Genomic DNA, 101,437 nt, shown 5'->3' on the forward strand with positions numbered 1-101,437 from the left:
CGATCGATTGCTTCTCCGGGTGAGAAGCACCAATGAAAATTGATTTGACATAAAATATCTGGTAAGGTAAACAATGATACGAGTAACCGATAGTTGTAAGATGTCACAAATGATTCAATATGACCAAAAATGATAACTGTAGATTCTGTTTAGAGTCTTTAGGGAAAAATAACCCAAAACGTTATGTGTACGTAGCCATTTTGTAAGTTATATCGAAGAGTTTCTAATACGAGTGATTTGATTGGATTTTGGATCCGGGTTAAATTTAGATAACTCACTAGATGGCACTGGACGATACCCGCTAAATATGAATGAGTGATGTCAGGGGTGTGAGGGAGCGAGGTTGGACTCAAAACCCTGAAGATGTGTATATCATGTTAAAACAGTATTTTGGTTTTGAGAATTATATAGCTGAAATCAAAAACTTTGAACTAAGAAAATCTATTATTAAATTACATATTTCAGCTTATCAGCTCATAAACTTATGATCGAGATGGGTCGATACTCTAACGTTCCTAGAAATGAACGTTTTTGTAACAAATGCCAGGTAAATGCTATAGAAGATGAAACTCATTTTTTGATGGTGTGTGAAAATTCTTCTAATGATAGAAAGGTTCTTTTTTGAGATGGTTGAAAACGAAGTTTCAAATCTTAATTTTTTTAGATAATGAACAAAACTTTATTTATCTTCTTACTTCTGAAAACCAGAAAATACTTAGTGCAGTTGGAAAATTTATTTGCAGCAATGTGTAATATACAATTGTAACTGTATTATGTAATTGTAATTTTCTAACGAATCATTGCTCTTTTCCTCTTTGTATGTATACTATACTCATGTAGCCCACTGTGGACCCTTAATTGGCAATAAAATATGTTCTATTTTCTATGTTCTAGATAGATCGTTATGGTGTATCCATCAGCACCATGAAAACTGATTTATTCAACGGGTCATAGTTTTCCTTCCTTCGTTTGTCTACCCCGCACTTGACTTTTTATGAGCAACTCGGCGGGTGTTTCTAGAAAAGTAGAGGACGCTTACCCTACCGGTGCCCCTGGTCCATGCTCCCAGTTTTTAGTGGAGTCCGAGTTGCTTATTTACTTTTGTTACTTTGTATGTATGATTTTAGTTACTTTATGTTCTTTGTTGTGTATGTCTGTTTTCCATGTCTGGTCTTTTGTCCCTGGATTACATTCTTTTGATTGCCGCTATAACCTTGGTTCTCTTGATTACTCTTTCTATATTGCTGAGGTCCCACATAGCATAACGTAGACTTATTCATTACTCCACAAGGAGTCTGGGGGTAGTAACTTATTAAGTGTTGCTAAGTTCTATACGCATTACGCCATACCTGTTTTACATAACATACTGCATCTATATATTATACATAATAAAGCTGGTATGTTTGGTTGCGATACTGAATAAAAAACGTTCCTGCATTCATGATGTTTTGTAGATATAAACACGGAGATGAAGAGCTAGAGGATCTTCTTTATCACATGCACAATATATTCTCTGGACCAGGCTTTATGTCCATAACGTCATTATATCATATCCTGAACATCTTCTATGTAAGTACATCAGGCGCGGATCCAAGGACTGGCGTGTCGGGCGTACGCTCCCTCTAAATTTGTAAGAAATAAAAATTTTCACAAGTTTCACCCAATAATATTTTTTGCCTTGCTTTGCTCGGCATTTGATTCAATTAACGCCCCCTAAACTTAAATCCTGGATCCGCCCCTGTATATAGGCGTCAATCATATTATATGCATCCTTGGTCACTTATCTGTATAGGGTTAGAGGTCCGCTATCCGTGAACTTACTTTATGTTGCTCTTTAATATTTCTTAGTTTGAATAGTTTTTAGCAGTGTTAAATGCAAACAACTACATGTAAATTAAAACATTGCATTTATATTATCAGTTGCTGATATTATATTCTAATATGACGTGCTTCAAAGCTATGTAGACAACACTCATGCTAAAGATTTGATAAACAAATGAACAGCATTTCGTGCAACACATAGGCTGCGTCTGGTAAAATGTATGAAGAAACTAGTTCTGTTAGAATCGAAATAAATCACGGAAACTTCATTTTATCATTGTTTTACCACGGGCTGGTTATTTATATCGTTACTTAACCCTTCGTTATCGCTCGGAGTAAAGCAATGCGATATAAATGGCAAGTCCATGGTAAAACAATAACAAAATGGAGTTTCCGTGATTTATTTGTTATCGCTCATTAATGATTGAACTTCTAGTTTTAAGCAATACTGATTCTCTACTTTCACTTTCTGAAGAAGTACTATGTTACGTACATTTGTACTTATCTTGAACACAGTAATCAGGTTGCTTCTGCATTTCACTTTTACGAACTTTTTCTATACTCATTCCGTTGTTTTCATTGCAACAGGGTGACTCTATTGCTAAAAGGAGAGATGGATTTAGAGCTATAAAAATCTACATTGACCAACAAATTGCGGAGCATAGAAAATTATTTGACAAAGACAATATTCGGGACTTTGTTGACTATTTCCTGGAGGCAGAACAAAACGAAAGTGAAAGTACGTAGAAGATTTGTTTGTTTCTTTTGTAACTTCGATTATTAATTTTTATTTATTTCAATTCCCAAGTTTGTCTGTAGGGATGTATACATATGACCACATGTTCTTCTTCGTCCCATTCGCCGCTTTCACATACAAATAATCGAATCGATTGATAATTAAATAATCGCTATTAGAATTCATTTTTTTTACATAAAAATTAGTTCAGGTTAAATATGTGTTCGATTCACAAAGGTTCAAATAACCTTTAAATTGATAAAAAGGGGATTCCAACCAAATAATTTCCGGTTTTGGTATTATTCACTGTTAGGTTTAGATAGACTTCACTTTATTTATTTAAGACAAATTGTTTTACCTATACATAATCATCTTTTTTCTTGTTTTACCTATACATAATCATCTTTTTTTTCTTGTTTTACCTATACATAATCATCATTTCTTCCTTAATTCAGCCAATTCATTGTTTAATTCCATTGTTGATTTGTTTGCGGCGGGGACTGATACGACATCCACTACGTTAAACTGGTCCATTCTTTACATGATGGAATACCCGGATGTACAACAGAAATGTCAAGAAGAAATTTCGAAGGTTCGTCTGCTGGCGTCAATCATTATGTTTACTAATAGGTTAATTAATTGGAAAGAGTGAATAACCAAAATATTATCACGAGTGCCGAAGAACGCCTAGATTTAACGAGTGTGCGGAACTACTTCCGGGCACGGGTAAAATTCTCAAGCGTTCTTGGCACGAGTGATCATATTTCGGTTATTCACGATACCCAATTGATTGTCCTATTTCTTATATAGACTTTTTCATAATTCATCGATATTTTCAACATAAATTTTAAATTGGCGGATTGATATCTAAGTTGTGACGTTTTGGAGGGAGAAAGTGCGAGAGTGAAATTACCGAATTTATTTCACAATGTAAATTATGGAATTTATTACACTTGGAACATTCGATAAAACACAGCTATCTATATAACAATGTCCGTTCCATAACTACCGTAAGGAAAATCTGATTAGGAATATTTTCACAATTTATATCAATATTATTTGATAGCTTATATACAATATTGAAAAAGTACAAAGATAATATTGAATATTTTTTTTAATTTATGTTTAAATTATAATCATATCATTCGAATTTGGCTTGATATCATTTCCACATACTAGTAAATGATTTTTTCTCTGTGTAGGTTGTAGGTTCTGGAAGAAATGCACGATTATCAGACAGACGAAATATGCCATATGTTGAAACTACCTAGATGGGGGCCCAAAGATTAGCAAATACAGGTAATTAGAAACCCAAATCATTCCATCAATAATATTATAGTTACTTACGTTTTCTTTTTCCGTAGATATGGAGATTGTTAAGAACACTTAAAAGAGATATCGATCTCAATCGTTAGCCTCGGACGGTATCTCCTAAATTGCACAATAAAACATGATACTAGATACACTAAATAGCCATAATTGTATTGTACATTGACATGTTAATTTAAAGCTACACTTTGGTACAGTGTACATGTTCAGGGTTATATGATGGCATTATGTATACTCAATGTCTCATATGCTGTTACAACTATACAATCCGGTATGGACTAATTGAAAGAATATTCTCGTAATTTTTAAGATACCAATATGAGATCAAGTTCAAGTTTTTATTTCACTCTAGAGAGATTACACTGTAACAAGAGGCATACATATATATTACATAAACAATACAATGGCGAACTTCAAACAAACATATAATACATAAACTGTACATACATATTGTTCACAACAATCTTCCTTATAGGTATGAAATTATTTTTCGTATAAAAATGGCCAAATTATTCAAAACTCTTACATTACAAAGTGAAAGCATACCTTTCATTTTTTCATAGCTTGAATTTGTTATAAAATATTGAGGTATGTATTTAATTCTTAACTGTTTAATTTCTACATGTGGACAAATAAACAGATAATGGAATTCATTTCCAATGGATTCAGTTTCACACAGATGACACAAACGATTTTCTTTTGGAATACCATTCCAACGACCACACTCGACTGGAAATTTCACATTTGAACATCTTATTGTACTCATAAAAATTCTTCTGTTCAATTTTAACAAATATTTTTCTAGACAAAAATCATTTTTTAAATAATGCATAAAACTGTCGTCTAGATGAGTTGTCAATGTCGCTATGCCACTTTTGGATAAACGGATCACATAATATTTGTTTCACACATATTTTTACATCAAAACTACTCAATACACATTGACTATTCCATACATAGCTTAAACCTGTATCATCTCATATTGACTTTAAATAATTGACCCAATTTGAGTTACACATTCCTGTTTGATGCATATTATACAACAATTGATACATAATACTTGATAATTTTGTTTCATTTGTCAGTAGTCTAGACCAAAAATTCAACATTCGTAACTGAATAAAAATCTCTAAAGGAAATCTACCTGTTTCACCGTATGTCATAAAGTTGGGTGTACTCGACCTGATAGATAATACTCTTTTAAGAAAGCCAAGTTGAACTTTTTCCAAAATATCTATATTTTCAAAACCCCAGATCTCACATGAATATAATAAAATCGGTGTAATCAATGAATCAAATAATTTAAGCTGCAGATCAATGGGTATCGAAATATTTCTAATTTTTCTGTACAAAGCAAACAGAGCTTTTTGTGCTTGTTCAACTAGTTTCTTTTTTGCTAATGTAAATCTACCATTATAATTAACAAGTACACCAAGATATGAATAAGAATTCCCTATTTCTAAATTTGAACCATATAATTCAAAATTGAATACATTTCTATTTTTCCTTTTCGAAAATATCAATACCTTTGATTTGTCAGTATTAACTGACAATTTCCATTGAGAACAAAAATCTTCAAAAACTTTAAGACAAATTTGTCAATCTTCCGCAGATTGAGCTAACAGTATAGTATCGTCCGCGTAAAGTAACACAAAAATTGATATGAAGACTCCTAGATGGTCCTGGCATTTTTCTGAGGCTTTTTGAAGGCCTGTAATATTATTGGCATTCAAAAAGTCTTCCAAATCTGAGAGAAAAATAGAAAATAAGAAAGGCGATAAATTTTCGCCTTGTCATACTCCAAGATCACACGAAAAAAATCCAGATATATCACCCCCTTGCTTAACACATGACTTAATGCTATTATACATACTATAAATCACATTAAGTATTTTACCACTAACACCCTTTTGTACCAATTTTTGCCATAACCCAAGTCTCCATACCGTATCGAATGCTTTTTTAAAATCTATGAAGGCACAGTATAATTTTTTACCAAATGACATATATAGTTCAGTCAAAACATGCAAACGGAAAATGTTATCAAGAGTTGAGTATCCCTTCCTAAAGCCTGCTTGTGCGTCAGGAATAACGTCAAATAAATCAGCATATTTTGCCAATCTGTTGTTTAAAACAGCAGTAAAAATTTGCCCATTGACGATACCAGGGTTATACCTCTATATGAATCTGGATTCAGGGGATCACCCTTGTTTTTATAAATAGGTAAAATGATTCCCAGAGTCCAAATTTTAGGAACAACACCGGTATTTAGTATTTTGTTGAAAAGCTTTATATACAAGGGTAAAAATAAATGTATCGAAGACTGAATATACTCATTCACTATCATATCATATCCCGGTGCTTTCCCGTTTTTCATATTTTTTACGGCTTTCAAAATCTCATCTTCTGTAATATTGCCGTTTAGTATATCATTAATAACATCATCATTACAATCTGGAATGTCGAAATCTTTATCGGATTCGACATCTTCGGCGGCAATATTAAGATTTTTAAAATACTCATATAACTCATCAATAGATATCTTTGATTGACTATCGGCTGATCCATTTATCTTGTTAAGTATTTTCCATAATTCTCTCGGTTCTGATTCGGACGTGGCACGCAAATCGTTTTCGAGCTTAAATTGGTACTCTTGATAACATTTATTCATTTGAACTCTATATGCTTTCGCAGCGCATTTTAATTCTCGACGACTGTCATCGTTTTTCAAGCGATTATATTTTTTCTTCGCTTTGTGAAATTCATTACGTTTTTCATGACATTGACCATCAAACCACGGTTGATCAATTTTTCTTTGAGTATTCGAATAAACAGTCCTAGTACTAAACGTATCTACAGCTGAATCTAGGTACAATTTATTCAAATCTTCTACAAAAGTATCTAGATCGGTTTGAAACGAAATACTGTTTACATCAAATTCATCAATCCGATCAGTAAGTTCATCTACATGTAATAATAAGCTATTTTCAACACTGTCAACAAATTGATTTTTCTTGTCACTAATCCAACGGACAGGTTTACTAACACCCACCGTTGGACCTTTGTCATGCAAATCATTTGTTGTCAAAATAGAAAATGTGACATGTAATCGACAATGAACGTCAGAGATCAATGGATCAAAATCTACCACTTGAAGTTCTGTTATAAAGGGAAATAAATCTGGCGAAACAATAAGATAATCAACAATGCTAGTTTCACTACATGTAACTTTACCTATACCTGCATCATCACAAATTCTACCATTTGCTATAAAAATACTATTATTTTTGCAAAAATGTAACATTTTATAATCATAATTACTACATCGACCTCTATCTTCACTACTTCTATCCACAGGTATGCCCTTTTCTTGCAGCTTTTGAAATTCATACAAATAGTTATGCACATCATTTATTTCATCAATATTCAAAAACCTCATTAAATTGTCATCAGGTACAACATAATCAGCCAGTGTACTAGATCTGGCATTAAAATCACCAATCAGTGCTCTAACAGTACTTTCAGTTTTTAATGACAAAAGTTCTGCTTCAATTTGGTCAAAAGACTCCTGTGAAGAATGTTTAGAGTTTTCTGGGGGAATATAAATGCACCCCAAAAGTAAATGTTTTTGTTTAATAATATGTTCAATGTTAACCCATAGCACAAATTCACAATCAGCATCTTGAAAATTAAGTATATTTTTTAACTTCTCTTTGATAATAACAGTAATACCTCCTGATTTTTTTGAAAATTGTTTTCTACACTTCGAAAAACTACTATACCCTTCTGGTAAATTCAACACATCTAAATTATCAATTTTTGATTCAGTACATATAAAAATGTCATAATTTATTATAATATCATTGAATGCTTTGAATAACAATTTATTCTTTATACTACAAACATTTAGACATGAGATTTTAAGATTGTCAGAGGATTGATCAAAAACAAACTGTCCCCTTGTTGGCCTGTCCTATGTGGAACCGTTTTGAACATCTCCACCTTGCGGGTGTGTTGGGAAATGGTCCATAGGAGCTTGCATGTTTTCATTGTTCACACGTCTACCGTTAAATGTATCCCTGCTGTACTGATGACCTTGTGTTCGCATTTGCTGCACATCCTCGGGATAAATTCTTTGACCATTTACATAAAGTTTATCTTCTTTAAACTTAACTTTTTTCCCCATCCTTTGTCCGCTTTTAAACACTGGCCACAAAATATTCCGTCTCTCCATAATTTCGTTCGGGAATTGCTCGTAGACACTATATGGAGAGTCTTTAAGTTTACCAGGGGCTGTTTTTAAAACGCGGTCTCTATCCTTACGCCTTTTGAATTTCGCAACAATGGTATGAGGTTTACGATCACGTCTTGGTCTGAGCCTGAGCACAACATGAAACCTGATTTCATCATCAATACCCAGTTTTTCTTTAATAAATTTTTGTAATACGTTTTCAGTGTTGATGTTGTCAGGATCATTTCTTTCGCTCTCGTGCTCCTCAACACCCCCAAACAAAAGATTTTCCCTCATTGAATGAGATTGAACATCAACTAGCCGTTCCCTCAACTCGTCATTTTCATACTTCATTTGGTCTCGTTGCCGCTCGACCATATTCAGCCTTTGTGTAATATTTGTAGTGTTTATTTCTGATCCTGCTGCCCTGTTTTCTAATTGCTTTATGTCACTTTTTACTTGCAGTATTTCAGTCTCAATATGTGAAAATCCGTTTTCAATTGCACCGAGTCTTCTGTCTATAGACGGCAAGGCTTCAAGGTTACCCAAAAGAGCAGGGATAGAATCGATTTTATTCAATTTCGTATATATGTCACTTAGAACTGCTTCTAATGGTAGACTGTTTGTGTTGAAATTTTGGGGGGAGGGTTGATCAGAGAATATCAAACGTTGTGGAATCGGTATTTGGTTTAATGCTGGAGTGTTACATGGTACATTATATTGTGTATTGTCATATAAAAATCTATCTATCTATCTATCTATCTATCGAGTTTCCAACAGGTGTATTACAATTGACATCCTTTGTGTTATTGTTTACTAAATTGTGTTCAGGCATTTTGGACAAAGAAAACAAAATAGAGTCCGATTAAATGTAAATAACTTCAACTACCTTTTGTGTATCTTCAATCCAAATATTATGCTACAATCCATAATCAATATAAATTAGTCCTACACTATTATATAGCCATGTAAATCCCCAAAACACTATAAATACATAGAAAATTTTCGGAGCCCATAACTCACGTCCGAATAGTCCGCCATTGCGCCTGCTAATCCAATCGATCGAATCACAGTATGAATTCTACTCTTCTTAACCTCATGTTCTTTTAAACCTTAAGAAAGAACTTGACACAGAGAAACCCTAAATATTTAAGATGTCAACTACTGTATGGTCTATAGGTTGATGAGCACATTCGTCCTACTCGTTTTTTTGGGTTTGTTTGTTTGTTTTGTTTGTTTTTCCTATATTTGTCTTTTGTTGTTGTTGTTTTGATTGAGTGCGTTTTTATGTGATTGTGTGTAAACGTTTTGTTCCATTGTATTGTACGGTCTGTATGTTTTGTGTTCCTGTTGTCGTATTGAAAGATTCCCTCTCGCTTGCCACTTCGTTATTACTGCTGTTTTTTTAACCAGGTCTATACTATAAATTCTTACCAGTAAAATTTGGAAAATGTATTATACAGTTAAATTTTCAGGAGATGAGAGGTTGAATAGTCCCTTCCTGGTTTATTAATGATGCCTGTTACATATAAGAGATATGAAACAAGTACTACTCTCAGAGCTTTCCGATTTCACGGTTTTACTGAAAAGGACCTTAGTTGACATAGAGTTTCTGGAAAGGATGTAGTGTTAGAACAATAATAAATATAATGATTGAATGATTTTGTATCATACAAACTTATACAATGATAAAATGTAGGCGATCTCGAAAATATAGCCGGTCGACTAAAGCATTATAAAAATCGACTGTTGAAATTAGAAAGTAAACTGTTATAGGAAGATTCTGCAGTGGAACAGTATGGACATACGGACATAGATAAAATCAAAACAAATGGATTTAAACGATAATTCAGCTCAAGAACTAGAAGATATCTCATGTCGTATCAAGGGCAATTTGATCAAGCATTTTCATACATATAAACGTGCATTAACAGGGGCGGGTCCAGGTAAGGGCGTAATGGGCGTACGCCCCCCCTTTAAAAAAAAAAAAAAAAACAAAAAAAAAAAAACAAAAAAAAAAAAAAAACTATCGTTATAATCTGCTAGTATTGTATTGAATGATGGCAATTTATCATATTCATTAATTAAACACATACTCTGATTTCTTTTTATACTGATTCCCCAATTTGATGGGTCATCATCAACCGTAAAATTTCGTTTCTCGGAGTCCGGCGTGTTCGACTCTGCGATTAGTATCCATTGTTGTTGATGTGATAAAGAATTCGCAAAGATGTCGATGTCAAAAACAAAACGTCAAAAGACCTTAAAATCGTATCAAGGTGTCTTGGACACCTTTTTTAAACAACCAAAACGGTAAGTAAATCAGTATAATACATGAATTTTGGTTGTTTTGTGTGACACTAACTCGGCATAAAAAATGTCACACCCTGACACTTTAACTATAAAATATACATGCTCCAAGTCAGGAACCGTTACATTAGTGCAATTCTCTATTATTTTATGTTTTTAAGCCAAAAAAGGTCCAAAAATTTTTTTATTCTACGCCCCCCTTTCAAATATCCTGGACACGCCCCTGATTAAATAATTATACATGCTTCAATCCAGTCATTTTCTACAATGGTTTAAGGAGGTAAAACAATAACAAAAATCTGTTTTATTGTTATAATGTAGGTTTCTAAAATTAAGCCAGGTTCACAGATACCATTTCGAAATATTGCAGTTGAGTTTGTGAATATAATTTGGAATCGACCATTAAACGGAAAATCTTATTCTGATTCGGTACTGGTTAATGTCATAAAACTTACTCAGACCATTATTATGCACCCGACTAATACTTCGACTTTCAAAAGGTATGGCAATAAAAATGAGGTCTACGATACTTGTCTTTGATTAAAAAATACCAATCATTTTGTCATTAATATAAAAAAAATACCCATCCTAATAAGATTGAAAATAGTGATATGCTATTTCAAGGAGTAACCTTTCATCAGCATCATTAAATGCAAAAACATCACTTTCGTTTTCTTGTTCATATTACTAGTGCTTTAGTTTTTTAGTGTGGCATCCTTTTCCCCTCATTTTTAGTTTTTAGTGTGGCATCCTTTTCCCCTTATCTTTAGTTTTTAGTGTGGCATTCATTTCCCCTTATCTTAAGGTTTCATGTATAGCCTTTATTCCGGTTCGTAACATTGTGTATGCAGACCATCTCTGTGTTTAAATCATGTTTGTTTTATCTTAACCTATTTGGACCACTGCTGACGCTTCGGTATTGTTTTGATGATACACAGTAAGATCTAAATCCAAGAATTAATTGTATACAAGAAGTACACAGAACAAAAAAAACCATCGAAATAGGAATCCAAAATCCATCATCGAGAGGTTCTCCAATGTGCAATGCAAGGAGTGAACCCTCTGTGTTGTAGTAATTTTTACAATTTGTAACATTGTAAGTTTGAAAAATAATATGACATCTTTCTTGGTCATTTTTGTTGTATATCGGATATGATATGAGCCACTCGATTGGTGTTTATATAGAAGCAGTGATGGCAGTCGGTACACCTGATGTAATCATGTTAGAAGCGTAAAGGTTGGTATGCTATAGAGCCTGGCGTCGATTTCACAAAAAGTCGTGTTAAGATGATCGTAAGTAATGACGTCACAACCAAAATAGCTTTGTGACGTCATGACTTACGATCAATTTCACACAAACGACTTTTTGTGAAATGGACACCTGTTATATTCCATCATTTCTATCGCAAATGCCATTGCAGTTTTTTTCAACTTTCTGTTTATTTTTGTTTATTGCCATTTATTACCTGAACTTGCCTTATTCCGATTACTGCCTGGATATTTTTCATTAGCAAATCATTTCAGTAATTTTGTTATAATTACCTTTTATTCATGTTGATACTTTACTTAAAGTTTACTGTCGGGATTTGTGTGGAGTTCTTTGTTTTTTTGTTCACCAATAACTGTAAGTCTTTTTATTGTTATAGGCCTATAAGTCTTTTTTTTTCGTCGACAAATTGACAATATGCACATTTCACGGACCGTTTGATGCGTTCATTTATACTTAAACAGAATTCATTGGTAAATAAAGTTAAATAAAGCAAAAATACATTTATAATATAATACATAGAAAAAAAAACATCATATTGAAAATTTAACCCTGCATGCCGATAATTTTCATGAAATCTAATCTTCAATGGCAACCACACCTGAATACTTATAGTTATCTAGGAGTAGCATGAACTCGGTAAGGGTGTGCTGTCCTAGTAATCCCACATGCGGCCTCAAATGACAGGATATCATTCTTATCCACTTTGGAGAATGTAAATTTTTGTATCAAGTTTGAGAAGATGAGAAAAAGTTCAGATTTTGCGAGAGATTCTCCAAGACATACCCTTGGACCTGTAACATAGAAAAATGCATCATTATCTCTGCCCATTAGTTGAAATATTTGCCGTTTAAACTGTTTATATGAAAGAACCAATCACATAAATATTTCAAATTTCGGTATTCAAGGAGTAGCCTATTACTGATTTATAATTGGTGTGCATTGGTTGAAATCTTTTGGATCTTTATGATAATTAAGTTTTAGTAAATGTATGATGTCAAAACGAAAAGCGATTATTACTAAGCATATAAATCATATGAAGAAAAATAAAATCAGAAACAGCATTGATTAAAAGTTTTTAACAAAACACCTGGACACCACCAAGTACACACTGAAACCACCGTCCTGTAAGTATGTGCATAAATTGAATCATATGAAGAAAAACTCAATAAAGAACATGGTAAATAATTACTATCGTATTTGTAAAGTGTTGATTATCAAATGATTGTCAATTATTTTTTCCAAATAGAGGCTGTAATTGTTGTTAATTACTTCTATTTTCTGAACTATCTTTATCATATTCTTACACCTGACTCTCCTGGACACAGTTCGTCCTGTAAATGTTATGTTGTGCTTTGTATGTTGACATATTTTTATACACATTGAACAGAAACTTACCCATTGAAAACGGAATCAGGTACTCCTTATTTACAATTTCCATCTTCTCATTCAGGAATCTACTTGGATTAAAGTCTTCTGGCTTTTCCCATATCGCCTTATCATAATGAGCTGATCGCAGGTTTGCCATTACAATGCAGTTCTTTGGTACTTTATATTCACCAATAGTTGTATCAGTAGTGGCCACGTGGGGTAATGCAAATACAGCTGAAATCAATATTGTTTGTTTGTTTGTTGGGGTTTAACGTCCGAGCAGCAATATTTCAGCTATATTCAGACGACGAACATGAAAGAATGATAAAATGAACATGAAATGAAAAAAAAAAGGATGGGACACAAGGACAACAGGGTTGAAAAATTTTGATTGCCACTGGAAAAAGGGGAGATGGGTACGGTCGGGCAATTTAGCCTCCTGTGGCGGAGCGCAAAGTTTCCTTCTCCTCAGCAGGGTTCTTTAACGTGCGAGGAGCGTGGCATCTTTCCCAACACGGTGCACCACTATGGTTTGCGGTCAGGTTTTCCGTATTATAGCCTGACAACCCCAGCATGTAACACGCCAGGGGTACCCCATTCCACCACCTGGGGCACACAACCCAGTTGCTCTGTGGGTAGAGCGCCCTAGCCCCCGGCTAGGGTTCTGAGCACTATTTAGTCGCCTTTTACGACAAGCTTAGCGCTGCTGCAGGCCTATTATTTTAACACCCGGACCTACACGGCTGAAATCAATATACAGATTAATTACTCGAATAGGCAACCCCTACAATTTTCATTTTGGATATAATTTGTTATGGGCATATTTTATTTATTTATTTATTTATGGATAAACATGAAATGTTGGCCTGGCGGTATGCTTTAGGCAATCATTGTGCTTCTCCAAGATGCTTATTTTCAGATCTTAATCTGAAATCAAAACTGGCACATCTTGCTTATTAAACCGTTTATAATGCAACAAATATTAAGCATTACATATAGCTGATGGTAACAACAAGAAAAAGACTATTAACATTTTTTTAATGCCAGTGTATATGTCTATACCTTGTATGTATTTCAGAAATTGATTGATGAGTAGGATGAGAATATTCCTTCAATTAGATCACACCGGATTGTATAGTTGTAACAGCATATGAGACATTGAGTATAGATAACGCCATTATATACCCTGAATATGTACGTACCAAAGTGTAGTTTAAATTAACATGGCAATGTACAATATAATTATAGCTATTTAGTGCATCTAGTATCATGTTTTATTGTGCAATTTAGGAGATATCGTCCGAGGCTAACGGTTGAGATCGATATCTCTTTTAAGTGTTCTTAACAATCTCCATATCTACGGAAAAAAAAACGTAAGTAACTATAATATAAATTATTGATGGAATGATTTGGGTTTCTAATTACCTGTATTTGCTAATCTTTGGACCTCCATCAAGGTAGCTTCAACATACGGCATTTTTCGTCTGTCTGATAGTCGTACATTTCTTCCAGAACCTACAACCTAGAGAGAAAAAAAATCATTTATCAGTATGCGGAAGTGAGAAAATTCGCATGATAAGATTATAATTTGAAAAATATTCAATATTATCTCTGTACATTTTAATATTAAAAACGAATTTAGGGGTCTAAATTTATTTATGTCGCCATTCATTTACCTTTTATTTTAAGTGTCAAAGTTTCCAGCAACGCTGTTAAATTCAGAGCAATCTATTGTTCTTTAATTAGTTTTGTACCAAATAAGTTCATTAGCCAATCAAATAGCTCTACACGTATCACGTGCATAATTAGCATCATTCGCAAAAAATTTTCCACAACATCAACAAGTCTTATTTATTTTGGCTTGAAAAAATGCTTAAATTGATTACGACGACTTCGTTTTCTGTTGATTTGTGTTATTAATGATATCTGAAACGTAATTGTAACGTTTTGTTGACGAATAATAAAAAAAAAAACGCTGAATATACCAATCATGTTCCTTATTACATAAGGTGCATCGAATGTGTACAATTACACAGTTTACCATCGTTTGGACCATTTTATTCATATTTTAATACCATTTTTGGACTAAGCATTCTTACGTACACTTAACGATTTTTATATACACAACAAAGTTCGGACTATATTGTGTTATTTCTGATGCGTTGCATTACGTAATCTTTTTACGGTAGTAGCTGAATTTTCACGACATTTTTTGACGGAAGGTGGCGCTATAATAGTAACCGGATATGTTGCGTCATGGATTCTGAACTAAACGTCGTCTTATTTGGACATAGTTTTATTCATAGTTTAGGACGGTTTGCTAATTCATTTGACAATTTTTACAATTTACGTTTGGACGCAAGAGAGTTTAAAATATTTTATCGAGCTCAGGGAGGTCATACTTTTAAGAAACATTTTCAAAACCAAGCGGCCTCACGTCTTGTGTCTTTTGATTCCACCCCGGACATCATATTTATACACATTGGAGGAAACGACGCCTCCACTCAATCCAGATCTGCTCAACAAATTGCTATTGACATTTTTTCCCTGGCCCTATACTGTGTTCATGGTCTTCAGATTTGCTCGGTTGTGATTGGGCGACTTCTACCTCGCTGTGAAGAGAAGACTTTTCCTGGTTACAACCAGAAAATAAAGGAGATCAACGATTTATTAGCAAGGAAAATTGATGAGGAGAAGAATAAATTTAAAACTTAACACCACCGTGGGTTTTGGAAAAACTTATAATTTTTGTGTCATGATGGAGTTCATTTGAACCATTTTGGGATAAGGAGTTATTATAAAGTGTGCGGTCTGCTGTTTTATAAGCAGCAACTCATTGATATCCTACTAGTAGATATATATGTAAATTTGTATGATTTTAATTACGATAGTGCTCACAATGTGGGTATGATTTTTATAAGCTAAGCATCATGTTAATTCCTCACACTGTGAGCCTGCTTACAGTTTAGGCTTAGAAATGTTAAAATAATTTCTCTCACAGTGTGAAATTGCTTATAATGTAGGCAGCAACTTGTTAATTAATTATCTTAAAGTGTGAGACTGCTTACAATATAGGCATTAGCAACTTGTAAATTAATTATCTCACAGTGTGAGACTGCTTACAGTGTAAGTATAGTACATATACATGTACATGTATGTCTATTATTAATTATATCACAATGTGAGACTGCTTACAGTGTAAGTAAAGTACATATACATGTACATGTATGTCTATTATTAATTATATCACAATGTGAGACTGCTTACAGTGTAAGTAAAGTACATATACATGTACATGTATGTCTATTATTAATTTTCTCACAGTGTGAGCCTGCTTACAGTGTAAGCTATTGTAACCGGTGTTTTTGGTCATCTCACAGTGTGAGATTGCTTATTGTGTAAGCATAGCATGTGTACATGTATGTACAAATGTATAACATCTCCGTGTGCAACTGCTTACAGTGTAAGCGTTCCATAATATATTATTTACTCTCTAGAAAGGTACATTGTACTGTAGACAGAAGAGAAGCAGAGAACGAAAACATGATCTTGTATTTCATATTTTATTGCCATACGTGTACCTGTTCCATTGCATATTCATGATTTCTTATGATGAGTTTAATATACTCACAGTGTGAGTTCAATTTTATTGATACATTTTAAAATATTCATTTACGATGCAACACAGCTTGCATATTCATGCAGGAATCATGTACATGTACAATGTACATCCACACACATTATTTTCATGTATAAAATCAAAGGTGCATAAGAACGTACATAGATATAATATGTTCAGCTTGCTATGTTCTGTTTTAGGTGCCCATCAAAGATACATTGATTAAAAAAATTGTGATTCAGTATTTAAAGAATGCCACGGGGTAATAAGAAGCAAACAAATTCAGCATCCTCAGCTGAGAAGCCACCCAAGAAAAGATCAAAGGCTGTGCACATTGATTATACCTTGTAAGCAGCAGAAATAATTCGCCAACAAAATGGAGAACAATATGCCCAAAATCTTAATACATGTGCCACACCGATTAATGCAGAACCATCAACTTCAGTAAACAGTGCTGAGGAGGTACATGTACAGTCCTTAACTGGCTTAGACACTCTAGGTCGACATGCATGTAATAGCAGTGAACCATCAGTACAAAATATTGTCAATGAAATTTTTTCAGGTGAGCCGCCATTAAACTCTGTCAATATGCAATATGCACCCCAAATCAAAGTGTGATTGTATCCCATTAGGGGCCACTGTAGTCCAAAAGGTGAAAGAAAAAAATTGGGCCGATGAATTTATTGAATTAAATATGCTTTCATCTCATTATGAGTGTGACCCATTCAGTTTGCTGGTTAGCCATAAGAAATTTTCTATAATTAACAATAGTTACAGAAACAAAATACCACTTACTAATAGTGGACTACACCATTCCTCATTTTTATGGACATCTACATTGAGAAACGTCCTGCGGATGCTAGGCACTTACTAAAATATGTGCACAACATCCGGGAAATGTATGAATTGTATGGGAATGAACCATGGAGGTTATATGACAAAAGATTTAGGCGTTTACCGGAATCTGTACAGCTTCCATGGGGAAAATTGTGGACGAGCTCTATACTAAAGCAGCAAATGCCTGCAACCGTCAAAGGGATACACCCCTTTTTCGTCTCAAAATCAATTTTCGTCCCCCATACAATGGTTCACCCCAAATCACACCTAAATCTGACCACCAACTCAATGTTTTAACAAAAACACCACTTCCACCAACGGTTAAAACATGCATTTTCTTTAACAGAGGGCAACACTGCAGAAAACCATGTCCATACAAACACATCTGTCACTTCTGCAAACGTTCCCATGTACGTTACCAATGCAGTGATTACAAAGCTCAAACTACCCAAGGTTCAGCCCCACAACTCTCCCATAAAACAACAGTTGCCCACACAGGTACTAAATCATTTACCAACACTGGTAAACGCTAGCTATTTAAACTATGAGTTACAAGGTTACAATCAATCACTTCATCAAAAGCTTGTACAGGGTTTTAAAAATATTTTCTTCTATAGGCTGTATGGGTAAAATCAACCAATTTACCTGCAAAAATTCAGCATTGATAACAAACAGATAGTATACGAAAAAATAGCTAAGGAAGTAATTCATGGTAGGATTGCAGGTCATTTGCAAAACCTCCTTTTCAAAATTTTACATGATCTCCACTAGGTGAAGTCCCAAAAGCTGATGGAAAATTTCGTCTCATTCATGATTTGTCCTTCCCAAAAGGTAGTTCTGTCAATTCATGTATTCCCTTTGACAACTCTGCAGTTACCTATGACAATATGGATAAAGTGGTAAAAACAGACATAGAAAATGTTTTTCGAATTGTGCCTATTCGCCCTTCAGACTACCATGTAATGGGTTTTTCGTGGAATGATTATTATTATTATGATATGTGTCTGCCAATGGAGGCCAGTAACTCCTGTCAAATATTTAAGCTTCTTAGTACAGCTTTGCAATTGATCATGCAAACAAACCAAGTATTATGCTGGCGGTGGCATGTCACATATATTGGATGAGTTCTTGTTTATTGGCCCCCTTCATCAGACAAGTGTTTAGAAAATTTAACTTGTCTCCTTAATCTTTGTGAAAACTTAGGCATATCTATCAAACAGAAAACAGTATTTCCTACCACTGTGAAAATAATTTATGGTATAGAAGTTGATTTTGGTAAATTGGAAAGTAAGTTTTCAGATGACAAAGTTGTCAAGATACATACAAAATTGAATTAATTTTCATTAAGGAGGAAAGTTACATTACGGGAGCTTCAGACTCTCATAGGGTTTTTGAGTTTTGCATGTTCTGTTGTTTTAAGCAGTTCTACGCAGATTTGACCATTGGTATTTCTAAAGCACATCATTTCTTTAGACTTACTTTATCAGCACATGCCGATAAAAAAATATGGCAAAAATTTGTTGAATCTTTTCATGGTAAATCAATGTTTTTCGAGGTTGACTGATTCTCATCACATCAACTATCATTATATACAGATGCATCAGGCTCCATTGGATTTGCAGGTATTGATAATACAAGTTGGTTTGCAATAGTTTGATTCATTTTATTTAATAAATGACATTTTGATCGGAATATTGTTATCATAATAAATCATAGCCAGTCATTTATGGAACATTTTAGGATATGGCAGACATAAATATATGTTATCAAATGAAATTGATAGAAATTGGGAATTTGCTTATAATTTTCATGCAATCAAGACACTTTCACTCAAATGTCTTTTGGCAACAATAAATTCAATTTTTTTAACTGTAACTCTGTAACTACATGTTTAACCCAGAAAACTATTTTGGTTACAAAAAATATGATCCAACACTTTATGGGATTTCAAGAGATTATAGAAATGCAATAACGTTTATAACAAAATCATAGTAATTCAAAAAAGAGTATACGAAATTCACATATGGTGCAATCCATTATTCAGACTTTGTCAATGTAGGTAAGCCCAGATTTTTCTTACAGTAGATATGGATCATCTATACAAACATATGAACGCACATCGTTATATAGATAGCTGTGTTTTATCGAATGTTCCAAGTATAATAAATTTCCATAATTCACACTGTGAAATAAATTCGGTAATTTCACACTCGGACTTTCTCCCGCCAAAACGTCACAACTTAGATATCAATCTGCCAATTTAAAATTTATGTTGAAAATATCGATGAATTATGAAAAAAGTCTATATAATAAATGGGACAATCAATTGGTTATCCTGAATGACCAAAATATGATCACTCGTGCCAAGAACGCTTGAGAATTTAACTCGTATGCGGAACTTGTTCCGCACACTCGTTAAATCTAGGCGTTCTGCGGCACTCGTGATTATATTTTGGTTATTCACTCTTTCCAATTAATTATCCTATTAGTAAATATAATGATTGACGCCATCAGACAAGGTCATAAAAAAACGAACCTTCGAAATTTCTTCTTGACATTTCTTTTGTACATCCGGGTTTTCCATCATGTAAAGTATGGACCAGTTTAACGTAGTGGATGTCGTATCAGTCCCCGCCGCAAACAAATCAACAATGGAATTAAACAATGAATTGGCTGAATTAAGAAAAAAAAAGATGATTATGTACAGGTAAAACAAGAAAAAAAAAGATGATTATGTATAGGTTAAACAAGAAAAAAAGATGATTATGTATAGGTAAAACAAGAAAAAAAAAGATGTTTATGTATAGGTAAAACAAGAAAAAAGATGATTATGTATAGGTAAAACAAGAAAAAAAAAGATGATTATGTATAGGTAAAACAAGAAAAAAAAGATGATTATGTATAGGTAAAACAAGTTGTCTTGAATAAATAAAGTGAAACCTATCTGAACTGAACCCTAATTAATCCTTAAACTATACACTAAATGTATTTTGAACCTTGGTAAACCGAACACGTTTAAACGAGAACAAAAAATTAAGTCCAAATGAGGTTCAGTTCAGACAGTTTTCACTGTACTACCTGTATGTTTCGTTTTCTAGTTTTTTTTCATACAAAACGAGTTATTCTATCGGATTTACAATAGCGTTTATTTAATTGTTATATTAAAATTTGAATTTAAAAATTCAAATTATTAAAAACATAATTATCAATCCGTTCGATTGCTTGTACCTCGAGACTTGTACATGAAAGCGGCAAATGAGACGAAGAAAGAATAGTCGTACATGTGACCAAATACATCTCTACTGACAAAATTGGGGTACTGAAATAAATAAAAAATAATCGAAATTAGAAACATACAAAAAAAAAAAAAAACAAAAAAAAAACGTGTACGTACTGTCCAGAATGGTTTTACTTTCGCTTTCGTTTTGTTCTGCCTCCAAGAAATAGTCAACGAAGTCCCGGATGTTGTCTTTGTCGAATGATTTTCTATGCTCTGCTATTTGTCGGTCGATGTAAACTTTTATGGCTCTAAATCCGTCTTTCCTTTCCGCAAGAGAGTCACCCTGTTGCAATGAACATAACGGAATGAGTTTAAAAAACAAGTTCGTAAATTGAAAGATTGCGATACATGTACAGAAGCAACCTGATTACTGTGTAAAAGAGAAGTACACTTAACATAGCACTTCTTCAGAAAGTAAAAGCAGAGAACCAGTATTGCCTAAAACTAGAAGTTGAACTTTAATTGTTAGTGAGCGATTACAAATAAATCACGGAAACTCCATTTTATTATTGTTTTACCACGGACTGGCTATTTATGTCGCACTATTTTACCCCGAGCAAGAGTGAGGGGTTAAATAACGATATAAAAGGCCAGCTCTTGGTAAAACAATGATACAATGGAGTTTCCGTGATTTAATTCGATTCTAATAAGGACTAGTTTCTTCATACTTTATGTTATACCCAGCCTATGTGTTGCACGAAATGCTGTTCATGTGTTTATCACATATCACAACTCATACGTTATGCCAAAGCTGGCCGAAACTCCGCAGACTTTTTGTATCGCGCTAGAACTCTAACAAATAGGCTTCTGGAACAGGGTTATGTTGCTACATGATTGAAGTCATCACACCAGAAGTTTTATGGTCGTCATCATGAAACGTGGATCGTTATGGTGTATCCATCAGCAACGTGAAAACTGATGTATTCAACGGTTCATAGTTTTCCTTTCCTCGTTTGTCTACCCCGGACTTGACTTTTTATGAGCAACTCGGCGGGTGTTTCTAGAAAAGCAGACGACGCTTACCCTACCGGTGCACCAGGTCCATGCTCCTAGTTTTTAGTGGAGTGCGAGTTGCTCATTTACTTTTGTTACTTTGTATGTATGATTTTAGTTACTTTATGTTCTTTGTTGTGTATGTCTGTTTTTCCATGTCTGGTCTTTTTCCCTGGATTACATTCTTTTGATTACCGCTATAACCTTGGTTCCCTTGATTACTCTTTAGCATGGCTGTAGTCTAAAGAGCTTTCAAGCACGTCATATTAGAATGTAATTTCAGCAATCCATACTATAAAATTTACAAGCAGTAGTTTGCTTTTTATTATCACTCAAAACTATTCAAACTGAGAAATATTAAAGAGCATCATAAAGTAAGTTCATGGCTGGTGGACCTCTACTACTCTCTAACCATATATAAATAGGAGACCATAGATGCATATAATATGACGGACACCAATATACTTACATAGAAGATGTTCAGGATAGGATATAATGACGTTATGGACAAAAAGCCTGGTCCAGAGAATATATTGTGCATGTGATAAAGAAGATCCTCTAGCTCTTCATCTCCGTGTTTATATCTACAAAACATCATCAATGCAGAAACGTCTTTAATTCAGTATCGCAACCAAACATACCAGCTTTATTATGTATAATATATAGATGCAGTATGTTATGTAAAACAGGTACGGAGTAATGCGTATAGAACTTAGCAACACTTAATAAGTTACTACCCCCAGACTCCTTGTAATGAATAAGTCTACGTTATGCTATGTGGGACCTCAGCAATATAAAACAATATACACATCTTCAAGGGTCTGTAAAAGTTCGACTGAATTCCATTCAGTTTTTCAGTGATGTTAGAGTTGCGGATGGGAGATAGGTACCTTATATTCATCATTTGCTGTCGAACCCCCCAAACTACATCGTATCATATCAAAATATGAAAATAACAGGTGCACATTTCCAATGTCTTTGAAGTTGGGTATGATTTTAGTTTCAGTCGTACAAACCTGAATCCAAATATAATTCCATGTATCACATTGCAGCTCGCACTTGTCATCATTCTTTTGATGTCTGTTACTTCTTTTCCCTTCATTTTCATTAAATCTTCAGTGATGTTTTCAACTTCATCGAGAATCTTTTCCTCCACTGAAGATTTTCCAACTCCAAAATCCTTCATTGTTCTCATTGCAAACTTCCGCCTGTCTTTCCATTCTTCGCCCGTTTCCATAGCTATTCCTACGCCTTTGAACGAAATCAAAGGGTTGAAATAAACATGTACTTACTTAATTGTGATAAACGGTTTATACATACATGTATATAATTTCATCGCATTTTTCTTAAAATTTTAGTCATCAACATTCAACAATGTCTTGAAAGATGTTTGCTGATCTGTTTAAACAAATTAATAAGGATTTCAAAGGGTCGTGAAATCTTTCAAGATCTTTCATGCTAGACTAATATAAAAAGAAACAATAACGAGTCAGAGCTCGTTTTTTTTAGACATAATCATTTGAAATTATGGCGGGAAAAGGATTTCTCTGGATTATCTTTAAGTTTAGTCTCAGTGGGGTTTATCTATTGAAAACCCCGAAGAAATAAAAAGAGTTTTCTTAAAAAAAAAATTCTCAAATAAATAAAATTCTAAGGTGTGTTTAATGAAATTATGAAAACAAAAGCGGATGTCACTGGGTAAAAATACTAATGCCTATGAAATGAATTAAACAAGAGGAGTCCGAAAATCTGACAAGACTGACTGAACACCTAAACAGCTGCCGTTTATTGCACATGTTAACACAAACAGCGAAAGATAATATTCAATTTTATAACAGTTATTCTTTATTAAATAGCTTTCAGTATTTGTTTACATCAGCTCACTATTCCATCTTCAAATGGACCCTACTTATCACAAATTAATTGCAAGAAATGAACCACATTTAACTTATGTATTATATATAGGTAGCCATTAGAGAGTTAAAAGGACGACACAGGCCATAGCTGAGACCAACTGTTAGATACAGCTTTAGGCCAAACAAAACTACGTGTACTTTTAAATAATCCCTTATTATATCGCCATAAATAAACAAGAAATAAAGAAATAGATAACTATAGGTATTTTGGTTATTTCATAAATCGGGCTCTAGAATCTATCTACATGACAGGTACACGGCCTCTTTGCCCATTTTTTTTCATTTTTTTTTTCAGAAAAAAATATTTTCTGCCTAATAACTTAAATCATTATTACAATTTCGCATTGATTTTTGCAGTTTTACTATCAAGCCGTTTTTCTTACATTTATCATTATTCGTATAATAAGAAAGGGGAGCAAAGAATGCCATGACCCCATGTACCACGTCATCACTGCCATCTTGAAAGAAAGGGCTGATATGCAGTAAGCTACATGGTTCGCGATTAAGAAGAGCACGGTGACTTAAATTTCTTTGTAGATGCTAAATTTATGGAATTCAGCCGCTAACCCGCGCAGTCTTGATGTTACCATCACAGGTTAGTAAAAACTTGTTGGATTTGTTGGATAGTTGGTAATATAAAGCTGCTAAAGTTATGTTCCACACAATGTTGAACATACCTAAATCTGGTGCGAAATCTTTGTCTTCGTGGACAGCTAACAATTACTTTCTTATTTATTTTACGTGTTACTTAAATTTCCAGAAAATCGACTTTGTAACCAAGTTCATAGCCTTTTTTTGTGAAAAATCAAGATTTCATGCTAAAAAAAATCCTAATTTTAGGGGGGAAACACCACCCGGCCGGCCACCGTTCCCAACCCCTTTAACCACAGATTCCCACTCCTTAATACCCGCCCGTATCCCCGTCCATCCTATCCACCCTCCCATATAAAATTTGAACGGACGAAATGGAGCATCTGCTATACAACCCTGCATAAGAATACTGTATTATTGTGTAATGTCATATTATGTCATCTGATGGATATCAATGTTGAATGTAAATGCCCCTGAGGTACATTGATTGGAATAATAAAATATTTGAATTTGGTATGGAAAGATCTCTTGTCTAAAATTTGGCATAAACTGCTCTAGGTGAAATAGCCAAATACATTCGATTATCAACTGCAAGTCCTTGAAGGTTTAGCATTGACTCGTAAAACGTGTCCATGTTGAAAAGAAATATAAACTAAACTAACCTCCAGTTACTTTCCGAACTGCTTTTATTCCGGGAAGCCAGTTTGGTCTGTCGTTGAAATCCTTTCCTTTCTTACTGAGCACTTCTGAAGCAAACTCATATCCTTGAACGAAAACAACTGGATAAGTTCCAAGGAAAAATCTGCAAATCTGTCCGTACTTTTCTTGCATACCTTCTACAAACTTGTCCCTGGCCCCGCCATCGTTAATCTTATTCAGCTGAATAACATTTCCAACAATTGGCCACGGTTTTGGACCAGGAATGCCGGTTAGTTCTTTTGGTTTGTAAATCCATAACAAAGAAAGCAGAAATATTAAGCAAAATATAAGAATTGTGGTTAAATCATACACCTCCATTGTGTTAATTGCTTTTTACTTCAGAAATAATATGTCCCTTATATTTATAGACTGTCACGCTTTCGTCATTCTGACAGGTTGGCCGAAATGGGTCAATATTTAGCGCATCCTTCTACAAAAATAACAAGTTCAAAATGTGGAATGGAACGTACTTCAAAAATCGATACTACACTACAGTAATATCCTTAGGTCAAAACCTGGGACTATCGTTATTATGCGCTTACGACGCAGACGTGCTAAATATTAACATTTTATATATATCCCACTCAGAGAAAGTTTTTTTTTTTTTTTTTTTTTTTTAAATATTTAACTTTAATCAGTCAATGACAAATATTAGTCGATGGTATCTAGTCAAACACGTTTTTTAAAACATATGTAATGCCATTATATTTTCCATATAATGGATATACAGGACTGTCCACCAAAATAAATAAATAAATAAATAAACCCAAAAAACAATCATACCCGTCGCCAGTGGGGGGGGGGGGGGGTGGGGCGTTCGAAAACCAATAAGCACTATTACACTCGCAATTCAGATTGAAGTCTGACTATTTATGTCAAGATTTTAATTGAGTTGATCCATAAGTGCTTGAACTGTTACTCACTGTCCATTACGATTTCCGGTAGATTGCCGAAGCGCAAAACCTTATTTTGGGAAAACATATCATTCTTCAATTTTAAGAACGTATTTCGAAAATCTTGCTTACATTACATCATAAAGGTGTGAAGGGAATACTGTCATACCTAAGATCCTATCACCTCTGTTGCAAGTTCAGCGGAGGAGTTTTAATTACAATTGCAAAAAAAATATAAGACGTTCAACAAGATTTGACACCTCAAATTAATACACATTGTAAAACATACCAAGACCCTTATTCTACCATTACTTAAGATATGCTGTAATAAGCAGCTGCTAATCTACTCCTTCCTCATAGCAACATATTACTAGCATCGGCCCATGTTTATCACAAACCATCATTGTTTGGGGAAAAATTGTCTTATTGGGAACAAATTAAGCCATATTTTTTTTATCAATTTAGATCGAAGATCGGAATTGATATAGTAGTCGCCGGAGCCTTTGTATTTTATAAAGCCTGATAGCATCTGCAAATTATCTTATACTACCGCAGTTAAATAGTCCCCTTGGCAAAACCCATTTAGGTTCAATGCAGATAGTTAGGTCCATTTTACAGGTATTTCTAATATATCAAATTCAATTCTACGTTATTTACGCCAATAAACAAACCAAATAAACAATTTTTACTGTGAACTTAATATGCTGTTTAGTGATCCAATTAAAAATAGTTGACCTCTAACCTCTTATCGGTACCTGTTTATTTCTAAGCAACCAGTCTTTCACTGTCAATATATTCAAGGTGTCTATTTATTTACTAGATGCATAATAAACTTTAATGTTTATTTGGAAATGAAAACCCTGTGAAATAAAAAGAGGAATGCCGAAGTTGTCATCAGATATATTCATGCAGGTCCTAGCGGATCCAAATATTTACGAATAGGGGGAAAATAGAGAAAGGGGTTCCATGCTATCATTTGCCACTCATTTTTGGGCCAAGTGTTGTTCAGAAGGGTAGCATAAATCCCGAAACCATCCCAACGTATCACTCACTGTATCTTGTATTTTATTATAATTACCGCCACGTGACATCAGAAGCCCGGAGGTGACAATTAAAAATGAAACATTGCTTAGATGATATCACAGGAATTTTGATAATGCATTTCCCGGGATGGTGTCGGTCTGTTGTCTAGTGATATTGCCTTTTGTGATAATCATTCTGTTGGGCTTTTCGGTCATGTGTGAAGATAATAGCGGTGCGGGTGCTCCAGGGCATTAAAAGTGCATAGCTAGTATCTGCACCAGACATAGTTGTTGGAAGTATATTTTAAGACTTTTGCGTTTACGTTTAGGTACGTGTGTCTGGGACTAGGCGCCTAAGACACTAGGCACTTTAAATGACACATAGGTGTATATGCGGTAACTTGTTGCACCTGAGCTATAAAGCTTTTCAACTGAGGAATATAGCTAGTTGAGAGGGACATGTATCCAAGTAGATTAATTATTTCAATGATTGTGGCGGCTGAAGTTTGAATAATTTGTCAGACAGTTGCGACCTGGAGGTCGATAAATTGAATTTTGTTTTAAAAATTTAGAAACTGGGAAAAGCCAAAACAGTAGTTTGTTGTTCAATTACCCAGTATGTCGGAGCGTGTTATGTCCATTCATTTAAGTGTTTCTTGTAAACCGACATCAAACCTGAATATATTACGCAAACTGACGCACTGCTACGATGCATTATAGATTTGGTGTGTGTTTCTGGTAATGACCTTCGTAATCTGAATGGTGAATTTAAGAATTAATCAAAGAGTTCTATATTAACCATTTACAACAATAAGCTTATGTTTAGATACATTTGAATTCGGTCTGTATTTCCTTTCATCACGCCCAATTTTTGCAATTTGACTGTTATTTGCGGCGTAAAAATTCAAACGATCGATATAAATTGATTCAGTACATGAGTACTTTGATTTCAAAGTGGGAACTACCTCCAGGGGAAAAAACCTTATTCGGCAGTAATGTAAGGCAAACAATATCACTAAGTTAAGTGTAGAATTATTATAATACATATTTTAAAGGTTCTTTAAAGCTTTTAATCAAAAATAAAGTTAAATATTTAAGCTATGAAGTACATAGCATACTGAAACACACAAGCATTACATGATACATTTGAAGGTACATATGTCAGTTATTAGTTTCATTTTTTCATAGCTTTCATTAGTATTATTCTCATTTGTCTGTATATGTTAAAAAAGGGTAATTATGTAACTTTTGCATTAAACAACCTTATTAGGGGTCATTATAGAATACTGTTTAAACTTAAAAATGAGAATTGACCATTTTCTATGATAATGGGAAACTATTTTTTGTAGCTCAATGTTCCCAAACCCTTTTTGTTGTGTAGATTGCTTATATTTATAAACAGTAAAATTTTAGTTTAACATGATTATGGATGGTTATAGTTGAGGTTCACTTTTAAGCTTGTAAAAAGCAAGTGTATTGAGTTTTAACCCCCTCAACCTTAAAATATTGAAGTAAAATGATTTAAACTCCCCTCACCTGATTTTTAAATCATATTAGTTTGTGGTGAACAGAAAATTCTCTAATTCAAACACATTTTATACAAATTAAAGGAAATCTCAAATAATCCCTAATTCATAAGCTTAGAAGATGGTGCTGGAATCAAATATACTGTATTTACTCATTTGCATTACATTATGAATAATAAATAATGTTACAAAAATGTATATTGTTGTATTATTGTTTTTTTAATCCATGTTTAATAGTATATCATTAATGCCTTACATATTTAATTCTTTTTACTTTTTTGCTATGTTGATTTGCTTAAAACTTTGAAGTAAAAGTATAGAGATGTAAATGAAATTGAAAATTATGTCTATCTTTGTCTATGTCTAAAAAATTGGTTAAAAAACAGGACTTTCTCAAATACAAAAACAGTGCCAGGAAATGGCTAGACTGTAGGATTTTGCACCAAATACCCCAGTCAACACTCCACAGTTTAGTTTAGTTTCGCACTTTTGGCTAGGGATGGAAAATGACATTAATGGAAACCGGTGGTTGCTATAGTGATTAAAAATGAAGAATCTATTGTTCGTAAAACAAAACATTTTCTGAAAAAGGGGACTTTCCAAAGTATTTTGCAATGTTTTATATATTTCCAATGTTGAAGGGGCTTTCTTTCAATGACAATTTGACCTCATTGTGAAAGTGAAAGTAAGTCAATTTTTACCATGCTAAATTTAATAAGTGGATTACAAAGTGAAATAGCTCAAAATCTAACAGGTGATGCCCATATGAGGATGGGGTTTTCGAAAGAAAAAGTTTGGACAGTTTCAGGGGATGAAATAAAAATTTAAGATATTTTGCGGGAAATTTGATATTTTTAAACCTGCTTTTATGAACTTTTTTGCAAATTTTCGCATATTTTTGCATGGTTTCTATGGTAACCTTTTTTGCTGTGGGTAATTTTTTTCCAGAAAATTTTTGCTGCATCCTGAAGGCCTTGGCTTGAGCTATTTCTAGATATATAGATTTACAGATGCTTGACAATTTTTTCAAGTGATAAATGTTATAAAGCATCAGATTACAAGACCAAAATTAGGCAGTTCTACAATACTGTGGAGTGCTGGCCCAGAGCTTCTGGGGGCCAGATCCCCGGTCGTGAAGGTCGTCCCCCGAGTCAACGTAACCCCCGTGAACATTTCTGGCTACGGGCATGAACAATAGATCTAAGTAAAATGCCGCAAATCAGCTTCAAAATGCACGAGACTTGACAGGCCTGGATATAGTCCAGCGTGTTGTAATATCTATGGCAAGCCAAAGAGGACAAAAATCAATATTTTGTAATTTTAGAAAATGAATTTTTAATATTACAAAATCATTTTTTTAATATTAGAAAAAAATTTTAATATTAGAAATTCATTTTGTAATATTACAAATTTATTTTCTAATATTACAAATTCATTTTCTAATCTTATAAATTCATTTTCTAATATTACAAATTCAATTTCTAATATTACAAATTCCAGATTTAGTAATATTGTAAAATATCACACATTTTGTAATATTACAAATTGAATTTTTAATATTAGAAAATGAATTTGTAATATTAGAAATTCAGTCACATATTTCAATATTACAAAATGATTTTCTAATTTTTAAAAATCATTGAATACGACAAATCCATTTTCTTATATTAGAAAATCATTTTCTAATATTCAAAAATAGTTTTTAATATTAGAAATTCATTCGAATTTTTTATATTAAAAATGATTTTTTAATATTAAAAGAGTGTTTTTTGATATAAGAAATCTAATTTGTAATATTAGAAATGAATTTGTAATATTAAAAATCATTTTTTAATATTAGAAAATGCTCAATTTTGTCTATTTTTGCTTGCCATACATTTCTACTTAGCACACATGGAGGTATATATATTGTCCAATACTGATAATATTAAGTATGTGATCATGTAAAATGTCAGTTTGTTGTGTATTCACTCATTCTTTTACTTCCTCTTTACAGACACGAGTACATGGGTTCAGATTATTTTCTGTTTCTGTTTTTTTTTCTGTTTTCTGTTATAACAGCAGTTTTTGTACTTATACCAGTGCCGGGTCCAGACACTTGAAAAGAAGGGGTTCCAGCCGAGGTTCCTCAGCAAAAAGGGGAAAAATCCCAACGATGTTAGAACTGTCAAATTTGCAAAGCAAATATTTGGTCGTTCCCTCGTTCACTCGGCTGAGTCTAGGGCGCTGGACTTTGTGCAGGCGGTGTTGCCACAGATGTCACAGCGGTACGAGATCGAGTCCCGTGGAGGGAACGGCAAACATTTGCGTTGCAAATTTGACAGTTCTATCATCTTTTGGAATTTTTCAGACCTTTCTATATTTATATTATCATCCCTGTATCAGTTTGATTCGATGGAGCAGTGCAGTGAATAGAGTTGTCAAAATCTGGGACGTTGTATAATATTGATTTGTTGTGACATGTATCGTTAATTTGATCCTCTATCCTACATAATAACACCTAGATGAACTGTCTCGTACTACCATACATCGTATACTAAGTTACAACCCAAGATTAATCCTACGAGGAGGAATGACCCGGCCAGCGAAAGCTATATTTTATTATAGCCGAGCTGGCCGAGTGGTCTAGGGCGCTGGCCTTTGTGCAGGCGGTGTTGTCACGGAAGTCACACCGGTACGAGTTCGAGTCCCGCAGAGGAAACGACCAAACATTTGCTTTGAAAATTTGATACTTCTAACATTGTCGGGAATTTTTCAGACCCCCATATACAAGGGGGTCTGAAAAATTCCCAACTATGTTAGAACTGTCAAATCCCCACGTGATTCAAACTCGTACCGATGTGACATCACCGCCTGCAATAAGTCTAGCGCCTTAGACCACTTGGCCAACTAGGCTACATAAAAATAAAGCTTTCGCTGGGCGTGTCATTTTTCCGGTATTTATACGCTGAAAGATGTTTATGCAATAGAGACCCATTCTCGTTAAACCACAGAGTCACGTGACAAGACTTACATATCCCACTCAGAAGCAGTCAAAGACCATGCACACAATCAGACTTAGTTTGTCATTTATTTGTTGCACTTAGGTGATACTAAATTTACCTGAATCCTCATTTCAAGCATGCGCAGTCATTAAAGTACCGAGATACACTTGCATTCGGTCGTATTTGCCAGCACTCCACAGTTTAGTTTAGTTTCGCACTTTTGGCTAGGGGTGAAAAATGACATAAATGCAATCCGGTGGTTGCTATAGTGATTAAAAATGAAGAATCTATTGTTGATAAAACATTTTCTGAAAAAGGGGACTTTTAAAAGTATTTTGCAATGTTTTATATATTTTCAATGTTGAAGTGGCTTTTTTTCAATGACAATTTGACTTCATTGTGAAAGTGAAAGTAAGTCAATTTTTTACCATGCTAAATTTAATAAGTGGATTACAAAGTGAAATAGCTCAAAATCTAACCGGCGATGCCCATATGAGGAAGGGGTTTTTTAAGGGAAAAGTTTGAACAGTTTCAGGGATTGAAATAAAAATTTCAGATATTTTGCGGGAAATTTGATATTTTTAAACCTGATTTTATGAACTTTTTTTGCAAATTTTGGCATATTTTTGCATGGTTTCTATGGTAACCCTATATGCTGTGGGTAATTTTTTTCCAGAAAATTTTTACTGCATCCTGAAGGCCTTGGCTTGAGCTATCTCTAGATATATAGATTTACAGATGCTTGACAATTTTTTAAAGTGATAAATGTTACAAAGCATCAGATTACAAGACCAAAATTAGGCAGTTCTACAATACTGTGGAGTGCTGGCTTTAGGATTAAGGCACTTCTGTGATATTGTACATGAAATTGGCACTTTGCTTGCAGGAGGCATCTCTCTTGGTTTGGCTGACTTAATGTGTAAGATGAATGTGTTTCTGCAAACGTATTTGCACTCAGACATGACAATCGGTAACGAAAAAATGAGATTATAGTCGAGTTAGTTTATTAAATTGCTAACCAACTACAGTTTTAACATTGTTCTTAACAGCATTAAGCAGACGACGTCACGTGACCACTGTGATTGGCTGTCCGAACATGTAAATAATTATAAAAACTTATTCATTATAAAAAAACAAATGATTAAAGTAACGAAATAATATCTTATTCCAACCAATTTGATGCAAATCCTATTTCAAATTGCCCGGGCCAAATTGTCTATATTGTAACGACGAAAAAACGAAAGTTCTCAGTGGCGGATCCAGATTGGGGATGCAGGGCTTTTTTGCATTTTTGTGTGTTAAATTGACAAAAATGGTAAATAATACTCTAGCACCCCCGTTCTGAAGAAACCGCGGCTGGCATCCGTCTTAAATTTTAAAAGAGTCTTGATCTCTTTTCATAAAAACATAGAAAAATACTACATTACAGTAGTCCGAGACACACAGTTTAGAGAGCCGATCCAAACATTTCATTTCAAAGAAATTTGGAGGCAGCGATAAAATTGTACAAAAAAGTGCCAAACCTCAAAAAAGGCTATGATTGATTTAAGGAGTTGTAACTGGATTCGTGCATGAATAAAGAGCTTAAAGGGGGGGAACTGTGATTCTGATTAACAAAATATTATTTGTCAAATATTTAGTTGCTATAGTCAGAGGCTGATCCAGGATTAGGGGACGCACAGTAAAAATGTTTTTATAGGTTAAATTTTGAAATATTCTTTTAGTGTGAGTGCAATGTAAATATCTTTTGTGGTAAAATTAGCGAGAAATTAAAGTTTCAACCTAAAACGCCTAAATATACCCCTGACAACCCATGCATTGCACATTTTAGGGGGGGGCCGCACGCCCGCCACGCCCCTGCCTGAATCTGCCCTTGATAGTTGCACTAATTACTATTATGTACAGGATTTCAATGTTTTCATCGCTTATAAAATTGACCAACCACGAAAAAATAACAGCTATTTATTAAACGAAGAAAACTGACAGAATAAAGAAGCCAAGACTAGGAGAGTACTGGATACTATCAAAAAGCTTTGTACTGTTTGTTACATGGTCTAAACTAATTGCTCATGTAATGAAAAGTACACTACGATAAAGGACAAGTTCATGAGATAGAAAAAAATAGCCATACATTATCAACCAACCAAGTAATAAGACTTGTCTGATCAAATATTCACCTAAATTTCCAATATCACAAAAATCAAAAGTGCTAAATCGCAGAGGCTTCATTTCTGGTATTGCAATTAATTGATATAAATTCTCAATACAGGTTTCATTTCGATATTTTGGGTTTTGAGTACTTTTTGTATACAAAAAAGTTTTGCGTTTGTCTCTTCTTCTATGCATTTGGTTCTAATGCTGCTGATGACAGGCCACTCATTGAAGCTGAAATACCAGTATTTGCAATATTCATATTAGTGGTATTTTTGTATTTTGTATGTTTTGAAATACCGGTAAGTATGGCTAGCCAAAGTGGACAAAAATCAATATTTTATAATATTAGAAAATGCTCATTTTTGTCAACTTTTGGCTTGCCATAGGTAAGTCAATTGTTAATGTTAATATTCACAACTATGATGTACATAATACGTGTAAATATAATTTACACAAAAACAAAACACTTCAAGCAAACCAGGAAAAAAAGATAAAACAGTCGTCTATTTTCGATTGTTTTAAGTATTTCATTGTACAAGGAAGAAATGTGTGACATACACTAATTTCCATTTTCTAGTTATTTGATCTTACCGGAACTAACCTTTTAGAACACATCTAACACATTTATTATATGGACAACATGTTTTCTAAATAGTCTGTTATCGATTCAATTTACTGGATTACTTGTGATAATGTGAAGCCTGCTGTAGGAATCAAGCTGTTAGCAAATTCATTCATACGAACCGAGAAACTGTCACCCGGAGATACAGATGACGTCACAGTTAGAAAACGGCAATCATGATGAAACCGATGATTCCGTGGGCGGTGTAAGGTTTTGTTGATTATAATTCTAAGTAACTGTCATTTTTCACTGATCTACTATATTAACTAACAGCAAAATAAGGTGGTTTAATTTTTTTTTCAATATTTCGAAATCAACCTTTTTTTTTGTTGTCTTGTAAGACTGTGGTGTCCACAGATGGGACTCTTAGCACGCACACATCTGGTATGGATAGTGTCCCGACCATTGAAAGAAAAAGTACCCAATCACACGTTCAATCTGCAGACCATCTATTCCAGTACAAAAATTCTGACTATTTCAAAATAATCAAACCGTGTTCCATCACTTTAAATGATATATTTGAATACAACGATGACGAACCACATTGTACTATATCAAAATGTGGAATTAAAAATTGGCAAACATGCAACATTCTTATAACCTACTCTTACTTCTCTAGTTCCCTTACAAACAAAGCCTTCCATACAAGAAGTCACAATGACTTAAGTTGCAAATCAACAAACTTAATATATAGATTAGAATGCAACTTATGCGGTCTCATATATGTCGGTGAAACACAAGAACGATTTAACAAAAAATGTGTGGTCAGCGTTCGGGAATAAATACCACCAAATACCGGACAGTTCATCAACATTTTAATTAACAAGAGCATTCAATCCTCTCTATGAAAGTTCGTATTTTAGAAAAAAAAATACCATCCAAGGAACAGTCCCGGCCATTCTAAGTAAAAACTATCGTAGTGAAAGAGAGGAGTACTGGATACGCAGACTAGGTACTGCACAGGGGCGAATGCATGATTTTAGATTGGGGGGGGGCGCACAGTTAAAATTTCGCCGAGCGGAGTGAGGCGAAACATTTTTTGAGGTTAAGTTTTTGGAATATACCTCTAGAGTGGGTGCAATATAGATATCTTTTCGGCAATGTAGAATATTTTGTGGTAAAATTAACAAGAAATTAAAGTTATAACCTAAAACCGCCTAAATCTACCCCTGACAACCCATGCTTTGCAAATTTTAGGGGGTGGGGTGCGCACGTCCGCCACGAACCGCCTGAATCCGCCCCTGCTACAATACCTTAGGGATGCAATGACAACATCAAAAGTATAGGAAATCTTTTAAGCCAATATGACAATAGCATAAATGTGATGAATTTATCTGACAAAAATCCAAGACGGGAAAGGAGTCATGGCCATCTCCACTATATGTCACCTAAGTTACATGATGTCTCCATAGATGGTCTCCTTCCTTTCATACAAAAACCTCTTGGACCTCATCACATTAGAACCAAACTCTATTCTATACCTCTAAATCTACTACACTCCCTTTGCAAAACAAGTCTTGACACTCCTGTTTCTGACCCTAATTCATCATTATACAAGCTTGTTGCCATCATTTTAGATATTGGTTTCCACAGACTCTTAAAACCGGTTTGTGGGAAAAGTCAAGATTAAGAAAAACGATCATTTCTTCCACTAGCAATTTGGCTAACATCATTTATCATAAAAACGTTACCAACACAATTCCCCCATATTTCAAAGACAAATCCATTCCAATTATTTCATATTCCTATACTTCACCTATTGCATCCAAAGTTTTCAATTATAAAAGGCTATTGCAGAACCTCGAGATTGAGGAATTCAAGGCTAAATCACCTGACTGTTCTTGCAAAAACTCTTCATTCAAATATGGTCCCTCCGGTCACATCGTTCAGGGAGATTTGTCTATCATCAATAACGAATCTCTTCATAATATCCTTTCTAAAGGTCCCAAGTACCGTAAACCACGCTCCATAAATTGGAATTATAACTTTAAAGTTCTTACGGAAGCCGTGGAGGACTACGCAAGAAATTGGATAAAACGAGAACAAGAAGACATTCTCTGTCAGAGTAGTTAAAGGCCGTGAGGTCTTTAATTTTGAAATGAATGAAAGTCAGGTCAATGAGTGCCAATGCTACATCAGTTTTTAAAAACCCCGACAAAAATGTTGTCTACTTTACATGACAAAAAATGTTGTCGTACCAGCAGACAAAGCCCAAAACAACATTGTTTTTATGTGCAAATGTTTTACATCCAATGTTTATTATCAGAGGTAGACGTAGAAAACAATAGCAGTGATAAGACCTATACTACTACCATATTCTCCGAAGAAGAGATTGTGGAAAGCCATAAATCTGTGCTATCCTCTTTTGGTCTCTCTACCAAGGACGATGATTGTGATTTACCGTCTATGTACTGGATTCCTAAACCCCACAAGAATCAATAAAACAGCGTTACATAGCTGGATCTGCAAATGTACCACCAAACCTCTTTCAAAACTTTTATCTTCTATACTCATAGCTGTCAAAGAGGGTCTGCGGTCAATACCACAACACTTGTTACTCCCGTAGTGGTATTTTAATTCAATGTGGATCCTGAAAAAATTCGAAAGATCTTTTGGAGTCAATAAGTTCAAGACTATTATCAGAATATAATAGCATTAAAACCTATGTTTTTTAAACACTGTATACTTCTATTCCCCATACTCAGTTAAAATCCCGACTTAAAAACATTATACATCGTTGTTTTTCCAAAAAAGATGGTACACCTAGATACAAATATATAGTTAGATAGAAATTCCTCATACTTTGTAAGAAATAATTCCAAATCACTTTCCAAATATACAGAAAAAGATGTTTACAAAATGCTGGAATTTTTAATCGATTACATATTTGTCTAGTGTGGTGGGCACGTTTTTCAAGAAGTTAAATGGTTGTCATCATGAACTCGTGGATCGTTACGTTGTATCCGTATGCGCTATGAAAACTGGTTTGTTCAACGTGTCATAGTTTTCCTCTCCTCTTTCGACTACCCCGGACTTGACTATTTATGAGCAACTCGGTGGGTGTTTTTGGAAAAGCTGAGGACGCTTACCCTACCGGTGCACCTGGTCCATGCTTAGTTTTTTAGTGGAGTCCAAGTTGCTCATTTGATTTTGTTACTTTGTATGTATGATTTTAGTTACTTTATGTTCTTTGTTGTGTATGTCTGTTTTCCATGTCTGGTCTTTGTCCCCGGATTACATTCGTTTGATTATCGCTATAACCTTGGTTCCCTTGGTTACTCTTTTATTTGTGTACTTTATTTCAAAGAATTTTGACTCCTTTGATATAATTCGAAGAAATAATTTGGAGAAGGGTTTCCTTATGTGTTTGAAATAATTGTTGCCAGAATACATCTTTATAATTTTAGGTCCTATATGAGACGCTCAGCTGGAGGAAGTCAGATGGTAAGTTGAAACCAATATATTGTTGAATACAACCAGGCGTGAACTCGACTCTATATAGAAAATGTAAAATTATACAATTATACATGAATGACCGAATTATGCTTTTGGATATATTCGTTATGATGATAAATGATCGTGATATCCTGACAGCGAGGTTGGAGATGGGCAGTTCAAAACAAAATAATAATAATAATAACGCGGAAACTCTGTAATTTATAAATATGTTTAAATACAAACCTTTAACTAATGCAACAACGGAAATGAATTGTTGAACTTAATTCAAAGGGATAAGTGCCATCAAGGCCTGCTCCAGACCTGATAATGAAATGTACATGTTCAGAAATAATTACCCAAATCATACTTTACGGTGAAATATTTCAAAATAAAATTATTTTTTAAAGGTAAGAAACACACAATGAGACAAAATATCATATATTACAATTTGTAATGGCATTTTCTGATACTCCTTATAAATTTATCATCTTAAAGCATCGTTATTAAAAAGAATATTCATTTTTTGGTATTACAAGAATTTTTGTAACATTCATTCATCAACTGTAGCTTGTATATTTTGGCAATTTTGACCGTCATGTAGAATGTACTTTTCAATAGTCTTCTGTTTGGTTTGATTGTATATATTGTAGGATAAGTTGTCTATTGAGGTTGTTGATTAATGTTACTTGTATCTAAATTTGTCTTCTACATTTTACCTTTTCTATGCCTTTTTCAAAAGAATACAAAATAACGTGTTCTGAGGAGTAACCTCTCATCATCAGCACTAGAACCAAATACTTTGAAAGTGTTTTAAATCCTAAAAAATGGTATACAAGAAGTACTAAAAACCAAAAATATAGAAATGGAAAGCCAAATCCAGCACCGAGAACATGTATAAATTACAATTTCGACGAATGAAGCCTCAGTGATGTAGGGCTCTTGAATTTCGTAATTTTATTATACTGCACATTTCGGTAAATAGTCTATGATAAAAATCGGGTAAGATAGGTCCCACTGTTGGGCTCGTAAAAACCCTCGGGAATATTTCGTCCACTTGCAGTGGCATCGATCCAGTGGTTGAACAAATGTTGTGTAACTCGAAGACATTGGACTAGGTCTTTTTTTATTTTCTTCATTTTTCCGTTTTAATGTGTATATCAATCATAATTGCATTACAATTACAATAAGCAAGGTCTGAAAAGTATCAATCCTTCTATGTTATATCATTGCCTTTAGTATCTCTTTTAACAAAACAATCTGATATAATGTTTAAGCATGTTTATCAGAGACTATGGTAAAACATGATCATTCTTCCAGATGACGAAGGAAGTTTTAATACAGGGCTTGTCAAATACTTTGATCAACTCATTCATCCCACGATCAACCTCGACAAAGACACTACAGATGAACTGATATCAAAGTGTGTCCTTCTCACTGAAGACTGGGAGGAAATAGAAAAACAAGCATCTGCGACTATGCGAAATGCAAAGCTCCTTAGAATCCTTATTGCTCGCCCTTTCGACACAGTGAAAATATTTCTAGATGCTTTAATTGAATCGGACCACAAAAATATTTACAGCGGAAAATTAGTTTCAGACATGAAAAAGTATATACACGAAGAATATAGCACTTACCCTAAGTATTTTGGAGATGACAATGGTAATTTTAACGTTTATTTTATGTTTCCTGTATTGACAAGTTATACATATGTATATATATATAGTTCGAATCATAATTTGTATCACTGATAAAAACCACCTCAGTTTTTTGTCTCCAATTTCAGTGGTAAAGTGATGATCTTCTGCAAAAGAGTACATTAAACGAATTTGATTTATATCTACATTCTACCAGTTGACTATGACATCTGGCCTTATCGAACTGGTCTCGATTTCACAAAAAGTCGTAAGTGTAAGGTTGATCGTAAGTATTGACGTCATAAACTAAAAAAGCATTGTGACGTCATGATTTACGATCAATTTCACACTTACGACTTTTTGTGAAACCAACGCCTGGAATAACCCAAGTTAAATACAAATTTTGCTAAATGGATTCATCCAATGGATCTTTACTGTGGTCATTTAAATAGACACCTTCATTCATGCAGTTTAACTGATGTACGAACATTTTTCCTTCACAAGGAAAACATTTGTTAAGAGTTTCAGTAGGTGACCACTGGATGTGATAGAATAATAAAAAAAGTCCTGTACCGGTGAAATCAGTGTTCAAATAACAACGCTATTCTCCTATTTGTTATAGTTCTCTAGAAGTGTATGTCACATGTGATTAAATATTTAGAGGAAACTAAGCTAAGACACAATCTGTATAATGGGACCATCCTATTGCTAATTTTGTATTTTTTATTTTTGTGTCATAAAAGAAGTGCTTACTTTTTTTGGAATTAGCTAATGCACATTTTCAAAATCTTTTTTGTATTTTACCGTATTGTAATTTCAATTAATTTGATGAGAATTTAGCCCAAGTCTTTCTATATTTTCAGTATGAACATGTCCACTAGTTATATAAAAAATGATACAGCTTTGATAATTTACCGTTAAGTCAATGTTATTCCAAGGATATCAAGTTTATTCCTTTAAAGTTGACAATAACCAAACCTTTTTCCCGTGGATATATAATCTCCTATTGTGTAGGTAAAAATCCCCTTCCTTGTAGGAAAAATATCCCCTTCTTTTAGCTGTTTAACTGCCTGAATAAAGATGTCCATTTCAATGACTACAGCTAAAATTTTACTAATTCAATAGAAGAGGTCACTTACAAAAACTGGTATATACCTTGGGCTACTCCAGTAAAGCAAGGTCAGAGGTCACCGTGAACTTACTTAGCAAAGCTCGAGCCACTCGAGTTCATCAAGGTCAGAAGTAAAAGTCACCCGACTGTAAATAAAATTGTTGTAAATAATCGGATTCAGTTAGTTTGAAGACAAATTTGTAATTTTGTATTTGTAGTAAGCGATCACAAGGTAAAGTTACAGAAGAATTACAAGTTTCTGGTCGAAAAAACCGACAATACTTTTGTTTGTGACCATCTTTTTGCATCGAGGGTGATCTCATTTGAGGAAAAAGAAGAAATATGTCATAGTAGTTTGACGACGAACGGAAGAAATAGAAGACTTCTGGGTAAACTATTGCGGAAGGATATAATCGCTTACAATGCTCTGCTTGAAGCGTATAGAATGGACACTGAATACATAGATATTGCTGAGCTCATCGAGCAAACTGAAGTTACGGAACACGATAAACGAATGATTCAAACGGGTAATTTTGTAGTGTTTTACAGAACATTCCTTTAAGTGCAGCCTAAATATTTATTTCAGAAACATAAACATATTTTATTAGTAAATTTATTTCTACCTAATATGATTAAAACAAATCAATCAAGTTACACAATCTTTTATTTTTGTGCTTAAATTTTTGTTGCTGTGATTTGTCTTATATATTCAAGTAGGCGATAATATTTACGAGAACACGAGAACTCTATTCAAATTCTGACTAATGCAAATGCACCTTTTCTTTGTAAATGCACCTTTTCTTATTTCTTTGTTTTTATTTGTAATTTTGTAATTGGAACTTGCAATACGATTTGGCCGTTAAAGGCTTACTGTTTGGCTTGAATGTTGTATTTGGTATAATATCTCATATTATCAATATTTTGTTATGCATATCGTTGATTGATTAACTATCTATTATATGAACTTGGCGCATGCAACAAAAATATAATGATAAAATTGCTCGTCAACTACCAATTGCAAAGAATTTTTAGAACATATATATTTTTGATAATAAATTCATCACATTCAGTTGCGTGAAGATCTATAAATAAGTAACGCGGTTTACAAAAACTGTTGCGTTAGAACATTATGCAAGACAGCATCGTGTTACTCTTATGTATTCTTTTTTCGTTTTTTGTTTGTTCTTCGTTCGTTTTTGTTTATGGACATAAAGCAGATACAGATAATACTTATTTTCAATACATTAAGTAATACAATGTTTATAATATATAATAATTTCCTGAGAGAATAATGTCCGGAGATTTCCAAAGGCCTGTCTTCAGCCGTAAGAGAGAGACAAAACAAACGTCTGCCGCTGCGTGGAGCTTTGTAGATAATTTTAGGATTTTTATTTTTTAGGAATAGAGGCAAGACGTCGAAGAATAAAGGTTGTACAGAATGAAATCCCAGTCGTAAGAGATAATATGTTTTATAGTAAGTACGTCAGATATTTGCCATATTATCATTACACTAACACAGATAAAAAACATACATTTCATTTCGGAAAGTTAAGGGCTTTTCGTCCTAAAAGTAACTACAGAATGTACTTATTAAGGAAATACTGGTTTGTATTTACGCATTTAAGTACTTCTCCGTCTAAAAATCAGGCAAAATGTGGATATCGTGTGGCACATGAAGTAAAAATACACAGAGTATTTATTGCATTGCCCAGTAATTATACATCATAACCTCAAGAATTCACTGTCAAAGTGTTTGTAAAGTTTGCTTTTTAAAGATATTGATAGTTCAAATTTAGTTGAAATGCACTACGGAAGAATGGCGGTAAAACTTTTTCCTTATATAAGCAGTCAAAAAATATCTACGTTACCAATGCTTGAATATAAATTTAATTAGCTTTTCAGTTGTTTTCTACATGTATTTGAATATATTTGAAGCAAACAAGACCAAACTGAGAAAATTGATGTGCCACTCATTGCCTGATTCTTACACAGAAAGGTACTTAAAAAGTGTAAAAAAGATGAATGTTGAAGATATCAAAATGCCAAAATTAGTCTGTATCATGTAAACTTCTTAATTATCTAAAACACTTTAAAAATAGATCATTTTATAGTTAATTTTACAAATGTTTAGAGCGAACTTTAAAATGACAGCTAAAATGAAAATATTTCAAAATTTGGTAGGTAAATTTATGACAGAAAACAAGGATTCTGAATACAAAATGACAGAGATGAATGCTGAGAATTTACGGTAAGATATAACATAGCTGATAATACTACATACTGAACGCAAAAACAGACGTTCGTTGTCTTCTATCGTATAGTATTATTGCGCAAGGTTTTCAATATTGGCCTAGTTATTGGTCCGAGGCGTAGCCGAAGTCAAGTATTTCTAGCCGAAGACCAATGACTCAGTCAATATGGAAAACCTTACGCAACTATACCTTTATTGACTATCTAGTCCAAAACGCTAGGCCAATATAAATTTTAACCAGTTCAATATGACGTATTGGACGGCTAGATCCCGTACTGGCGCACTTTTGTATTTTGTTTTATATTTAGGCTCATATTCGAGCGTTAGTCAATAATGATAGATATAGACAGGTCTTTTACATACTTAGAACATATTTTTAAAGAAAAAAATAGGCGTCGTTTGACAATCGGATTACATCGATCGAAAATGATTCTTGAAATAAAGAGAGAGTTGTCTTCAGCGCCTTCTGTTATAGGTTATAGCATCAAAAGAATAGATAGTTCAAATACATTAAAAAACATATAAAATTGTTATAGTTAAATCGACTTGAAAGTTCGGCCATATTAGAACAAATAAGTAAATTGCAAAATTTCCTTAATTTGTTTGAAAATAAAGGGTCCATGATTAATACGAAGAAGAGGATATTAATGATCCGGGAATCTCACAAAGTAACAGACAAAACACTTTAATTCAATTTTAGATGTAACACGCTTTTTGATTGGATACAAAAATTTTTTTATCATCTCATCGTCCAAATTTTGAAATGTAATGTCATCAACCTTTTTTTCGGATTTACTCTTAGATTTTTATGCTAAAATTAAATTATAAGGAATAACTAAAATATGTTTTCGGTCTATTTGAAATAACCTCAATCATGTGGTTCACACTTTAAAATAATCTACTAGGCAGGTTATTTAGTGTAAAACACGTGATTCAGGTTATATCATCACAAACAAAAAACAAAAAAAATAATAATAATTACGGTCATTCCTCAAAAATAAATAACAGTTACTTACTCAAATATATACATACGAAATGAAACAATTTAGTATCTTCGCCTTTGCAGATTCAGTGACATTTAGTGGCTGCACATGCTTTTTTTTCTTAGGTGTTTTCATGATATCACAAGATCTGAAGCGGACACACTTTTATCAGATAAACGGATTGGCAGCTACATATTAAGGCATTGTTCCAAACCAGGAGTAAAGTATGCCGTATCATTGAAGTAAGTAAGTTCTTAACCAGAAAAGTAGACGTTCCATAAAGTAAAAATTTTCCCAAATATCCTGTATTGATACAAGTAGATCAAACATGTAAGTAAATAAAACTTCATACTCTTATTTCACAACTCAGATGTGTATAAATGACAGTCCTCCATTTAACAGAAGGTCATAACAGCACCATAGAAACTCTCTTTTCTCAGAAATAATGGGTTCCATTTAAAAAGCTGTCTTTGTAAGAATCATGCAAAATCTAAAAAATGTGATACACCCCTGAAAAGGCTACATATTTTTATTTTTGCAATTAAGTTGTTTTATGGGTCTTTATTACGAAATGTGTAATTATTCATTCAAATCTGCCTGCTCTTAGGAGATAATCAATATTGAAAATCCAATAGATTCTATTGTATTTGAGTGTCATTTACAGAGTTATCTCCCTTAATTTTGAAATCTACAGTGCATTCTATATAATTTTTATCTCCTATTAGTACGGGTTATATGAAAAACCACATGTTGATTACTGTTTACTATGACGTTTCAGACAAAATATCAAAAATAAAAATATGTAGGCTTTTTACCCATGAATCACATTTTGCATGATCCTTAGCTGGAGTGTTACTTCACTTCAACACTAGGAATATTTTATTAGTGGGAGAATAAGATGTGACCAGTAAGAGTAATCAAGGGAACCAAGGTTATAGCGGTAATCAAAAGAATGTAATCCAGGGACAAAGACCAGACATGGAAAACAGACATACACAACAAAGAACATTAAGTAACTAAAATCATACATACAAAGTAACAAAAGTAAATGGGAGCATGGACCAGGTGCACCGGTAGGGTAAGCGTCCTCTGCTTTTCTAGAAACACCCGCCGAGTTGCTCATAAAAAGTCAAGTCCGGGGTAGGCAAACGAGGAAAGTAAAACTATGACCCGTTGAATAAATCAGTTTTCATGGTGCAGATGGATACACCAAAACGATCCACGAGTTCATGATGACGACCATAAAACTTCTGTGGTGATGACTTCAATCTTGTAGCAACATAACCCTGTTCCAGAAGCCTATTTGTTCGAGTTCTAGCGCGATATAAATCAAAGAGTAAACCATGCTCTAAAAATGTATGTTAATGTTGTGATATATTCTGTTTAATATCAATACTTCTTATAGAACAGATACTGGTGTTGTACATATTAAGTTGTTGTGTTCTGGTGGAAAATACAGTTTCGAGTCAAAAGGACCGAATGATTACTCATATGACACTATTTACGATGTTGTGAAGGATCTAATAAAAGGACGGCAGTTCGGAAAAAGGGTACTGTATGCAACGTTTCCAGTATCATGCATTGCATCGCCGAACTCTAAAGTTTTAAATAACTGGATGAGCAAAGCCTGAAAAAAAAGGAATAACAAAACCGAAATTGTTAAATTTTGTTATGTTTAAATACTGTTGCACCTTGACATGAAAAAAATGTTTTCAACAATATGTTCGATCCAAATGGTATTTTACAAAAATGTTCTTGCAAATTCATTGCGATAGATTTTCAAGGGAAATTAATGACAACCACGGCTGAAAAACATTAACTTTAAAGTTTAGAAATAAAGACCAAGCGATCAAAACATATGCAGAAAAAAAAATGAAACACTATGAATACTAAGCAGTAAATGATTCGGCGCGATATATTGGCATGATAAGCGCTTAAGATTTTTAGTAACCCCAACCAGTATGTTTGTAGTTGTATGATGTTACTATGAATTATCATTGGTCGTTGTTACCAATTTTCGTAGTTTTCGTGTATAGGCCAAACCACGACATTTGGTAGCTAACGAAAAGGAGATTTTCATTGAAGTGTATACTGAAAACTTCAATAATCCATGAGCTTGTGTTTCTTCCCTAATCCATGAAAATTGGTTTCCACGAATTAAAAAAAAACTTTCACGGTACACGCGGAGACAAGTAAGAAGATTAGAAAATTGTTCTTCATAAAACGTACCATAGCTCGATAAGATCATGATGGCGGCCATATCAAATTTTAAATTATTTTCCTTGAGATTACATACAATGTAACTCAAGTTCTTTAGTTTTTTTCTGTAAAATTTTGAACATCTCCAAGAAACAATGTTGTAATATTAGCTAGGTGAACTCTATCAAAACACACAAATAGTAACCAAGAACAAAGGAGTAGATTTGATATATTAACTAATTATGAAATATAAATAAGTATAGTGCTGTATTTCTATAGTTATAGCAAATAGTTTATTCAGGTTACACTCCACTGAATAAACCAGTTATCTTTTAGTATATACACATAAATAGACCTACACGAGTTTTAGCGCACTTAGGTTGTTATACTGTGAAAAAGTGAACTTGTTTTTGCAGAGGGTATGGTCACTGCAACTTACTGATTTCATTTATTCTTAGCTCTGTTTGATGACGCACTTTTTGTGAAATTTAGAGTATATCCTGTTCTTTTAATTGACTTCTAGGAGCAGGTGTTATATTGGAAGAGTTATCAAGGGAACCACGATTCTAGCGGAAATCAAATGTATATAAGCCAGGGACAAAGACCAGACATGGAAAACAGACACACATAACAAATAACATAAAATAAACAAAATAGTACACACAAAGTATCGAACGCAAATAAGCTACTCGGATTCGAATGAAAACTGGGTGCATGGGCCAGGTGAACCGTTAGGGTAGGTGTCTTCTGCTTTTATAAAAACACCAGCCGAGTTTGCTAATAAAAAGTCTAAGTCCAGGGTAGACGAAAGAGGAAAGTAAAACTATGACACGTTAAACAAATCAGTTTTCATTGAAGATAGTAGACCTCCTATAACAGTATTAAGGATATTTGTGTTCTTTATTATTTAAGAGATATATAGTTTTCTAGAAGTTTAGCTTAAGGTATAAGCTCCATAACACATTAAATTTAGTCAACGAGAAATCAATGAAACCAGGATTTGAACGATAATCAAAAGAACATTATTCAAGGATATCGACAAGACGGGAAAAATATACAAATACAAATAACATGATGACACTTTCAAAAGAAAATAAAACGAATGAGCAACCGCGGCTCTACTAAAATAAAATCTAGGAGTACGGACTAGGTGCACGAAATCAGCATCGTAGCACGGTACATGACTTTAGTGGCCTATACCTTTATCATGTACACATGTCTCAACTTACAAAAGGCAAAGCAATGAAGAATATTAATTGTATGTAATTTAGCTTTAAAAAAGAGGACGTTTGAAAAGTACTGAATATTGTGCTTTCAATTTGTAAGTGTACATCATATACTGACGTTTTTGTGGTATTACAAAATAATAACGGGATATATCGGTTTTCAAAACTGTACTTTCAATTATACTTTGCATGGTTTTCTTCTTGTTTTGCTACCGTGTAGAGAGTGAGCTCTTTTATGCCAACCAGACAGACTGGTGATTTAAGTGTTGGTCAATGACATTTACAAGTACTTAGTGCTAAAGTCATTGTTATAAATTCGGTTAACCGTTTTAACTCCTCTTGGTCTTCTGTTGTCACTAAAATTTTATTTTCGCTATACATTTATACTTCTACCACCTGAGCATGTCCTTGGCAAATCACTTAACCCTATAACTGGGGCCTAGGCATTCTTTTTAGCTTGTTTTGTTAGTCACTAATTAGCTATATTCTAGTCTATACATCTGATTTGTGTTGACTTAACCAAACCTTATTCTGCCTTTCGGAAGATAATAAAATAATGGGCTCATTGGTAGGAAATATTTCTGTAACTTGAATGAATGCGGACACATTAATTTCTGAAAAAAAATTATGACCAGATTTTTTTAAATGGTGCATTATCTTGACATTTTATAATGAAACATACCATTCAAAATTAATGCAAATTCATTAAAGGATCATAACCATTATCACTGTGTAACTATTGAACCACAATAAAAGTAGTTTATCTACCATTTTATTTTTATTTGCTTACAGCTTACTCTTTGCATAAACTGACTTGAACCATTAAGATATTTGAAAGTCAGATCTCCATAGTTATCTTGGAGTAGCAATCACCCTGTATGGGTAGGCTGTCCGTGTAACTCCTCCTCTTCCCTCGAAAGACAGAACATCGTTTTTATCTACTTTGGAAAATGTAAATTTTTGTATCAAGTTCGAGAAGATGAGGAACAGCTCAGATTTTGCGAGAGATTCCCCAAGACACACCCTAGGACCTACAGAACAAAATATATATCATTGGTTAACAATTTGAAATAAATTATATAGGATAAGGTAAAAGACAAAAATTTTGAATCGTTTGAATACAAAAAAATGGATTTTTGTTGTGTTAATTATGTGTTTTCTTTTGTTCTGTGTAATTGTTTCCTTTTGTTTTGTTTTGTTTTTTTATTTTTTGTTTTTTTTTTATCGTGAATCGGTTGAATACAAAATTGGGATTTTTGTTAATTAGGTGTTTTGTTTTGTTTTGTGTTATTGTTATTACTTTCTGCTTTTTTTTTTGTTTGTTTGTTTTGTTTTGTTTTGTTTTTTTTTGTTTAATATTATTTCTTATACTTAAATGGTAAGACATTTCAGAAATGTTGAATTGTTATCATTGTTTCTTTTATGTTATAGCAAACCATCTTATTTCGTAATTACGTACTTTTCATGTTTTTTTTTTAAATGAAATCAGACACAAAAAAATTTAGATATAAATAGAAATTGAAGTTCTAAAAGTGACTTCATGGTAATGCACATACGGAATAAGCCGCTCTTTCAATCATCTATTCCGTACTCTATGTTTTTATGTACTGCACGATGGAATGTATAGGAAGACCAACTTATAATTTTGAATAGACACTGGAGATGCAATTACCTTTTAAAACCTAGCGATTCCCAACCAAGATCTCAAAAATAAATGCATTACTAGTCAAATGCTGACACTTGTCATCACAGGCACAAAACTTTTCAGTGTTAAGTAAACTGCTTTCTTTAGTCTGTACACTTAAGGAGGTAGTCCTAAGGTAAGGGACACAACTCGCACAATTCAACGGAATGTTTGTTTTTAGCATTTTACATCAATCTCATGTAAGCATGAAAATAACATAGATTTATTTTATTCTGTTTCAAATGAAAGCTTTAAAGGCTTTGGTGAATATGATACAAATATATCACCGATTTCAAGAGTTATGACCCTTACCCTCGATATACCTCCTTAATTGATGGTAATTACGAATTAGAATGCAGTAATTTTTATAAAGAATTTCCGTTAGTGAAAATTGGAAGCCTGATGCATTTTAAATTATTACACAGGCAAATATTTTTCACGTGAAATTCATGTACATCGAGCTTTACATGAAGTTTACGTAAACGTCATAAGAAATCAATGTCATTTTTAAACATGAACTTTAATTGAAAAGTTAACTTGAATTTCACCTGATGGGTCGATTTCATCTGAACTTAGTCACAAATTCTATTTTCTAAATTCAGGTGAATTCGTGAGAAAATCATGCGACATGATTTTGCTTGATTAGTTGACCGTACATAGCGGTAAGAGATGACACAAAGTGAATGACACGTTAACTCTAATTGGTAAATCAGGTATCTGAAGGAACAGCGGTATATGCACAATATTGCATGTGAGTTTACATGTTGGCTATTTTAGAAGGCATTCCATAACCATGCTTACAAAAATGTTATTCTTAGTTGTCTTGTATACTAAGATTCGTATAAAATTTGTTTCCCATATTTGTTTTCCACCCCTGTATCGGAAGTTGTGGTGGTTAATTGATCATCGTTCATTAACGGTTAGCAATATTTATTTCAAAGCTTACCCATGGAAAATGAAATCAAATACTCCTTGTTTATAATTTCCATCTTTTCATTCAGAAATCTGTTTGGATTAAAGTCTTCTGGCTTTTCCCATACAGTTTTATCATAATGTGCTGATCGGAGACTTGCCAAAACTATGCAGTTTTTTGGTACATTGTATTCACCAATCGTTGTGTCAGTAGTAGCCTCGTGGGGTATTGAAAATGGAACTGTAATGAATGAGAAGTTTATTTTTATGATGATAACAATATTTGGCTTGAACATTTCCAACGTTTTTTTTTCCTGGTTACTTAAATGAACCATTGATGAATTCACAATCTATACATTCCAAAGAGTTATTCGCTCAAAAGTAAAACAATTTCAGTCTGATTTTTAAGAAAACGAAAAGTAGATAACTTGTAGGTATAAAATCAATATCAAATCGAAGGCTTTGAAATTAGAAGTAGGAATTGATTACAGTATATAAATTGATGTTAAAATGGCATCAAATCAATTTTTATTAAGACTTTAACTATCTAATAGGTTAGAAGTCCTCATTTATAAAGGCTTGTAAGAATGGATAGAAAATCAATTTTGAATGGGATCATATGCTTCTACATTTACAACTTTTCATGTACTTAAAAAAATGCTAATTTTAAGGTACGGAAAGCAGATATTATAGGGTCAAAAGTAAAATACGTTAACGACATGGTGTTCTGTTTTTAAAATTCTTAGTTTAAAACATGTTATAGATATTTCACATGCACTAAATATCCTGCTACAAATGTAATGTTATCAACTTACCACTATTTCCTAATCGTTGGACCTCCATCAAGGTGGCTTCAACATAAGGCATGTTTCGCCTATCTGATAGTTTTATGTTACGCCCAGAACCTACAAGCTACACAATGTAGACATGTTACAAAACAATAATGTAACGTCTTGTGAAACCCGTTTATTTTTTAAAAGATGATTGGTTCCGATTCAAGAATTCGATAACATTTTGTTGTAACACAGGCGAAAAATTACAGAAACTGACATGGATCACTTTAACTTTGCTTACTGCGCGTAAAACTGCACTATTTGCCCTTTCATAATATATTGGAATATTACCCTGTTTAAATACAAGAACAAAACGAAAGAAAGCGAACCTTCGAGATTTCGTCTTGACATTTCTTTTGTACATCCGGATATTCCATCATGTACAGTATGGACCAGTCTAACGATGTAGATGTCGTATCAGTTCCAGCCGTAAAAAGATCAACAATGATATTAAACAGTGAATTTGCTGAAAATACAAACTTATGCATTAGGTATTACTACTAGAAAGGTGAGCTGAGCATTTTATACTCAAATAGAAATTGAATTATAAGTTCACCGATATTGAACTATAAATGATTTAGACACTTTTCATAAAAAGGACGTCGCTGATTTCCCGTCCCCATCAAGATGAGCAAGAAACTCAAACATACTTTCATATCACACATTCCTTAATAATATAATGAATAAAAAATACTCATTGGTTTTGTCATATTTGCTCTGTTTTCTTACATATATATATATATATCTTCTTAAAGCTCTTTTTGAACCTAGATTGAGGGTAAATGTCTTCCCTCTGCCCTTATTGGAGCTATGTCTGGTTGTCGGTAAAAAAAACATCATCATATCAATTTCATTTTTTGTGTTTTATTTTGTTCTTTTTAATATCATTCTCTTTTAATACAAACAATCGTAAATATGGTGCGTTTGTGGCAGTTTTTGACATTTAAAGTCAATTTCCGAGTTTTTTTAAAGAAAAATTCGAACCTGTAAAATTAGATACGTCAGATGATAAATGTAAACTATATACGAACTGTTTAGTATTGACATGTTTTCAGTTTGGTTCTGTTCAGCCTCCAGAAAGTAATCAACAAAGTCCCGGATGCAATCTTTGTCGAATGATTTTCTATGTTGCATTATTTGTTGATCGATATAAGTTTTTATCGCCCTAAATCCTTCTCTCCTTTTCATTAAAGAGTCACCCTAAAACAGACATTAAACAAGAGTTTGCGCGCATTGCCGTGTTTTTATAACCACACATATTTATTTAGTTCATGAATCTTACAAAACTGAATAATGGAAGTTAAAAAGTTTTTGGAAACCGTAGGACTTTTTCTTTCAAATTGTTATGCTTGCACCAACATAGACCCACCAAATGTTAAGAAATTCCGACAAAAAATAGACAAAAATACTAAAGCATATCAAAATATCACAAAGGTCAACTATTGCACACATACATATATTTCATGTCGAATTTACTTCTTTGTTGTTTTTTTTTTTAAATTAAAAAAGTTGCATGCTATTTTGATCAATATGTGCAGTGTCGATAAGCTATGTACATAAAGAAAAATCCACTTTAAGCATTTTTGTCCAGCAAAAGTTTACTGGAACTCAGACATCGATTTCATAAAATTAAGGTGGGTAAATTTCACCCATAAATGAACCTTAAGCTTCGTATTTTTTTTTTAAAATTATATTGTTTCAGTGATTGGACAATTACCTATCTATGATATTTACAACATTCTAGCCTTAGTTATAGTTTTTGACCGGTAATCTTTACATTACCAAAAAAAGAGGATTACTATGTTCCGCACATCAAGAGTACGAGAAGAGAAATATATTGCACTATTTGTTCGTTGAAGTAGAAAAGGCCGATCGCGTGTCCCCATCCTTATTTTTTTTTAATGTTAACAATTTTGATTGACTAAATTACATAATACAGCGCTAGCCGCCTTCCCCCAGAGTCAACAGTGACAATTTATTTTATCTATATTTTTCGTCACCAAATTGTATAGCGATATCTCGCGAATATAATGACACTGACTTATTGTATAGATGTAGTATGAAAAATATATCCTTACATAAAGAAGGTTGAGAATTGGATAGATCGCCATCACCGACAAAAAACCGGGACCAGAAAAGATACTGTCCATGTGGCCGAGCAGTTCGTTCAGCTTTCGGTCTCCGTGTTTATAACTAAAAGAGAGTAGCGCAAATTTATAAATTACCTCACAATTTACATCACAAGATAAGTCATATGACTGGTTTTGGAGATTGAGGAAAATAAATATTTTCACTTTTAATGATAACAGAAATTATTAGTTAATAAATAACAATAACACAAAATCGCAAAATACAATGGTATTTAATAGCGGGTTTAAATACTTCTTATTCTAATTCAACATAGGTATCAATAGCAGCATTTTGTTATATTTATAGGCTCAAAGTCTGTTTGAATAACTCGTAAAACCGTGCCATAAATGATTTGTAACATGAATTGACAAAGCCCATTATTCAATATTTAACCAAAGAGAGATATACAGGCATGGGTAACTCGTGTTCCCGTTCTGCACGGAGTCATTTTCCTCAGAGGCGGATTTGTGCCTCTGCAATGTTTATGTTAATTAGGTTGTATATTGCATGGCTGTTTTCATACTAAGTTCTATAGGAACACGTGACCTTTCATGCAATATTATACAAGATTTCTACGTAGAACACACTTCGTCTTCCTATCATATTTATTTTGAAAAAAAAACAGACGAAGGACAATTCTTAATTCATTTTACAATTGAATATTTCGCACAAAGGGATTCAAATTGAACACAATATACCAATACCTGAATCCAAAAATAATTCCATGTATTACGTTACAACTCGCCCTAGTCATCATTCTTTTGATGTCTGTTACTTCTTTTCCTTTCATTTTCTCCAAATCACTAGTGATGTTTTCAACTTCATCGAGAATTCTTTCCTCCAATGAAGATTTTCCAACTCCAAAATCCCTCATTGTCCGCATTGCAAACTTTCGCCTATCTTTCCATGCTTCGCCAATCTCCATAGCAATTTCAACTCCTAAAAGATTTATTTCTCTGCATTAGAGAGATTCCTACAAGATTGAAGTCATCACTACAGAAGATTTATGTCGTCATCGTGAACTTTTGGATCGTTACGGTGTATCTATCTACATCATGGAAACTGATTTGATCAACATGTCATAATTGTCCTTTCCTTTTTTTTCGTCTGCCCTGAGCTTGACTTTTTATAAGCAGCTCGGCGGGTGTTTCTAGAAAAGCAGAGGACGGTTATTCTACCGATGCATCTTGTCTTTTCTCCCAGTTTTTAGTTGCTCATTTACTTTTGTCACTTTGTATGTATTATTTTAGTTGCTTTATCTTCTTTATTGTGTTTGTCTCTTTTCCACGTGTGGTCTTTGTCCCTGGTTGAGCAAAACTACTGACAAAAATTGAGTAATTCAAACTTATAAAACATGTTAGCCGAAGAACTACTACATAATTGATGCTAGTCTATAGTACACTTGAAAGAGCTACACATATAGTGTACAAATATGTAGTTGTAAAATTGTAATTATCCATATGTTAGTAAAGCTATCAACAATAATTAAAAGCATTCGTTTTATTGTTAAACGACAGTAGACATTATATAGTAAGACAAATTCAATGTAAAGAAATGTAAGGGTATAATCTCTCTGTGAAGGTAAAATTCAGTTTCGTCTAAATTGTTTTATTTGCGCAAAAATGATTAATGTTAGAAAACTGAACCTGTTTGTATAGTATTCCAACTATAAAGGTCGCTCTAGCCAACTTTAATGATAAGTTTCTATTATACAACTTAGATGAAATGTCCCGTACTACCATACATCGTGTACTAAGTGACAGTCCTAGATTAATCCTACGAGGAGGAATGACCCGGCCAGCGAATGCTATACTTCATATAGCCTAGCTGGCCGAGTGGTCTAGGGCGCTGGACTTTGTGCAGGCGGTGTTGCCATAGATGTTACAGCGGTACAAGTTCGAGTCCTGCGGAGGGAACGACCAAAAATTTGCATCGCAAATTTTACAGTTCTAACATCGTTGGGAATTTTTCAGACCTTTTCTAGAAGAAGGTATATAGATATATAGAAGGGTCGGAAAAAAATATATAAATATAGGCGGTGTCAAATTTGCAAAGCGAATGTTTTGTCGCTCCCTACCGCCCTAGACCACTTGGCCAACTAGGCTACATAAAAATAAAGCTTTCGCTAGCCGTGTCATTTTTCCGTATTTATACACTGAAAGATGTTTATTCAATGGAGACCCATTCTTGTTGAACCACAGAGTCACGTGACAAGGCTTACATATCCTACTCAGAAACAGTCAAAGACAACACAATCTGGCTTAGTTTGTCATTTATTTGTTGCACTTAGATGATACTTAATTTTCCTGAATCCTCATTTCAACGCATGCGTAGTCATTAAAGTACCGAGATAAACTTACATTTGGTTATTACAAGTACCCTGTATGGATAACAACACCTAGATATTATTAAAATTTGTGCCATAGACCAGAGATTGAGGATTAAGGCATTTTTGTGATATTGTACAGGAAATTGGCACTTTCCACGCAGGAGGTATCTTTTCTTGATTTGGCGGACTTCATGTTTAAGATGAATCTGTTTCTTTAAACTTATTTGCACTCAGACAAGACAATTGGTAACGAAGAAAATTAGATTATATCCTAGTTAGTTTATTAACAGCTGGTCTACGAGAAAACCATGCAAAACTGGAAAAATCGTCCGAATGTCATTTTGGAATTGCCGTAAATTTTATATTAGAAATGAAAGAAGGTCACAAGAGATTCCCGAAAATGCACATGATAATGACCAGGCAGTCGTTTTTAGGTATATGGCCATTTCTTTAATAAAGTGCGTATTTCATGGTCAAATTTGGACCACATTCATCAGTTATTAATATTTGTTATTTTGTGTGAAGTAACAAAATTTTATGTGAAAATGTTAAATTTAAATTCATAGAAGTGAAAAATAGTCACTCAATAAGCCTTATGTGAAAATTGGCTGTGTGCCAAGGTTAAAAAAAATAGAATAAATTTTTCATATGGCTTGCCATTGATAATCAAAAAGCCTATACAAGCTAAAATGACGCTTAAAAGTTTTCATTGTTGTTAACTAAAGGTAGAAACTGTATTATATTTATAGGCTATAAAGGTTCATGCTGGGCATTTAATATTTTTATAGTTTGTTCAACATGTGAAATAGAGGTATCTTTGGTGAAAATGGGACAATACTTAAGCGATTTATTCAGCCATAATGCAAGATATATAAATATACCCATTCAAATTTTATATCAGAAGTACAGAAATAATTTATTTCGAATCAATTAAACACAGCATGACGTATAAAACTCACTGAAAGCAATGTTATTAGACCCCACATGTATGGAACGAGTTAGTCGTGGTACGATGTAGTCCAGTCCACTGGAAGACGTTTCCTTCCCCTGTACATGTATTCCCCACAAAAAAATGAGAGTCTTTTGTTAGTTTAAAGAGACTTATTCATAAGTACATTGTACCTACTGACATGAATTGGAATGTTCTTATATTCTTATATTCCGAATTACAGAAAATAAAATGTATCGCAAATTGTTCGTCGGGATGTTAGTCGTTCCTAACTATACAAAGGACCGATCATTTTATAAATGCCTTCCAGTCAAGAAGAAAGTCTTGTATATACATTTTCGATATTCAATAAGAGTATATATCACATGTAGGTTCTTTCATGCACGTATAAATTGACAATTCTTTTACCGTCTTTGGCTTCACTGGATCATAATGAATTTATGAAGAAACATCGAAGACAGTCTCATATTTAACTGTAGTGATAAAAGAGGAGTCAGGACCTGCAGATCATTTTATTTTACCTGTCATCCAAGCAAGTATATTAGCACATTCATCATTGTTCACATAAGCTGGGACAGGGACATACTGTTTGTATATAAAAGATGAACTAATCGAAGGAAAATGGAGCGATTAAATGCACATTACTGATTATTAGGTAAGTTACTTCTAGTTTTGTTGTAGATATACAAATATTTTATTGTACCAACACATTTACAATAAATGGTCATGACACATAAATAAACAATGGTTGAAACAAGCATACTCAACATGCTCCAATATGTGTACAAGGTTAAAAATAATAAACTGAAAAAAGGGCTATTATGTAAGGATTAGAAAGATTATTTTTCATTCAATTTTGAATTTTTTTCACATTCAAATCTGTTGAAAGGCGACATCACAGAAATCTTTTGATTTTGAATTATTTTTTTCTATATTTTTTGTCAGATTTTGTAACTTTTTTATTACATTTAGATACCTTATGAAAATCCCTGCCTAAATTTTTTAATCAAATTTCAGATATTTCTTAATTGTTTTGGGCTATAGGGATTTAAGAAAATTATTTTTTATCACCTTTATTTAGCGTCCTTCAACTTAAATTGAACTTCAAATTTTGTGCAACATTACGCCAAAATCAATTGACCTGTAAGTCACTTTGTTTAAAAACTAACATTGTGTCTATATGCCCAAAGTGAAGAGAGTTTAACATGTTGTAGTTGTATTAAGCTCTGTTTTGTGCAAAACTCTTTAACTATAAATAAGGGGGTAACATCATTTGGTTTTAAACCGTTTAGACCTCCATAAAATGGCACACACAATGATACATGTATATGTGGTTGCTACTAACAAAACTGAATTTGCCTTATCCGTTTAGGGTTTGTCCTCTGTAGGCTTGAGTAGCAGCAATCGGGTATTTTATTTTATTTTATTTTTGTATATATTGTTATGCTTCAATTGAATAATGTTTCCAACAATTGGCAACGGTTTTGGACCAGGAATGCCGGTGAGTTCTTTTGGTTTGTAAATCCATAACAAAGAAAGCAAAAATATTATGCAAAATATAAGAATTGTGGTTAATTCATACGCTTCCATCGTGTTAATTGCTTTTTACTTCAGAAATAATGTCCCTATATTTGTAGACTGTCAAACTTTCGTCTTTCTTACATGACGGTCGTAATAGGTCTATATTTAGGACGTCCTACAAAAACAATTACAAGTTCAAAATGTGGAACGTACTTCAAAAATCATACTACACTACAGTAATATCCTTAGGTCAAAAAATGGGAATATCGTTATTATGTGCATATGACACAGACGTGCTAAATATTAACATTCTCTATATATCTATATACATCCAACTCAGAGAAAGTTTTTTTTTTTTTCAGAAATATTTGACTTTTATGACAAATGATCGTATCACATGGATGGTGTCTAGTCAAACCCATTTTTTAAAACATATATAATGCCATTATATTTTCCATATAATAGATAAACAGGGCTGTCAACCAAAAAACAACAAAACAAAAAAAAACAAAAAAACAAAAAAAAACAAAAAATAGATCAAGCCTAGCTGGCCGAGTGGTCTAGGGCGCTGGACTTATTGCAGGCGGTGTTGCCATAGATGTCACAGCGGTACGAGTTCGAGTCCCGCGGAGGGGACGACCAAAAATTTGCATCGCAAATTTTACAGTTCTAACATCGTTGGGAATTTTTCAGACCTTTCTATATATATATATATATAAGCTGTAAGTCACTTTGTTTAAAAACTAACATTGTGTCTAAATTTTCCTAAAGTGAAGAGAGTTTAACATGTTGTAGTTGTATTAAGCTCTGTTTTGCAAAACTTTTTAACTATAAATAAGGGGGTAACATCATTTGGTTTTAAACCGTTTGGACCTCCACAAATGGCACACACATTGATACATGTATATGTGGTTGCTACTAACAAAACTGAATTTGCCTTATCCGTTTAGGGTTTGTCCTCTATAGGCATGCGTAGCAGCATTGGAGCATTTTATTTTATTATTTTTTTGTATATATTGTTATGCTTCATTTGAGCAGATCCATAGGTATGCAAAAGGAAAAAGACCCTTACCCATTTTTCCTCAAGCAAAATGTGGATAAAAATAACCAGTATATATTATATTCCCTGCAATGCTAAATAATAGATATGTTTGATGATTTATTTGAATTCTTTCTAAATATTATTGGTCTTAACATACAAAATATAACATTTTTTTTTAAGTTAGAATTTTATCAGAGGGAATGGCCACATGGAGTCTACATGAATCAACCTACATGTACATGTATGTCAATAAATTCTGATTTACATGTATACGAATCCAATTTCTACAATATTCAATGCACATGCTTATTATATTTGATATATAAATACATGTACATTTGCAAATGTGCATGTATTTTTAATCAAAGAACTAATTACTAAGTATATGTAATAAGATATCAAACTCTCCAATGTAGTTGTGTATGTTTTAAACATGGGTTTTATAGTGCTCCTTCTTTTAAATTGATTGATAATAGTACAAAATGTGCATATAGAGTAAATCTATTATATAAAATATATATATAAAGCCCCTGTTCTTTCTGTTTCAGGTAAAGAAGCTTAAATGCATTTATCCAAGTGATTCATTGTTGTGTGATTAGCAAGAGACTGATACAGACCCTGCCATGGGTCATGATTGGCGCACTACAAGTATTGCAGAAGATGATGGAGGAAATACACTATGTACAACATTGTAACCATACACCTCTGACCTGGTTTAAAAGAGGCAGATTAACGCACGGACAGACTGAGGGCATCCACCATATTTTGATACTACTTAGATTTTTTATAGGTTTATATTATCATGTTTTATTGTCATATCTGAAATGCCTAGCATGAGGTGCTGTCCAGTTACTCTATAAGGGTGCATCTTATTTCGTATAAACAATTCAGCTTGTTAAAAGGAAATACAGTGCATTGAAATTTGGTAAAAAATGACAATTTTCTAAATGTTGGCATTTTGCCAAAGTTCAAGGTAAGATATTTTGTTCAAGGCCATTATTAAAACTTACGTATGCGTTATGTTTAATAGAGTTGAATACACTTAGCTGAAATACATTGGTTTACAAAAGGGCAATTATAGGCTTAATACCAAATGTTTGAAGACTTTTGCATATCTCAACCATGAAAAGTTCCATTTTTCAAGGGAATTTCATGAAAACGAAATGGCGGTCATATTTCTACCATTTTTAATTTTTCGAAAAAAATATTTTGTAATTATAAGTATCTCATGGGGTCCTACCAGATGCACTAAAGTTTATATGTAATTGCTAAAATCACTTTTGGATGGTTTTACATGTTTTTCTCTTTACAAGTTCATGACGCCGGCCATATCAAATTTTAAGTTATTATTCATTGAGAATTCGTACAATGTAACTCAAGTTCTTTAGTTTTTTTCTGTAAAATGTTGAACCTCCCAGATCCAATATTATAATGTTACCTAGGTTAGCGCTATAAATACACACACATAGTAACAAAAAAAAAACAAAGGAGTTGATGGAACGATATGATACATTAAATAATTATAAAATATTAATATGTATAGTGCTGTATTTCTATAGTTATTGCAAATAGTTGATTCAGATTACACACCACTGAATAAACCAATTATCTTTTATGATATACACAAAAATTGACCTACACGACTTTTAGCGCACTTAGGTTGTGATACTGTGAAAAAGTGAACCTGTTTTTGTAGGGGAAATGATCACTACAATTTATATTTAAACTTTTACTTATTTGTAGCTCTGTTGGATGACGCACTTTTTGTGAAATGTAGAGTAAATCCTGTTCTTTTAATCTCATGCATTGACTTCTAGGAACAGGTGTTGCATTTGAAAAGTAATCAAGGGAACGAAGATTCTAGCGGAAATCAAAAGAATATAAGCCAGGGACAAAGATCAGACATGGAAAACAGACAAATATAAAAATAACATAAAATAACCAAAGTAAAACATACAAAGTAATGAAAGCAAATAAGCTACTCGGATTTGAATAAAAACTGGGAGCATGGACCAGGTGCACCGTTGAACAAATCAGTTTTCATTGAAGAATAGTAAACCTCATATAAAAGTATTAAGGATATTTGTGTTCTTTATTATTTAAGAGATTTATTGTTTTCTAGAAGTTTAGCTTAAGGTAAAAGCTCCATAACACATTAAATTTAGTGAAACGGAAATCAATAGAACCAGGATTTGAACGATAATGGAACGTGCCTTTAGTAGTCTATAGCCTTTATTATGTGCATATGATTCAATTTAAAAAAGGCAAAACATGGAAGAATACTAATTGTATGTAATGCAGCTTAAAGAAAGCAGAGGACGTTTGAAATGTACTGAATATTGAGCTTTCAATGTGTAAGTGTACGTCATATATTGACGTTTTTGTGGTATGACTAGACAATAACGGGATATATCAGTTTTCAAAATTGTACTTTCAGTTATACTTTGCATTGTTTTCTTTTTCGTTTTTCTACCACGTGGAGAGTGAGCTATTTTATGCCAACCAGACAGACCGGTGATTTAAGTACTGATCAATGAAATTTACAAGTACTTAGTGCTAAAGTTATTGTTACAAATTTGGTTAACCGTTTTAATCTTGGTCGTCTGTTGTCACTAAGATTATTATTCTGGCAAATGACTTGATCCTATAACCGGTGACTAGGCTTTCATTTTGTCGTTTTTGCTTGTTTGGTTAGTCACTGTTTATTAGCTATATTCTAGTCCATACATCTGTTTTGTGTTGACCAAATCTTAATCTGCCCTTCAGAACATATTTAAACAATGGCTAGATTTTTTGAAATGGTGCATTATATTGACATTTTAAAATAAATCGCGTTTTAATTAAACCTGTCATGTAAAATTAATGCAAATTCATTAAAGGATCATAACCATAATCACTTTGTAACTATTGTACCACAATAGAAAATAGGTTTGATCTACCACTTTATTTTTGTTATATTTTAGCTTACTCTTTGCATAAACTGACTTGAACTCTTAATATAATTTAAAGTCAGATCTCCATAGTTATCTTGGACTAGCAATCACCCTGTATGGGTAGGCTGTCCTTGTAATTCCACCTCTTCCCTCGAAAGACAGGACATCATTTTCATCTACTTTGGAGAATGTAAATTTCTGTATTAAATTCGAGAAGATGAGAAACAGCTCAGATTTTGCAAGAGATTCCCCAAGACACACCCTAGGACCTACAAAACAAAAATATTATCATTGGTTAACAGTTTGAATTAAATCATATAGGATTAGATGGAAGACAACAAATTTGAATCATTTGAAAACAAAAAATGGAATTGTTTTGTTGTGTCAATTTTGTGTTTTATTTTTTTTTAGTTTTGTTTTTTTTCTGATACTTAAATGGTAAGGGCATTTCAGAAGTGTTGAATTGTTATCATTGTTTCTTTTATGTTATAGCAAACAATTTTATTCTTAATTACGTACTTGTCATGTTTTTTTTTATTAAAGTATTACAGACACCAAAAAAAAAATGAAGTTATAAAACCTAAAATTCAAAGGTGACTTCTTGGTCACTCACACTGCTCTTTCAATCATCTATGCTTTAAGTACCATAGAATATGTTTTTATGTACTGCACGATGTAATGTATAGATAAATCAACTTATAATTTTGAATAGACACTGGAGAAGCAATTTCCTTTTAAAACCTAGCGATTCTCAACCAAGATCTCAAGAATAAATGCAGTACTAGTCAAATGGTGACACTTGTCATCACAGGCACAAAAATTTCCAGCAAGAGTGAAAACAACAATTGTGCAAATTAAACTACTTTCTTTACCCTGCACACTTAAGGAGGTAGACCTAAGGTAAGGGACACAACTCTTACAATTCATCGAAACGTTTGTTTTCAGCATTTTACATTAACCTCATGTAAGCATCATAGTAACTTTATTTCATTCTGCTTCAAATGAAAGCCTTGAAAGCTTTGGTGAATATGATACAAATATATCACTAATTTCAAGTTATGTCCCTTACCCCCGGTCAACCTCATTGATGGTTAATATGAATAAGAATGAAGTAATTTCTGTACAAAGTTTTACACGCTGTCGTTAATGAAAATCAGATCGAGGTATGAAAACCTGTTATATTTGGTATTATTAAACAGGCAAAGATCTGAACTTGGTCACTATTTCTATTTTTTAAATTCAGGTGATTTTGGCGAGAAAATCATGCGAGATGATTTTGCCTGATTAATTGACCGTACATAGTGGTAGGAGATGATACAAAATGAATGTAACGTTAACTTTAATGGGGTAAATCAGGTATCTAAACGAACAGTGGTATATGCACAATATTGCATATAAGTTTACATGTTAGCTATTATTGAAGGCATGTCATAAGCATGCTTACAATAATGCTATTCTTAGTTGTCTCGTATAGTAAGGGTATGAAAAGTGCTTCCCCAACAAGTTTTCCATCTGTACCGGACGTTGTAGTGGTTATTTGATCACCGTTCATTAACGGTTAGCAATATTTATTTCAAGGCTTACCCATGGAAAATGGAATCAAATACTCCTTGTTTATAATTTCCATCTTCTCATTCAGAAATCTGTTTGGATTAAAGTCTTCTGGCTTTTCCCATACGGTTTTATCATAATGTGCTGATCGGAGACTTGCTAAAACTATGCAGTTTTTAGGTACATTGTATTCACCAATCGTTGTATCAGTAGTAGCCACGTGGGGTAAAGAAAATGGAACTGTAATGAATGATAAGTTTAATTTTATGATGACAACAATATTTGGCTTTCCAACGTCGTTTAAATGAACCATTGATAGATTACGATTATTTTTACTTCCAAATAGTTATTCGTTCAAAAGGAAATAAAAAATAATAATTTATGGTTGATATAGAAAACAAAGAAGTATATAATTTGTTGGTATACGCTTAATATTAAATCGAGGGCTTCAATTAGAAATTAGTACACAAAATATAGTACAAATCATTTGAATAATTACAGTATGCAAATTGATAATGTTAAAATGGCATTAATGCAATCTTTATCACGACTTTAAATATCTAATACGTTAGAAGTCCTCATTTATAAAGGGTTGTAAGGATGGATATAAACCAATTTGGAATGGGATCATATGCTTCTACATATATTTGTTCATTTTTACCCAAATGTAATTAATAAATTGATAATTTTAAGGTACAGAAAGCAGACATCATCAGGTCAAAAGTAAAATACGTTAACGACATGGAGTTCGTTTTTAATTCTTAGTTAAAAAACATGTTATAGATATTTTACATGCACTAAATATCTTGCTACAAATCTAATTTTATCAACTAACCACTATTTCCTAATCGTTGGACCTCCATCAAAGTGGCTTCAACATATGGCATATTTCGCCTATCTGATAGTTTTATGTTTCGCCCAGAACCTACAAGCTACACAATGTACACAGCATGTTACAAAACAATAATGTAAATTCTTGTAAAATCCGTCTTTTTTATAGAGTGATTGGTTCCGATTCAAGAATTCGATAACGTTTTGTAGTAGCACAGGCGAAATATACAGAAACTGACATGGATCACTTTAATTTCGCTTACCGTGCGTTAAACTGCACTGTTTGCTCTTTCATAATATATTGGAATATTTCCCTGATTTACCCTATTATATGTAAAATCCATAAAGAAACAAGAACAAAACGGAAAAAAATCAAAAACAAACAAAAGAAAGCGAACCTTTGAGATTTCGTCTTGACATTTCTTTTGTACATCCGGGTATTCCATCATGTACAGTATGGACCAGTCTAACGTAGTAGATGTCGTATCAGTGCCAGCCGCAAAAAGATCAACAATGATATTAAACAGTGAATTTGCTGAAAATAAAACTTATGACTTTAGATATCAAAAGCAAGCAATCATTTATTTTATGACGCAAAAGGATAAATGTGCCAGGTCCAAAATCTTCTAAATGTATAAAGTGAATAAATCCGTAATTATATTTAAAATGTATAACAACTCTTTAATGTATTGTAAAAACAAATTTCTCATTAGGCATTACTAATAAACGGGTGCAGAGCATTTTGTACTCAAATTGGAACTGAATTATAAGTTCACCGATATTGAACCATAAATATTATAGACCCTTTTCCTGTATAGGATGTCACTGATATCCCATCCTCATCAAGATGAGCAAGAAACTAAAAATATTTTCATATAACACATTCCTCAATGATATAATGGAAAAAAAGACTTAAGTAAAACACTCATTGGTTTTGCCAACTTTGCTCTGTATTCTTACATATGTCTTCTAAAAGCTCTTTTTGCACCCAGATCGAGGCTAAATTTCTTGACTTTGCCCTTATTCGAGTTACGTAGGCCTTTTTGGTTGTCGGTAAGAAAATTATCATATCAATTTCATTTTTTTTATTTTATTTTATTTTTTTTTAATTTTCTTGTTTATTTTACAACTTAGTATTTTTAATATCATTCTCTTTTAACACAAATTAGGCAAAAAATCGAAAATATTTTTGACATTCAAAATCAATTTTTTTAATGAAAAATTCGGACCTGTAAAATCAGATACGTCAAATAATAAATGTAAATTGTATACGAACTGTTTAGTATTGACGTGCTTTCAATTTGGTTCTGTTCAGCCTCCAGAAAGTAATCAACAAAGTCCCGGATGTAATCTTTGTCGAATGATTTTCTATGTTGCGTTATTTGTTGATCGATATAAGTTTTTATCGCCCTAAATCCTTCTCTCCTTTTGATTAAAGAGTCACCCTAAAACAGAAATTAAACAAGAGTTTGCGCGCGTTGCCGTGTTTTTATAGGCACACATATTTATTTAGTTCATGAATCTTACAAAACTGAATAATGGAGGTTAAAACGTTACTCCAAACATTCTTGAAAATGTATTATGCAATATATCTTCTCCAGAATTACTGATATCTTCCTCATTAAACATGAAGTATAGAATTTCCACAAAATTAATAGAAATCTGTTTGCATTTACTTCGAAATGAGGTACATATTGGCGAGTTTTTGCTCCCCCCCCCTCAGTAGACATGATTTAAAAAGGGCTTTATGAAGTACAGGAACATTCATATACTGGAATTTTTAGCTAGATCATGTTGAGGATTGACAAGTCGACTTACACTTTTGGTATTCACCAAGTCAGTAGTCAGACTTGTCTGACCCCGAATATTATCATATTTTATCTACCCTGTATAAGAAGTCTTGCAGTATTCCAAATTTTAAAACACGAGGCTTCATTCCTTGCATTTTATATGGTAGAACCTCTCGGTGATGGATTTTGCTTCCTCTTTCGATAGTTTGGTTATGAGTACTTTTTGTATACAACTAATATTTGATTTTAATGCTGCTGATGAGAGGTTACTTCTTGAAACACGTGTACAGCATATCGAAATTTACAATATATAAAACTGGTATTTTTTTTATTTGTTTAAAGATCAAAATTTGGTACAAAAATTCATCACGTTTTTTTTCCCTAATTGCGACGCTTGCACTAACATAGAACACCACATGTTCAGAAATTCAAAAAAAAAAAATAAAATAAATAAATAAATAAATAATAAAATAAAAATAAACAAGAATACAAAAGTTTGAAAATATCACAAAGGTCAACAATTTCACACACACACACACACACACACACACACACACACACACACACACACACATGAATTTTTTTTCTTGTTTTTTTTTTAAATTAAGAAAGCTACATGCTATTTTGATCAATATGTGCAGTGTTTATCAGAGATACGCATAAAACAAAATCCACTTTAAAGACTTTTTTGTCCAGCAAGTAAAACTTTACTGGAACTCAGACATTGATTTTTTATAAAATTAAGTGGGTTAATTCCACCCAAAATGTACTTTGACCTTAGTATGTTTTATTATAATGTTTCAATGTTTGGACCATTACGTATCTATGATATTTGCAGCATTTAAGGCTGAGTTATAGTTTTGGGCCGGTAATCTTTACATTGCACATCCAAAAAAGGATAAAAAGAGGACTATTTTGTTCCGCGCTTCTTTCAACTCCCAGAGAAGAATTCGAGAAGTAAAATATATTTCACTATTTGTTCGGTGAAGTAGAAAAGGCCAATCGGATGTCCCTATTCTTTTTTTATATAAATTTTTACAATACATTGACCGACTAAATTCTATGATACAGCACCATCCGCTTCGCTCCGAGTCAACATTCACAGTTTGTATTACCTATATTGTTTGTCACCAAAATATACAGCGATATCTAGCGGATATAACGACATTGTCTTATTGTTTACATGTAGTAATGCAAATGTGTATGAAACAAATATCCTTACATAAAGCAGATTGAGAATTGGATAGATCGCCATCACCGACAAAAAACCGGGACCAGAAAAGATATTGTTCATGTGGCCGAGTAGTTCATCCAGCTCTCGGTCACCGTGTTTATATCTAAAATAAAGTAGCGGAAATTTATAAATCACCACACAATTTTCATCACAAAATAAGTCATATGACTGGTTTAGGAGAATGAGAGAAATATATATTTTAACATTTAATGATAACCGAAATTATTTGTTAATAAAAATAACACAAAATGCAATGGTATTTAACAGCGGGTCTAAATACCTCTTATTCTAATTCAGGGTATTTTTATGTCAAAATAGTTATCAATGGCAACATTTTGTTGTATTAACAGGCTCAGTCTATTTGAATAACTCGTTAAGCTGCAAATGATTTATAAAATGAATTGACAACGCCCATTAATCAATAATTGACCAATGAGAGATTTACAGACACGGGGTAACTCGTGTTCTCGTTCGCACGGAGTCATTTTCGTCAGAGGCGGATTTGTTCCTGTGCAATAGTTATGCTAATTAGGTTGGATATTGCATGGCTTTTGTTCCAATTATGTTCTATGGAATACGTGACCATTCATTTAGTATTATTCTGAATGTCTAGTCAGAGCACATTTGGTCTTCCTCTCACATTTATTTGAGAAAAAAAAATCTCAATTCATGTTTCAATTGAATATTAAACACAAGGGGATTCAAATTGAACACAATACATCAATACCTGTATCCAAAAATAATTCCATGTATTACGTTACAACTCGCACATGTCATCATTCTTTTGATATCTGTTACTTCTTTTCCTTTCATTTTCTCTAAATCTTCAGTGATGTTTTCAACTTCATCGAGAATTCTTTCCTCCGCTGACGATTTTCCAACTCCAAAATCCCTCATTGTCCGCATTGCAAACTTTCGCCTATCTTTCCATGCTTCACCAGCTTCCATAGCAATCCCGACACCTAAAAGATTTATTTCTCTGCATTAAATAGATTCCTAAAAGATTGAAGTCATCACTACAGAAGTTTAATGGTTATCATCATGCACTCCTGGATCGTTACGGTGCATCCATCTATACCATGAAAACTTATTTGTTTAACATGTCACAGTTTTCCTTTCCTCTTCCGTCTACCCTGAACTTGACTTTTTATGAGCAGCACGGTGGGTGAAAAACAGAGGACGCTTATCCTTCCGGTGCACCTGGTCCATTATCCTAGTTTTTAGTCCGAGGTGCTCATTTGTTTTTGTCACTTTGTATGTATTATTTAGTTACTTTATGTTCTTTGTTGTCTTTGTCTGTTTTTCAGGTCTGGTCTTTGTCCCTGGAATACATTCTTTTGGTTTCCGCTAGAATCTTGGTTCCCTTGATTACCCATGTATAAATAGTAACGCTTCAACATTTTAATTGTTTTAATGTGAAATTCTCACGTATTGCAATTGATCAAGGTATAAAATTTAATTCATCCTTAAGAGACACAAAGTAACGAAAAGGAATGAATCCACGATATTATTCATTGCGGTAGTGATTTGCATTAGACTCGTTGTTGGTAACACATTTATAATTAAGTGGTAAGTTAGTAAGCATACAAAAAAAAAATAAACAAAACTACAGACAAAAATTTAGGAATTCAACATTATCAAACATGTTAGCCAAAGAACTACTACATAATTGAGGCTAGTCTATAGTACACTTGAAAGAGCTACACATTTAGTGTACAAATATGTAGTTGTAAAATTGTAATTATCCATATGTTAGTAAAACTATCAACATGCGACAATGATTAAAAACATTCATTTTATTGTTAAACGACAATAGACGTCATGCAACAAAGAAAATTCACTGTAAACAAAATAGGGTATTATCTGCCTCTGAAGGTCAAATCAGTGTCATTTAAATTGTTTATTTGCACCAAATGGTTAATTTCAGAAAATTCAACATGTTTGTAACGGAAGTATTTTGATATTCTAACTATAAAGGTCACTCAAGGCAGTTGCAAGTTAAATGATCAGTTTCTATTATACAACTTACCAACTGGAAAGACAGATGAAGAAAAAAGCGACTTTAAATTAACTTCTTAACTATATATATACATATGCGACAAATATTTTCCTGCCAATGATGGAATATCATATTGACTGTTTATTCAATGTCACAGTGTTTTAAACCGCCAAAATATCAAACGGAACATACCGCCAGTTACTTGTCGAACTTTCCTAACCCCAGGAAGCCAGTTTGGCCTGTCGATGAAATCTTTGCCTTTCTTGTGAAGCACTTCGGAAGCAAGTTCATACCCCTGAACAATAACAAGGGGATGAGATCCAAGGAAAAACCTGCATATATTCCCATACGTTCCACGCAGAGCTTCTACAAACTTGTCTCTGGATGTTCCGTTGTTCAATCTATTTAGATGAATGATGTTTCCAACAATTGGCCATGGTTTTGGACCAGGAATGCCGGTGAGTTCTTTTGGTTGGTAAATCCACAACAAATAAAGCAAAAATATTATGCAAAAAACAAGAATAGTTGTTAAGTCCAAACCCTCCATGATTTTGTGAACACTAAGTAGCTTTGTAACTTATTTGCCCTTATTCTATTAGTATTACAAAACTGTAACCTTATGACCGGCCTTAAGTATCATTCTGTATAAATATCAGGCAATTAAGGGCATATCATTATTCTAAATTAATTTTTTGTCGTCTTCTTATACATTTAATACATATAGAAAACAAACAAAAATACAGTTAAATTTATACTGAAGCATCTTTGAATTTGATGGTTTTGAATGCTTCTATAGGGGGAAAGTGTGGGGCAATTTTCGCGTCATTTTTCCATAGTGCATTTCAACTGAATTTGACCTATCGATATCTTAAAAAGGCAAATTTAACAAACATGTTATGGTTATATGTGGGGGGAATAAGGCATGAATACTTGGTTAATGCAAAAATATTTTTGTATCTTTATTTTATGTGCAAAACCTTATATACATTTTTACCCGATTCATAGACGGAGAAGTACTTAAATCTACAGATAGGTAAATATTCACATCATCAAATAAAGGTGATCTATTTAGCCCACAGCTATAAGGTCACTATTTATATTATAGTTGAATTGTTGACCCCTTGAGAGTAAATAACAAATGATGTGATGGTTGAGGTCGTATGTTACTATTTTCTTTAATTTATTACGGAAAAATTATGTTATTAGTAAGTAAGGGGAACAGTTCTTACAGTAAAGGGGGTATCTTGCTTTGTATTAAATCATGTTAACCGATCTTAGATAAATTTGAATAAGATGAGTCAGTTTTGGTTTTGATAATTGAATCATTATAAGTTAAAGATTTATTGAAAAACTTGCATATTCCCTTTAATTTAATTGTTAATCATAGAATGTTTATGTATTTGAGTTATAAATAAGTAGCTGTCGTTGTAAGAACCTAAAAAATATGAAAAAATATGATACACACACAGACAAAAAAAAATTATATTTAAATTAAGCTGCTTTATGCGTCTCTACTATGAAATGTGTAATTATTCATTCAAATCTGCCTGATTATTAGGAGATAATCAACATTGAAAATCCAATAGCTTCTTTTGTATTTGAGTGGCGTTTACAGAGTTATATCCCTTGATTTTGAAATCTACAGTACATTCTATATAATTCTTATCTCCTAAGAACACAGATTATGTGAAAAACTGAAGGTTAATTTCTGTTTACTATGGCAATTTAAACAAAATATCAAAAATAAAAATATGTATGCTTTTTACCCATGAATCACATGTTGCATAATTCTTAGCTGGAGTGGTACTTAATTACTGCAGCATACATGTGGTGCTAGTACAGTTCTATTGTTATCGTTGTATTGGTATTTCAGAGTATATTAACATTATGTTTTGTTTTTTCATATCTGTAAAAAATCAGTAATTTCAATTGGATAAAACCTTTACGCATGGTATTAATTAACCTGCAGTATAAAGTTTTACCAGTCAATATCATAATGTGATAATGTCTGCGGGTATCATCACATCGTGGTAATGCCCGGTTACGAATTTAGAGTTACACCCCCTTATTAAAATGCATTCGTGATCAAGCTGTTGTCAATGGGTCGATGTAAATATGCAGAAACACGCTTTGCATGGCGTTCTGAAAAAAAAAGAATATGGTTCCTCAATGAAAAAAACATAATAGTTGTCGATGAACTGGTCAATATCGTGATATTTAGACTGCCGACAGGACAGTCGTATTGACTAAGACCGTGATAATGACCGATATTGACCAGTTTATCGACAACTATTATATAATTAGCTGATAGCATGTAGGGCCAATTAATATATGAGATATAAAGAATAACTTAAGGACAAACTTAACCAAAAGCAATGACATAAAAAAACATTAAAATGATTTTTTTCATAATGAGCAGAAAAACGGTTTGTTTCAGACCAAATAGACGATGTGTTTCAGAACAATCAATCAATGGAAATGATAATTATTTTTGGGCAATATTTAAAAAGCCATACGCAAAATAAATAAGGAAATACATGACAAAAAGTATTCTGTAAATAGCCTGTATTCAGGAAAACATGCAAGAGCTATTAACTTCGTATTTTATCTAGGTCTAGACCTTAATTTCATTCAGAAATATTGACCTCATTCTTTACATATAACAAGGCCACGTATTTTTCATAGAATTAGGCCTTAGATGTATCTCAGAAATGTTTGCCACGTACTTCTCATAGAATTAGGTCAACCTCAAAAATATTGGCCACGTGCTTTCCTTAGAATTAGCTCTCAGATCAATCGGCTACGTTATAACACTGAATTAAACTCATTATCAATTCTGCAAAACGAAAAAAAAAAAATGGTCACGCACACATATATTTTTTTGTGGTCTCAGAAAAAAAAAGTTGGTTTAATTTTGGAGAGATTCTTAACGCCGCTAAATATGCAAAACACTTCAAAATCTCATATATTCGATCACTACACGTAATTACTTAGTTCCTGTTACAACATATTTCATTTTATATAGACCCTTTCGTGTAAACAGCGGGATAAAACACTATGTGCATTCGTGGAAAAGCCTCAATACATACATTTCCGCAAGGACTATTCTTTTATTGTAGCAAAGAGCTTCCTCGTGAAAGTATACGCCACAATACCTACATTTCCGCAAGGACTATTCTTTTATTGTAGCAAAGAGCTTCCTCGTGAAAGTATACGCCACTTCCGCGAGGAAAATTCTTTTATTGTAGCGAAGCCCTTTCGCGTGGACGTATACGTCACGCATGCTTGTCGGCTTAAGATTAGTATCTATCATGAATTTTATATCATAAAGCGTTATAATTGTTTACATGTCTAAATATTTGAATTTATTGTAAAACCTGTGTACTCTGAATCCTGAATAAAACGAAAATTGTCTAAGCAGGAAATGTGTGAAGTCCGGTTAAATTCATATTGCGCTATGAAACCTGGTTTAACCCATCATATAAAGAGAATGGATATGAAGAGTATGTCAAAAAGACAATAACACTACCGTGAAAAAAATGTCAACTCAAGCCCACCGATTGGTCTTTAATTAGGATAAAAGCATGTCCATCGGGAATGTTTGTATTAATCAGGAAAACTGTGGTTGTTTCAAACTTTCCGGTTATCACCTTGATATTACGATTCGTTTTACGGTCTTTCCTTTCTGTTTTTTTCCTTTTGACTATTGCCTAGCCTTTATCAGTTATCCACCCTTCATTTAAGTGAACAAAATTTCCCGGTTATTAACCCGGAATATTTTTAGATATGTATTATAATATCACTACAATAAAATATAAATAGACAATTAACACCTTTTTCATAATGGCACGCGGAAGTTAATATCTAAACCTTGTTAAGAGAAACTAACCAAATTGTTAGTAGTGCAGAACAATCTTTTACGAATTCGACACAGAGAAGATATTCAATAACAACCTTATTTAAATATGGAAAACATAGTACGTTTGACCAAACAAAACTATGAAACAGTTGATGAGGTAAGACATGTGTTTCATCAATTTTTGTTTTAAAAAAGCCTGTATCAAGAGACGTCATATATATTTTCCATTTATTGTAAACCCTATCATTATTTGCAATCAAAGCTTTAATCCGGAATGTAATTTTCCAACCTGTTGCTTAGATTTGATGCTTCACCCAATAAATGTCATTTGATAATTTAAGAAAAAAGATTAAAAAAAAACAAAAACAAAAAAATACTAAAATATGTTTTGTCGTTATATTCGTCAAAAGTGGCGGAAGTTTTGGGAAAAGATAATAATCCGAAGTAGATGAAATTTTGATGCATGTTTATATACAATTTCCCCACCTTAACATTTATTTCCTGCCTTGTTGTGTAAACATGTTAGGTGAATGTTTGACATGAATTTCCAAACGGTTATTTTCAGTGTTAGGAAAAACCATGTTTAATCATTACAACACACAAAAACTTTTCAAGAGCTTGTATCGGATTGTAAATGATTTTCATTTGCTTTTATAAAGTTTCGTTATGCAACCATGAGTAATAGTTTATAGTTACGAGTATCGTATTGCAATGTTGTTTAGAATTACAAAAAATTACCAAATTCTTCGTTTTTTTTACCTTTACGAAATTTCGAATTTTAAAACGTTAAAATTTATTTTATTTTTTTTATCATTAACACAGTTTACATTTATAAATTGATTACACTACTAAATTCATAGCAATACTTTATTGTCTTCAATAGAAGATATTTACTTTTACAATAAAAATTTGAAAACACACACACAAACACACAACCATCTACATGAGCTTTCCACCATGTATAAGTCTCCCGAACAAATATTATAATTTAAAACGATAGTTTAAACAATAATAAATATTGTAATTCCCCTGAATAATGTACATTTTCTTGAACCTTTATATTTACAGACAGCTTTCCAGTTGTCCCTTAGCCAGCTCTCTGATGGTAAGTTATTTCATAAAGAATAATAAAAACAATTATAATAATTTGATAAAATATGGAAGACAAAAACTTCATTAAAACCGTTAAGTGACCATCATTCGAACAGTATGATGCATTGTGAATAAGGTTGTGCTTCAACTGAGACAAGATGGTTGAACTAGATGTGATGAAAATAAATTGCTGGTCAAATGAATTATCATACATTTTTAAAACACAATGACCACGCATTGCACAAGTGAACTAATGTACAAGATGGTTGAACTAGATGTGATGAAAATAAATTGCTGGTCAAATGAATTATCATACATTTTTAAAACACAATGACCACGCATTGCACAAGTGAACCAATGTCTGCTCAATTTTAAATCTAACGATGGCAATAAAAACATTATCTGTATTATACCGTTCCGTTCATAGAGATAATATCAATGATTAGGACAAAAATAAGAGAATTGTCCAGTTAAAATATTTTTACTCAATGCGATTGTGCGTAAAACCGCTGTTGTAAGATACAAATACTTAAGTACATCTTGGCATAAACCAAGCGGGGGTAATTATAATAGGTGATTCATGCATTTCTTAATCCTAAATATTTTTTATTGCAAATCTTCTGTGTGCCCCCATAAAAATTGTATTAGGAAATATAAGTGCAAATAAAACTTGAGATATAAAAACTTACAATTTGGTTCTACTGCAGAAAAAGTACGGAAAATTTCGAGCCAGTATTTTTGCACTTTAACCAATCAAAAACAAATTCAATCTATACAGGAGATCCCAAATATTTTTTGATTGAAAATCCTTCTGTATACCCCATAAAAACTGTATTAAGTAATACATAAGTACAAATAAACGTTGCCCACTGGAAATGTGGAAATATTAAGTCTGAGTCATTGTAAGAATTAGGCAGTGGGTGAAACATGGTATAAAAAAACATCCTTTTGAAAGTGCATGTTTCTGATTTTTCCCATTTTGCCTGATTCTTACAAACACTTACACTTAACATTTATATTATGGTTATGTTCTACTACAGAAACAGTACAGGAAAACTTCCGGCCAAAATCTTTACAATGACATGAACCAATGAAGGGCAGGGGCGTAGCTAGGCCTGTTTTATTTGTACGCAAAATTACGGCGAGGGGTCTTTGGGGGGTCGCTCAAGGCCCCCAGTGAGTCATTGCATAAAACCTTTAATTCATCTTTAAAATGTTTGTTTTTATTTTTGTTGCTTTTTCCGAAAGTACGCAACTGCGAATAGACAGCTACGCCCCTGTAGGGTTATTTTTAGGACCTAACAAATATATTATACTGTTTTACTGATTATCTAAAGATATGATGAATCACGGTCTGGTTTTAAGGCAGAACCAAGCTTACATAGGAACATCTAATAACTTTAACGTCCACCTTTTCCAGCAAGCCCTCGATTGTGTGGTGTTACCTTTCAGGATAGCGTATCAACATTCAAATCTTTTTTATTCTGCGCGTATGATTTGGTTTAAACCCTGCACAAAGTTTAGAGAGGTTAAAGTTCAATTGACGATGATGACTATTGTCGACGTCAAATGCTGTAACTTTTTCACGTTCATTCTTCGTTTTGAGAACGTAGCATCGATGTTGTAATCTATGGATGATTGATTAACGAAAAATTCGTCCACAGTGGAATTCAAAGTCAAATATCTGTTTGTACTACCATGGGCGGATCCAAGCATTTTTAGGGGTCCCAGAGAAAAGTTGGATTCAAAGCCATTATTTGATCATTTTTGCCCAAATTTTCTACGAAATTAAAAATTTTGAACAAAAAGGGGCTAAAATCCCGTAACCCCCTTGACCTATGTCATTATGCATTTATAACTTTTATTAATAAAAAAAGAAGTTTATTAACAAACTAGTTTAGTTAACTGGTCACAGTCTTATCTTATTCTATACAATGATTGTCGAAGGGTATATGATTTGCCTTTTGAGTTTTCTAAATCTTACTTGACTTTAATGTAACTTATAGAGCTTAATTTTTAGCACCTGGTCCATACTTCAAGTTTTTAGTGGAATCAGAGTTGCGCATTGACTTTTCTTACTTTGTATATGTTATTTTAGTAACTGTATGTTCTTTGTTTTGTTTATCAGTATTCTATGTTTGGTCTTTGTCCCTGGATCACATTCTTTTGATGTCCGCTAGAATCTTGGTTCCTTTGAGTACCCTTTTGCCTGTTCGGCGCTCACTTATATAGACGACATTTGACATTTTCAAAACTTCAACCTAAGGAGAAATTATTTTTGTTACGTTGAATTATTACATTTATATAACATGTCTGGATGTTTTGTTATCGTATGTTCACCTATGGTTAATTTTGTCTGACGGCTTAATGGCTTCTTCTAGAAGATAAATACAAGATAAACGCCGTGCTCATCCTATTTTCCGATCAACTAACAAAGCAGACAGCAATACTCGACAAAGATGTTACAGATTTTTTAATTTCAAAATGCGTTTTACTATCGGAAGATCGAGAGGAGATCGAAAAACATTCTACAGCATCAAAGCGCAATTCGACACTTATACATCTTCTTAAAGATCGTCCATTTGACACCACGCAACCATTGATAGAGGCTTTATCCCAGTCAGACGATCAAAATCTTTACACCGCAAAAATTATACTTGATATGAAAAGGCTTTTACACGGAGAGTGTGATAAAGTGTCAGAATACATCGGAAATGGAAACGGTATGTTATGATAAGTACACCTTCCTATATATACACTTCAAAAACGCTGAAGAAAACTGGATGCTGATAAAATTTAAAGCATATCTAACTATTTGTGAATTTGTGTAAACAGCCAATGTTATTTACAATTTTCCTATAAAATCAATAATACATTTTTTAAAATTAATATTCTACAACTGATTATTATGAAGTAAACATTTTTTACATAAGCACAACATTAAAAGATGTTTATATTTACTGTACTGCTTTGACCACTTATGTACCAATTGTGACCAGTGACAGTTTTATGCTACCCGATTATATTGTAATATGCCGGGAAAAAATAGAAGCGGGAGGTATATATATCTTGTTTAACCCATCCTTTCAATTTGAAATAGATGTACCAAGTCAGGATAACTCCGGTATTTACCTCGATATTGTCATTTGTTAAGATATTTTTTTCTTACTAATTACTGGAGTTCGGTAATTGTGTTCTTACCCTCAATCTGATATGAAACCAAAATATATTGGCAGTTGAATATATTTAAAGATGGTGTACCAATAGGGTATATAAGTATCGTCACATGACTCTGTGGTTTCATGAGAATGGGTCCTCGTCTTCCATTCAAAGACATGGAGGTCCTCATTAACAAAGCATTGAGTTCAATATCAAAAGCAAAATACATATAGATATCCGACACTCAGCACTAGTCAGTCAGGCCATTTTGTTTACCGTATACCTATGGAGTAAAACATTTTATTGTTATAATTGTTTAATTTGCCACGGAGCCCCATCTAGAAGATCAATATTTTTACTAAAGCAAATGAGTTAGTTGGTAATCAAAAGAATGTAATCCAGGGACAAAGGCCAGACAGACAAGGAAAACAGACATACACAACAAAGAATATAAAGTAACTAAAACCATGCATAAAAAGTAACAAAAGTAAATGAGCAACTCGGACTCCACAAGAACTTCAGACGTTGGAAGCGTAAAGTATTATAACATAAGTAAAAAAATTCATTTGAGCAAATCAAAAATAGTTGTCGCGCTTTTCAGAGAGATGGAAACGTTTCTTTGTTTCCTCAATTTTAAGATGAAGGTCGAGATGGGAGACAAATTTTAGGATGACCGTTGTGTCTTTAATTTTTGAAGTTCTTTTGGGTAAAGGAAGATTGCGAATTGGCTGTTGGTAATGCTTTCAATTACATCAACCAAGATGAACTGTTGAAATGATTTTTTCAAACAGATAAAAAAATATCAGTGACAAATACCGAAACGTTGGAATTGTGGTGAATTCTAAAAAAAACATGATATAATCGTGCACACATCAAAGATGAACTGCATTCACTGATGAAATAAAATAATTATAGCTAAATCTGATAAGTGGTTTCGTAATGATTTTGATATTATATAAGTTGTTTATTTTACAGTTAGTGACCACAAGGTAAAGTTGCAAAAGAATTACAAGTTAATTGTACAGAAAACAATCTGTTCGTCAGTATGTGATCACCTTTTTGCATCAGGTGTGATCTCGTTTGAAGATAAAGAGGAAATATCTGCTGGGTGCTTTACATCAAGTGAAAGAAATAGACGACTTCTGGGAAAACTTTTGCGTAAAGATATTAATGCCTATACTGCTCTATTGGAAGCATATATAATGGACAGTCAATATAAAAACATTGCAAAACAAATTGAAGAAACTGAGGTTACCCTTCAGGAAAAACAAATGATCCAGACTGGTAATTGCTTTTTTTTAAATAGATCAGATCAAACCCTAACACAGTTATGAAGAAAGCATGTAACTAGTAACTAGCTTCTGAAATTGCATGTTTATGATAATTCTCTTTTTCTGTGTCAAATGATGGGGGAAGAACACAATTAAGTCAAAATACCGCTTACACATGTAACCTACCTAATACATTTGAACATAATCAACAATGCACAAAAATATTAAAACAATTTATTTTTTGTGGATTATTGCTTTCACGTAACAAGATATAGATTCGATATTGCAACTTTTATTTTCGTAAGTAACACTGTATATAGCTTTTTTTTTTTCTTTTTTTTTTTTGTTTTTGTTTTTTGTTTTGGTTTCTGTTATTATGTTAGTTAATAACTAGTAAAATATAAGTTTTGATTCTCTGTTTTATCTGTACATTTCGAGCCCCGTCTTTTTCGCAGGTTTTAAATGAATGAACAGGCAGGTATTAAGTGTATTCGGGTCATTTGGAGACGTTTCATGGTAATTTGTAAGATACCATTTGATTATTTTAGGAATGGAAATACGGCTAAAGAGATTAAAAGAAGTCCAAAACAGTGACAAGACGTTACCAGAAGGTAAACAGATAATCTTGGATGACTTAATCTCTAAGTAGCCGTCTTTGTAAGAATCAGGCAGTTTGTGAAATATGGTATGAAAAAAATAATTCTTTTGTTAGTGTCATTTGACTATTTGCATGATCAGAATCAAGGAAAAAAGACCAGATTTTCTATATCATCTCGACGCATTGAGTAATAATTTCATTTACATGCATTGAAAATACACAGTTCAAGGTCAAGGGCATATGACTCCGTTAATAACCTCATTTTTTCTAACATTCTGTCGAAAAAATTCTGAATGGGTCCAGTGATGCAGAGAGCAAACAATAGTATTTTCAAATAAAGAAAACGTCCTGTAGTAAATCATATTGTCAGATCTGTGGGGTTTTCACATGCATGTTTTTGATTTTTCCTGATTCTTACAAACACTTACACTGCATTGCTTATGAGTAAACAACCAGACAGTAAATTTTTCAAATAAATACAATTATGACAGACTTTACTAAATATTGTTTTGTAAATCCATTCCTAAACACATGCTTATAATGATGAAAGTAAAAAAATGTGTTCACCAAAGAGTTTTGAAAAACAAATTCTCCTATCAACAGTTGTTCATTCTTTCTTATTGTAACGGTATATCTGTCTTCAACAAAATGCTTAACATGAATAAACATCATTAATTGATCGTTTTCCCAAATGTCTTGAAGTTTTTCAGTCAGAGAATTGTCATTTTGGAGAACAGTAATTGTACACTGCTATCAACTCCTTATATATCAATTTTTTGCTTGACATATCAATAGGTTATCGTTTTTAACCTTTGATAAAAGTTTTAGATAAGTGTTCTTTAATATCATATGTCATATAAATGAGGAAACCAATGTTTACAGATCGTGTCAATTACATTTTTTTCGTATGATTTTCATTCAAAAATTAATATGCGAATTTGATCATTTTAAAGCAATAATAAATTCATTATAAGATATCGTTCTCGTTTTAAGACCTTATCGTAAATATCTCCGCTCCAGAAATCGCATAAGGCCGCCACGCTGACTGCCCACTGTTTTCTATCCTGTGCTGCTGTTCTGGCTATGTTCCAACTTGTCCATCCTTGCTGGTTTCTTTCTTTCTTTGTTGTTCTTCTCCATGTTGTTTTTGGCCTGCCTCTAGCTCTTTTTCCTTCCGAAGTCCATTGGAGTGTTACTACTGTTATCGCTTTCGCGTCTTAAAATGTGTCCTATCCATGTCCATCTTGTCCTTCTTATTTCACAACTGATTTTCATTTTAAGAAGGTATCTGAATGTTATTTAAGTAAAAACTAGGTAAAAACTGAATGATTGGACTGAATTTCAAACTTAGGTCATCGCTTACAATATTACTAGCGCAATACCTAAAAGTTAGTGTGTTGATTACAGAAAATTCATCTCGTTGAGTATAAAATTTTGATCGAATCACAATTTTGTTTTAATTCGAAAACAATAATTTAAGTGGGTTACAATTGCATTTGACCTGTTTTGATTAAATATATGAGAAAACAGTAACGGTCTTTATCACTCTGTGTAAACCAGTGGGTTTCTATTTTGTACATATCAATCCAAGAGAATGATCAAGGGGACCAAGATTATAGCGGAAATTAAAAAGACTAAATACTAGACAGGAAAAACATTCACGAAAAAGGAAAATGAATCGTTCAAAGAAACAAAAATAAATGAATAGATCGGAGGCCACTAAAACTATGCGCATGATCCAGATGCATCGGTAGGGTAAGCAAGGGTGAGGCGACACAAGATGCAGAAAAAGTCTATCCAACAAACGATGTTTTATCTGTCTACATACTGGTATACTGATTTTGATTTTTGAGAAAAAAACATACATTATACTTCGCTTAAATCGATCAAATAATGAACGATAGCTCTGGCCTAGTATCTATTTCATATACAATTTATGTAACTGTATCTCAACCGTACAACAGCCGAATGACAAAATTAGTCTCGTCTTGTGGACTGTAACAGGTTTTGAATTGGAAAAAGCGTTTTGGGGGTGTTTGACTTACATGTATTTCAATCATTTCCGGTTATTCTAAAGAATTCCACTGCATTTAAAGGTGCCCCGATGATACCACCTAGACTGACGCTCAGACGCAGTGTCAAGGACGAAATGATAATGAACAGATCGAATACAAAACCTTGTCCACCGCCTTTACGAAGTAAAAGCTATGTCGATACTTCTGTGGAAAGGATAAACACTGTACAACTATTTTCACGAGAAACAAGAAGTCTTACATGTCCTCTACCAGTCGACAATCAACTTGACACTAAAAGATTACCGTCTGTTACCCAAGAAATTCCCGAACAACCCTTTACAACAACGCCTGGTAATGTTTACGATTCTGATAATAATGACATTTCTTCAGTTGTCGAACCAGAGGGTCTCAGGTAAGTTTTATGAGTATTGATTTATAAAATGTTGTATATGAACGCTACAGTAGAATTGTAAATTGTTTAGTGCATGTTTAGTTTAGTTTAGTGTTTAGTTTAGTGTAAGTTAACCTTGACCTGACAGCTGTTCACATACTCGTTTTTGAATGTATTTTTTTTTTTTCAAATTATAACGAGACCATCACCAGGAATGCATTCTTTATCATTTAAAAGGTGTAGTCGATTTTAAGGAGAAGGATTAGGATGATACTAACAACTAATAGTATACCTGGTAAAGTTTAAAACTAATGAAACTAGTCACAATAATTGTTTTTTCTATAAGGGTTTTCATTGTGGCGTAGAAAAAATAAATGGAGTAGAAAAACAGGTGTTAATTAGATATTTGCGGAATAGGAATCAGATTCTATGATAAAAATGCTGCCGTTACTGAAAGTCGGAAAAGCGGAGGATATATAGTGATAAGGTTGTCTCTCTGTCTGTGCATCCATCCGCTCCCAGCTAATTTTCACATCTCTTCTTAAACGGCTTAATTGTATCAGAATTCGATGAAACTCATACTTTATCCTATTATGCTATTGTGCACGTCCTTTCTTGCATTTCTTTTTAAATAATTTTGTGTTTCCTGACGATAAATATTGATATTGACATTTTTTTTTACAAAACGGGAACAATATTACCATCCGCAATTATTCTGAAACCGCTGAATATAATTTGCTAAAACATGTGCACATATTGAACACACTATGCCTTCGTGCACCATCTATTTTGCATTTTCAACAAATTTCATGATGTAGATCTAAATTAAGTATGTAAATGCTTTTTTTCGTGCTGTCATATTTTCCAAATAAAAAGTCTAACCGTGTGGAAAAGATATGGGAATTGATAAATGTGTTTTAATAGACATTCTTTGTCACCAGGAAGACTAAATGATAAAAATATTCTCTCAGTATTTTGTTTTTTTGTTTTGTTTTTCTGTTTTTTTTTCTAGTCTACAGTCCAACAAACAGATATCCCTAAAAATATACAAAGGTTATAAAAATGTATGAAATATTTTTTTTAGCACTGCTTAATTTAAATTTAAAAGAAAAAAAACATCGGACTTACTTATCAACGAAATTAGAAATAAAATTAATTTATTCGTTTTATTTGCCTTTTTCATCCAGCTGTTTTCACAGCAGTATAACTAGAGAAGGTGCAGAAGACATTCTATCAAGTAAACCCGTCGGCAGCTACTTATTCAGATACTCATCTGATCAATCAATCAAGTTTGCATTTTCAGTCTTGTAAGTGTAACAAAATAACAACGACAGGTTGATTTATTGCTACTTATGAGCACGTGTTTCATTATCTGGGTTGGTTTAAGTATAAATGGGACTTCAAATGATTCCTTCGGAAAACATGAAAAGAGGGGTTGACAAAGTTGTTGGAGATTAAGTTTAATTTGTTCAAAAGTTACCATCTAAAATCGTCGTGAATAAACAGAAAAGCAGACAGAGTATAAAAAGAAGGATACTATCTATATATTCTAACCAACACGATTCGTGGGATCTTAAAAATATCATTCTTTAAATAAGCATTTGTGTTTTCTGACGGCCCCACAAGGCTTGTCCGGGATTTACCGCAACCTCCATGACAACTCTAATCAAAACTAACGATTTTATTATGTCACAAACAGTGAGGAATACTCTCAAAGTTGTGTGGCGCAAGGTACCGGGAATTCCTAACGTAAAAAAAATAAAATGTTTTTGAAAAAATAAGACCTTTTGTTAGATTTGTTATTTTAATTTCAGAAACTGATGCCACTTTATACAAAAATTCGAGAAACGATTTTGCAGTTTTTAAAACTTTTTGTTAATAAAAACTTCCTTTGATATAAGTGCATCGGGATGTTATAGTAATCTGGCAGTGAATGTAGAACGTATTTATTTTTACAGTACAGGTAGAAGGTAGGCAGATCTACACAATATAAATCACGCATATTAAAAAAAATGTTCCACTTGTATTATAATATCAAAATATGCAGTATAAGAGTACATACAATAATATAATGAAATTGACAATATTTAATTGCATTAAATATAGTATATCAATCGAAATCAATCAATGGTTAAGATAGTGAAGTATAGTATACACATATTGCCTGCAGTAGAGGGTGATACGCCAAAGTAACACAAGAGGTAGATATGTCACTCGAGACGAGTGTGTTACTCGGTATATCACCCTCTGCTGCAGGAAATATATGTGCTGTATTATACTGAATACCCTTTTCAATGCATCACACTTTTATGCATGTCTGTTTAACCTTTAAGAAGTTCAAGTATAAGTGTAATACAGCATATACAGTGAATGTCTACCTGGAATGAAATTTGCAAGTATTTTAACATTTGAATAAATCAACAATGGTAAGATAACAAAAAATTAACACTCCCACTATTCCTTTTTCTAATTAAAGTAATCTTAAATGAAAACGAACAGGATGAGCCTATGGACAAAAAAGGGCATTTTCGGTCAAGTTGGAGATATATCGTAATGAGGGTGATGTATCGGGTTGATATATCGTGGTGATATATCGTCACTACCAATCGTTTAATAGGGGTGGAGCAAGAAAGGAATAGACCATAATGCTTATCCAATAGAAATTTGTGGTTTTGTTTGAAGCATAATATATGTAAATATTGTGTCCTTCCAATACGTAATATAGCGTATTATATCATTTTTTTTGATAATTTTACATTATGCCTTGCAAAATAAATCAATACATCGTCTATAACATCTTGCAAACAATAAGGAAAAATCACAAATAGAACATTAAACATGAACAGCTGTAATTAAACTGAAAACTTTAAAAAAAAAATTACAAAAATAGCAATTACGAACAACAATACTTTATTTGCTTGGAGCACTCACTCTGGTACACTGTTAGTCTAGCATCTTGGTTCCATATCACAATACTTTGTAAAACCCAAAGGAAGAGTATTTATACCACTTGAAAATACAAGGGTAAAACATAGAACGTCAAAACCTCCAGTATAATCTAACCAATAGTAATAAGTGAGTAGATCTTGAGATAAGGTTATGAAAATGCCAAATGCAATGACGCGTAGAGCTACTCAGAGTTGTGAAGAGTACAGATCAAAGTAAAACAATCCTAAATTAAAAAAAAAACATATAAAATATGTAATTATAAAAAAAAAACATAGAGATAAAAATCGGCTTGTCCACATATATTAACAAGAACATTTTTTTTATTAGAACAGAACGTCGCATCGTCCATGGTAGAATGTCATACTGTGATGGTAAATACACACTTTATGCGACGAATTCCTATCCTTTGGTTTTTGAATCCTTTCGAGAGGTTGCCGAATTTTTGAAAGAAGGAATTCATTTTACCGAATCAGGATTTTTCTCAGCAAATACTCCAGTAAACCGGAAACCTTTTGAAAGTTATTATAACATAAAACTGTAATAAGTGATAAAGACAAATTGACAGTGATGTATATGATAATCAACAAGTAACTTATGAATAAAATACAAGACTTGGATTTGTGTAGCTCTGATCAGACTCTGTATTGAAATAGTGTTGAGTTAAGAATGTATTCTTAAGAAACTTGTTTTTCTTAACAGTACTCATTTGGTGACGACAAACTAGTTACTTGAGTGTCAGTTCACTTAAAATTCAGACAATGCCATTGGTAAAGTGGTTCATGATAAAGAAAACACCAACAAACAAACGATGCTTTCTCAGTATATATTTGCTATACTTTCACATAATGATGATCATTTCTGCATTTAGATCTTTTTAAAAAGTGATACATTCATTTTTCACTAAAATCAACCAAATGAAACCAAATCAAGAACGATGACTCTTGCAAAGTGCCAATTCCATGTACATCTACGTTAATTGTATTTGAAAAGCGCAGCAACAAAATGAAAAACTATTTCTTAACAAGAAATAAAAGTGAATTCAGTGGGTTTTGGACATGCATGAATCACCTGTTGTCTGATTTTTAGAAAAACTGCTGCTTCATACGCTATTGAATGAATCTTATTAGTTTAAGCATTTCTATTGAAATAACAAATTTCAAAACAGGTAACTGAAAACATACTGAAAAAGTACTCTAAATAAGGTTTCAATACGAAAAGAAAGACTGATGTATACAACGCATGTTTACATTCCGTTGACATTTTGGTATTTTTGAGCGCGGTAGATCGGTGGTTCGATACTCACCGAGTCAACATACCTATCCGTGTAGCACGAGGGTTTTTAGAGATAGAGTACATGTAACAACTGAAGAATTGGAAGTAAAATCAAATGCGTCCGAGTGAAGTTACATGCTACCTGTGGTTTGTTGCTTCTGTGAAGTATCTTAATGAAAAAGCAGGTCAATATCTCCCGTCCTAAAATTCATCAAATATCTGCAGCATAGGACGCTAAACATTGAAAATTATATAAGTCTATTTCAGTGAATCACTTAGTATAAATCTAAATAAAATTCAGTCTAAAATAGTGGAGGTGGCTCATTGTGCATAAAATCGAGGCTCTTTTATTACATACGACACTATAGTTATTCGAAAATAATAATTCAGTATTTTAAGGAAAAGCATGAATTTATCTCCTATTAAACTCTTGTGAAGGGCTAATTTTATACACAATCTTAACAAATTTTAATTCAAAAATACAACAAGGATGTACCGATTGGGTTGTGGCCTGAAAATTTGTCTTACGATGTCTCATTTCAGTCATTCGCTGAATGGTAATGGTAGTTAGTGAATAATAACTATGGTAATGTAGAATAATTTTTGTCTGTATCACATCAAGTGCCTTCAAATGCAATCTCCGAAACAGAGGTATGTATCTTCTTCGTCCCTGTTTGGTTCACGTAGGAGATACAAGGACCTCTGTTTCTGAGATTGCTTTAGATGGTACATGCATAAATACAACTTATATTTTATTGGTATTTCATTCTCGCAACATCAATGATAGATATAAATAGGTAATTCAAATAATTTATCTTAAAATTCGAGAAATCCCCCAATACGGTTCCGATTTTTGAAAATGCTTCGGTTAATGAAGATACAAATATGTTTCTTTTCTTTTAATTGCAATCACTTTACATTGTTTTAGGCAGATTGAATTTTCGGCTCTGCCTTGTCATTCCGTTTTTTTGTGGGACTTCATATTGTTAGTGCTTAAGTTCAATGTGTAACGTCTTGTTTCCTTGTTGATGATGTCCCGATCACCCAAAATGTTTTGATGTAGAAAATTAAGATAGGGAAATATCCGCAAAAAGATCTGAGGGAAAAAGTACAAATTAACGATAATTTATTCAAGTGCGTTTGTAAAATCGGAACGAAAATTCTTCTGTGTTCTTGGAAAATATCCAAATGGTATATAAATGGATATTTCGTTGACTCAAAGGTGCTGCTTTGTTCTTCTAGGGGCTTTACATAAGAAAACAAGCCCAAAATCCTGGGTCTCCATAAATTAAAAAGCACTTGAGAAGTGACTTACCAAGTCAGTCTGCATTGCAGCATCTTACTGCATACACTTGTAACCAAATGTTAACTCAATCATGTGACATGTGAGGCGAAAGTTGATGATTACAGCTTCTTTTCAATTACATACAGTGTATTCATGTATGAAACAAAATGTTTGAGTTCGTTATAGAATTGATAAGTCAATATGGCACAAGGATCATGATCTACAATATTTTCCCACAAATCCCTTGATTTTTTTCTTTTTGTGCCCGCATATTTATGTAAACATTGTTGCGTGTTCTGTTTATTGCAAAATAAGAGTGGAAACGCGCATGTTAAGTTTAATGAAAAGCTTTAGAATGAAAACATAATGACATGTTCATCACAATATTAACCCAAAAGACAGAGAAATAAAAACCGTTTAGTTGTAAACCCGAATTAGTCGGCTCTATACCACACTGTTCGAAAGTTTTATTATTTGCTATGTTCCTTACATTCATATATAATATATATGAAGATGTTTCAATGAATCCGATACAATTTCATAAGAAATTATGTTTAATAAATGGTAGATCTTGTTTTACCATATACTCGATACCACTTCAACTACGTATTTACATCACTTACATCCTTGTCCAAGTTGAATATTTTGTTCCTACGAAGGAACGACATTAAGGGGAAAATCAAGTTTGAAGCCAATCGGAGGACCCAAGAAAGTTTGGATTTCTGACAGTGTCAACATTCATGCATAACCTTGATGGTTTAGCAAATATGCTGTATTAACTTAAATTTGGTCCGACTAGTTTATTTAGTGCTTGTCTGCGGTTGAATGATTCCTTATGAAAGGAAGCTCAGAGGGGGTGATATAATATATGAATGATATGGTTTTATCAATACGACAAAGTCAACATAATATGAGACAGGTGAAACCTGAACCGCTCGCGAAGAAACATGACTTCACACCATTCTTTTTATCTTGTCAGCCTGGTTGTAGCACTACAATTACCTTCCAATTCAGTTTAAATCGTCCAGAAATACGGTTTGAATTGTTCTAATACACTCTCCAAAATGTCATGATTGTACGACTGATTTTTACTAACATTTGGGTGCCATTCTGTTAACTTTTTTGGCTTCCCCTATCTTTATAAAAATTATGATTCGATTTGTATTTTATCATTTAAGTTAGCGAGTGCTTTCCGAGATTAGTGTGGTTCTCAATTAATTTACTATAACTCCTCACAGTTTAAGCTCCAAAATGAAGGTTCAAACTGGATATTGATACTGGATACTGGACATTATTTGTTTTCTAAACGTAAGTATATTGGGTCAAAATTGATAATACAACTATTTACGATTCCTTCGGCGAGTTTGATATTTTAATAAAAGTGTTTAATAGTTTCATAGCAAGCATTTCGAATCAGTAAGCTCTACTGTTATCATATTTATCTTGACTTTCCTCAGGGGTCTTCAATACATACCAACGAAAAAAGTGTCATGTCCCGGAAGTAACATAAATGCGATTATGTGTATGGAGAATATTAAATATTTCCTTTCACCAAATAAATAAAAACATCTATAGTTAAAGAAAACGTTTTTGAAAACAAGCTTCATCTTGTTTTTTCTAATTAAAAGAAACTAACATACTAAGGTATTTAGGAAAATGATCTCGGTCAACTGAAATGGAATTATTATCTGGGATAGTTTTCATTTGTTCAATGTACACAAATAAATATGAAAAGGATCTAGTGTGATGCAATTATACATATTATTGTTACGAAAATGGATTAAATTTTGATAAACATAAGTATAAAAGTCAGTTACAATTATTATGTTGCAATTTCAGGAAACAAGATCCGTGACATCGACGGAATCGAGGACGACATTCTTGAGCAGGCTAAATAGTAGGTTTTTATTAACAGGCGCGTAGCTGAGGCCAAATTGAAATGTAGGTAAAATTACGGCAGGGGGTCTGGGGGCCGTTTAAGCCCCCCCCCCCACCGAAGCTCCGCGGAGATAGCGTTTTAGAGCATCATTCATGCCTCTCCTGGATGTATTTTATCTCAAAAAAAAAAAAGAAAAAATGGCAAAATTTAGTGCAGGCAAAAACTTTTTTGCCTAACGGCAGCTACGTGCCTGATTAAAGCACACAGAAGAAGGTAGATGTAGAATTGTAGAATACAAGTAAAAATGTAAGCTGTGAACAACTAGAACTGGGACCCAGCGGACCCCTAATCGCTTCCATCTTTACACAATTTATTTCTTTTACTGTCCAATGGCATTTTTTTAACAATAACAATGCAAAATGCAGCACTTCTAGACATTCTTAAATCTTGTCCTTTTGACACCTTGAGATATTTCTAGATGCTTTAAATGAATCTGACCATACAAATGTTTACAGCAAAAATCTTATAGCTGACATTGAGAGATATACACACAATAACAGTGATGACTACTGTCACTGTCCTCAGTCCATGGGAAATGATAGTGATATAGAAATATTTCTCTTTTATATCATTAAAAACAGAAAGTACACACATTTGTTCAACGTTACTAAAAGTGAAAGCATGGTTGAGTTGTTATGTAGTGTTCAAATATTTTTTTTTCAATCATCCTGGCCAAAATGACAATATCAAACAAATCTTACCAAAATTAAGAATGTTTATTTTTTTTTACATATATATATGTAAAACGTTAGTTTTACCCACTCGTTGACAACATTAAAGTTATCATGTTCAGATGCAAAGGTCGGATGCGTTGATAATGAACCATTAGCTATTTGCTTTTTTGTGTTTTTATTTTTGTATTTGTTGGTATTTTGATTTATTTCATTTTTGCTCCGTTTTTTTTTGTTTTATGTGTTTTATTCTTCTTATCCTTTTATTTTCGAGTACGGTTAAATTTATCATATGTTATATTATTATTATATTATATTTATCATTTATTATAATGGTTAAAACGAAAGGCGAAAAATATATTGTTTCATTAATCAGTTGATAAAATCAATCTACCGTAGCATTACTGTTAGTCGATGCAATATTTATTTAAAGGTTACAAAATTCATACACTCTATGTAAAACTACTCCATACAAATCTTATTCTGCTAGGGGATGGACATATGGATATATTCGTTATACAGCGAAAAATGTTTTGTGATTTGCATAAAAATTACAAAAGGTAAGGCCGAAAAATAACAAACAAGTAAAATGTGAAGAATTTTAATATATATTTTACCGATTGATTGGTTGATTATGGCTAAAGTCCTTTGACAGATACTTTGTGTAAATCAAGACGAGAACGATGTATCAATCGTACAAACCATGCTTGTAATAATCCGACTTGCTGAGCGTGATTTTTATTATGTAAGCCCACAAAAGCCACAACCCGCAGGTACTTCGAGTCAACCAGTCGCAATTTTATCCCTGTAATTAACGCATGCTTCTTGGTGGAGAAGTAATCGAACCCAAGACCTCCAGCACTTCAGAGTAGTATGCTGTCATGAAACTACTGAGGCTTTTTTTTTAATTGAACTTACTATAATTTATTACCTAGATGCTTCTTATAGATACGGAATTATTCATTTAGTCGAAGCTTCTTAAGTCGGCGATAAAGAAAGCCTATGACTGAACATAAATTAGTGCGTTCTTTATTTTGGTTTATTTTCACGGGTAGTCAAACACGTATGATTCAAAAAAGCTACACACATTCCGATTTAATAAATGCTAATCTTATCTAGAAGATTTGAATTATTTTATCGATTTCTTAATTATTAATTTGCAGTTAGTGACCATTAAGTAAGACTGCAAAAAAAAAAAAGTTCATCGTCCAGAAAACCTTCAATACCTTCGTTTGTGACCACCTTTTGCATCAATCTCATTTGAAGAAAGGGAAGAAATATGTTCTGGTAGTTTATCAACAAGTGAAAGAAACAGAGTACGCACTTCTTGGTAAACGTTTGAAGAAAGACATTAACACATTCAATGCTGTACTGGAAGTCTATAGTAAAGATGAACAATATGTTGACATTTCAAGCGCATTGAGAAAACAGAGGTTTCAAACACAGAGAAACAGACTGACTGACTGGTATATTGTACTTCTTAATGTTTTGTCTTAAGTTCATTGGTTTAAACATATTTTATTCAAAAGAATACATCAATACATGATATGACAGTGCAGTAAATTAAATACAAGAATTCGGAAACAAGCCATATGGTTATGCTAATACGTCTCTAAATAAAGGACACAATATATCTCATTACATAAAGAAGCATGGAATTTTTACAACATGTACTATATGTGTACATGTAATGAAGTGGGAAAGGGTTAACTTACTGGGGAAATATTGATTACAGAAAAAAAATATAAGGAGAAAAAAAATTGAATACAGAGATGGAAAAAAATAGATGAAATGCACTCAAAGACATTCAAACTAACACATGTTTTGAATAAGATTTAGACTTAACTGGTTAGCTCGAAAGCATCTTGAAAATGTGACTATAAATTCACATTATTTTGTTCCCATATTATGTTCTCTCTGTTTGTAAATGTTCCAGATCTTAAAGTATAAGAAAACATTTTACTCGAATGGGTATGAACTTAAACTACTTCGAGTCTTGTCTTTGCGCTACATCCAAGTGGGACGAAAATGAATATCCCTTGGGATGCATAAAGTTTTATAAATGTTTATGGATTTGCTACTACCGGAAACCGTGTGTGGATAACTCAATAATTATAATATCGTTAAATAAGGCTAAAGTTTCAAATGTCTAAAACGCAGATTTGCATGGAAAACTGAAATGGTTTTAACTGTCGAACGGCGTTTGATTTATATAAAGTTCGAAATCCCTGTCTGAAGCGATTAGTTGGAGAGGACATGAACGTCTACTTCTACATAAATTGAACAAGTCAATAGTCTTTTTATCAGAAATGCTAGGAATACCTTAATTATAGAGATAATCGATATTCCTATTTTTTTAGTTAAGGTCATGTATGTTCTTTTATTTTTACTAAAATGAAAGAAAAAATGGGAAATATATTGCGTCAAAGAAGTAGTCATTTAAGACCGACACTATAAATTTACAACAGAAAGATAACTTCATTAAAACCCATGATGAACGAATACTACTTCTTTTTACAAACCATCCGGTGTTCTACTCATTGAAAATTATATCTTGTTGAAAAAGAAGATATTTATTATATAAAAGCTATATTAAGTTTGTCAATAGAAAATTCTATACAATGATTATGGAAACGACTGTACATTTGTAGGCATTTATAACTTGTTTGAAAGTTTTATCAGTCGCTGTTTTCCTTTACATCTAAATATCTAAATATTATGAAGATGATTTAGTGAATCGGACACCATTTTATTTTTTAATACAAGGTACACTCTAATTGTTACATCATATATTTAAAAAAGGAAGACACCACCCAACCGAACACTTATTGTCATCTGAACTTGTAATTAGAAGTTACACCAGTTACTTCTTTGTCTTATTAGACTAGTTCACCATATTCTTCATACTAGGGAGCTAAATTAACGTGAAAATCGAGCTTTATAGCCAATCGGAGGAGTCAAGGAAGTCTGGATATATAATGATGTCAAAATTTGAGTATACTTTTGAAGATTCAGTAAGTTATCAAACCTTAATTTGACCTGTCTATCTTACTTTGTGTTTGTCAATGGTTAAAGATTAAATACTTAAACAATAAAGCCCAGAGATTATTAAAGCTGCATTACCTGTCAAATTCGTAATTTTGTTCTGCTGAAATATACATTAACTTTAAATTATTTCTACTAATTTGTACTTTTCCTGTATAATTTCATTTGATATCCACACATAAAATGCATGAAAATACATGAAATAGGTGTCTATATATTTAGTGTCTTGCAAGACAAAAAATCGACCTAGATAACTTCGTATGCACGTGACTTTTGATGACCTTAATCCTCGCATGTGCTGTAAGGGTCGCGTCTTTAGTGATAAATCTGATTGCAAAGCGAAAAGGGTTATTCAACTGCAAGGAAGATCGACGGACACAAGCTTTATAAGAAAAAAGTTCGAAAATAACGCAAGGATCCTTATGAAATTTATGTATTGTGATATAACGTGGCTCAAATATGGTCATTATTCATTTGAAAACTAATCAAGAAATAAATAAAATGAAACGAAAAACATAACACGTGCTTACCTGTGTATCCGTTATTATTATTTTTTTAACCAAGGTTAAAGTATTTTTAACCCACGTGTATGTCCTGTCGGCAATCTTCGGAAGTAATGGCGAAAAATAATTAGATCAGAGCTATCGACCTTCTCTGATTAAAAAAACATTATTTTTGAAAATATTGTGTAGGTATTATCGACATTGATTGCTTCAATTGCAATACTACAAACTTATTTCATTGAATCAGCAAAATTCAGTAGAATCAAAACTGAACAAATTTGACAGCTAATGCAGCTTTAACAAGGAAAAAATAATTATATCGTAATATCCATATATCAAATTTATTATATCGTTATGTTGATACATTACATAATACGTTAATTTTATATCGTTATCCTCATAATTATGAATAAATCGGGATAACGATATTATATTATGTGTTGAGATATACAGAATATTTAGTAATTGGTTTTTGATACTGGTTTTATCATGAGGTGTCGCTGGAATTCCCGAACTTGAGATACCCCGTGAATAAGCCAGTATAAAAAAAACAAATTGTCTTATTATATGTTAATGGGTAATTCATAGGTAACATCAAACTTTAATTAAACGAAATAATTTTCAAACAGTCCGTTTTGTTAGATTGTTTCAATAACGTTGTGAAACTGTTCATATCATGCAATGAATCTATAATAAAAATCATTTATATAAAAATACACTTTGAGTAAACATGAAACAATGAAAAAACCAGTTTCCAATAAGATTTTACGATTTAAGAGGCGAAGATTCGCGGTTGGGACAAAATCGATGGCAACCTCCTTGAGCAGGTTAAAAGATAGGTTTATTAATGCATACGGGAAAAAATATACATATATTGTAATACAAGTAAAAAGTAAACTGGGAGGAATTAAAATTGGGACTCAATGGAGTCCGAATCGCTCACGCCTTAACACCATTTATTTCTTTATCTGTCCGAGGGCAATTTTACTAATATTGATATTAATTGTATGACCATCCATCATCTAGCATGAATCTAGCAAACGCCTTATCGTTACGAGTTTTCTTGTTTTATATCGTGCATCGCATGCAAGGCCAGCGATTAGACGGCAAATCCGCAAAATTGGTATGGAAGTTGAATGTTCAAAGATAAAGTACCCTTTAAATTGAAATTAAAAAAAAATTGCAGTGCATTACAAAGAAAGAACAATCGACAAGAATCTTTTACAATATCTAGATCCGATTCGCTAAATATTTTGTTTAATGAATAATCGCTTACCGCACCTAATGAAATAGCATTTGTGTACAAAAAAACATTGCACTGAGTGTTTGATTAAGAAAATTGGTCTTGACACTTGGCAACCAAACATACTTGATTAGTACTATACCCTAGGAAGACACAAGAACACATTGATTTGCTGTCAGTGAGAAAAAGCTGTAAGGTTTTTAATTTTAAAACGCATGGAAGTTTTAAGTAGGTCAATATGGATCCTGAAAAAAATCAAAGGATCTTTTGAAAACTCTCAATTCAAGATTATTATCAGAATACAATAGCATTAAAACCTATGATTTGTCATCTCTTTGTACTTCTATTCCTCTTACTCAATCACAATCGATTTAAAACATTATACATCGTGGTTACTCATATAAAGACGGCACATCTAGATATGAATATGTTATTTTTGGGAGAGATTCCTCATACTTTGTTAAAAATTCCAAATCATCTTCCACATACACCAAAGAAGATGTCTCTTCAAAATGCTGGAATTTTTTATTGACAACATATTTGTCCAGTGTGGCGGACGCGTTTTTTTAACAAACGATGGAAAAAATTGTGCACCTCTAACTGCTGACCTTTTCTGTCACTCATATTAGACTGACTTTATAACTGTTCTGATCGAAAAAAAGTAACATCGTTTAGATAGATCCTTTAATCCGCTATACAGGTGATATATTGTCGTTGAACAACCCTAGTTTCGGGGATTTGATACATCGCACCTACCACAAAGAACTTGATATAATGGATACTACAGCCTTATATCTTGACCTACACTTAGAGATCGATGGTAAAGGAAAACTATTGACCAATATTTACGACAAACGCAATGACTTGTAATTCCGTATTGTCAACTTTCCTTTCATCTGTGGCAATATCACTTCAGCACCTGCATGCATATGGAGTTTTCATATCACAACTGATACGTTCTGCCATAGCTTCTCGTAACTACGCAGAGTGTTTATATCGCGCTAGACTTCTAACAATTAGGCGTCTCGAAAAGGGTAATGTTGCTACTAGATTGAAGTCATCAGTATAGAAGTTTTATGGTCGTCATCCTGAACTTGTGGATCACTGTTGTGTATTCATCTGCTCGATGAAAACTGATTTGTTCAATGTGTCATAGTTTTCTTTTCTTCTTTCGTCTATCCTGGACTTGACTTTTTAAGAGCAACTCGGCGGGCATTTCTAGAAAAGCAGAAGACACATACACACCGGTGCACATGATCTATGCTCCAGTTTTTAGTGGAGTCCGAGTTGCTCATTTACTTCTGTTACTTTGTATGTATTATTTTGGTTATTTTTTGTTCTTTGTTGTGTATGTCTGTTTTCCATGTCTGTTCTTTATTTTACAACCAGTCAAACACGTATATTTTAAAAAAGCTTCCGATTTATAAATAGCTAAACTTTTCTAGAATACCATAGATTTGAATTGTTTTATCGATTTCTAAATTATTAATTTGCAGTTAGTGACCATAAGGTAAAACTACAAAAGAACGATAAATTTATCGTTTATTTATTTGTAGTATTAGTTCAGAAGTAGACTTAGAACGAAGATGATTTATGCATGGCAAAACCTCACAAAATTCCCTTTTTATTTCTTATTCACAATCAATCAAAGACCGTATCACCACTCGTACTTTGTCATTTAGATGTTGTAGGTTTTATGTTATATAGATCGTCTGAAGGTGATACTTTGCTACTTTGCGAGAGTAACTTTGGTTGACTTAACAGGAATGTATTAAATATACATATCTGATTACAGAAAGGACTATTGCTAAAGTTGTTAATTAAAAATATAGCATATATAGAAAGAAAAACAAAACAATAAATCACCTGTTCCATTGGCAGTCTCTAAATTATGTATGAACTGGTACTCAATATCGGAATAAAATTGGTAACTAAAATAATGATTTTTGTTCCTATTCTTTAACAATATATAAATTAGCCTTTTACTTGCCAATTCTGAGAGAGAAAGAGGGGGGGAGAGAGGGGGGGAGGGAGAGAGAGAGAGAGAGAGAGAGAGAGAGAGAGAGAGAGAGCGAGAGAGAGAGAGAGAGAGAGAGAACTTCAATTTGTAGATGAATTATATTAGAAAGCCAGCCTCATATCTTGACCTACACTTAGAAATCGATGGTAAAGGAAAACTATTGACCTAAGTTTACGGCAAACGTGATGACTTTTCATTCGGAATTGTCAACTTTCCTTTCATCTGTGGCAACATTCCTTCGGCACCTTCGTATAGAGTGTTCATATCACAACTAATACGTTATGCCAGAGCTTGCCGAAACTACGCAGACTTTTTGTATCGCGCTAAAACTCTAACAAATAGGCTTCTGGAACAGGGTTATGTTGCTATAAGATTGAACTCATCACTACAGAAGTTTTATGGTCGTCATCATGAAATCGTGGATCGTTATGGTGTATCCATCTGCACCATGAAAACTAATGTATTCAACGGGTCATAGTTTTCCTTTCCTCGTTTGTCTACCCCGGACTTGACTTTTTATGAGCAACTCGGCGGGTGTTTCTAGAAAAGCTGAGGACGCTTACCCTACCGGTTCACCTAGTCCATGCTCCCAGTTTTTAGTGGAGTCCGAGTTGCTCATTTGCTTTTGTTACTTTGTATGTATGATTTTAGTTACTTTATGTTCTTTGTTGTGTATGTCTGTTTTCCATGTCTGGTCTTTGTCCCTGGATTACATTCTTTTGATTACCGCTATAACCTTGGTTCCCTTGATTACTCTTTTATATCTTGGAAAGCAGGCCCATACTTTGCAGACATTAGTTAATATAAACTTCAGTAGCTAATGTAGTAACTCCATATTTAAGTCCGCAAAAGAAAGAAAATTTAAAAATTATTTTTTAGAAAGTAAGTTTGAATATCATATTCTAACACACCCAACCATGTATTTCAAATTATTGTTTTAATTTATTCATTTCATTAGCTCATAATACTGTAACTCTTCATTTCTGTTTAAGACCTATATAGGTTGATTAAATGGCAGTTTTTATAAAAATCAGACAAGAGGTGATTCTTTGCACTTTGCAAGAGTTGTCGGTCTTGATTTAATTTAATTTGGTTGATTTCAGTCGGAGGTTAAAGTACAGATTTCTCAAAAGTACAGATCTGAATAAAGAAAGGACTTTTGTTACACAAAAATATGGCATAAGTAGACCAAAAAAGACTTCGTCTGATCAAAGGGTTTTTCTACACCATGAATCACCTTACCATAGACAGTGTCTGAATTTTGTATGGACTGGTACTTCATTATAATCAAGTACTCGTACGGCCCGGGTGTTATAATACGAAAATACTTAGAAACCCCACAAGATAAACTGAACAGGTGAAAGAACTTCACGTTAATACGTAGAAATAAAGATAGCTGACTGATTTGATTTCAAAGGGTGGGTTCCAAAAATTTATCTCAACCCGTTTTATTAGCTCAGAATAATGTATTTTTTCATTTCTGTTTCAGACCTATATAGGTTAATAAAGTAGCAGTCTTTATAAATATCAGACATGAGATGGTCATGCATGTCAAAAACCCACCGAATTCAGTATAATTTCCTATTCAAAAACCGTTATAGATCACATAACCAGTCTCAGTTTTTCATTTGGGTGTTGCGCTTTTGAGATAAAATTTATATAGATTGTACATAGAATTTTCAAGAGTTATCGTTCTTGATTTGGTGTTTTATTTTGTTAATTTCAGTGGGAGGTGAAAGTGCAGTTTTCTCAAAGTACAGATCTATATAGAGAAAGGACTACGGTCACATAGCAGTAAAACATATGTAGATCAATAAAACATCGTCTGGTCTATGGTTTTTGTTCTACACCATGAATCACCTTAATTTTGTTTTTTCCCTTCATTAAGTATAGATGGAGACGTTTGCTTGATTCTACAAATATTGAATTGCAATGTACACACACGACAATATGTTGGTAACATCTGTAGCAATTTCCCATTATGATATATTCTTGAGTATGCTCATTGGGGACATTTAGATTTAGTACAAACATGCTTAAAGACACAAAAATACTTTTTTGCCCTTAAAAATGTATCTGTTAAACTTTTGCTTGGTCATTTTTTTTAATTGTTTTAAAATTTTGCAGTGGAATAATATTTTTTCATATGATTTTGTTTACCGGTAAAATGACACAAATAATGCACTTCCTGCATGTGAACTGTGACAAAACAACACACATTTTATCAATACTTTTTAATTAATAATGACAATAACATTCTTATGTCAACACAACTGAACTGATTCTCAGACAACAATCACTCTAATTTGAACTAATTGTTCATTTACACAGTGCATGTAGGATCTACCAACACTCCATTTTATTATCTGTTCAGATGACATTTACAATATCCTCGAGTTTTTCCCTTCAAATAATGCTTCCAAAATCATGAATGATGAAATCTGATTGGCTTGATTGTGATTTTGTTGTTGCCCTTATTTAATCTTGATTAAACATCTACTTACCTAACACGGGGATTAATGCTCTCAACGTATTCTTTATAAATATCATCACCAGACAAGTAATAATTGACATTTGGTGATTTTTGGTGAAATCCCTATCAAATGGTCATTTTCAGATTTCACAATTATATAGAACTTGGATCACTAATTTTGCAAACATATTGGTAAAATATAACGAAAATGGATATGGTGAATATCTCATAGCATAATACGTGATTCTATCAAAATAATCTACAATTGAAATGAATAGTGGCAAAAGTCTTAAAATGCATATTATGACGTAGAACTAATGCAAAATTCAGACTAAGTTGAAATATTATTATGTATCTACTGAGACCCTCAAATTCAATTGGTCTCTATGAAAGAGTAACCAAGGGAACCAAGGTTATAGCGGTAATCAAAAGAATATAATCTAAGGACAAAAACCAGACATGAAAAACAGACATACAACTTATTTTTTTCTGACACGAAATATATAATATACAAATAAAAATGTTATATGATATTTTCAAAAGTATGAAACATCTACTGCAAACCACTTCCAGTTTAAGAGTATAATAAGTAAATTTTAATGCATACAAAGGGGCGGAGCGAATGTGAGCCAGGGACCCTCTCTAAAATTAATAAGAATCCATATAATATAAACTAATGGAAATATATTACAATGTATAACGTAGTGTTTTATTTCGGCATTGTTGAAACCGTTTATAGAGATAATAATAATATAAATAATAATAAATGCCAGATTTTTATAGCGCCCTTTTCATAGAAATACAGTGTTCAAAAGCGCTGAACAAAAAAATAAACAAACATAAAAAGATATAACCACACATACATAAGATAAAATACACATAAAAGCAAGACACAACAAAACACATTAAAAAATAAAAAAAAAATAAAAGATCCTAAAATAATATTTGTTTGTAAGAGATGTAGAAAATATGTACATGTATATTTTGTATATTTATCTAAATCTTACTTGAAGTAAATACTTAATGTTAATACACAATTTATAATCTGAACTATGGTCAAAATATTAATTTAGTTTCCATAGATTTGGACAAAGAGAAGAGTTTTGTAGTGACCTTTTGAAAATATCGAATCTTTTAGTCTCTCTTATGGTCACTCGAAAAGCATTCGACAATTTCGGCGCAACTGACGAGAAACTACGGTCACCAAACCTCACAGTTCTCTTAGGAATGACGAGTTGTCATCTCAGATTTCTCACTGGTCGATATTATTTTAGCATATCTTTCACATATTCTGTCGATTGCTCATATTAAACTCTATAGGTTTGGACAAAAATCTTAAAATCCACTCGGTGAATGGTATCCAATGCAGTTCTTTTTAGCACAGGAGTTATATGACGAAATTATACTCAAATGAAGATAACATTTAAACATTTTGCAAAATATCAGCAATAGACCCTTTTGTGGTGAGTTGGTGAGCATGCTCAATATACACTTCCGCGAGGTAGAGCTTGGGTAGAACAAAAACAAATTCCTCGCGGAAGTGTATATTGAGCATGCTCATCGACTACACCAACGTTAGCACAAAAGGGTCTATTACTCTAAATGTTTGAATATATTCATCTATGATAAAGTTTTCCAAAAGGTATTTTCAATATTAGGATAATTCAATGTGTTATCAAAACGTAATCACATTTTAAAACTACACGGCTTTTCCAGAAAAAAAGACACAAAAAATCTCTTATGATTGCCATCAATGAATGCTGTCAACAAGTTTCTCTAAGTATCCGAGTCGTCCTTTAATATGGACAAAAGGTTTTCTGTCACAAAACACGTATAAATTATTCTGAAATGTCATAGTGCATATGTCCCAAACAGTGTAAAGATAACGGTATAAAATAGTACACAAAATGTGTTACAAATTACCACAACAATAATTTAATACATAACAAATACGGTTACAACATGATTACCGAACACTTTCCACAATCCAATGTAAATCTAACAAAATAGTTATTACACATCCGGACTAGCTGGCACTGCAACGGTCCTGAGTTGTTACAGGCATTTTTAACGAAATGGTGGGTTAAAACAAGTTTTAATAAAATTTCGAAATGAATTAAGATGGATTACAATTCAAAGAAATTTCAAATTTTCATCATAGCCGATGAGTTTTATCCGGCCTGTTTTATCATTTTAAGGAGCAATTTTTACATAGGAATATAAATTTCATTGTTGTTCGAAAACAGGAACCAAATGAAATTAGTTATGTATAACACAATAAAATTCACAACAGGAAGAAACAATAATAAAAGCTGCAATTTTATACAATAGTATATAAAGCTTCAAAATCGTGTTGCCATCGATTACAAAATTGCATTTTATACAAATCTTTTCAGATACAAATGTTTTCACAAATACAGATATAATCAAGAAATCGTAAGGTCTGAAAAAATCAATAGGATATCCGAACAGGTTAGTGGACCTACGCGTATATATAAAAATACAAAAACTTGATTTCATGTAAAAAAAGCAATCTTTAAAGGATTGGTCTAAAAAAAAAAACATCGAACTAATTAGGCAGTTTTAGATTAAGTTTAATCGAAATAGACGTTGGAAGAAAATGCTGTGTGCTAACAACTGTACGGTTACTCGCCTCGGAGTAGGGAATAATAGGGCAACAATATTATCTTCTCATGAAATACAAGTTAAATTGAAACATGGTGATGTTGTTTCTGTAAAAAAAGGTGTAAGTATTGATGTGCTTTCTAAAAACATATGCGCCATAGACCACTATAGAATTTCTTTTCTTCAATTAATAGGATGACTGTCGGTTAGTAAAAGGGAGTTTGATATTTGATTTAACACAATTTC

At 32.9% G+C, this 101,437-nt stretch overlaps 5 protein-coding genes and 1 long non-coding RNA gene across 10 annotated transcripts; 3 read left to right on the plus strand and 3 right to left on the minus strand.

Annotated features, from left to right (window-relative positions):
• Positions 1-12,182: 12,182 nt before the first annotated feature.
• LOC148603174 (cytochrome P450 2U1-like) lies at positions 12,183-25,504 on the minus strand. Its single transcript, XM_088553752.1, has 8 exons — positions 24,964-25,504; positions 22,811-23,045; positions 22,264-22,378; positions 20,916-21,084; positions 20,058-20,194; positions 14,491-14,587; positions 13,093-13,299; positions 12,183-12,488 (listed from the first exon to the last, which is right to left on the minus strand). Exons 1-8 carry the CDS (start codon positions 25,316-25,318, stop codon positions 12,310-12,312), a joined length of 1,494 nt encoding a protein of 497 aa, XP_088409878.1. The 5' UTR covers positions 25,319-25,504; the 3' UTR covers positions 12,183-12,309.
• An 8,596-nt stretch (positions 25,505-34,100) lies between these two features.
• On the plus strand, positions 34,101-45,339 carry LOC148603175 (uncharacterized). 3 transcript variants are annotated; one of them, XR_015916891.1, is made up of 8 exons: positions 34,101-34,406; positions 37,609-37,645; positions 38,957-39,298; positions 40,603-40,911; positions 41,784-41,858; positions 42,320-42,380; positions 42,566-42,632; positions 43,744-43,808. XR_015916891.1 is itself a non-coding variant. In XM_088553757.1 (8 exons), the coding sequence occupies exons 1-8, from the start codon at positions 34,350-34,352 to the stop codon at positions 45,247-45,249; spliced, it is 1,230 nt and encodes a 409-aa protein (XP_088409883.1). In that variant the 5' UTR covers positions 34,102-34,349; the 3' UTR covers positions 45,250-45,339. The 3 variants fall into 3 exon arrangements, 2 of the variants coding, with proteins under 2 accessions (XP_088409883.1, XP_088409885.1); XM_088553757.1 differs by lacking the exon at positions 42,320-42,380 and adding an exon at positions 45,024-45,339 and having other exon boundaries at positions 34,102-34,406; positions 43,744-43,860; XM_088553759.1 differs by lacking the exons at positions 38,957-39,298; positions 42,320-42,380 and adding an exon at positions 45,024-45,339 and having other exon boundaries at positions 34,102-34,406; positions 43,744-43,860.
• A 2,460-nt stretch (positions 45,340-47,799) lies between these two features.
• Positions 47,800-53,993, minus strand: LOC148603176 (cytochrome P450 2J4-like). The gene is made up of 7 exons (XM_088553760.1): positions 53,307-53,993; positions 52,551-52,665; positions 51,504-51,672; positions 50,802-50,938; positions 50,455-50,551; positions 49,674-49,880; positions 47,800-48,074 (listed from the first exon to the last, which is right to left on the minus strand). The coding sequence occupies exons 1-7, from the start codon at positions 53,525-53,527 to the stop codon at positions 47,896-47,898; spliced, it is 1,125 nt and encodes a 374-aa protein (XP_088409886.1). The 5' UTR covers positions 53,528-53,993; the 3' UTR covers positions 47,800-47,895.
• A 1,994-nt stretch (positions 53,994-55,987) lies between these two features.
• On the plus strand, positions 55,988-59,977 carry LOC148603177 (uncharacterized). The gene is made up of 2 exons (XR_015916892.1): positions 55,988-56,535; positions 58,992-59,977. It is a non-coding gene; the product is annotated as an uncharacterized LOC148603177 (long non-coding RNA).
• A 1,395-nt stretch (positions 59,978-61,372) lies between these two features.
• Positions 61,373-69,467, minus strand: LOC148603178 (cytochrome P450 2C38-like). Its single transcript, XM_088553753.1, has 8 exons — positions 68,974-69,467; positions 67,510-67,744; positions 66,771-66,885; positions 65,035-65,203; positions 64,157-64,293; positions 63,763-63,859; positions 62,961-63,167; positions 61,373-61,645 (listed from the first exon to the last, which is right to left on the minus strand). The coding sequence occupies exons 1-8, from the start codon at positions 69,326-69,328 to the stop codon at positions 61,467-61,469; spliced, it is 1,494 nt and encodes a 497-aa protein (XP_088409879.1). The 5' UTR covers positions 69,329-69,467; the 3' UTR covers positions 61,373-61,466.
• On the plus strand, positions 69,102-84,732 carry LOC148603179 (uncharacterized). 3 transcript variants are annotated; one of them, XM_088553755.1, is made up of 8 exons: positions 69,102-69,239; positions 73,709-73,745; positions 76,114-76,455; positions 77,867-78,175; positions 78,711-78,773; positions 80,857-81,187; positions 82,354-82,473; positions 84,443-84,732. In XM_088553755.1, exons 1-8 carry the CDS (start codon positions 69,195-69,197, stop codon positions 84,654-84,656), a joined length of 1,461 nt encoding a protein of 486 aa, XP_088409881.1. In that variant the 5' UTR covers positions 69,102-69,194; the 3' UTR covers positions 84,657-84,732. The 3 variants fall into 3 exon arrangements, with proteins under 3 accessions (XP_088409881.1, XP_088409882.1, XP_088409880.1); XM_088553754.1 differs by lacking the exon at positions 69,102-69,239 and adding an exon at positions 72,597-72,797; XM_088553756.1 differs by lacking the exons at positions 69,102-69,239; positions 82,354-82,473 and adding an exon at positions 72,596-72,797.
• The last annotated feature ends 16,705 nt before the right edge of the window (positions 84,733-101,437 follow it).

This window comes from Perna viridis, chromosome 11 (genome assembly GCF_037379345.1).
Source record: "Perna viridis isolate PV_CMFRI_1.1 ecotype Kerala chromosome 11, ASM3737934v1, whole genome shotgun sequence".
NCBI classification, from domain to species: Eukaryota; Metazoa; Mollusca; class Bivalvia; order Mytilida; family Mytilidae; genus Perna; species Perna viridis.

Coding starts and splice junctions, on each gene's coding strand:
- LOC148603174 (XM_088553752.1), bottom strand. CDS start 25,318: ATGGAGGTGTATGATTTAACCACAATTCTTATATTTTGCTTAATATTT. Junction 22,379..22,810: donor GGAATTATATTTGGATTCAG/GTTTGTACGACT, acceptor GATGTTTTGTAG/ATATAAACACGGAGATGAAG. Junction 13,300..14,490: donor CCAAAGATTAGCAAATACAG/GTAATTAGAAAC, acceptor TATTGATTTCAG/CTGTATTTGCATTACCCCAC.
- LOC148603175 (XM_088553757.1), top strand. CDS start 34,350: ATGACGTCACAGTTAGAAAACGGCAATCATGATGAAACCGATGATTCC. Junction 34,407..37,608: donor CCGATGATTCCGTGGGCGGT/GTAAGGTTTTGT, acceptor TTATAATTTTAG/GTCCTATATGAGACGCTCAG. Junction 41,859..42,565: donor AAGAGATAATATGTTTTATA/GTAAGTACGTCA, acceptor AAAATTTGGTAG/GTAAATTTATGACAGAAAAC.
- LOC148603176 (XM_088553760.1), bottom strand. CDS start 53,527: ATGGAGATTGGCGAAGCATGGAAAGATAGGCGAAAGTTTGCAATGCGG. Junction 50,552..50,801: donor GTCAAGACGAAATCTCGAAG/GTTCGCTTTCTT, acceptor TACATTGTGTAG/CTTGTAGGTTCTGGGCGTAA. Junction 49,881..50,454: donor CCAACGATTAGGAAATAGTG/GTAAGTTGATAA, acceptor CATTCATTACAG/TTCCATTTTCAATACCCCAC.
- LOC148603178 (XM_088553753.1), bottom strand. CDS start 69,328: ATGGAGGGTTTGGACTTAACAACTATTCTTGTTTTTTGCATAATATTT. Junction 64,294..65,034: donor AAGCACGTCAATACTAAACA/GTTCGTATACAA, acceptor TTTTATTTTCAG/CAAATTCACTGTTTAATATC. Junction 61,646..62,960: donor TTTGATTCCATTTTCCATGG/GTAAGCCTTGAA, acceptor TTTGTTTTGTAG/GTCCTAGGGTGTGTCTTGGG.
- LOC148603179 (XM_088553754.1), top strand. CDS start 72,747: ATGGAAAACATAGTACGTTTGACCAAACAAAACTATGAAACAGTTGAT. Junction 78,176..78,710: donor AAAACAAATGATCCAGACTG/GTAATTGCTTTT, acceptor TGATTATTTTAG/GAATGGAAATACGGCTAAAG. Junction 82,474..84,442: donor AAGTTTGCATTTTCAGTCTT/GTAAGTGTAACA, acceptor TTTTTTTATTAG/AACAGAACGTCGCATCGTCC.